The sequence below is a fragment of the Grampus griseus genome (genome assembly GCF_964374135.1).
Source record: "Grampus griseus genome assembly, chromosome: 8".
NCBI lineage: Eukaryota > Metazoa > Chordata > Mammalia > Artiodactyla > Delphinidae > Grampus > Grampus griseus.
Window position 1 is genome coordinate 102,498,637 of NC_139002.1, and position 128,205 is coordinate 102,626,841.

General features: G+C 57.0%; 16 protein-coding genes across 38 annotated transcripts; 12 read left to right on the forward strand and 4 right to left on the reverse strand.

Annotated features, from left to right (window-relative positions):
* Positions 1 to 230: 230 nt before the first annotated feature.
* Positions 231 to 12,680, forward strand: STIP1 (stress induced phosphoprotein 1). The gene is made up of 14 exons (XM_082659094.1): positions 231 to 323; positions 3,250 to 3,459; positions 3,965 to 4,106; positions 4,266 to 4,407; positions 5,111 to 5,279; positions 6,537 to 6,663; positions 6,756 to 6,858; positions 7,127 to 7,247; positions 8,214 to 8,310; positions 8,450 to 8,574; positions 11,053 to 11,089; positions 11,304 to 11,407; positions 11,586 to 11,758; positions 12,216 to 12,680. Exons 1-14 carry the CDS (start codon positions 315 to 317, stop codon positions 12,286 to 12,288), a joined length of 1,632 nt encoding a protein of 543 aa, XP_082515220.1. The 5' UTR covers positions 231 to 314; the 3' UTR covers positions 12,289 to 12,680.
* A 1,644-nt stretch (positions 12,681 to 14,324) lies between these two features.
* FERMT3 (FERM domain containing kindlin 3) lies at positions 14,325 to 33,247 on the forward strand (the record flags this gene model as incomplete). Its single annotated transcript, XM_082659151.1, has 15 exons — positions 14,325 to 14,418; positions 14,992 to 15,164; positions 17,927 to 18,160; positions 18,376 to 18,495; positions 18,593 to 18,761; positions 18,976 to 19,078; positions 30,401 to 30,508; positions 30,670 to 30,804; positions 30,885 to 30,934; positions 31,024 to 31,148; positions 31,344 to 31,450; positions 31,556 to 31,789; positions 32,143 to 32,267; positions 32,815 to 32,956; positions 33,068 to 33,247. Exons 2-15 carry the CDS (start codon positions 15,005 to 15,007, stop codon positions 33,245 to 33,247), a joined length of 1,992 nt encoding a protein of 663 aa, XP_082515277.1. The 5' UTR covers positions 14,325 to 14,418; positions 14,992 to 15,004.
* Positions 33,248 to 33,258: 11 nt separating this feature from the next.
* Positions 33,259 to 36,381, reverse strand: TRPT1 (tRNA phosphotransferase 1). 2 transcript variants are annotated; one of them, XM_082659110.1, is made up of 8 exons: positions 36,329 to 36,381; positions 35,892 to 35,975; positions 35,589 to 35,733; positions 34,544 to 34,713; positions 34,281 to 34,455; positions 34,018 to 34,074; positions 33,832 to 33,942; positions 33,259 to 33,702 (listed from the first exon to the last, which is right to left on the reverse strand). In XM_082659110.1, exons 2-8 carry the CDS (start codon positions 35,964 to 35,966, stop codon positions 33,611 to 33,613), a joined length of 825 nt encoding a protein of 274 aa, XP_082515236.1. In that variant the 5' UTR covers positions 35,967 to 35,975; positions 36,329 to 36,381; the 3' UTR covers positions 33,259 to 33,610. The 2 variants fall into 2 exon arrangements, with proteins under 2 accessions (XP_082515236.1, XP_082515237.1); XM_082659111.1 differs by having other exon boundaries at positions 33,263 to 33,702; positions 35,589 to 35,670.
* A 74-nt stretch (positions 36,382 to 36,455) lies between these two features.
* NUDT22 (nudix hydrolase 22) lies at positions 36,456 to 39,524 on the forward strand. 3 transcript variants are annotated; one of them, XM_082659107.1, is made up of 6 exons: positions 36,456 to 36,550; positions 36,830 to 37,327; positions 37,682 to 37,780; positions 38,775 to 38,872; positions 39,011 to 39,104; positions 39,352 to 39,524. In XM_082659107.1, the coding sequence occupies exons 2-6, from the start codon at positions 36,848 to 36,850 to the stop codon at positions 39,451 to 39,453; spliced, it is 873 nt and encodes a 290-aa protein (XP_082515233.1). In that variant the 5' UTR covers positions 36,456 to 36,550; positions 36,830 to 36,847; the 3' UTR covers positions 39,454 to 39,524. The 3 variants fall into 3 exon arrangements, with proteins under 3 accessions (XP_082515233.1, XP_082515235.1, XP_082515234.1); XM_082659109.1 differs by having other exon boundaries at positions 39,011 to 39,111; positions 39,352 to 39,484; XM_082659108.1 differs by having other exon boundaries at positions 36,465 to 36,526.
* Positions 39,525 to 40,002: 478 nt separating this feature from the next.
* Positions 40,003 to 43,193, forward strand: DNAJC4 (DnaJ heat shock protein family (Hsp40) member C4). Of its 10 annotated transcripts, XM_082659119.1 has the most exons (7): positions 40,004 to 40,023; positions 40,342 to 40,434; positions 41,074 to 41,196; positions 41,632 to 41,862; positions 41,947 to 42,111; positions 42,815 to 42,901; positions 42,992 to 43,193. In XM_082659119.1, the coding sequence occupies exons 2-7, from the start codon at positions 40,358 to 40,360 to the stop codon at positions 43,098 to 43,100; spliced, it is 792 nt and encodes a 263-aa protein (XP_082515245.1). In that variant the 5' UTR covers positions 40,004 to 40,023; positions 40,342 to 40,357; the 3' UTR covers positions 43,101 to 43,193. The 10 variants fall into 10 exon arrangements, with proteins under 10 accessions (XP_082515244.1, XP_082515245.1, XP_082515242.1 ...); XM_082659118.1 differs by having other exon boundaries at positions 40,003 to 40,023; positions 41,103 to 41,196; positions 41,678 to 42,111; XM_082659116.1 differs by lacking the exon at positions 40,004 to 40,023 and adding an exon at positions 40,108 to 40,132 and having other exon boundaries at positions 41,103 to 41,196; positions 41,678 to 42,111.
* A 228-nt stretch (positions 43,194 to 43,421) lies between these two features.
* VEGFB (vascular endothelial growth factor B) lies at positions 43,422 to 46,926 on the forward strand. Of its 2 annotated transcripts, none has more exons than XM_082659131.1 (7): positions 43,422 to 43,801; positions 44,349 to 44,391; positions 44,738 to 44,934; positions 45,101 to 45,174; positions 45,368 to 45,403; positions 45,746 to 45,880; positions 46,488 to 46,926. In XM_082659131.1, exons 1-7 carry the CDS (start codon positions 43,742 to 43,744, stop codon positions 46,507 to 46,509), a joined length of 567 nt encoding a protein of 188 aa, XP_082515257.1. In that variant the 5' UTR covers positions 43,422 to 43,741; the 3' UTR covers positions 46,510 to 46,926. The 2 variants fall into 2 exon arrangements, with proteins under 2 accessions (XP_082515257.1, XP_082515256.1); XM_082659130.1 differs by having other exon boundaries at positions 43,424 to 43,801; positions 45,645 to 45,880.
* A 1,787-nt stretch (positions 46,927 to 48,713) lies between these two features.
* On the forward strand, positions 48,714 to 51,484 carry FKBP2 (FKBP prolyl isomerase 2; the record flags this gene model as incomplete). Of its 6 annotated transcripts, none has more annotated exons than XM_082659136.1 (6): positions 48,714 to 48,854; positions 50,101 to 50,269; positions 50,594 to 50,706; positions 50,826 to 50,872; positions 51,219 to 51,254; positions 51,344 to 51,484. In XM_082659136.1, the coding sequence occupies 6 exons, from the start codon at positions 48,793 to 48,795 to the stop codon at positions 51,403 to 51,405; spliced, it is 489 nt and encodes a 162-aa protein (XP_082515262.1). In that variant the 3' UTR covers positions 51,406 to 51,484. The 6 variants fall into 6 exon arrangements, with proteins under 6 accessions (XP_082515262.1, XP_082515263.1, XP_082515265.1 ...); XM_082659137.1 differs by having other exon boundaries at positions 48,778 to 48,854; positions 50,149 to 50,269; XM_082659139.1 differs by lacking the exon at positions 48,714 to 48,854 and adding an exon at positions 49,134 to 49,257.
* A 402-nt stretch (positions 51,485 to 51,886) lies between these two features.
* On the reverse strand, positions 51,887 to 54,242 carry PPP1R14B (protein phosphatase 1 regulatory inhibitor subunit 14B). Its single transcript, XM_082659146.1, has 4 exons — positions 53,774 to 54,242; positions 52,659 to 52,742; positions 52,312 to 52,344; positions 51,887 to 52,219 (listed from the first exon to the last, which is right to left on the reverse strand). Exons 1-4 carry the CDS (start codon positions 54,029 to 54,031, stop codon positions 52,151 to 52,153), a joined length of 444 nt encoding a protein of 147 aa, XP_082515272.1. The 5' UTR covers positions 54,032 to 54,242; the 3' UTR covers positions 51,887 to 52,150.
* Positions 54,243 to 59,197: 4,955 nt separating this feature from the next.
* Positions 59,198 to 76,313, forward strand: PLCB3 (phospholipase C beta 3). Of its 2 annotated transcripts, none has more exons than XM_082659078.1 (32): positions 59,198 to 59,328; positions 62,037 to 62,114; positions 62,382 to 62,450; positions 62,540 to 62,680; positions 62,919 to 62,998; positions 63,108 to 63,161; positions 63,252 to 63,327; positions 63,435 to 63,535; positions 64,034 to 64,200; positions 64,274 to 64,420; positions 65,322 to 65,562; positions 65,759 to 65,843; positions 65,919 to 66,105; positions 66,907 to 67,112; positions 67,976 to 68,072; positions 68,153 to 68,237; positions 68,553 to 68,677; positions 68,990 to 69,144; positions 69,224 to 69,385; positions 70,045 to 70,144; positions 70,234 to 70,338; positions 70,570 to 70,661; positions 71,860 to 72,013; positions 72,099 to 72,134; positions 72,252 to 72,444; positions 72,862 to 73,003; positions 73,094 to 73,170; positions 73,283 to 73,372; positions 73,465 to 73,522; positions 73,797 to 73,883; positions 73,972 to 74,208; positions 75,268 to 76,313. In XM_082659078.1, the coding sequence occupies exons 1-31, from the start codon at positions 59,230 to 59,232 to the stop codon at positions 74,173 to 74,175; spliced, it is 3,693 nt and encodes a 1,230-aa protein (XP_082515204.1). In that variant the 5' UTR covers positions 59,198 to 59,229; the 3' UTR covers positions 74,176 to 74,208; positions 75,268 to 76,313. The 2 variants fall into 2 exon arrangements, with proteins under 2 accessions (XP_082515204.1, XP_082515203.1); XM_082659077.1 differs by having other exon boundaries at positions 73,972 to 74,191.
* Positions 76,314 to 76,877: 564 nt separating this feature from the next.
* Positions 76,878 to 87,045, reverse strand: BAD (BCL2 associated agonist of cell death). Of its 3 annotated transcripts, none has more exons than XM_082659132.1 (4): positions 86,970 to 87,045; positions 86,493 to 86,687; positions 77,898 to 78,091; positions 76,878 to 77,328 (listed from the first exon to the last, which is right to left on the reverse strand). In XM_082659132.1, the coding sequence occupies exons 2-4, from the start codon at positions 86,677 to 86,679 to the stop codon at positions 77,203 to 77,205; spliced, it is 507 nt and encodes a 168-aa protein (XP_082515258.1). In that variant the 5' UTR covers positions 86,680 to 86,687; positions 86,970 to 87,045; the 3' UTR covers positions 76,878 to 77,202. The 3 variants fall into 3 exon arrangements, with proteins under 3 accessions (XP_082515258.1, XP_082515259.1, XP_082515260.1); XM_082659133.1 differs by having other exon boundaries at positions 86,868 to 86,986; XM_082659134.1 differs by having other exon boundaries at positions 86,864 to 86,986.
* A 1,514-nt stretch (positions 87,046 to 88,559) lies between these two features.
* GPR137 (G protein-coupled receptor 137) lies at positions 88,560 to 91,580 on the forward strand. Of its 2 annotated transcripts, none has more exons than XM_082659103.1 (7): positions 88,560 to 89,161; positions 89,245 to 89,294; positions 90,020 to 90,245; positions 90,360 to 90,509; positions 90,635 to 90,763; positions 90,875 to 90,990; positions 91,283 to 91,580. In XM_082659103.1, exons 1-7 carry the CDS (start codon positions 88,805 to 88,807, stop codon positions 91,440 to 91,442), a joined length of 1,188 nt encoding a protein of 395 aa, XP_082515229.1. In that variant the 5' UTR covers positions 88,560 to 88,804; the 3' UTR covers positions 91,443 to 91,580. The 2 variants fall into 2 exon arrangements, with proteins under 2 accessions (XP_082515229.1, XP_082515228.1); XM_082659102.1 differs by having other exon boundaries at positions 88,668 to 89,161; positions 90,020 to 90,143.
* A 3,322-nt stretch (positions 91,581 to 94,902) lies between these two features.
* KCNK4 (potassium two pore domain channel subfamily K member 4) lies at positions 94,903 to 100,594 on the forward strand (the record flags this gene model as incomplete). The annotated part of the gene is made up of 6 exons (XM_082659129.1): positions 94,903 to 95,106; positions 98,084 to 98,207; positions 98,334 to 98,494; positions 98,687 to 98,873; positions 99,370 to 99,509; positions 100,190 to 100,594. The coding sequence occupies exons 1-6, from the start codon at positions 94,918 to 94,920 to the stop codon at positions 100,592 to 100,594; spliced, it is 1,206 nt and encodes a 401-aa protein (XP_082515255.1). The 5' UTR covers positions 94,903 to 94,917.
* Positions 100,595 to 101,310: 716 nt separating this feature from the next.
* Positions 101,311 to 104,756, forward strand: CATSPERZ (catsper channel auxiliary subunit zeta; the record flags this gene model as incomplete). The annotated part of the gene is made up of 6 exons (XM_082660124.1): positions 101,311 to 101,331; positions 101,591 to 101,942; positions 102,810 to 102,889; positions 103,104 to 103,170; positions 103,899 to 103,999; positions 104,625 to 104,756. The coding sequence occupies 6 exons, from the start codon at positions 101,311 to 101,313 to the stop codon at positions 104,754 to 104,756; spliced, it is 753 nt and encodes a 250-aa protein (XP_082516250.1).
* A 225-nt stretch (positions 104,757 to 104,981) lies between these two features.
* ESRRA (estrogen related receptor alpha) lies at positions 104,982 to 112,661 on the forward strand. Its single transcript, XM_082659099.1, has 7 exons — positions 104,982 to 105,072; positions 106,534 to 106,870; positions 109,787 to 109,903; positions 110,064 to 110,192; positions 110,610 to 110,777; positions 110,876 to 111,145; positions 111,575 to 112,661. Exons 2-7 carry the CDS (start codon positions 106,546 to 106,548, stop codon positions 111,832 to 111,834), a joined length of 1,269 nt encoding a protein of 422 aa, XP_082515225.1. The 5' UTR covers positions 104,982 to 105,072; positions 106,534 to 106,545; the 3' UTR covers positions 111,835 to 112,661.
* Positions 112,607 to 113,555, reverse strand: TRMT112 (tRNA methyltransferase activator subunit 11-2). The gene is made up of 4 exons (XM_082659149.1): positions 113,405 to 113,555; positions 113,207 to 113,308; positions 112,976 to 113,065; positions 112,607 to 112,888 (listed from the first exon to the last, which is right to left on the reverse strand). Exons 1-4 carry the CDS (start codon positions 113,480 to 113,482, stop codon positions 112,781 to 112,783), a joined length of 378 nt encoding a protein of 125 aa, XP_082515275.1. The 5' UTR covers positions 113,483 to 113,555; the 3' UTR covers positions 112,607 to 112,780.
* Positions 113,556 to 114,141: 586 nt separating this feature from the next.
* On the forward strand, positions 114,142 to 117,017 carry PRDX5 (peroxiredoxin 5). The gene is made up of 6 exons (XM_082659128.1): positions 114,142 to 114,395; positions 115,605 to 115,739; positions 116,241 to 116,372; positions 116,445 to 116,483; positions 116,602 to 116,663; positions 116,772 to 117,017. The coding sequence occupies exons 1-6, from the start codon at positions 114,204 to 114,206 to the stop codon at positions 116,875 to 116,877; spliced, it is 666 nt and encodes a 221-aa protein (XP_082515254.1). The 5' UTR covers positions 114,142 to 114,203; the 3' UTR covers positions 116,878 to 117,017.
* The last annotated feature ends 11,188 nt before the right edge of the window (positions 117,018 to 128,205 follow it).

Sequence of the window (128,205 nt, forward strand, 5' to 3'; positions counted from 1 at the left end):
CAGAGGTCTGCCCTTCCCTCCAATCATAGAGCTTGTGTTGGGCGGAGCTTTTAGGGGAACGCCCAATCCCGAGATGCGGGGGAGGCAGGGTTCTCCATATTGTCCAATGAGAGAGAAGCAAAGATGATGGGCTAGACTTCAAGCCAATAGTAGAAAAGCTCAGAAAGACGCCTGGAGGAGCGCGACCAGTGAGCCAGAGAGGAAGGGGCGGGATTTGGGGGTCCCGGCAGCTTCTAGTAGGTTCCAGAAGGCGGCGCGTGCGGTTGGGAACGCGGAGCGGACGGAGTCTATTCAACTGGGTTCCGGGCCGGGCTATGGAGCAGGTGAAGGGGGAGGGGCGGGCTAAGGCCCGGGGCCGTTCGATGAGCCGCTGAGGCCAGGCCGCGGGTGGAGGAGCGGGGCGGGAGCCCGATTGGGGCGGCCGGGGCGGCCGGGGTGGGGGCCGGGGCCGCCGGAGCAGCTGAGGCGGCGAGGGCGTGAGGGCCGCGGCGGGCGGGCGGGGAGCGAGGGTTGGCTCTGGGGAGCGCGGGTTCGGCTCAGTGCCTGTCGCCACCCGACTCGGCGAGATGGGCTGGAAGACGTATTAGTTCGGCATAAGTCCGGTTCGCGGCGGGAAGAGGAGCCGCGGCCGGACTCCGGAGCTCTCTCGGGAAGTGGGTCCAGGCTGAGCAGGGGGATGGCGCCCTAGGCGCTGGGAGGGATGGAGGTGGGCGAGGGGCCTTGCGAAAGGCAGGAGGGATCGGGTCAACCTCTGGAAGTTCGTCATCTGAAAGGGGGATCAGAGATTGCGGACGAAGAGACTACCCAGGACTTGGCACAGTTAACTTGGAGGAATTCGGGGAGCGGGGACGGGAATACACTGGAAGTAGCTGATGGACTTAGTAGCCAGAAGTAGGGAAAATCCTACTTCTCTGCATCTGAAAAGGCCGGGATGGAAGAGTGTTTAGTGAAGGTATGACGAGCAGCAGGCCGACTTCTTTTCATGATGCAGGAAAGGGGAGGGTGCAGCAAAAGTCCTTGGAATGAATTTCATCCCTACCAGTGTTTTTACAAACGTATGTGAGGCCCCTCCCCCTCCTCGTTTTTCTTTCTGTGTGCGTGCGATTCAAGAGTAACAGGACTGATACTTACAAAACTTCGGTTTCAAATTGCAGAAGGAGGAATTAGTGCTTAGAAAATTTAGAATATACAGATAAGCAGTAAGTTATTTAACTCCTCTCGGCATTGTTGGGGGGCCGAGTTTGAAGCTGCTGCTAGTTGCTTTCAGTGACTTAATTGTACCCTCTGTGGCCTGAGAGTTGTGAAAAGCCCAGTAAGGTTTTATTCAATTGGAAGCTGTTATTAGTCTGTAAAGATTGACTGGGGGGAGTGGGGGGACAGCTCGGGTGTTCAGGTGTGATCTACAAAGTCGAACCTTTTGCCTTAGTATAGGTATTACTCTTTTAGCCAAACCTGGGGCCTCTTCGCTAAATTTTTAAAAATTAGAGTGGAAACGGAGAGGTTAATAAACATTTTGAGCTCTTGTGATAATTAAATTGTATCTGGGATTCATTAGGCTGTGATATAGACAAGAGACAGAGGGCTGATGTGAGAAACACATTGCTGTGTTAAATTCAAGAAAAGCTCTCATCCCGCCATTATCAAAAGAGGAAAAAAATTTTTCTTAATCGCAATTGCCCATTGTAGAAGTGTAGGTACAGGTAGACTGTGAGTGACTAAACTCAGGGACTGCACGTTTACCATGCCTGTTGTACAAATGGCCTGGCATTTTACTCCAGGTGTGTTAGAACCTACTGTCTTGCCCCCATTCAATATGTAGCTTTTTTTAAAATTATTATTCTGAGATCCGTGTTTCAGTTTTAGGAAATATTCCTAAAGTTGGACAAATTTGAGTGTCCAAAATTGTGTTTTTTAAACTAAGCACCTTTCAAATAAATCTCATAGTGATAAACTTTTAAAATTTGACCCAATACAGATATACAACTGTATAACATGTCAGAACAACTTACTGTATTATACATACCACATGCTGACATTTTCTATTCCATTTGATGTTTTAAAGTGCTGGTTGTGTATGAACTTGATTTCCTGACCTACTGCAGGTAGGTGCCCAGTTTGGAAGATGTTCTGTAGGATAGGCAAGAACTTCACCTAGCTGTTCTCAGCTGCCGCGTGGTATTGAGTTTTTAAACTTTTTGCCTTCTGGCCAGCGTCTTGGTAGTTTCTTTTCCTTTTTTCTCATAGAGCTTGTCTCTCTAAGATCTCTGGTTGGTGGAGGTTCCGAATTGGTGTGCCTCAAGGTTTCAAAGTCATTTCTCATAACAGAACTCTTTCTTGCATCAGTACACTGGGTCATGGGCAGATGATAGGTACCAAGAAAGAATGACTTTGTGTCTTGAGGGACACAGCTTAGTCTCTCCAAGTGTGTATGCATTTGAGGGATGACCCTCCCCTCTTGTAGGGCTTCCTGGTTAGGAGAAGCCCTTTAATTAGGATCCTGTTCTGATAGGGCCAGGGTCACTTTATTAAACGTTTTGATGCGTTCCTGCTGTTTTCATTCCAGATATTTGAGAGGATAGTGGATTGAACCACAAATAGTGTTTCTTTATTCTTCTTCATTCTTTTAGTAGCATATTAATACTTAAGCATGACAAAAACTTTTTTCCTAGCTTTCCTTTACCCGTTAAGGAACAGACTAGTAATCTATCGTGTTGTGACATGTTACCACATCTGTAAGTGGAAACAGATTGTTCTTTGATCATAGGTGAGCGTCTTGATGCTCCTGGAGCCGGCAGGTTGCTGAAGCATGTATCAGTGCAAGCTCAGTCCACTTCCTTCTTGGTTGCCTCTTCCTGTGAGGAGTAACTCGGCCTGTGTCCAGTTTATCATTCGAACTGTGGAACTCCATGGCAAATGAATTTGTTTTTCCACAAAAGGAACTCATGAGTATGTTCTAGAGTGGCTTCATCAGCTCAAAGTAGAGACTTTTGGAAGAGTGGCTGGAGTTCTCACTGATCCACAGGGGAGCCAGCAAAGAACAGTGTCAGGCCGCTTCTTCCTGGTTATTTTTTCCTTGCTGGTTCCCAAAGGTGTGGGAAATGTAAATTAATGAATCTGTGATTTCTCTTTTCTGATCCATAAAGTAACCTGTTTGTCAATAGCTGCGGAAAGGAATGAGTATCCCCTAAGAAATTGGGACTAAAGAGACATTTTATGGAGAGAAACTATATTGGTTCCTTTTCTTCTCAGGTAAATGAACTCAAAGAAAAGGGCAACAAGGCCCTGAGTGCTGGCAACATCGATGACGCGTTGCAGTGCTACTCGGAAGCCATTAAGTTAGACCCCCAGAACCACGTGCTCTACAGCAATCGTTCCGCAGCCTATGCCAAGAAAGGAGACTACCAGAAGGCTTACGAGGACGGCTGCAGAACCGTGGACCTGAAGCCTGACTGGGGCAAGGTAAGCTGTGTGCGCGCTGGGGCTCCTCAGGTGCCCAGAAACGCCTTTGGGGGGCAGTTCTTAAATACCAGCCCTCCTGGCTTGCCTAGTTGCCTATCCCGAGAGACTCATAGTTGATTATTCCCCTCCCCCCAGTATTCTTCCTACCTGTTTGAGATTGTTTCTCAGAGTGGTGGCATGTTTCATCAAATCTGAGGTACCATTGGTTAAGACATGTCTTATTTTTTGTACTGCTAGGAAGGAAAACACGACCCAAAATTCTGACAACACTTAGGGTCGAAAGATGAACTGGGAGGGGGCAGGTGTGCACCTTAGATATTAGGCTGTGTTCTACAGGGTCGATGATACACCATTGCTGTATCCTGCTCCTCTTTCTGTTTTTTCTTAGGCCTTCACGTGAATACCCATTTTGTTTCATGAAATGTAAAATAGATTTTTTTGAGTTCATCTTAGTAATTTACCGCTAGGTGTCTTTCATTTTGGTATTTTTCTTTGCTGGTTTAAGGGCTATTCTCGAAAAGCAGCAGCTCTTGAGTTCTTAAACCGATTTGAAGAAGCCAAGCAAACCTATGAGGAGGGTTTAAAACATGAAGCAAACAACCCTCAGCTCAAAGAAGGGTTACAGAATATGGAGGCCCGGTTGGCAGGTAGGCAGGCACCACGTATACTGCTCTTCTCCTTTTATTTACTATTATTTTTTAATTGGGATTAACTTGGAGGCTCCCCCATCCCCCAGTGTTGGTCTAGTAGGCTGTGTGGGCATAGTAACTGACTCCTAGTGATGTGCTTTCCTTTGTTTGAAACAGAGAGGAAATTCATGAACCCTTTCAACATGCCTAATCTATACCAGAAGTTGGAGAGTGATCCCAGGACAAAGATTCTGCTCGCTGATCCTACCTACCGGGAAATGATAGAGCAGCTGCGGAACAAGCCCTCCGACCTGGGCACGTAAGTCAAGGCGGCACCGTTTGTCTCTGGAAATGGACATGAACGTTGTGCTTTCTTCCTGGGATCCTGTGGCAGGCGGTTCCCTCGACCGGACTGCAGGGTTTCTCCCTTTGTTTTTTCTCCAAAGAGCAGTAGGAGTTTATTGTTTTGGTTACTGTTTATTTGTTTTTTTTTATTATTATTTGTATTTTTAGAAAGGGTCAGGGAGAGTATATATTAGAGTAATCTGGAGTGTTTGTTCTAACCCTCCTCTGCCTCTTCACTGCTCTCCTCCTATGCTGACCTAGCACCAACCCTATCCTTTCTTTACACATAGGACCCCCTCTCTCTGTTGGTATATTGGAGTGGAAACGCAAGGTTGAAAGGATGTCAGATCTAAAGAGGTCTCTCCAAACCTTGTACTGCTATCTGTGACTGTCTGAATCCCTCTGGCTCCTGAGATCAGACAAAGTGTATCTATAACTCATTTCTCTGTGTATCTGCTGGCCTCAAGAAATAAATTTGGTCTGTGTTACCTCATTTTATATGGATATTTGAAGGGTTGAGTATTCCCCATTTGTAACTTTTAGTACAGGATCTAGGAACCTTCTCATGGGTGAGAAGCTTTTATATACAGTAATCTGGGCTTTAGCAGTAAATGGGGTTTAAGATCAGTTGTGGAGAGGACTAAGTGCTGTTTTTTTGTTTTTTTAACCAATACTAGGAAATTGCAAGATCCCCGGATCATGACTACTCTCAGCGTCCTCCTTGGGGTCGATCTAGGTGGTATGGATGAAGAAGAGGAAGTTGTGACACCTCCACCGCCGCCTCCTCCCAGAAAGGAGACAAAACCAGAGCCAATGGAAGAAGATCTTCCAGAGAATAAGAAGCAGGTGTCTCGCTCTTTTTTTTTTTTTTTTTAGCACTGTTTACTATCATGAATTTAGAAGAAACAGCCAAGTCAATTAGAAATATGTGTGTCAGGTGGGACCATCTGTAGGCTTTCCTTGGCTGTGATTGTTTTTTGAATGCTCAGTATGTGCTAAAGTTACTGTTGTTAATTAAAATGGTCAGGGGACTTCCCTGGTGGTCCAGTGGGTAAGAGACTGTGCTCCCAGTGCAGGGGGCCTGGGTTCGATCCCTGGTGGGAACTAGATCCTGCTTGCATGCTGCAACTTAAGAGTTTGCATGCCACAACTAAGAATCCACGTGCCGCAACTAAGACCCAGTGCAGCTGAAATAAATAAATAGTAAATATTTTTAAAATAAAATAGTATATTAAAAGGTCCACGTAACAAGCGGTTTCATAGGAATCGTGTATCTCAAAGTCTTGAGGCAGTGGAAGCTACTAGTCCATAGTCCCACGGCCGCTGTGGTTCTGGCAATGTGGAAGTCAGCCAGGGCCAGCCAGTAAAGTTGTGTGTGGTCCTTGTCCTTGCGGAGATCCGGAAGAATGCTGTCTATCATTCCTTATGCTTCTGTTTCCTTGTTGGACGTGGTGTGTAGTTGAAAGTTGTCTGTGTTGCTAAGTGAACAACTTTCAGTCTTCCAGAGCAGGAGGCATGTGCCTGAACGATTTTATTTCCCCTCTTATAAATGGGAACAGCAGATTGTTGCCAAATTTAGTACCTTTAAATGGGTAAGCGTTGGTTGTTCATGGTGCCTCAAAGCTGGAAAAAGGCCCTATAACGTGGGTGGTAGTGAGCTCTGCCGAAGACTCCTGCCGCCAGGACGGCCCCTTCTGCTCCTCACGCTCTCTGCGGGTGTTGCCTGACAGCTAAGACCTCGAGACAGCATGCGACAGAAACCGAACTTGCTCAGCCTCTCAGAATCAAACCTAGCACAGAACTATGTTGTCCTCTCTGAAGTTCTTTCAAGCTGAAGGGATTTCCTCTCCCCTGAAGAAGCCCTCACTTGCTGAGAAAGATCCAGGAGAGTAGGTGGGATAGGGGGAGTTTCAGAGGAAGCAGAGATGAAAGTTTATAATTTTTCATTCTAACAGCTGATACTTCACTGTGGGTGTGGAGAACCTGCTTCTGTAGCCTTGTTAGTTGTGTATGCTGCGTAGTACCTGTGACGTCACAGGCCCTTGCTCTCTTTGCCGTCTGGTTAGATGTGCTCAGCACTGACTTCTCCCACACCTCATCTAGGCACTGAAAGAAAAAGAGCTGGGGAATGAAGCCTATAAGAAGAAAGACTTTGACACAGCCTTGAAACACTATGACAGAGCCAAGGACCTGGACCCCACCAACATGACTTACATAACCAACCAAGCAGGTGAGACCCAGGACACAGGTGCAGGAGTTGTTACGTGGTCCTGGGGGTGAGGCATGGGCTGACTCTTCCTTTTTGACCCTCCTGCCTGGCAGCCGTGTACTTCGAAAAGGGCGACTATGGTAAATGCCGGGAGCTTTGTGAGAAGGCCATTGAAGTGGGGCGAGAAAACCGAGAAGACTACCGACAGATTGCCAAGTACGCTTGACCTGGGAATGCCTTGAGCGGTGTGGAGGGTTCCGTGTCTGCATGGAGAGGGGGCTGCTGGCTGCACAGCATACTGTGTTAGCCGTGGGCTGGAAAGGAGGCTGCAGGATCCTAGACGGAAGGTGTTGGAAGGGCGTGGTGCCTGGGGCAGTGATGTGGGCCTTGTGTCTAGTTGGTTGCAGATGGTTTTTTCTCTGCAGGGGCTGACCTTGTCTGTGTTCTGCCCTTAGCAAATTCTTTTTTCTCTTGTCTTTGTCAGAGCTTACGCTCGAATTGGCAACTCCTATTTCAAAGAAGAAAAGTACAAGGATGCCATCCATTTCTACAACAAGTCTCTGGCAGAGCACCGAACCCCAGATGTGCTCAAGAAATGCCAACAGGTGGGTAGGGGATATGGGATGTTTTGCTACTTTTTGTTTTATTTGTTGTAGTCATTACTATTTAATGACAAATCTGTTGTCTTTGGTCATTGTATATGATGCTGCGCCTGTCACTTAATGATGACAACACGTAGGGAATAACTCAGTTTTTCTGCTGTGCCTTTTTTGTCGGCCAAGGTTTCCACCATAAATTCGTTGATGTTGAGGGTCAGTGCTCTGACAGTGTTGTGGTTGTTATTGTAATTTAAGTTTTTTCTTACCTTATACAACCAAATTATGTAGGGGAGTGATTTTATTCACAGAAAGATTAGGCAGAAAATTGAACTGTCAATACATATATCATTTTCATATAGGTCATATCTTCGTACCAAGTATACATCAATACCGTTCATTCTGCTTCATAGTACGTACACCTTGATGATGAGGAATATAAAATTTTTTTTTTGAATTGCGGTAAAGTTGGTTTACAAAATTGTACTTCAGTTGTACAACATAGTGATTCAAAATTTTTATAGATTATATTTTATTTAAAGATATTATAAAATATCGGTTATTTTCTTTTCTTTTTTTTTTTTTTTTTTGTGGTATGCGGGCCTCTCACTGCTGTGGCCTCTCCTGTTGCGGAGCACAGGCTCCGGACGCGCAGGCTCAGCGGCCATGGCTCATGGGCCCAGCCGCTCCGCGGCACTTGGGATCTTCCTGGACCAGGGCACGAACCCGTGTCCCCTGCATTGGCAGGCAGACAACCACTGTGCCACCAGGGAAGCCCCCTGGTTATATCCTTTATGCTGTACAATATATGTTTGTAGCTTACTTAAGCTATACATAGTTTGTAAGGAATATAAAATTATTAAACCAAAAGTTAAATCTTGCTACTGTGAAAATTGAAATTCTAATCAGACTTTTTATTAGCCCAATGTTTATGAGAGTTTAAATGACTGTTCCAAGAATTAATAATTTTTTTAGGCAGAGAAAATCCTGAAAGAGCAAGAGCGGCTGGCCTACATAAACCCTGACCTGGCCTTGGAGGAAAAGAACAAAGGCAATGAATGTTTTCAGAAAGGTACCTACAGCTCAGATGATGGAACTTTTGGATAAGAGCAGTGTAGATGGTGCTTTCTGTGCCTTGGCTGACTGTGGGGTAGATGCGCTCTGGTGGTGTGCTTTATTTTATTTTTTAAGTTTGTCTTTTCCATGTTCAGGGGACTATCCCCAGGCCATGAAGCATTATACAGAAGCCATCAAACGGAACCCAAAAGATGCCAAATTGTACAGCAATCGAGCTGCCTGCTACACCAAACTTCTGGAGTTCCAGCTGGCACTCAAGGTGAGGCTCTGGGAATGCAGAGCAGCTGTTAACGTAACCTGTGCATGAGGAATGTGTTTTCCTCTTTCCATGTTTTCATCAGCATCAGCTTGATGTTCTTATTTTGATCATAGATTCAAGGTGGTGATGTACATGTGAAATTTGTAAAAATACAGGGCCTGTGTCTACCCTGTCCTGGCCTGTGGATTTATTCGTGGTTGGGAGTATTGGGGAAAGTAGATCCTTTTCCCTCCTCTTTGTCCTTCCTTACATTTTTTGTTGTTTACCTTCTTAACATTTTAAGTGTGTGGTTGAGTGGCATCAAGTACATCCACATTGTTGTGCAGCCGTCACCAACATCCATCTCCAGAACTTTTTCATCTTCCCAAATGGAAACTGCGTTTTCTGAACACTAACGCCCCAGCCCCTGGCAACCACTGTTGTATTTTCTGTCTCTCTGAATTTGATCGCTCTAGGGACCTCCTGTAAGTGGAATCATACAGTATTGGACCTTTTGTGTCTAGCTTATGTCACTTAGCATAATGTCTTCAAGATTCACGTTGTAGCATGTGTCACACTTCCTTTTTCATGGCTGAATAATACTCCATTGTGTAGACCACCTTTTGTTTATCCATCCATCCATGGACATTGGTTGTTCTACCTTTTGGCTGTTCTGGACAATGCTGCTGTGAACATGGGTGTACAGATACCTGTTTGAGTCCCTGGTTTCAATTCTTTCAAGTATTTTATGCAACAGTGGAAGTACTACAGTTCTGTGTTTAATTTTTTTGAGGAACTGCCTTAACTTCCACAGCAGCTTTACCATTCTTTTCTTCCATACTCCAGTTAGATAGATCTGCTGTTGTCAGTAACATCAAGTATGGTCAGATATGATAATGTTCAATACTGAAGGAGTTACTCTCCACAGCTCTCTTGAACATGAGCTACTCTGTGCCTCTTGGTGATGTTTAAACTGTCCTCTGGGAGATAAACCTGGACTATCTTGTGGGAACTAGACAAAATGTTACCTATCTAGACACATCAGTACCTGAGTCCATGATGGTTTTGTTTGATGCCACTATCTTCTCAGTCCATCTGGCCTAGAGACATCACTGCTGCTGGTGGGACTGCACAAGGGGAATGTCAAAAGCAAGTTGGTTTGCAAAGCAAAGAATAACATTGTTAGTCACCTGAGAGGTGGAACAGGACTTTGCCAATCTGCAAATGGGAGGAAAGAATGAGTAGAATTGCTTCCAGTCTTAGAGCTTCTTGGTTGGGCCTCAGCGCACACACTACACTGCATAGCATTCTTTTCTCCGTAATTTTATGTTTTGAAGATATTTCGGACAAAAATACACAGAATACCTATGTTTTCCGCCTTTTCTTCAACCATAAGCATCGATGCTTTTGGCGAACCATTTGTGAAAGGAAATGATACATTTTGGCACTTGACCTCTGAATTCCTGAGCATACATCTCCTGAAGTGACTCTCCCTGTCCAGTCACAATATTATTAGCCACCTAATAATAGCAAAACTCAGGCTATAATGTCATCTGCTGTATGTCTATGTTCAGATTTCCTTAGTTGTCTAAAAATAAAGTTTTAAAGTTGGCAATATCAAGGTCCATTCGTTTCATCTGGTGGTCATGTCCTCTAGTTTCTCAAACTAGAAGTTTCCCTACCTTTTCGGTTTTGGGGCGGGGCGGGGGGTGTTCCTTTTTTTTTTTTTTTTTTTTAATCATAACATTAGCCTTTTGAAGAGTCCCAGCCCCCTTATATGAGATGGTCCATGATATGGATTTGTTATCCCTTCTAGTTCTGCTTTCCTTACTTCTCTACTCTCCTTTTGCTGGGCCTGCTGTTAAATTACCAAGCTGCCAGGAACAACAGAAGCACTAGAGGGAGGAGGGATAAATTGGGAGGTTGGGATTGACATATACACACTACTATGTATAAAATAGATAAGTAATAAGGACCTACTGTATAGCACAGGGAACTCCACTCAGTACTCTGTAATGGCTTTGTGGGAAAAGAATCTAAAGAAGAGTGGATATCTGTATATATAATAACGGATCTACTTTGCTGTACACGTGTATAGCACCTGTAAATCAACTATACTCCAATAAAAATTTGTAAAACATAGAACAGGGCTTCCCTGGTGGCGCAGCGGTTGAGAGTCCGCCTGCCGATGCAGGGGACACGGGTTCGTGCCCCGGTCCGGGAAGATCCCACATGCCTCAGAGAGTCGGGGCCCGTGAGCCATGGCCGCTGAGCCTGCACGTCCGGAGCCTGTGCTCCGTAACCGGAGAGGCCACAACAGTGAGAGGCCCGTGTACCGCAAAGAAAAAAAAAAAAGAGAGAGAAGCATTAGAACAAAAGCAGAATGTTCTGTAATGGCCCTGGGTGAACAGTTAGATTTGTAATTCCAAGTGATCAGTCTGCCCTAGGGTAGCTCCTCTAAAGGAATGAGCCTAATTCTTTTTTGCCTTTCCTTCCTAGGACTGTGAGGAATGCATCCAGCTAGAACCGACCTTCAGTAAGTGCCTTTCTGTGCTATTTCTCTGTCCCCTGACTGGCCAGAGGGTTGAGAGAAGGAGAGAGCATATTCTTTGCCTGTGTGTCTTTCGGGTTTGTAACATTTAGGAGCTAGTGTCAGGCTGAGGAACAACGGTGTTCAGATGAAGAGTTGAAAGAGCAGCTTTCAGAAGTGTCTTTTAGGTGATGCCTCACCTCTCCCTTTCTGTCTGTAGTCAAGGGTTATACACGGAAAGCAGCTGCCTTGGAAGCGATGAAAGACTACACCAAAGCCATGGATGTCTACCAGAAGGCACTCGACCTGGACTCCAACTGTAAGGTGGGGCTCCTCTGGCCTTCAGTGAGCTCTCCCCTGCCTCCATGTGTCTGATTCTTCCCTCTCGCCTGTTTCTCTGTATGTCTGTCTTCCCCTCAGTTACCTCTGTTATCTTGGACCTGCTGCAGCAGTGAGCCAGGTAGTGCTAACACCCTCCACTTTTGGCTTTGCCGGAATGCAGGAGGCCGCAGATGGTTACCAGCGCTGCATGATGGCCCAGTACAACCGACATGACAGCCCCGAAGATGTGAAGCGGCGGGCCATGGCCGACCCTGAGGTGCAGCAGATAATGAGTGACCCGGCCATGCGGCTCATCCTGGAACAGATGCAGAAGGACCCCCAGGCGCTCAGCGAGTGAGTCAGGTTGGGGGCAGATGGCCTTCGAGGGAAAAGGTGGACAAAAGCATTGAGAATGCACAACGTTGGCAGCAGTGTGATCTGAGTGGAATATTTATAGTGTAATTCTTACTTGCAGGGTTGGCAGTTGATGGTGAGCTGGAAGGATTTCATTTATATATGTTAGTGGCGATGGCTTAAGTGGTTAGTTGGAAAGACCAGTTTTTCTGGGAGAATGGTCTCAGCTTAAACCTGTGTCCTTGGACTCCTTTGCAGCAGGACTGGTCAGGTTCCGAACAGTGGCAGAGGAGGCCCGTGTGGGTCCCCCTGGGCAGTCTCTGCCAGGACTCCCTTACCACCTCTTGTTGGTTGGTGGTGTCCAGGGGGATTTGTGTTGGTTGGGGCTTGCTCTGCGAGCAAGTAAGAATTTTTATAGGTTGTCTCATTTCAAATAACTTTGCCTCTTGTTTGTCAGACACTTAAAGAATCCTGTGATAGCGCAGAAGATCCAGAAATTGATGGATGTGGGTCTGATCGCAATTCGGTGATGACTTGCTCATCGTGCCCCTTCCCTTCGCCCTCACGTGGAAAGAGGAGCTGGGACCGCGGCAAGCAGCACGGAGCAGAAGGGAGAGAAGGGGAAACAAGTGAACAACGTATCTATATATTTATACAGACGTACGAGGAAGATTCAGAGACTTGTACTCGCGTATTCGTGCAGCCGCTGCCTCTGGGCCCTCCCAGCACACGCATGGTCTCCTTCCCCTGCCCCCAGTCGCTGTCTCAGCTGCTCTCCCATAGTTGGTTATTTTTTATTTGGGGCAGTGGGCTTGTAAGGGGAGGGGAGGGTGTTCTTCCCAACCTCAGGTCCCAACTGTCTTCATGTTGTTAACTCCACGTCCTCTTCTCCAATAAAACAAGCCAGTCAGGCGTGGTTATACACTGCTATGTCCCTGAGTGATTTTTTTGCCAAAAAGCTTTGAAGCAGATGTCCTGTAGGAGTCACAGCCTGGATTGGGAGAGTTGAGTGCGAACTGAACACTGGGAACCAGGCCGGCATGCTCTCTTCCTTCCTGAAGGGTGGGATGGGTGTGAGCTTGGCTGGGTTCCCTGGCCTAGCAAGGTGGCCACTAGGTGGTGCTGTCGCTCAGTGAACAACTGAAAGGGGTCATGGAGGCTCCTGACCCAGAGTGGCTCCAGCTCCGGAGGGTCAGATGAACTTCCAGGTGATTCCCGTGCTGTCAGTTCTCCACACTCAAATCGCAAAGCCAGAAACCAGTTAGATCCAGAGAACAGTGGGTCCCACTCAAGAATTGAAAACAATTTCTATTGCAAGAGACACTTCAGACCTCCTTTCTGGAAAGGTCAAATCTGTCAGCTGCTCTGTGTTAGTTGTATGTTAGTTTTAGTTCTTAACTCACTGCTCTCAACTGACTTCAAAGTATGTTTTAATTACACTTTTCCACAGTTGAAACAAACTTTCTAAAAACCCTCTACTTGGACTGGGGTGGCTTCTGGGGCTGGACTAAAACTTCATTTATTCCAGTAGTGCAGCTTTTGGGCTAGGAAGCTGCTGAGGCCACCAGCTGGCTGCACTTCCTGCTGCCTTGACTGCATAAGCTGGCCTTCCCCTGGGAATCCCCAGCAGGCCTCTCCCATCTGGGTGGCACAGTCCTCCACAGGGATTCTGCTGCACCTTTGGTGCTACTGTCTCTTCAGGCTCTGTTCCCTCCATCCCCAAATTGATTGTCTAGAAAGGCTGAATTTCTGCTGGGAGCCAGTGACTATAAGACCTTGCTTTCCCAAAGCTTACATCCTGTTGCAGGTGATAGGAAGCCGCTGGGCCACCAGGGGCCCTCTGAGTCACATTTGCGTAGGGACATGACAGGAGTGAGTCTTGTGGGTACTGGCCCCAGAGGGGAGCGATGCAGGTGGAGGGACAGTAGAGGTGGCAAGTCTGAAGTCTTGAAACCTGAAGGCGTGGGAGAGGCAGGTAGTGAAACATCAGGGGCCAATTTCTGTTCAGCTGTTCCCCTGGGCAGTTCTAAGGTTGACAAGTTTGGAAAAGAGGCCCTTAACTGGGGACAGGAAAGACATAAAGTCGTTTCCCTCAGGGCCTTTAAGGATCTACTTTGTGGTGATAAAGGACATTCGGGGCTTGAGCTGACTTGACCTGCCAGGTCCCTAAATAACCTAGATCCCACCCTTTGAACTCCACTGCTCTCCAGACTCTGCAGCTGAGTGATGCTTACAGCCCAAGGACCCCCACCTCACGACAGGTTGGAGATGAGAGATGGCTCCGACAAGGGAACACAAATAGGTGGCTTCTCTAGTTTGAATCGAGCTTCCCTCCAAATGACGGGACCCTTTGTGTGGTCTTGGGTCCACAAGCCCCACTTGCTTCCTGTGCTCACTGGGAGCAAAGGCAGGGCCCCACTGGAACCCCTGCCGCGCCACCACCAGGGTGCTGGCTGTTGCTTCCTGCCCCCAGTGCCAGCACGCCCTGGGGAGGGGCCAGGCCCGCCCTGCTCTGATAAGGCGCGAGGGCTGGCCTCTGAAGGAAGCTCCACGGAGAGAGAGGAGAAGGAAGCACACAGTGGTCTGCAGGTGTGCGGGCTGCAGCCAGGAGCGGCTGACGCTCCGACCCCCACCTCCAGCCCCAGCCCCTTGCGGGGAAGGTAAGCCGGCCGGTGGCTGAAGACCCAAGGACCCTTCGCTTCCTCGCCCTCAGGCAGCCCCTCTGCCCAGCATGCCTCTCTCCATGTGGCAGCCTGGACTTTCCACTGCCCTAGAGAGACTTTGGCTGGTTTGGGATGATGGAGCTGACCTTTGGGCCTGACTGGAACTATTTTCTGACCTGGGCTCACAACCGTTTCTAGGGTGGGCAGCTGCCAGTGTGGGCTTGGGCTGGGCCGTGGGCTGAGCAAGCTGACGGAGGTTGTGCTCAACTCTGGCATCGAGCTGGGTGATGTCGAGTGAGGCCCTTCTTATTCTTACCGGGCCTCGTCTTCCCGTCTGCAAGAAGGGAGAGGGCTGGGCAACACAGACTCTGAAGGTCCCTTCAGCCCAATCATCTGTGACGGAGAGAGGGTCTGAGGCTCGCCTGCAACAACTCAGCTCCCAGCGTCTTGCTGCTGCCGTGGCATTCTGCCTTACGGGCTTGCTCTCTGGGCCCCCGCCTGTCCCGGGCATCACAGGCAGCCTACCAGGGCCCAGCTGCCCACCCTGCCTCCTTCCCACCCTCTCCCCAGAGTTGCCGCAGCCATGGCGGGGATGAAGACAGCCACCGGGGACTACATCGACTCGTCCTGGGAGCTGCGGGTGTTTGTAGGAGAGGAGGACCCCGAGGCCGAGTCGGTCACCCTCCGGGTCACAGGGGAGTCACACATCGGTGGGGTGCTCCTGAAGATCGTGGAGGAGATCAGTGAGTGCCCACCACCCCTGTTGCCCACAGGGTCCCCTGGCACTTCCGGGCCAGCCCTGCTGCGTGGCCCTCGATAATGGAGTCACAGTGACTCAGGCACCAGCTTAATCATTTGGTTCCAAAAAAGACATTTCCCCAACTTCACTTCCCCTCCCTCCCACTGTCCTTCCTCCCTTCCTCCCGCTCCAACGGGTTCCACTAAGACCCCGAGGAGCAGACCTGGCCACGGTCCTCCGTTCACCCACTTCTGGGGCAGGAGAGGCCTTGCCTGGGCTGAGGCAGAGATCCCATTCTGGGGGTCGAGAGGAGCCCAGAGGGGGCTCCTGCTGACGTGGGGAGGGGCTCCCACACCCTCTCACTGGGCGGAAGGAAGCCCTCAGCAGGCTGGTGACAGGCCCAGCCTGGGTGAGAAGGCCCTGCCCCCACAGGAAGTTACAGCACAGCTGCCTCTGGTATCAGCCCTGGAGGGGAGCAGGGCCACTGACGCGGGGGCTTCTCATCGCCTTTCCCTGCTGGGGGTGCGGGCTGCCCCTTCCTGGGAGGGCGGCGGGCCCACTCTGATAGCCCGAGCCGGAAGGCAGGCCCGCGATAGTGCCAGCCTGGGTCCTGGGTCCCCCGGGGGTGGGGGTGAGTGGGCGGCCGGGAGGGAGGTCAGTGGCTTGTGGACAGCACGGGGCCGCAGGGCAGCCCGGCCACAGGGCTGAGGCGGTGAGGGAAGCCTCGAGAAGGCAGGGCCCAAGGAGGTTGTGAAAGCAGAAGTGGAGAGTAGAGGGTCCCTCAGGAGACCGGGTGTCAGACAGAGACTCAGGCAGGCTTGGCCGAACAGGGCGGAGAGGGTGACGACCGGGTGCTCCGGGAGAAGAGCCGGTTGGCCCCGGGACTTGGCCCACAGCAAAGCGCGAGGCCTGAACAAGGGGCCAGCCGGACCCACTCCTCCACCCGCTGCGGGGACCCCCGGGGTCAAGTCCCTCCAGCTCCTGTCCCCAGCCCCGAGCATACTGTTGTGCCCACCCCCCAGCTCCCACTCACTCCTTAGCACATCCGAGGTCGACTGATGGCCATGCTGGCTGGGCCAGCCCCTGATCTGGAGCGCAGCCGGGCAGGTGGGACCCACCCTTTAGCTGCCGACACAGGGCTGAGTGTTGGCTGCCGCACGGGGGAAGCCAGCACAGGGGCTGCGCCTAGCCCGGGACAGTATGAATCCTGAGAGGGGGCCGCAGCAGCGAGGAACAAGGCGACACGCTGGGGCGTGGGAGCGTGCGGTGCTGAATTGGAGCCTCTAGGCTGGGGAGGACTCCTGGAGTATGACAAGAAACGAGGCTGGCGTGAATGCCATAAGGCGTTTTGGACTCCATCCCGGAGGTGGAGGGCAGCTGTGCCGAAAGGTTTCCAGTGGGAGGCTGTCAGGCTAAGGCAGGCCCCTTGGGTCGGGTGACGATGGACAGGAGGTGAGTTTGGGGGAGGGCTGGCGTTGGTAAAATGTGGTGGCTAAAGTGAAAGGGAGGAAGCTCGGGCCTGGCAGGAGAGCCGTTGTCACCCAGCCCCCAGGGAGCTGCTGAGGGGAGGGGGCACCTCTGTCCAGTGTCAGGCAGAGCGCGGTGAAGTGGGGCACCTTGAGGGCTGGGACTAGGGGTCACCACATTTATAGTCCCAGAGTCGGGCACACGGGCTGGTGAAAAAAGGTTTCTGGAATGATTGAAGCCAGTGGACGTGCCCCTTAGCCAGTGGCTTGTGGGTTTCTGGCCTGGGGCTCACAGCAGGAAGATGAAGCCCTAGACTAGGTGAGACCCCGGGAAGAGGCCGTGGCTAAGGAGGGAGAAGAGGGTCCTCGGACTGAACCAACGGGCAAGCACGGGGGCAGGCCAGGAGAGGGGGCCAACGGGACAGAACAAGAGCAAAGGGTCAGGAGGAGACGGGGAGTGGGTGCCACAAAACCAAGAACAGAGGGAAGGCACAGAGGGCGACAGGGCAGGAGGAAGAGGGAGGGGGGTGGCGCAGAGGACGGGACCACTCCCCAGGAAGGGCTTTGACGCTAGTGGGCTCTGCTCTTCCACTGTGCTCACCCGGCACCAGTTCAGGCTCCTGAAGGGAAGACGGAGAGGAGAGCACGTGTCCTCCTTCACCAGCCGCATGACCTCGAAGTGCTCGCATTTCTATCCGAAGGCCCATGCGCCGTGTTGATGCGGCCGCACGCCTGTGTCACAGGCACCATGCACTCACCACGTGGCGGCAGGCACTGCGCAGTGTCCATTGCTGCTCGCATCTCAGGAACCAGAAAACTGAGGCCCAGAGAGGTTCAGGTCTTGGCCAAGGTCACAGAGCTAGTAACCACTAGATATTCATGGAGTGCCTGCTGCTGCGTGCCCGGCACAGCCCCAGGCCCTGCAGTTGCCTCTGGCTCCCAGGAATGCCAGAGAGAAGCCATGAAGCCAGGAACTGTGGGAGGATACAGGAGGTGCTGTACGGGAGAACCCAATGCACTGGAGTGTGTGAGATGGGAGCACGAAGATTCTGGGTTGGGGGCTCCCCTGGGAAGTGACTCCCCTCAGTAGCAACTGAGCCCAGGGAACAAGCAGGGTTAGCCAGCAAAGAGCCGTTCTGCCATGACCTCAGTCCTAGCCCCCAAGCCAACCCCGCCTGGCCCTGCCCCTGGCCTGGGCAGCGGAGGGGCGGTCACCACCTCTGAATTCCAGCCTTGTGCTCAGCACTGGGGGCAGGGCCCTCCAAGGCTGACGTGGCCCCCCTTGCCTGTGGCCTCACAGAGCGGAAGCAGGACTGGTCAGACCATGCCATTTGGTGGGAACAGAAAAGACAATGGCTGCTGCAGACCCACTGGACCCTGGACAAATACGGGATCCTGGCGGACGCCCGCCTCTTCTTTGGGCCCCAGCACCGGCCTGTCATCCTGCGACTGCCCAATCGCCGTGCCCTGCGCCTCCGAGCCAGCTTCTCCCAGCCCCTCTTCCGGGCTGTGGCTGCCATCTGCCGGCTCCTCAGTGAGTCCCCGGCTGGTCCCCACTTTGCCCCCTGCGAGGGTCCTGCCAGGGGGCACGTTCCCTCCCTTTCCAGGCCCAGCTGTTGTCACCTCGACCTTGCTGAGCTGTTCCCCATCCGGCTCGTGGGGCTGTGTGCTGCCCCGAACTGCCCATGGGTGGGGCGGGAGGTCACAGGACAGAACCCCAGCCCCCGCTGAGACCTCTGCTCCTCTCAGGTATCCGGCACCCTGAGGAGATGTCTCTGCTCCGGGCTCCTGAGAAGAAGGAGAAGAAGAAGAAGGAAAAGGAGCCGGAGGAGGAGGTGTATGACTTGACCAAGGTCGTCCTGGCCGGGGGTGAGTGCAGGCGGGGCAGCCCAGGGGCAGCCACAAGGGCAGGCCCCGGAGGCCTGGGGTCGGGGCCGGGCCTGGTTGACCGTGACCCGCACTCCAGGCGTGGCACCTGTGTCGTTCCGGGGGATGCCAGCCCACTTCTCAGACAGTGCCCAGACCGAGGCCTGCTACCACATGCTGAGCCGGCCACTGGCACCGCCAGACCCCCTGCTGCTCCAGCGCCTGCCTCGGCCCAGCTCCCTCTTGGACAAGACCCAGCTCCACAGCAGGTGCCTCGCCTGCCGGGTCTTCACCTGCCCTTGTGCCTGAGCCCCTGCTCCCAGAGCCCACACCCTCCCCTGTGTCCTGCTCGTCCCAAACCCACGCCTGTCCCCAGGCCTTTCCTGCACGTGTGTGCTCGCCCCAGCCCCTGCCCAGCCCCCCAGCCCGCCCCACTGCCCCCGGCTCAGCCCTGACCCAGCCTCTGCCTGCGCTGCGGCCCAGGTGGCTGGACTCGTCGCGGTGCCTCATGCAGCAGGGTATCAAGGCGGGGGACATGCTCTGGCTGCGCTTCAAGTACTACAGCTTCTTCGACCTGGATCCCAAGGTGGGCTGCGTCAGGGAGAAGGGGTGTCTGGATCAGTGGGACACGGGGACCTTGCTTCGGGGGTCTGGGCTCTAGGAACGTTAGACACGTGTAGGGGTCCGTCCATCTGTCCATTTGTCCATCCACACCCGTTTATTAACTCCATCGACATGGTGCTGGGCCCCGGTTGATGGCAAGACCTGTTTCTCAAGGACCATCAGGGAGATAATGACCACAGCTCAGTGTAGACGGTTGTAGGTGCCCCTGGGAAGGCTGCTCAGGTGGGAGGCACCCACACCTGCACTCAGGGAAGGCTTCCTGGAGGCGGTGGCACTGGGACCTGCAGGGACTAGGGGCAGGTGAAAGACGAGGTTTTGCGGGCGGGCACCTGTGTGCCTCTCTCCCTCCCTGCCTGCCGTCCCCACCGGCAACCAACAGGCTCCATGAATCCATCTGGAAAACCTCCAGGTGCTCCCTCTACCTGTGGCCCCACTTCTCTGAACCGCCTTCACTGCAAAACTGCTAAGCGCCATTGTCTCTAGAACCCTGGGGTCCAGCGTCTTTGCTCCCCGCAAGCCTTTCCTGTGGGTGCCCCTCGACTCCCTCTCTCTCCTCAGCCAACTCTATCCCAGAGTCTTCTATCCTGGAGTCCCTGTCCTGCTGAGGCGACCATGCCTTCCATGCTATCTGTCCCCTGCTCACTTCCCGTCCACTTCTTTTTTTTTTGGCTACACCACGCGGCATACAAGATCAAACCTGCACCCGCTGCAATGGAAGTCTTAACCACTGGATGGCCAGGGAGGTTCGCCATCCGCTTCTTACTTGGCCACTTGGGATCCCCACGCGCACAAGGGTCTGCAGCTGCCCTGCCCAGGTTCCTCAGCCCTTCCTCCTGTCTCCACAGCCTCTGGGAGTTGCAGGCTCCAGGGCTCCATTCCCCAGCCTCCTTCTCTCTACCCTTTCTCCCAGGAAGCTCCAGCCTCCTGGATTTAAGGGTCATGTCTGTGCTCTTTATAGATTTACCACCTCCAGCCCAGACCTCTCTCCCCTGAGCTCTAGACTCTCACGTCCAAATGGCTGTCTCTGCTCTGGCACCTAACAGGCATCTCAGCTTCTGCCTGAAACAGAACTCTTTTTTTTTTTGAAAGTAGCCTTCCACTAGGATAAGCCTACTTGTTTTGGACATAGTAACCTTTTAAAATTATTTATTTATTCATTTGTTTATTTATTTGCTGCATTGGGTCTTCGCTTTTGCCCGCAGGCTTTTCTCTAGTTGGGGCGAGCAGGGCTACTCTTCGTTGCGGTGTTCAGGCTTCTCATTGTGGTGGCTTCTCAAAGCACAGGTTCTAGGCGCACAGGCTTCAGTAGTTGCGGTGCATGGGCTCAGTAGTTGTGGCACGTGGGCTCAGTAGCTGTGGCACGCGGGCTCAGTAGTTGTGGCGCACGGACTTAGTTGCTCGGCCGCATGTGGGATCTTCCTGCACCGGGGATCGAAGCCGTGTCCCCTGCATTGGCAGGTGGATTCTTAACCACTGCGCCACCAGGGAAGTCCTGAAACAGAACTCTTGATTCCAAGTCTGCCCAGCACATCCTCCCACCATGGACTCATGGCAAAATTCCCACACTTACACTATTCTGGGTCTTTCCCTTTCCCTCTCATCTCATCCCTCCTTGTGTCCTGTTGATCCTTCCTTGAACTAAACATCCCAAACCACCCGTTCCTCTCCATCCCTTCATCTGTGCAGCGTCAGGCTCTCTCGTGTGAGTTGCTGCAGCCCCTCCTAATGGGCCTCTCTCCTCCTTTGGCCTCCCCAACCTCCACGCAGTATCTGGAATGAACGTTTACAGGTGCATTAGGTCCTGTCAATCCTGCTTAAAAGGCTCCTGTGGGTGCCTGTGGCCCAGGACCGTGCTGATCTGGCCCTGGCGCTGCCCACTCCCTCCCACCCGCCCAGCCCCCCTTTCCTCTCCGTCCACTTCCCCGTGCTCCTTCCTATCCTCCAGGCTGTTGTGCCCTTTTCCCTCCTTCCCTGCCTTCTTTTGTTTGTTGGTTTTTATTGAAGTATAGTTGATGAACAATATGATCTAAGTTACAGGTATACCATGTAGTGATTCACAATTTTTAAAGGTTATACTCCATTTATAGTTGTCATAGATTATTGGCTATGCTCCCTGTGTATTCCCTGCCTTCTTTTTATTTTTTAAATTTTTTAATTAATTTTTTTTTTTTTGGCTGTGCTGCGTGGCTTGCAGGATTCCCCACCGGGGATCGAACCTGGGTCCCTGGCAGTGAAAACACCGAGTCCTAAACCACTGGACCTCCAGGGAATTCCCATGCCTGCCTTCTTTTGGATTGAGTAGTTTTCATGATTCCATTTATCTCCTTTATAAGAGTGTATTATCTATGCTACTTTTTTTTTTCTCTTTTTAGCAGTTGCTTTAGGGGTTATAATTACCATCCAGTGAAACATCACTTCACTGCAGTGTAAGAACCTTACAGTGGGATCCCCTCTTCCCCTCCCAGCCTCTGCGCTCTTGTTATCACACACTCCCCTTCTACATACGTCAAAGCCCACGATACATCGTCATCCTTGTTGCTGTTATTCTTATTTATTTATTTATTTTGCCGCGCCGCCCAGCTTGCAAGATCTTAGTTCCCTGACCAGGGATCGAACCCGTGCCCTTGGCAGTGAAAGCACGGAGTCCTAATCACTGGACTGCCAGGGAATTCCCTATTGCTGTTATTATTATGATGATGGCTGTATTGAGAAATAATTCATTACCATATAATTTGCCCGTCTAAAGTGTAACAACTCAATGGTTTTTAGTATATTCACAGAGTTCTGCAACTATCACCACAATCAGCTTTAGAACATTTTCATCATCCCCAAAAGAAATCTCACGCCCATTAACAGTCACTCCTCACTTACCCCCCACCCCTCCTAGCCCCAGGCATCTACCAATCTCTTTCCTGACTCTACAGATTTGCCTGTTCTGGACATTTCATATATATGAAATCGTGCAACGTGTGGCCTTTTGTGGCTGGCTTCTTTCACTGAGCGTAATGTTTTCAAGGTTCATCCACGTTGTAGCCTGTCTCAGTGTTTCATTCCTTTTTATTGTAAAATTATATTTCATTGTACATATATGCCACACTTTATTTATCCATTCATCAGTTAATAGACATTGTTTTACCCCCACTGGTTGGTTGTTATGAACAATCCTGCCATGAATATTCATGTACAAGTTTTTGAGTGGACATATATTTTCATTTCTCTTGGGTATATATCAATACCTAGGAGTAGAATTGTTGAGTCATCATCATGATTATTTTTACTTTAACCAGTCCATTATTTTTTTTAACGTCTTTATTAGAGTATAATTGCTTTACAATGGTGTGTTAGTTTCTGCTTTATAACAAAGTGAATCAGTTATGCATACAAATATGTCCCCATATCTCTTCCCTCTTGCGTCTCCCTCCCACCCTCCCTATCCCACCCCTCTAGGTGGTCGCAAAGCACGGAGCTGATCTCCCTGTGCTATGCGGCTGCTTCCCACTAGCTATCTATTTTACGTTTGGTAGTGTATATATGTCCATGCCACTCTCTCACTTTGTCCCAGCTTACCCTTCCCCCTCCCCGTATCCTCAAGTCCATTCTCTAGTAGGTCTGCATCTTTATTGCCGTCTTGCCCCTAGGTTCTTCATGACTTTTTTTTTTTTTTTAGATTCCATATAAAAATACGGAACACTTCACGAATTTGCGTGTCATCCTTGCGCAGGGGCCATGCTAATCTTCTCTGTATCGTTCCAATTTTAGTATATGTGCTGCCAAAGCGAGTATGGTCCATTATTTTTTTATTACACTTTTAGTTTTGAGATAACTGTACATTCACAGACAGTTGTAAGAACTAATACATGACATCCCAGATACCTGGAGACTTGTTACCCAGTTTCCCCCAACGAGTATCACAACCAGGACCTTGACATGATACAGTCAAGACACAGAAAAGTTCCATCAGCCAATCGTCCTGCAAATGCATTTTTAAAATATGGAAAGCAGTCTTTTCTCTCTGCCTACACACTCACCATTCCCTGCCGGGTCTTCACCTTCCTGTGTATAGATCTGGATTTCCAGCTGGTACCATCTTCTGTCTGCCTGAAGGACTTCCTTTAACATTTCTTGTCAAGCTGGTCTACTGGTGATGAATTCTTTCAGCTTTTGTATGTCTGTATAAGTCATTCTTTTGCCTTTGTTTTTTTTTTTTTTTTTTTTGTGGTACACGGGCCTCTCACTGTTGTGGCCTCTCCCGTTGCGGGGCACAGGGCCCAGCTGCTCTGCAGCATGTGGGATCCTCCCGGACCTGGGCACGAACCCGTGTCCCCTGCATCGGCAGATGGACTCCCAACCACTGCGCCACCAGGGAAGCCCTTGCCTTTGATTTTGAGAGATATTACTTGTTGTAGAATTCTTGGCTGACATTATTTTTTTCCTTAAAAATTCTGCCTCACAGTCTTGTGGCTTGTCTCTCTTTGTTTATCTGTATGAAACACACGTTTTTTTCTGACTGCTTTTATGATTTTCTCTTTATCACTGGTTTTAAACAATCTGATGATCACGTGCCTTGGTTCGCTTCAGGTTTCTCATGCTTGGGGTCCATTGAGACTCCTCAATCTGAGTTTATAGTTTTCATCAACTTTGGAAAAATTTTGGCCTTTATTTTTTCAGGTATATTTTCTGCTCCCCCCTCTTTTATGGGATTCTGGTCACATGACTATTAGACTGCTTAAAATCATCCCACAGCTCACTGATGCTCTGTTCAGTGTTTTTTTCCCCAGTCTTATTTTTCCGTGTTTCATTTTGGATAGTTCTACCGCTCTATCCTCAAGTTTACTAATCTTTTCTTCTCCCGTGTCTAATATGTCATTAATACCCTGCCTAGAAGTTCAATTTTGACCTTTTTTAATATTTTCCATCTCTCCTTAACATGCTCATGCTTTTCTCTACCTTCTTGAACATACAGGATATATTTAAAATAATTTTTTTTAGTGTTTTTGTCTACTAATTCTATTATCTGTGTCATTTCTGGATTTACTTTTATTGACTATTTATCTCCTAATTATGAATTGTATTTTTCTGCTTGTTCTCATGCCTGGAAATTTTTTTTGTTTTTTGGAAAATTTTTATTTGATGCCAGACACTACAAATCTTATGTTCTTGGGTCCTGGATTTTTTTTTTTTTTTTTTTTTGGTAGTGCTTTAAATATCTTTAAACCTTGTTTTGAAGTTAAGACACTTGGAAACAGTTTGCTCCTTCTAAGGTTTGCTTTGAACATGAACTAATCATTATAATTTATAATAATTAAATAATAATTAATTAGATCAGAAAAAAGCATCTTTTAATCTAGGGCTAATTTACCCCATTACTGTGGCAAGAGCCTTCTGAGTTTTTTTTTTTTTTTTTTTTTTTTTTGCCACCCGGCTTGTGTGATCTTAGTTCCCTGACCAGGGATTGAACCTCGGCCCTTGGCAGTGGTCACCACTGGACCACCAGGGAATTCACGTGTTCTGAGTATTCTGATGTTATATATATGGTGAGGCTTCTCTAATCTGTGTTGGGAATATGAACTATTCCCACCCTCATGTGAGCTCTGGGAAGTGTTCCACCTGCTCCTTTTACTGTTTCTTTCTAGCCTTGAGTTATTTCCTTATACACGTGTGCTGATCGGTACCCAGCTAATGACTAAAGAGGAGCCCTCTGCTGATTTCCATCCAGAGTTTTCTATCTGTGCAGCTCTCTCCTCTGTAACACTCTGTCCTGTGAATTCTAGCTGCCTTGGACTCAACTGCACCTGCTCTCCTCAGAGAATATGCTGGGCTCCGTTTGGGGTCCTCCTCTTGGCTACAGCAGGCATGCTTGCTCCAGGCAGCAAGCGTGGGGCAACCTCACCATTCACTTGTTTTCCTTCTCTCAGGGATCCCTGTTCTGTGTGGTCTGTTGTCCAGTATCTAAAACCCGTTTGGTCTTTGTCGTTTTCTTTGTTTTAATTAAATTTTAGGGAATTCCCTGGAGGTCCAGTGGTTAGGGCTCTGTGCTCTCACTGCTGAGGGCCCAGGATCAATCTCTGGTTAGAGAAATAAGATCCCACAAACTGTGCGGCCAAAAGAAAAAAAAAAAAAGCTTAAATTTTATTTTTAATCAAAGTAACATATGGTGGCTTAAAGAGTTGAATAGTCCTAATAGTAATAACAACAATTTAAAAGAAAACAACAAAAAACAGCTCCTTACCCCACCTCTCTTTATCCCAGATTTCTGATCCCTACAGACTATAGGTTTTGACTCTGTAGCTTTTTATTCTAGTGTTTACATCTATATGACAAGCTTATGTATGTCTATTCCCTTGACTTTTTCATTTCACGCATAATCTATTCACTTTGTGTGAAAGGTGAAGATTTATCTGTCTTATGTCCTCCTTCCTTCTCCCACAACACACGCATCTCTTTGCATCTTTGCAGTTGACCTGTGTTGTAGCTTTTGGTTAAAACAACATGAGTGTGGCTGTAAATAGTAACACATATAAATAACGTTCTTAGCTAAGCCACAGAGTAACTATACTTCCTTTCTTGGTTTATTTCTTTTCTATTAATTGTCTGTCTGTGTACAGTTAGAAGAGAGACCCCAAAAGGCTATCTGCACACTCTCTGTGAGTCTGTGGCTTGCCATGGGGCATCTTCAGAGTGATGAGGTGGGATGTTCTATAACCAACATTGCAACCTAAGGACGATGCCCCTTTCAAAATGATCGATCACCTTAGGATATCAGTCAGTGTTATTTCCTGGTCAGAACCGTGGAATGGTAGCAGTCTAGACCCACTGCTTAACTGTTGTCCTTGAACTTCCCTTCACTATTTCCTGGGAATTCCTATATTGGATTTCTTGATTCCTGGATCTCTTGTGTTCCTTTTTCTTGACTGACTCCCTCATCTTGATGGAGCATATATTTCAATAGCTTCCCCTAAAATGGTAAAATAGTAATAGCTTCCCCTAAGTGGTTTGAAATCCTGTGTGTTTGAGAAGGTCTCTGTTCTACCCTCACTTGCATGATAGTTTGGCTAGGTACAGAATTCTAGGTTTGAAACATTTTCCTGCCAAATTTTGAAGCCACCTTCCCATTGTCCTCTAGTTTCCAGTGTTGCTGTTGGGGAGTCCAATGCATTTTTTATTTTCAATCCTTCCACGTGTGACCCTTTTAATTTTTCTTGAAAGGGGAGGGGAGGCCCCAGAAGCTTTAAGAACCTTCTTGGGAGTTGCCTGGTGGTCTAGTGGTTAGGATTCAGCACTTTCACTGCCCTGGCCTGGGTTCAATCCCTGGTAGGGGAACTGAGATCCTGCAAGGATTGTTTTTATTTTGGCTGCATTGGGTCTTCGTTGCTGCGTGCAGGCTTTCTCTAGTTGCAGCGAGCGGGGTCTACTCTTCGTTGCGGTGCACTTGCGCTAGGTGCCCGGGCTTCAGTAGTTGTGGCACACAGCCTCAGTAATTGTGGCCTGCGGGCTCTAGAGCATGCAGGCTTCAGTAGTTGTGGCATTTGGGCTCAGTAGTTGTGGCTCACGGGCTCTAGAGTGCAGGCTCAGTAGTTGTGGCACACGGGCTTAGTTGCTCCACGGCATGTGAGATCTTCCCGGACCAGGGCTCGAACCCGTGTACCCTGCATTGGCAGGTGGATTCTTTTTTTTTTTTTTTTTTTTTTTTTCGGTACTCGGGCCTCTCACTGTTGTGGCCTCTCCCGTTGCGGGGCAACAGGCTCCGGACGCGCAGGCTCAGCGGCCATGGCTCACGGGCCCAGCTGCTCCGCGGCATGTGGGATCTTCCCGGACCGGGGCACGAACCCGTATCCCCTGCATCGGCAGGCGGACTCTCAACCACTGCGCCACCAGGGAAGCCCAGCAGGTGGATTCTTAAACACTGCGCCACCAGGGAAGCCCTGATGTGCTTTTTATGTGGCTTTAATTTACATTTCCCCGATGACTAATCAAGTTGACAACTTTTTCGTGTGGCTATTAGCCATTTGGATATCCTCTTTTGTGAAGTTTCTTTCCAAAATTTTTGCCAGTTTTTATACTGAGTTGCTTGGCTGTTTCATATTGCTTTGTAGGAGTTCTTTATATATTCTGTACATGAGTACTTTGACAGATAAATATATTGTGAATATATTTTCCCACTCTGTGCTTTGCCTTTTCATTCTCTTGGTGGTTTATTTTGTTTTATTTTTTTTAATATTTATTGATTGATTGATTGATTGCTGTGTTGGGTCTTCGTTTCTGTGCGAGGGCTTTCTCTAGTTGCGGCAAGTGGGGGCCACTCTTCATCGCGGTGCACGGGTCTCTCACTATCGCGGCCTCTCTTGTTGGGGAGCACAGGCTCCAGACGCGCAGGCTCAGTAATTGTGGCTCACGGGCCCAGTTGCTCTGCAGCATGTGGGATCTTCCCAGACCAGGGCTTGAACCCGTGTCCCCTGCACTGGCAGGCAGGCTCTCAACCACTGCGCCACCAGGGAAGCCCCTCTTAGTGGTTTATTTTGCTAAGCAGAAGCCCCTAATTTTAATATAATGTGAGTCGTATTTTTTCTTTTATGATTAATATTTTTTGCACCCTGTTTAAGAAATCTTTTATTCTAAGATCACACAGATGTAGGCCTATTTTTCTCCAAAGACTTTATTGTTTTAACTTTGATATTTAGATCTTTTACCCAAATGGAATTGATATTTGTATGTAGTGTGAGGTAGGGATACAAAAACTTTATTAATTTTTAAATTAAAAAAAATGTACCATATGGGTATCCAATTGACCCAGGTCCATTTACTGAAAAGAGCATCCTTTCCCCAGTGATGGCAAGATCACCTTTGTCTTAAGTCAGGTGAACATACATGTGTGGGTCTCTCTCTGACTCTCTTTGATTACATTGATCAATTTGTCTCTCTTTGTGAATGCCATGCTGTCTTAATTACTATAACTTTATAATCACGTTCCTTTTATTTATATTTTATTTTTATAAAAAACTTATTTATTTATTTATTTTTGGCTGCATTGAGTCTTTTTTTTTTTTAATTTTAAAACATTTATTTATTTATTTTTGGCTGCGTTGAGTCTTTGTCACTTCGTGTGGGCTTTCTCTAGTTGTGGGGAGCGGGGTCTACTCTTCGTGTGGTGCATGGGTTTCTCATTGCGGTGGCTTCTCTTGTTGCAGAGCGCGGGCTCTAGGTGCACACTCTCAGTAGTTGTGGAGCACGGGCTTAGTTGCTCTGCAGCATGTGGGATCTTCCTGGACCAGGGCTCGAACCCGTGTCCCCTGCATTGGCAGGCAGATTTTTAACCACTGCGCCACCAGGGAAGCCCTGCATTGGGTCTTTGTTGCTGTGTGTGGGCTTTCTAAAGTTGAGGTGAGCAGGGGCTACTCTTCGTTGTGGTGTGTGGGCTTCCCATTGCGGAGGCTTCTCTTGTTGCGGAGCACAGGCTCTAGGCATGTGTGCTTCAGTAGTTGTGGCTCACGGACTCTAGAGCGTAGGCTTGGTAGTTGTGGCACACGGGCTGAGTTGCTATCTTCCAGGACCAGGGCTTGAACCTGTGTCACCTGCATTGGCAGGCGATTCTTAACCACTGCGCCACCAGGGCAGCCCCACATTCCTTTTAAAAATAGCGTCCTGTTCTTGTTTTATGAGTGCAGTATTTTGTCTCTGTAAGGATTCTGACTGGTGGTGTTTGAAGTTTTTTCTGCTCCCTACATTGTGTTTATTTCCTCCAAGCTCTTTTTTTCCCCTGACTATAGTTCATGGGTCTTTGTTGTTCATTCCAGCAGCTTTCCTAAAATGTGGGTAATCCCTGCCTGTCTTTTCATATTTAGAAGTAAGGCTCTAAGAAGCCAGTTGGAAACCCTAAGTAGATGAATGGGGCTTGGCATTTTAGGCCTCCTGGGGAAGATGGGGCAGGAATGCCACTTTCTGTGGGGGGTTTCTCTTTGGCTTCTCAGCAGTGAATGCTCTGATCTCCTGACTGGGGAATAGTAGGCTCATTGCCAATGTCTTTGGTGACAAGTGGGGAAGGGCTGGGGATGTCTCACCTTTCAACATGCCAACTATCCCTTAATTCAGCTGTTTTCAGCACAATGCGCCCCACACCCAGATGTACCAAACGCAGGGGTACCTCTGGCTCCGCATCTCGAGAGTAAATCTCTGGTTTCTACCTGGTGCCAGCCGGCTGTCACTTGGCTGCAGGGAGTGGGGAGGGAAGTGCTCTCTTTATAGACTTTCTGTGGTCCTCACTTCAGCCCACCCTCGCCTCCCAGAGGATCCCAGACCTGAGCCTGTCCGCCATGTGAACTGGATGCCTTTGTTCAGATCTTAGTATTTTTGCTGTTTGCTTTCTGATCTTTTTTTTTTTTTTAACGTCTTTATTGGAGTATAATTGCTTTACAATATTGTGTTAGTTTCTGCTGTATAACAAAGTGAATCAGCTATATGTATACATATATCCCCATATGCCCTCCCTCTTGCATCTCCCTCCCACCCTCCCTATCTCACCCTTCTACGTGGTCACAAAATTCATTAGTGCGTTTGCCATAGAACAAGAGAGGGAAAAGGGTGTGAGATCCCAGCTCTCCTTCCCTGCAACTCAGTTCCTGTCCATGTTTTTGCTTGTTCATCTTCCAAAATTTTGTCGGTCTCTCTCACCAGCCGTAGTTGTCTCCCCTCTCTCTTCTCTGTCCTTTTGGGTTTATCCTTCTTATGCCTTTGCTATCAATTTTGGCAGGTTTCAGAGGGAGCGTGGGCTTGGTCTTCTGTGGGTAACTGGGATCCCCCTTTGAGTTCCTTCTCTCTGGAATGTTCTTCCTACCACTCTTCCCTTCAGTGGCTTGTCCATCCGCAGGTCTCAGTGCAGCCGCACCCCAGTTCCATTTTCTCTCATCACCATCAAACTTGTGGGCTTCCTGCCTGAGCACACAAGTGAGATGCCCTTTGGAAGCTACTTCCTTTCTCGCTTTGATTGTACTTTTGAATCACTTCACTTATTTACCGACTGGTTTACTTGGTCCCCATTGTCCATTCAGCAGCATGCAGGGCACACAGCAGACAAATACTCAATATCTGCACAGAGAGGTTTAGAGGGAAGGGGCTGCCGCTTTCCTGGGCAGATGGGGCTGGCAGGCTGGGATTGGGGTTGCGGAGCCACCAAATGAACCTGCACAGCACACAGGGCAGGGCTGAGGCCTGAGGCTCGCAGGAGCTGGCTGCAGGGGGTGCTCAGGGCAGTTAGCACCGACCAACCCAGCCTCCCCTCCCACCGCTCCAGACAGACCCGGTGAGGCTGACGCAGCTGTACGAGCAGGCTCGGTGGGACCTGCTGCTGGAGGAGATTGACTGCACTGAGGAGGAGATGATGGTGTTTGCAGCCCTACAGGTGCCGGGCAGGCCTGGGAACCCCGGGTGGCTAGGTGCGCGCCAGGCCCAGGGCAGGGAGGGTGTTCCGGTGGGGGCCCACCTCCGGGGAAGCCCAGCTGAGGGCACTGTTGGGCTAAGGGGCTGCCCGCTCAGCCCTCCCTGGTCACGTGCTCCTCCCAGTACCACATCAACAAGCTGTCCCAGAGTGGGGAGGCGGACGAACCGCCTGGCACAGACCCGGGGCTGGATGACCTGGATGCAGCCCTGAGCAACCTGGAGGTGAAGCTGGAGGGGTCAGCGCGCACGGACGTGCTGGTGAGGAGGGGCCCCAGTCAGGGGTTGGGGTCAGGGTCAAGTGCAGGTACCAGCACCCCCCTGACTCCTCTCCTCCCCAGGACAGCCTCACCACCATCCCAGAACTCAAGGACCATCTCCGGATCTTCCGGTGAGTCTGGGCCCAGAATTGGCAGCCCTGCTGGAGGGGCCCAGGAGGGAGGGAGGGGGCCTGTCACGAACCTCCCACCTCACCCTCAGGCCCCGGAAGCTGACCCTGAAGGGGTACCGCCAGCACTGGGTAGTGTTCAAGGAGACCACGCTGTCCTACTACAAGAGCCAGGACGAGGCCCCCGGGGACCCCATTCAGCAGCTCAACCTCAAGGGTGAGTGAGGGCGGATTGGCCAGGAGAGGGACAAGGGCTGTGTGCTGGCCAGGTGAATGCTCTCACTTGTCTCCTCCTGGGGGCAGGGAAGATGCCCTCTGACCTGTGGCCACTGTGCAGGACTGGCCTTCACCCAGGGCCCTCTCAACAGGGCTCCCTCTCCCAGCCGAGCCCCCCCCCCGCTTCTTCCTCCAGGCTGTGAAGTGGTCCCTGATGTCAACGTCTCAGGCCAGAAGTTTTGCATTAAACTCCTGGTGCCCTCCCCTGAGGGCATGAGTGAGATCTACCTGCGGTGCCAGGATGTGAGTGAGGGCTGGGCAGGGGCCAGGGCTGAGCCAGGCCAAGGGCAGGGGCTGAGCTAGAGCCTCGCCAGCCCCTCACCTCCCTCCCCCCCCCTCCCCCCCCAGGAGCAGCAGTACGCCCGCTGGATGGCCGGATGCCGACTGGCCTCCAAGGGCCGCACCATGGCGGACAGCAGCTACTCCAGCGAGGTGCAGGCCATCCTGGCTTTCCTCAGCCTGCAGCGGACAGGCGGCGGGGGCTCAGGCAACCACCCCCAGGGCCCTGATGCCTCTGCCGAGGGCCTCAACCCCTACGGGCTTGTCGCCCCCCGCTTCCAGCGAAAGTTCAAGGCCAAGCAGGTGCCAGAGGGAGTAGGTGGCGGGAATGGCCAGAGGGTTTACCGGCCACCCTTGGCCCTGGATGTCCACAGAGCCTTCCTGTGGAAACGCACACGCTCACTCGCTCCTTCTCCCACCTGGGTCCCTGAGACAGCGTGCTGCTCCCCACCCTCTGTGGGGGTGTCACGGTCCAGCTGCCCATGTCCACCTCAGGGCCCGGCTCAGCTCACATGTGCTGAACGGTGAGAGGGTGCACTCAGGTGGACCCACACTGGGCACTGGCCCTGCCCCAGGTTCAGCATCCTGTCTCCCTGATGGGGACAGGCAGGGGGTCTCAGGGACCTTGGCAGCCCCTCACCAGCGTTGTCCCGCAGCTCACTCCACGGATCCTGGAAGCCCACCAGAATGTGGCCCAACTCTCGCTGTCTGAGGCCCAGCTGCGCTTCATCCAGGCCTGGCAGTCCCTGCCTGACTTCGGCATCTCCTACGTGGTGGTCAGGTATGCGCACCACCCCGGTCCATTCTGCTCAGCACCATCCCTGAAGATGGTGAAGCCATCTGAAGCCTCCCTTCCCGTCCTCTGCGGGGGCCTTACCGAGGGCAGCCTGCGTGCACCCGCTTCCATCCTGCAAACGCAAGAGAGGGATCAGGCGGGGAGAGCAGGGGATCCCGCCCCGTCCCAGCTCTGCCGTACACCATTTCCTCTCTGGGCCTTGGGCAGCTGACCTGCAGGACAGGGCTGGGTGGCTGCCGTGTCAGGAAGTGCCCCTGTGACTGCCCCTATTCCAAGCCTGCAAAGATAGGAGCAAGTGGATGACGATGCTACAAAAAAAAGCTGCTGTCGAAAAGCACGGACTGATGCTGCTAAATGCTGTCATTGTGATTATAGTAATTAACCCCCATTTTCCAGATGAGCAACTTGAGACCCAGAAAACCTAAGAGATTTACTTGCCAGCTTGCTGCTGAGCTCCGCACCTGGCTGTCTGGGAGGGCTCCGGGGCCACGAAGGGTGGGGCCCCGGCTCACACTCTCCCCTTGGGCACCAGGTTCAAGGGCAGCAGAAAAGACGAGATTCTGGGCATCGCCAACAACCGACTGATCCGCATCGACTTGGCCGTGGGCGACGTGGTCAAGACCTGGCGCTTCAGCAACATGCGCCAGTGGAATGTCAACTGGGACATCCGGCAGGTGGGCCGGGAGTGAGGGTGGGGGAGGGACACGGGCTGGGCCGGACCCAACCAGGGCAGGGCTGCTCCCTCATCCCACCCCCGACCAGCCCTCTGACTGCCCACCCCACAGGTAGCCATTGAGTTTGACGAGCACATCAACGTGGCTTTCAGCTGCGTATCTGCCAGCTGCCGCATCGTGCATGAGTACATTGGGGGCTACATCTTCCTGTCAACGCGGGAGCGGGCCCGCGGGGAGGAGCTGGACGAGGACCTCTTCCTGCAGCTCACAGGAGGCCACGAGGCCTTCTGAAGCCTGTCTTACTGCCCCCGCCCCACTCACCACCTTCCATGACCGCTCCAAAGCCCACACCCATTAGGATTCACTGCCCACAGACGTGCACTGACCGAGCTGGGCACATTCACCCACTGTCACTGGCCTTGTGTAGACCAGGGACCTGGCTGGGCCAGACTCTGCCATCCCGCAGGCTAGGGAGAGGGGGCTCTAGTTTGTACAGCACCCGCCCTTCCCTGTTTGAGTGACCAAGACCAACACCCCTGACCTAGCTGTAGTCCCTGAGCACATGAGGAAGACTGGCTACAGCTACAGGATGATGACTCATAGGTTCAAACTGGAGTTTCTCTTTTGTTATCTTTTTACATTAAAAAAAATATTTTATTGTTGGGTCATCCTTCTTCCTCTGGAGCTGTGCTTGGGGTCACTCTGACACTCTGTTTCTTCATTACCAGCCAAGGAGAGGGGCTTTCCTGAGAGAGAAAAGAGTTGGTTAGAGAAGGGAGAACTAAGTCAGTCTGGGGTTGGGAGCTGGGAAAGAGGTGAGGGCAGAGGGCACAGGCTTCAGGCACAAAGAATAGTGGTGAGGTGGTGGTTCTTACGGGTGGGGCGTAGCTGCAGGGCCTCCTTGAAATACTTGGGAGGCAGGACGCCATCAGCGTTCCCTGGAGTCAGGATCACCCCATTAGCAGAGCGGAAGAAGGGGATTCCATCTGCAGACAGAGCCAGAGATGTGACTCATGCCCTCTCTGAAGGCCTGGGGCAATACCTGCTGTGTCCAGACTCACCTGCCAGGGCCAGGGGCCCGTTGATGAACACAGCCACTTCGCAATTTGGCCGCATGCCTGAGTAGACAATTGGAGCTGCGGTCTGGGGCGTCTGGATTGTGGTTATCAAACCTGGGTGGGCTGGGGTCCTGAGCTCACTGCGGTGCGGGTGGGGGGTTGCTCCTGCATGCAGGGCTTGGGCTGCCCCTGGACAAGAGGCTATGACCCTTGGAGGAGGACCTGGGAGCACAGAATGGGTGGGAGTAGCTTGGGGGGGCACTGACCACTGATGACACCAGGGTCCCCAAGCAGTCCCGCGGCCAGGTGGATGTGCGTCCTCCCCTGGCAGGATAGGCCCTTGAGCAGGATGGATGGCCAGTGCTGCCAGAATGTGCCATGGACGAGCACCAGGGGCAGGGCCTGTGGGGTCTCCAGGGGAATCAGCTGCAACTCAGGTACCTGGGATGGATGGGGAATGGGCAGCAGTGAGACCCCCTCACAGACAGGGGTCTCACATGGCTCTCCCACTTGTCCCCTTAGCTCCCACCTTCAGGGAGTGACCCTGATTGGCCCGGATGAGAGGGCCGGTGCCGGGGTCTCCTGGCTGCAGGGCGAACCGCTGCTTCCCATTGGTGTCCACCACACGCTGCACATCTTCAACTGAGAAGCTGCAGAACTGGGGCAGCTGCAGGAGGGTGTCCAGGGGCACAAAACCATCTGTGGGCAGGTAGAGTGGTCAGGAGCTGAACTTGCTCTGGCCTGGGCCCCAGTTAACAGGGGAAGCCACAGGCAACGAGAACAGAGTCTGTATGATCTTTAGAAAGTCTCCCCTGGGACTTCCCTGGTGGCACAGTGGTTAAGAATCCGCCTGCCAATGCAGGGGACACGGGTTCGAGCCCTGATCCAGGAAGATCCCACATGCCGCAGAGCAACTAAGCCCGTGTGCCACAACTCCTGAGCCTGCGCTCTAGAGTCCACGAGCCACAACTACTGAAGCCTGCACGCCTAGAGCCCATGCTCCACAACAAGAGAAGCCACTGCAATGAGAAGCCCGCGCACTGCAACAAAGAATAGCCCCCACTCGCCGCAACTAGAGAAGCCCGCGCGCATCAACGAAGACCAAAGGCAGCCAAAAGTTTAAAAATTAATTAAGTAATTAAAAAAAAAAAAGAAAGTCTCCCCTTTCTGAGCCTCAGTTTCTCAACTTATATGGGAATAGGATCTGCCTCATGGAGGGTCACAAAGATCAAGTGACCCTTTTGCGCACAGTACCCAGCCCAGAGCGGACACTCAGTAAACATCAGTTACCCCAACACCCTCACAGTGCCCAGTCTTGGCATAAGTGTTTATTGGGCCACTGGGCTGGAGGTATCACCAGGCCTGGCCCAGACAGAGGCTCCTCTCCCAGTCTGCCCTGGACATTATACTGGGCTCTGGGCCTCGGTCTTCCCTATACACGGAAGGGATGTACCTTCTGTGCTGTTCTCATAGGACTGCGGTGGAAGCCATGAGGGAAGGCAGTCACAGACAGGCTCACACTGCTCCCTGGGCTCCAACCACTCCTGGGCCCAGCCTCTAAGATGCTCACTTACCGGGCCCCATGGGAAGCCCCAGCTTCAGGGCCCCGTGGCGCAGGGCATAGGACAGAGCTTTGGACAGTTGTACATCCCGGTCCTGAAAGAGCCCAGAGGCGGCCGTTAGTCCCCGTGGTGACCCTGCCCTGCTGAACTCAGTGATCTGCTGTAGGAGACCAGAGGGAGAGGAGTCCCTGTGCTCCCCGGGAACAGCACAATCCATCCGCCCCCACTCCCACCCGACCAGCATTTCCCAGGGAGCAGGACCCCCTCCCCTGCCCTCCCACATTGGGAGCAGGGGTGAGGGTGGAGGGGGCGCACCTGTTCCCGGGGTCTGTGAGCCCTTCTACCCTTGGGCCCTGCTGCTTCCTGCCTCCTTCCTCTAGAGGCGTTCATGGCCAGGACCTGTGGGGAGCAGTGAAATGTGGAGACTGTTAAGGACCTTCCCATGTCCCCACGATGCCCAGAAAGTCACAAAGCCTCGGGATGTGAGAGCTGGGAGGGAGATATTCAGATTTCTAAATTCACTTCCCACCCCTAACTCCCTGGTGCAGATAGGGAAACTGAGGCCCAGCAAGACTTGCCCAAGGTGACACTCTGTCAGCCACAGGGCCCAGAGAAGTCAAGCCCCTGCGACCCAGGCTCCTGGTCTGCCCCGCAAAGCGGGCCTGGGGAGGCGGGGCCGGCAACCAGGCTAACGGGGCAAAAATGTCTGGGCCGGCCAGAGAAACAGAGCCGGGACAGACGGGAAGGCTCACCGACTCCGGGGGCCGGGCAGCTGACCCGGACGGGCCCGTCAGCTGACCCCGACGGGCCCTGAGCGCCAGGACCGGCCAATGAGAAGCCGAGGAAGAAGGGGGCGGGTACTTCCGCTCCGGGGGAAAGAGGCGGAGCCTGCGAGGAGAGTAGGCAGGTGATTGCCGGCTGCAGCCTGGAGCTTCCGGACCCTGGGAAGGGTAACGCCGCGTCAGGGGTTGGAGGCAAGACTTTTGGTTTGGGGAGACAGAGGCATTAGGGGGTGACAGAACCCAGGACCTCTGAGTCGTAGGGATGCCCGGGAGTCTCAGGGATGTCTGGTAGCAGGAGCCTCGGAACTCTTGCTGGGATGATAAGACGTTTTACAGCCCAGGGAGGGGTCAGGGGGGTGCAGAAGGGCTGGGAGTACCTTCAGGAGGTTTGTGGCAGAGGGGGCCAGCTGTCGGGTCCAAGGGTGGCTGTGGGTCCCCCGGGGTGACAGGCCTGGCTCTGCCCTCCCCCAGAACTGCCCTATCCAGATCATGGACCCTGAGGTGTCCCTGCTGCTGCAATGCCCCCCGGGGGGGCTGCCTGAGGAGCAGGTACGGGCTGAGCTGAGCCCTGCCTACGACCGTCGCCCACTGCCAGGAGGGGACAAGGCCATCACCGCAGTCTGGGAGAGCCGGCTTCAGGCCCAGCCCTGGCTCTTTGACGCCCCCAAGTTCCGCCTGCACTCTGCCACCCTGGTGCCCACTGGCTCGCCGGGGCCACAGCTGCACCTGTGCCTGGGCCTTACTTCCTATCGAGACTTCCTGGGCACCAACTGGGCCAGCTCAGCTGCCTGGCTGCGACAGCAGGGGGCCACCGACTGGGGTGACAAGCAAGCCTACCTGGCGGACCCCTTAGGGGTGGGCGCTGCACTGGCCACTGCTGACGACTTCCTTGTCTTCCTGCGCCGCTCTGGGCAGGTGGCTGAGGCACCTGGGCTAGTGGACGTGCCCGGTGGGCACCCTGAGCCTCAGGTGAGATGCCAGGCTGGGCGCAAAGGCACAAAGACCCAGAGAGCTCGGCTTTGTTTTCTTCATCCCTTAAAGGGGGAGTTGGCCTGATGCTTATCCGAAAGTCTCCGCTCAGGGCAGCCTCTCAGCCTGCCTGCTGAATCCTGCCCCAGACCCATGGGAAGTTAGGGAATTGGGGGTGGGGGTAGGGATGGAGGACCTAGCTGGACCTTTGGTTTTCCATCTGGAAAAACAGGGCCTGGGTCAGGGGATCACCAAGGCTCTCACTCTGTGCCCAACCAGGCCCTCAGGGCCAGTGAGTGTGGGGAAAAGCAGGGCGAGAAGAGGGGAGCAGGGGCTGAGCCTGACCTCTTACAGGCCCTGTGCCCAGGTGGCAGACCCCTGCACATCAACCTCCCTGGGGAGCTGGTGGTGCATGAGCTCTTCTCCAGTGTCCTTCAGGAGATCTGTGATGAGGTGAGTGAGAGGCAGGTGGGACAGAGTGGTGGGCAAGGAGGGAGGGGATAGAACAATCCAGAATTTCACAGGTCTGGGATGGCAGGAGTGTCTGTAGGCATCTGGCTTTTTTTTTTTTTTTTTTTTTTTTGGCTGCCTCACGTGGCTTGTGGGATCTTAGTTCCTTGACCTGGGACTGAAACCAGGCCCTTGGCAGTGAGAGTGTGGAGTCCTAATCACTGGCCCACCAGGGAATTCCCAGGCATCTGGCATTGAGCAAAGAGCTCAGCTTTGCAGCTAGGCACACTTGGAGTGGAATTCTAACCCTCACCTCTGTGTGCCTCGTCTCTGTGTTCCTCTTTACAATGGGGACAATAATAAATGTCTTGCCTACTCCCGCCAGGTTTGTTGAGAAGAGGAGTAAATGGGAGTCCCAATTACTTTTTAAAATTTTATTTATTTATTTTTGGCTGCGTTGGGTCTTCGTTGCTGTGCACAGGCTTTCTCTAGTTGAGGCAAGTGGGGGCTACTCCTCATTGCGGTGCGCGGGCTTCTCATTGCCATGGCTTCTCTTGTTGAGGAGCACAGGCTCTAGGCGCATGGGCTTCAGTAGTTGTGGCATGTGGGCTCAGTAGTTGTGGCTCGTGGGCTCTAGAGCGCAGGCTCAATATTTGTGGCGCACGGGCTTAGTTGCTCCACAGCATGTGGGATCTTCCCGGACCAGGGATCGAACCCGTGTCCCCTGCATTGGCAGGCTGATTCTTAACCACTGTGTCACCAGGGAAGTCCCCAGTTACTAAATTGACTTCCCTAGGGTGACCCTGGGCTAACTGTTCCATCTCTCCCGTTGTGGTTTTCTCGTGTGAAATGAACATGCCCAAGATCTGACATTCTGTGATTCTGGGCACTTGAACTACACACTGTAAAATGCTGTACAAGGGTAACATGCTGTTCTTCATTGAGAGGGGCAGGGATGTGGGCAGTGGGCACTGACAGGTGGTACGCCTGGCCCCAGGTGAACCTGCCGCTGCTCACCCTGAGCCAGCCGCTGCTGTTGGGCATTGCCTGCAATGAGACCAGTGCCGGCCGTGCCAGTGCTGAGTTCTACGTCCAGTGAGTGAGCTCTGGGAGGCAGGGTCCTGGGTCCTGGAGTAGGTGGGTGGTTGAGCGGCATGGCTGAGGCAGCGGGGACTCCACAGGGACCTTACAGGGTCTAAGCACTCACCAGGCCACTCTCACATCCTTGTCCAGGTGCAGCCTGACTTCTGAGCAGGTGAGGAAGCACTACACGAGTGGGGGACCTGAGGCCCACGAATCCACAGGAATCATCTTTGTGGAGTCACAGGTTTGAGGTGGCGAAGTGTGTCTCATTTGGACAAGGAGCTGGGTTGGGGCTTGCAGAGGCCTGGTGATGCATGTCTGTCTCCTGGGCCTGGGTCAGAGGGGCCTCCCACATCTCTCAGAGCTTCCCTCCAGAGGCACAAGACCTCATTGGGGATGTCCTCAGCCCAAGGGAGAGGGCCAGAACTGTGGGCACATCTCCTGCAAGAAACCCGAGGTCGGAATATTTGGGTCTCACTGTCTTCCCACAGAGTGTGAGGAGGTTGCAGGAGACTGAAATGTGGGCCGAGCTCTGCCCCTCAGCCAAAGGCGCCATCTTCCTCTACAACGAATTCCAGGAAAGTTCCACCTAAGTCGCCCTAGAGTCCCCAGCCCTATCACCACAGCTCGGAAGACAATAAAGGACTTTATTCTTGGATTCCGTTGGCGTCTGCTGTTTCCGTGAGACAGAGAGAGGGGCCGGGGTGGCTGAGAGAGACAGGACAAGTGACTTGGGGGGAAAAAAGGCCCAGCCTCAGTTTTCCCCTCTGTAAGCTGAGGGCTGTGCCCCCTTGCCAGGCTCCGGTGAAGTTCCAGGCCGATTATGGGGTGGAAACTGCTTTGTGAAACGCGTCTCGCTGCAGAGCGGAGTAACAGCCATGTCCGAGGGAACAGAGCAACGGGGGCTGAGCCGAAAGCCTCCCTGAGGGTCAGGCCCCCTGCCGCAGCCTCCCCGGGCGGGCGCTGGCGCCTTTCTGCAAGTCCCCGGGCTGCTGTCTCGATGGGTGGATCCGAGGCGTCAAAGGCCAATGGATGTGCGGGGGCGGGGCTTCGCCGCTGTTCCGCACCTTCAGGCCTGTGGGCGTGGTCTGGGTGTCTACGCCAATGAGAGTATGGAGGCGGGGCCTGAATAGGAGCCGGAAACGGCGGCCGCCGAGGGGTCTGTGAGTGAAGGGGGGCGGGGCTTGGTGTGGCTCTTCCTGCACCTGCCCCCCGAGCTCCCAGGGTGGGAAGGGGGTCTCGGCGTCCGGGGCTGGTTGTGCAGACGCCCGGGTCAGAGGCGGGGACAGGGCCAGGACATTGGGGTCTGGTCTTCAGCAGGGAGGTTCCACCCGCCCCTGAGTCCCCGGGCCTGCTTCGGTTTTCCTTTGCATCTCAACGGGGACAGGCCCCTTCCCTCTGCCCCCCACCCCCACCCCTCATCCCCGCTGCAGTGGTTGAAGTCTGCTCCCATCCCACTGTTCTTTGTGACCTTTCACCAGCTGCCCGCCTGCCTTCATGCTGCCCCTGCGCCTGCGCCGGCTGTGGCCCCACAACCCTCCCACTCGCTTCTTCGCAGCGGCCGCCCGGCAGCGGTGAGTCGGGCGCCTGGGGCCGGGCCCGGTCGTTCAGTAGGTTTTTGTGGCTGGCCTGCCCAATTCTAGGCCCTGCGCTAGGTGCCGGGATAGTCTAGGTGCTGGGATAGTCGTGATCTCTTACGCTGCGTCAGGCGCCTTACAGGCTTGTCAGATTACCCTCACCTTCACTGCTGAGAGGGCACAGGATCAGAGATTAAAGGATGACCCCCCAAGGTCATACAGAGAGTTAAGTGGCACATCTGGAATTTGAGCCCAACCAAACCCAATGCACATTCCACAACTCAGGTGGTTGTCAAGCGTCGCTGTGCATAACCCAGGCGGGGTGTGGGGAGCTTACAAAACTGCAGATTCCTGGGCGCTGCTCTGGAGATCCTGATTTGCAGGAATGAGGTGGGCCTCAAGAATCTATTTTTTAAAACATGCTTTTCAGGCGTTTCTGATGCAAGGGGTCTGAAAACTACACTTTGAGACAATCTGATCTGCCCCTTACCTGGAACAGTCAAAAAGGGAGGGATGATTTCGAGATCTCCCTTGGCACCTGCCTCAGCCCCCTCAGCATCTGGATGCTGGGTTGAAGGGTGTGGTCCAGCAGGGCTGGGACGGGCAGGGAAGGGGTATCCTCTGTGTTTTCCTTAGCCCCTGCAGGTTTGGGCCTCTCTCCACAGGTCTGGCCCCAGTAACTACTATGAACTGTTGGGGGTGCATCCTGGTGCCAGCGCTGAAGAAGTTAAACGAGCTTTCTTCTCCAAGTCCAAAGAGGTACCAGTGGTCTTAAGTGGAGTGGGGGAAGGGAAGTCTGAGCCAGATGGGGTCCGCTCCAAATTCTCAGGAATGGAGCTGAGAGGCTCACTCTGGCTGGTGCATATTCCCTCAGCATTCATAGGGAGGGGGAGCTGCCCCAAGGGGAGAGGTCTGGCCGGGTGGAAGGAAAGGCTGTGGGGCAGGAGCCAGGAGTCCTGTCTGATGGGCTGGGCTTGGTTCTCTTTACCTGCCTGCTCTTGAGAAAGCTGGGACCAGGGCATCCAATGAGAGCCAGGCAGCAGGTGGGGAGGGCTTGAACAAGGGGAGGGGGCAGGAGTTTGTGCTTCCTGACTCTCTGGTCTTCTAGAGGGATGTGCAGGCCTGAGAGTGAGGGTCACTGCCCAGGGAGGGCCTCTGGGTATGATATGAGCCCTTGTGGGTGGATATTATCAGGATAGGTCATGGGAAGGGAGATGAGGGGAGTCCTGCCCCACCCCAGCTGCACCCTGACCGGGACCCCAGGAACCCAGCCCTGCACAGCCGCTTTGTGGAGCTGAGTGAAGCGTACCAAGTGCTGAGCCATGAGCAGAGCCGCCGCAGCTATGACCACCAGCTCCGCTCGGCAGCTTCCCCAAAGTGTCCAGGAACCACAGCCCATCCCAGGTCTGCTCATCAGGCACACAGGTACAGTAGTCCTGCCCCCAGCTTGCCACCCCCAAGTCTCCTGGGGAGCCCCGTCTTTACACTGTCCCTTCTTCTACCTCCCAGCAGCTCCTGGGCACCCCCCAATGCAAAATACTGGGCCCAGTTTCATGAAGTGAGGCCTCAGGGACCAGAGTCAAGGCAGCAGCAGCACAAGCACAACCGGCGGGTGCTGGGGTACTGCCTCCTGATCATGCTGGCAGGCATGGGCCTGCACTATGTTGCCTTCAGGTGCGCGTCCCCCTAGGGTGATGGGCAGAGGGCAGGAGGGTGGGTGAAGCCCAGTGTCAGCCATCCATCCATACCACCCCTGTGGCCTGCACCCTTGTGTCTCTCAAGCTAGGAACTGCATGAAATAGGTCTCCTCCAGAGTCTCGTCTTATTTAGCAAAGGCAGCTCTGCACTAAGGGCTAATGTCATTTTCAGTTTTTTAGAATTTGAATTTAAATCTTGGTGCTGGTTGCCAGAGAGTGCTGGAGCCAACCAAAATCCTGCACAAGAAGGAAATGCATTGAACTGGGCCTCACCAGAAACTGTCTTCATTTGTTTGGTAGTTGCTGTTTTCCTGCCACTCTCTCATGCGTGCCATTGCCACTGAGGCTTGATAGCAAAGACACCTAAAGGCTGGTGCACACTGCTAGCAGTGTGCCTAGTTCAGTGACGGAGTTAGATGAACAAACCTTTCTAGTCGCCTTTAAGGACCTCCATGACGGAGCTGCTGTCACCACCTTCAGGACAGTCAGGGACCTGGGTCGCCATTAGGCCCTGGACAAGAACCAGCTACTCTGTGCCCCTTTCCTCATCTAGCACAGGCAGTTAGCTGAGGTCCCCACAAGTGTAAAGCTGTGAGACCCTCAAGTAGGGTAGAGGGGGGTGGGACTTGGGAGACAGCGGGGATTGGGGATTCCCAGAGTCGGTTGTAACCCCCTTGCAGGAAGCTGGAGCAGATGCATCGTAGCTTCATGGATGAAAAGGATCGGATCATCACAGCCATCTACAATGACACTCGGGCCCGGGCCAGGTCTGTCCCAGCTCTTTCCTGCCCTCTCCTCACTGTCCTGGCACCACCCTCCAGGATCCCAACCTGACCACCAGGTACTCTCCCCTGCAGGGCCAAGAGAGCCAGGCTCCAGGAGGAGCAACGGCTGGGGCCGCAGCTGCAGCCACCACCCGGGCCTCCTCAAGGCCCCGGGATCGTGCCCCCCGGCCCCAGCCCCTGAGCGGTTCACCTTGGAGAGCACACCTTGGATGGGGCCTGCGGTGTGCTCCCTTCTGGGACACCCCACTCCCCAAAACGCGTGCAATAAAGTGATTCTCAGAGCTCTTGTCTGGCTCGCTCCTACAGGCCCAGAGCCCCCGGCCCGGGCCCCGCCCTCCGGGTTCTGGCGGCGGCAACCCGGGAGCCCGGCCCCCTGGGCGGTGCGTCCCCTTTCCCCTGCTGCGGCAGGAGGTGGGGTGTGTGTAGAGGGGGCGGGCCCCGCCGGCGGCCTCGCCCCCCCTCCCCCACCCCGCCCCCGCCCCGCGGCCCGGTGGGGAGCGCGTGTCTGGGTCACATGAGCCGCCCGCCCGCCAGCCCGGGCCCGGCCCCCCGCCGTCCCCACCGTCCCCGCCGTCCCCGCCGCCCGCCGCCGCCACCACCGGCCGCCCGCCCGCCCGGCTCCTCCGGCCGCCGCCGCCGCTGCGCTGCGCTGCGCTGCCTGCGCCCAGGGCTCGGGAGGGGGCCGCGGAGGAGCCGCCCACCGCGCCCGGCCCCCGCCCGCCGCTCCCGGGCCCGCGCCATGGGGCTCTGGCTGCCGCCGCCCCCCGCGCCGCCGGGCTAGGGCGATGCGGGCGCCCCCGGCGCGCGGCCCCCGCGGGCACCATGAGCCCCCTGCTCCGCCGCCTGCTGCTCGCCGCGCTCCTGCAGCTGGCCCCCGCCCAGGTACGTGCGTCCGCGACAACCCGCCCGCCCGCCGTGCCCTCTCTCAAGGTTGGCGGAAGTGGGGAGGCGCGGAGCGGCCGGGTTCTCGGGGATCCGCGGGGTCGGGCCTCGGACGGGGGCGTCTCGGGAGCCCGGCCTGGGCATCCCCCGGGAGGCGTCCCTCCCCGCCCGCCCGCCGGCCCAACTCCGGGGCCACTCCCCCGCCCCACCCCGTCCCCAGGGCGCAGCCGGGGGCGGGGCCGCCTCGGTGCCTGCAGGACGCGGTTCGGCGCTCGCTGTGCCCCTTCTTGATCTGTGGCCTCGAGAACAAGCCCGGTCCCTAGGCTTGGAGGTTCGACGCTGCCGGCAGAGCGTGCCTGGGGGGTTGTAGCCAGGACAGGTCCCAGGTCCCAGGTGGCCTGGAGAGGACAGGTAAAGCTAGAGTGGCCCCAGGAACAGAGTAGTCTGGAAATAAGCCTCCTGACTGCAAGGGCAGAGCCCTGGGGCCAGCGACAGGGCTAGCCCTTCCTGGAGTGCACCTTGGGTCCAGGTTTCTTCTCTCCTGCAGGGCCCGGTCTCCCAGCCTGATGCCCCTGGTCATCAGAAGAAAGGTAATAGTAACAATAGGAACTTTCTACTAGCCAGCACTAAGAATCTTTTCTTCCAGTCCTGATTCCAGACTCTGTGTATTCCTCATCTTGTGTAATCACAGTCCTCTGTAAGATGCAAACTCTTATTCTGCCCATTTCACAGAAGAGGAGATTGAGGCAGGGGGGTTCCTGGGTTCTGGATGAACAGGACAGGGAAGACAGATTGGGAGGGCAGAAGTGGGGGCTAGTGGAGGGTGGCTGTGACACGAGAACTAAGGAGAACAGCTTCTGGGCGCAGGGGTAGGGGAACCAGGGAGCAGCTGCAGGAAACCCAGTGGGGACTTAACCCTTACGCATCTGCCCCCAGTGGTGTCATGGATAGACGTGTATGCTCGTGCCACCTGCCAGCCGCGGGAGGTTGTGGTGCCCCTGACCATGGAGCTCATGGGCACTGTGGCCAAGCAACTGGTGCCCAGCTGCGTGACGGTGCAGCGCTGTGGCGGCTGCTGCCCTGACGACGGCCTGGAGTGTGTGCCCACTGGGCAGCACCAAGTCCGAATGCAGGTATGGGGCAGGTGGAGTGTGCCTGGCTGGATGCTAGCGTTCTGGGGACTGAGAGGGTGGCAACCAGAGCCCTGGCTGGTGGGCAAGGTATTCTCATTTCTCCAGCCCATGGAGCGTCCCTTTCCTCTCTCTCTGACGGTCTCTCTCCCTGTTCTCCTGAGCGCAGATCCTCATGATCCGGTACCCAAGCAGTCAGCTGGGGGAGATGTCCCTGGAAGAACACAGCCAGTGTGAATGCAGGTGCCAGCCAGGCCCCACTCCTGAGTTCGCAGAGACAAGGCTTGGGGGGTGCTAGGTGTGGTGGTACACCACAGCGGGGACCGGGTATCCAAGAGTATAGCCGGGTAGGCCTGGGATCTAGGGCAAGAGAGTAGGATGCTTGGCTTCCTGATCCTCTTTTTCCTTGTCTCTGTCTGTCTCTCTTACTTTTCAGACCAAAAAAACGAGAGAGTGCTGTGAAGCTGGACAGGTGAGTCTTGGGCTCTTGCTGAGGTGGGGTTGGAGCCCAGGCCCAGCACCCAGAATGTAATGTGTGGGTGGGGCGGGGGGTGTAAGAGTGTGTCAGGAAGTTGTGGTCCCCCGCCTTCTCCTCCCACTCGTGTCCCCCTCTCCCCTTTTCCTCTGCTTCCCAAGACTATATGCTCTTCCCCAACCCCAGCTCCCGGGAAGACTCTTACTTCTCACCCGAGACATGTTGCTTCTCCTCCTAGGGCTTCCACTCCCCACCACCGTCCCCAGCCCCGCTCTGTTCCGGGCTGGGACCCTGCCCCCGGAGCACCCTCCCCAGCTGACATCACCCATCCCACTCCAGCCCCAGGCCCCTCTGCCCACGCTGCCCCCAGCGCCGCCAGCGCCCTGACCCCCGGACCTGCCGCTGCCGCTGCCGACGCCGCAGCTTCCTCCGTTGTCAAGGGCGGGGCTTAGAGCTCAACCCAGACACCTGCAGGTGAGGAGTCGGGTGTGGCGTCAAGGTGCCATCCTGGAGCAGGTCCCAGTGAGCCTGCTGGTGGGAGAAGAGCCAGGGAAGGGGAAGCTTTGAGTGTGCTGAACTATTGACCAGGCGCCTGCTGGCACTGGGGTCAGCATAAACAAGGCTCACATTCTGATGCGGAGTCAGACACGAGGGCACGTGATGCCAACACAGGAAGTCAAGCCAGGACCTGTGGTGAGGGCCCCCTGACGTTGTCTTTGAGAGGTTAGAGATGTCCTGGAAGACGTGACATCGCCGGGTGTAGAAAAGAGAAAGACAGCCTTCCAGTTTGCAAGGCTCTGAGCCTTCCCAGAAACCCCTGTGGTAGAGTTTGTTCCACCTTATGTGCTCCAAGAGGCCAGGGGATGTGGTGGAACGCTGGTCCACCCTTGTCCAAGTTGCTTCTCACCACCCCTCCTTTCCACAGCGGGGCCATGGGGTGGCGTCCTGTGGACCAGGCCAGCTGGGGCTTCCCAGGAGTGTTAGGGGAGAATGAGGTTCACAGAAGGTAAGAAGTGGGCGAGTCTAGAGGAGCAAGGGCTGAGCTGTGCCAGCATGAACAGACCCCTTCTTCCTTTTTCAGGTGCCGGAAGCTGCGAAGGTGATACATTGCTTTTCAAACTCCGTGGGGCCACTTGCCTCGCAGGCCTGCCCAGAGGGCAACAAGAGGGCATCCTGGTGAGAACAGTCCAGTCCCCAAGACCTCAACCTGGGCGGAAGCTCCTGCAGGACCTGGGCCTCTCAGAGGGCTTTCCAACTGCCCCTTGTCTCTCTGAGGCTGCCGTCCAACAAAGTGGACAGAGTTGGATGAAGAGACCTGGAGGCAGCACGAGGGGTCATGTACCATCTTGGGAGAGAATGGGGTCCCGGCTCAGTTTTTAACCACCTTGTGCAAGTGAGCATCTTACAACTGGCTCCTCCGTCCCCTCACTAAGAAGACCCTGGTCCTCTACAAAAAAATGAGAGTTGGGCTTCAGTACAAGAACTGTGAACTCCAGTCCCGATAAAAGAGATAGAAGGAACTGTCTCTGCCTGTGTCACTGTTTGTCACTGTCCGGGCTGGCTGGTTTGGACATAAATGTCTGCGTCACACTGCCTCCTAGACATGGAGCTTAGAGGAGATGAGGCCCAAGGCCCCACAACAGGTCACAGAGCCAGAATCGTGCATCCTTCACGTTCATGTTGTGCTAGCAGGCCCTGGGGAGTCCCTGCCCCTCTGCTCATTACAAGGGTTCCTTTCTGGAAGGAGAGGGCCAGTGAGCTTGAGGTGGGACCCAGATCTGCTGAATGACCTTGGTTGTCACTGCCTCTCATTCTGAGGCTCAGTTCCCACATGTGCACACGGAGGGAACCGATGATTACTGTGGTCTGGGCCCTTGGGCTCCAAAAAAGAGAGTCACGTAATAGGAAAGAACACCCATCTTCCCTGCCGGGTGACACTCTGTGTTTGCAGCTTTTTGCTCCCGGTAGCTTAACTCGAAGGTCACGCACCTGGTCTGCCCTCACCTCACTCCCACATCCCCGAAAGGGAGGCAGCACCAGAGGTCTGTGGTCGGTGGGCTCCGCTCACCCCAGCCACACGGTCTTCTCCACTCTCACCTCCCTTGCACCTTGGGCTCCCCTCCTCAGGCGCTGCTTGGGACTCCTCTGACCTTTATCTGACCCAGCCCAAGCTCAGTGGCCAGCTTTCGGCCTGTAACCTTCAGTGCCCCTGGGTCTGAGTGATGAGGGGGTGAACTGAAGGGCAACCTTGGGCACCAGTGCTTTGCCCCATCGAGACAGAATATTCATGGCAGAGGTTAAGCCAAAGCAGCTCCCCTAATGGAGGCCTTCTCTGAAGTGTTAGAGGGTGGGGTAGTGATCTTGTTGGGCCCAAACCAATAGTGGGGTTAAACCAGAAGAGACAATTCGTGACAGTGATTGCTACTTTCAAATAATTTTCTCAGCTATTCTGTCACCCAAAATGCCAGAGCTCAATTAGAGTGAGACAGATGAGGGTTAGGGACAGTAGCAACCACCTCCCAAGGCCATTTAAGCCTGCCCAGCGTGCACACTGCTTCGTATGTGCCTTCTCGCCTAGTCCTCAATTCTGAGTGTTGTAATCTTCCTTTTTCAGTTGAGGAAATAGGCTCGAAAACTCTGACTGACCTGGGATTTGACCTCAGGTCGACTCTCTCCCTAACACTCAACTTAGGCTTATCTGCCTCCCAACTGCAGGTTCATTACTTCAATGGACAGATGTTCACTCCTGGGTGCTGTGGTGCCTAGAAATAAGTCCGGTTGGGGAACGGACCCAGCCAGACCATTACAGTCGTGATTCAGGGGTCATTGTGCAGCAGGTAGAGGCAGGCCTGTACACCGGGAGAGAAAAAAGGGAGAGAGCATTGCCGTGGACCAGGGCCTGGCAGTGCACGTCACTTGCAGCGATCCTACAGGGGCCCTGCGGGGTGGATGTTATCAAGCCCGAGTTACCAGGCCAAGGAACTTGCTCAAGGTCACACAGCCTGTCAATGAGTGGCAGACCCTGGATTCAAACCCAGGGCTCACTCTGAAGCCAGGCTCTTTCCACAGCAACTGAGGCTTGTGGATCCTGAAGAGGCTCAGGGGCAAACAGGAGAGGCTGGGGGCGACATAAAATGGTGTCTTAAGACCCCCGCCGCGAACCCGCGCCCACCTGACCTTAATTTCACCTCGACCGGAAGTGCCTTCGGCCCTTTCAGAAGTCACTTTCACCTAACCTTACGGACTACAGAGCCACCGGACCTGACGCATAAGTCACATGGCGGCGCGGGGGGCGGAGCTAGAGAAGGCCGCCCAGGCGGGCGTATGGCCGCGGGTTTCGCACGGTCCAATGAGGGCGGGCGGCGTGGCCGGGTCTGGTGGCAACGATGACGCGCCTGCGCAGAGACGGCAGCAGGACTGGGGTTGACTCCGGGGGCGCGGCGAGGAGGTGAGCGGGGGCCACAGCCCGGGCTGTGGGGAGCCGGGGTGCAAGGGGGCAGGCTGGATTAGGCGGGGCAGGAGCGGGCCGGGGCCCTGAGTGTCAACAAGGGATAGGTTACGAGGGAATTGAAGGTTGGGGTCAGAGCTGTCTGGGGATGCCGCAGGGGGAGGGTTCTCACGCCTCACGGGGCGGGGCTCCGGGAGTCGGGGCGGTACGTGGAACGGAGACGGGTGGGACCTCTGAGCTTGTGCCAGTGGAAGGCGGAGCTCCAGGGCTGGGGGCGGGGCTAGGACTGGTGAGGGACGGAGGCTGGCCCTTGGAGGAGGAGCTGGAACAGGCGGAAGGAGGAGCCTCGGGTTTGGAGACCGAGGGTGAAGGAGCCCAGGCACTGGGGGCGCGGCCTCAGCCGGTGAGTGGCGCGGCTACAGTTCAGGAAAAGGGGTCTAGTCCTGTCGGGGGCGGGACTACAGGGCCGGGGGCGGAACCACGCCCTCTAAAGGGTGGGGCTAAGGAGCCCAGCGAAGGGGTAGGCCCAGGTAATGGCCCGGGGCGTCCACGCGGGGGCGGTCTCCGTGGTGGCCGTGCCTGGGGGCGCGGTAGGCCGAGAACTCCCCCGGGAGAGGTGGTGTGGGTGGAGCGGGCTCGGCGGCCACCCGACACGGGGCCAGTCTGGGTGCCCCGCAGGCCCCCGAGGGCTCAGAGTTGGGGCGGCGCCTCGGGCGGAGGCACAGGACCAGCCTGGGGGGTACCCCCGGAGGACAGGGGCTCCCCGGAGCCACCCAGTGGCGATGTGTGGGTGCCTCGGGGCCGACCCCCTGCGGCAGCCGCAGAGGTGTGGGTTTGCTGGGCGGGAGGCAATTGGGTGTGGCGTGAATGGGGTCGCCCGGTTGGGGCAACTGCTGCGCAGCCAGATAGGGTTTGGACTTTGCGGAAAGGGACAGGGGGGAATTGAAGAGCAGAGCTGGGGACTGGGAGGGACGGAAGGGCAGGGGGTGAGCAAAGGGGCTGGACCCTGGCTGCTGTGGCCTCCCCTGACCCCCTCCCCCCGCTGCTGGGGTCCTCGGGCAAGCCCCCTTCTCCCTGGACTGGTAAGTGTGGCCGCGGAGCCTGGGGGAGGGGGCGGTGACACGGGACAAGGGGATCCCCAGGGGCAGGCAAGGTACGGTGGGGTGGAATCCTCCTGGTACTTGCCCGTATTCCATGCCCTCCCGTTCCTCTCCCCCGGTTGGTTGGTCGGGGTCTGTCCCCGCAGAAACATGAGGCTGAGCTGGGTCCTAACAGTATTGTCCATCTGCCTGAGCGCCCTGGTCACGGCCGCCGGGGCCGAGGGCAAACGGAAGCTGCAGATCGGAGTCAAGAAACGGGTAGACCACTGTCCCATCAAATCACGCAAAGGGGACGTCCTGCACATGCACTACACGGTGGGTGAGGAAGTGGAGCTTTTGGGGGTGGGTGGGCCTTCCGGGGACCAGAAAGGACTTGGGAGCCAGGTGTGTCTGCCAAAAGGTGGGTCACCTTGGGCAAGTCTCCTCATCTACTTTGCATGATCCTATCTTGCTCTTAACTGTCTACTCCCAGTTGGCACCAGCAAGCAGTGCAATGTACTGTGAGCTGCCCAAGGTTCTGTCCCTTTCTAGGACTATGGCCGCCAGTGCTGTGGGCTGCCACCTTGATGGGAAGAGCACCTGGGGGTGGGGGTGTCAGAGCAGACCCTCCTCCTCACTGGCCTTCCCATGGTCTCACAGGGTAAGCTGGAAGATGGAACAGAGTTTGACAGCAGCCTGCCCCAGAACCAGCCCTTTGTCTTCTCCCTGGGCACGGGCCAGGTCATCAAGGGCTGGGACCAGGGGCTGCTAGGGTGAGTCGAGGGGCCATGGCTGTGGTCCAGGAGGTGAACTGTGGGAGGCAAGCTCCAGGTATGGGGTGGGGGCAGGGAGCCTGGGTGCTGCCACATGCTGAACATGTATTGTCCTACAGGATGTGTGAGGGGGAAAAGCGGAAGCTGGTGATCCCATCAGAGCTAGGTAAGAGGCCCTTCCTGAATGGGGATAGGGAGTTCAGGGTTATATCTACGTAAGGGTGAAGGCTGGTTCAGCCTCTGCACGGATGTCCACTCAATCCATTCAGTACATGCCACTTCCAAGTCTAGTTGTGTCCAGCAGTGAGGACAGGGCAAGACCCTTGGGACGCTTGGCTCTGGTGCCCACTCTTTGCCCTCTACAAGACCTTTAGCAGCGCCCTCCCAAATCCATTACACCTTCTGCATTTCTGGCCTCGTGCTGGGATGGGCAGAGGCTTGGTTTCAGCCTGGTTGTCTGCAGAACACCTCACTGCCTGGCCACGGCTCACTTTCTTTGTGCATCTCTGCAGGGTACGGAGAGCGGGGAGCTCCCCCAAAGATTCCAGGTAATAAACCTTCCTGCCCCCCATCTCCTGTACCCATTCCATCTCCCTGTGGCCCTGGTTCTCATTCTGATCCCACTTCTCCCCTGCAGGCGGTGCAACCTTGGTGTTCGAGGTGGAGCTGCTCAAAATCGAGCGACGTTCAGAACTGTAGCCAAACTGGGGAGGGCTGGGGGAGAGGCCCCCATCTGGGACCAGACTGTTTAAAGAAAGAAAAAAAACTTTAAAGCCCACGAAGTGAGCCTGTGTTTGTTTGTGGGCCCTGGAGACTTAGAAACCACAGCTTCAGCCTTCCCTCTCCCTCATCCTCCCCCCATCCCTCCCTCTCCTTTCCTGGCTGCAGAGCCTTGGGGTCTAGTAGGCTCAGTGGCATGGAGGTCATGATGGCCAAGCCCTCAGTGACTTGGTGGCCCTTGTCCAGAGGGAAAAAGGAGTATTCCTGCCTGCCAGCAGCAACAACGGCTCCTCCCCAACTCCCCAGCCGCTTCCAGATCCTGGTCTGGGAGCCAGCACTGGGGTATCGCCATGGCTTCATGGCCCTCAGGAAGGCCTGCGGTCACCTGGGGAGAAGCTGAGCTGGCGGCAGTTGTAGAGCAGTGTGTCCCCCCTGAAAGAAACCAGGCGAGCCTGTTAACTGCACCAAAGGCGCATCCTAGCTTTATTAAAGGGCCCGCGCCGCAGTCAATATAAAAACACAAAAAGTCCCGTCAGTTTAATAATAATAAAAAACCCCAAAAATGGAAAACTGAGGGGGCAGGGAAGAGGCCCCTGGGCCAGGGGCACGGGGAGCACTGCGCATGGCACCAGGCCTGGCCACAGGGCCCCCCGGTATTGCTGTTGCTACGAGGTTGCGGGGCGATTGTCCTGTGGGAGCCTCCGTTCACCCGGGTCGAGGACCCTTACTTCTTCTGGGGTGTGCTCAGCTTCTGCATGCCCCGGATCTTGTCCAGCAGGCCAGAGATGAAGGCCTGGAGGGAGGGAGGACATTAGGGAGACCAGAACCCAAGATGACAGGACCCCAGGCTCCTCACCCCGCCCTCTGGGGAAACCACCTCCTTACCTCAGTGGGTTTGTAACAGTCAACCAGCAGCTCCTAGTGGGGCATGGGGGGAAAGTATAACTATGAGTCTCAAGAACACGAGCCTAAAGTTCACCTATACCCTCTTCCAAGGCACTGGGGCCACCCTGAGGCACAGGAGATGCCACAGCTACTGAACAGCTAGGCAAGTACCACTGGCCCTATTTGACGGAGCCAGAAGCTGAGCCCAGGAAGGTCACAGAGCTGGCTGACTCAGACCAAAGAAGGCCTGGCTCCAGAGGCTTGCCTACCCACGGGGCAGTGCCTCCAGGCACCCCTCTATTCCCTGCTCCCCTGACCTGGACCTGCTGCCCTCCAACCCCTCTCACCTTGACCCTGGCAGCTCGGGTATCATCACTCTCCATGTCCAGGAGTTCATCCACGTCAATCTCCAGCTCCGGGATCTCCTCTTCCTGGGGTGGGGGTGGGGGAGGAGGGAGAGACAAGGGCCTGAGTTGGGAGAGAGGGTGTGAGAGGGGCTCTCTGGCTGAAGCCCCTGCCCTACTGCAAATGAGCCAGCCCTCTTGCCCAGCAGACAGCGGCAGCTGCTCCGAGGAGAAAACAGATCAGGCCTGTGCCAAGGCAAACTGCCCAATGGGGAGGGAGCTTCCTGTCCCTGCCAGTTGGGCACCCTGGGTGCCAGACAGCTAGGGCTGGGGATCCTGGGCTAGGAACCCTGCAGATGTGTCTCCCCAACTTCCGGGCCCCCCATCTCAACCAGAGCACAGGTGGGGCCAGCTGTCCCAACTCATCACAGCCCCTTCCCCTCCCCCAAACACCTGTCACAGCTTCCCAGGAGTGAGGAGGAAGTGAACGGTGAGGGGTCAGTGGGAAGGACCCAGGCCTGGTAAAGGGGAAACAAAGAGCCCATGCTTTGCTGAGGGAGGGGGTGCCTGCCACCCCTCCCCCCCCCCCAGGAAGCATCTCTCCGGTCTGGAGTCAGCTGCATCCCAGGGCTGCGCTAGGGTAGGCAGCACAGGGCAAGCCCACTCCTCCACCCTGCCCCCCGGGGACTGAGTCACCATTTGATCAAGGAAGGAGTCATAGGGTGGAGAACTAGAACCCAGAGAGTGGGCTAGCCTGCCCCCCCATGACAAGATGGAGCTCCAGGTTAGCCCATTAGAATAGGCAAGACCCGTACCACCACCACCCAGGCTAGCTAGCGCCTTTTAACTAGTCTAGGCTAGCAGGCAATAGGTAGATCTCCTTTCCCCGCCAGCCCAGACAAGCCCTGAGTCTCCTGTCCAAGGCAGCAGATAAGAAAGGAGTGACTTAGGTCAGACAAGAAAGAGCATACATTGGGGGCGGGGAGTACGGAGAGCTGGGGAGCGCGCGGAAGCGGAGCGCCCATTGACTCCGGGTGACAGGCGGGCTCAAGGTGGGGTTCCCAGGCGGCCCGAATCGGAACCGATTTTAGGGTGTCGGCGCAGGGTGGGGGACACACCTGGCAGTCGTAGAGGCGAGTGAGCTGCTCCAGGATCCACTCCTCCAGGTTGAGGCGCTTCCGTAGTTCCTTGCGGTCGTACTTGACCGTGACCTTCCCTTGGCGCCTCACTGGGCCCTCGTCGTCCGCGCCGCCCGGGCCCTCGCCTGCAGCCCCAGGGGGGCTCTGAAAGTAGACGCGGGGCCCTGGGCCGCCACTCCCCGGTCCAGGGGCCGGAGCCGCCAACGCCGCGCCCCCTGCGGGGCCGCTGTCCGCCATGGCGGCCGCCGGGGCCACGTGCGCGCGTCGGGCCCCTCCCTGCGCCGCCGCCTCCGGGACGCCCGCCGGCTGGCTCCGGGCCGCTGGCTCGGGTTAGCTCGTGAGCTCGGCTCCGCACGGCTCCGCTGCGAGGGCGGCGGCGGGGGCGCCCGGGGGCAGCTGCAGCATGCGGAGCCCCCGGGCCTGGCCTGGCCGCGCCCCGCCCCCTCCCCGCCGATCCGCCCGCCCTTTGTCCCCCGCGGCCGCCGCCCGAGCCGCCGCAGCCGAAGCCGCTTTCTCTGTCTCGATCGCTTCCCCCGCCCCCCGACCACACCCCCTTAAAGGGACAGTCCTGAAGCAGGCCCCTCACCCCTACCCCGCCCTCGGGCCGGGGCTAAGAGAGGGTCTAGTCCTTAGAGGTTTGGACCTAGCTGTCCGCTATCCCTTTTAAGCTTCCTGCCCCAAGCCCAGGCGTTCTAAGCGTCCGGTAGCCGGATTTGCGCTCCTGCGGGGAACCTAGTGTTCTGTCCTAACTGATGCAAAAACAGGGGCCGTCTGAGAATGGAGGGGAGTGGACACTGTATACAGGACAGAGGTCCGAGGAAGAGACGTGGGAGCCCCCGACTTCTGGGTCCTCAGGCCCTTGGCCAGCGGGTAAAGAGCAGGCTTCTTCGCGCGGACGGACACGTGGGCCGGACGCCCGGGGGTGGAGGAGTGGAGAAGGCGGGCAGGCGCTGCCCAGGTCACCGGACGCCCTACTCGTCGGGGTTCCGCGCCCCCCATGATGGAAGGCCTAGGTTGGGGGTGAGCTGAGCGATCCGGGCGGCCTGAAGGGCCAGACCCCAGGCAGCCACCGCCCACCCGCCAAGATGGCAGCGGGGACGGAATTATGGGAAATGTAGTTCCCAGGGTCCCGCCCCCATGGCCGCCCCTCCCCTGGAGCGGAACCGGGTCCGAGAAGCGCAGAACTTGTTTGGAGCGCCCTCGTAGGGCTGGTCTCCACAGGGCGCGGTTCTCTGCACCCCGCAACCTCTGTGTGTACAAACTGAGGCGTGAAGAGCTGGGAAGTGGGGGAGCCGGTACTCACGGTAATAAAGATAATAATAACAGCTGACCCTAATGAGAGTTCCTACGGTCGGTTCCACATAGTCGGTTCCAGCGTGAGGGCGCCTCACTCGCTCTCCGGTAGATCCTCGCCCTGCGGCCGCCTCTGTCCTTCAGAGCTCACAGGCGCCTAATCTGGCCCACCTCTCTTAAGCAGACCGTGCGTCTCATTCCCGCACCTGCTTTGATTTTCCATATTTTTAAATAGTGTCTCTCATTCACTTGTTCATTGTCTGTCTCCCATTTCTCAACTATGAGCTCCATGAGGCAGAGACCTGTCTGGCCCTTGTTTACTGCTGATGCCCATGGCTGAGTGGGCCTGCTGGGCTTCAAACCCACATGGGTCGCGCAAATTACCTGACTCTTGTTGAACTCTCAGCACCTAGGTCAGACTCATAGTAGGTGTTCGATAACTATTGGTTGAACAAATGACCGAATGAAAGAATTAATGGCTTCTTCTGTGCATCCATTTCCTCTGAAGGCTGTGGCAAAGATTAAATAGGAAAGTGCATGGAAGATTCAAGGACTGAACCACAGGGGTTAAGTCACACAGCCAGACAGAGATGGAGCTCAGCTTGTGTACCCAGGTCCCCTGACACAAAATCACTACTCATACCACCGCACAAGGCTGTGCAGCTCTGTTTGGGATGCTTCCACAGACAGCAGGCTCACCCTCTGCAGTCCCAAGCACAGTCTCAGGGTCTGAGAGGCAGTTAAGTCCCAGCCCCTCACAGACACCCTCTCTCTGGATGCCAGAGAAGTCCTCTGCAGTAGATGGAGTTCAGAGAGAGGTTGACACTGGCCCAGGGTCACACAGCTGGTGCTGCAGACAAACTCAAACCTAGGACTGTAGGCTTACCTTGTAGCTGCGGAGAATAGACAATGAGAAGGCGCTGGCTGAGAATGGTGTGTGTGGTGATGGTGGTGGTGGGATTCAGGCCAGGTGGGAGGCCTGGGTAGGGGGCAGGTTAATGTGGCTTGGTGACGGGCTGATACCTCCTCCCTCTCCAGTCCCCCTTCTGGCCTTAGCCTCCCTTTGGCCAGCCTGGGGGGCCAGGGAAGGGCTGACCCTGCTCTTGCGGATTAGGCAAGACCCACTCTTTCAAAGAGAGCCCCATCCCCAGCCTGGCCTCTGGCTCTGAGCTTGGCCTGATGGGAGAAGCAACTTACCCACATCCAAATTCCCCACCACACCCCACCTCACCCCACTGGGGCGGGTCTGTTCTTTCTGAACTGGAGCATTGATTCAGGCCTTGGGGAGCTCACAGTTACACGAGAGGATATACCATAGCTTTTTGTGGGAGTGAAACCTACTGGCGGTGAAGACCTGGGTACCAGCCCCAGCTCTGCACCCCCCAGATGCTATGACCCTGAGCAATGATCTTCCTCCCCTCAAGGCTGGTGTGAAGGCCTCCGGTCATGTCCAAATTTCAGGGGTCCCCTGAGGATTCTCTAGGCTGAACAGGGAAGAGCCAGGGATGCTTTTCCTGACTCTCCCTCTCTCCACCTCCTGTGCCACCCCCAGGGCACTCCCAGATTCCTGGGGCTGACCCCCCTGTCCATCCAGTCCCTTCCCATGGCCGCCTACCCTGTGAACAGTTAGTGCAGATGGACATGATGGCCTGCAGCTGTCTTGGAGGCTGGGGTGCCCAGCACAGAACCTTGGAGTGGAAGAATTGGGTTCAAATCCTGCCTCTGCCCTAGGCTTCGAGGCCCTGGGCAAGTCATTTACCTGCCCTGAGCCTCTTCAGAGGGGTGGATTCTGCTGACTTCTGGTGGTTTGGGGCTGAGGTCAGTGCTCCAAGACCATATCCCAGCCCTTGCTCTCCTGTCTGAACCTGTCATCGCTGCTGCTCTTCATCCTTCCAGCCTCAGGCTGTGGCCTCCCCAGCCCCACCCCTCTTGGGATCCTGGCCCCCCTCCACCAGAGGGCAGCTAAGGCTGCTTTCAGCACCTCCTCAAAGCAGAGGCCCTAGGGAGGGCCTAGGCTGAGACCGCTCCCTTAATCAAGGGTAGAGGCCGGAAAGGCTGCCTTCCTTCCACCGTTTAGTGCTTGCCGAGAAACTCTATTACCATTACCAAGGCTGCAAGAAAGTGTCCGAGGAGGAAGAAGCCCTCTAATGGGGGTTGCCCTGGCCTCGGGAGACAGAGGGGTGGAGGGAGAGGGGGAGGGGCTCAGGCCCAGGAAACAGGCTCCCATCCTGTTTTCCAAGGAGCTGCTGCCTAGAGCTTCTACCCCTAAGCTCAGGCCCTGGCTCTAGGCCCTGCTAGCCCCCTGGCCCAGAGCTGATCCATGCCCTTTCCTCCTTCCTTCCCCTTGTCCCCACAGCCTGCTCTCACTCCTTAGAGATTCAGCTGTCTACACCTAGGGGTCATCTCATACCCATTTGCCTATTTCATCCTCTGACAACCTCCACCTTCTGGATAAGGTGACTGAGGCACAGAGAGACGAGGTTCTGCCGGTAGACTTGGACCCAAGTCAGCGGGAGCAGAGGCCAATCTCTACCTGGCATGGCACTGCCCAGTGAGACCTCGTAGTCCCTGAGTCTCTGAGGGCTATGGCTCTGTTGCTCTGGTGAGAGAGGACAAGGATCACAAGTCCTGTCCCCCTTTCTTTGTCTCTTCAAGGGCACGGAGTAAAGGCAGGACATAAACTGGCCTTCAAGACAGAGGGCTGCAATCTTCCTACGAAGCTGTGTGACCTTGGGCAAGTCCTTTCCCCTCCTCTGCGCCTCAAGTAGAGATAATAATCACACCCCATAGGGCCTCAGCCAAAGGCTAGGAGATCTGTTAGGTTAGAGTTGGTACCCAACATGGTGGGGATTTTGAGGATGGCCAGTGCCAGGCAGGGCTCCCCTTGGGGGTCTGAGAGCCTGGGGCAGAGGCCTGTAGGGCTGGCTCCTCCTTGACTGACCCCTCCTCCCCCAGAAGCAGCTCCATCTCTTTCTGGGTTTCTAGGTGACTTGGCTGGCCCCTCTGGATGAGTTCTACTTTAAACCTGCTGCTGCTACTGTCTCTGTATTGGAGGGGCTCCCACAGGGGCCCCCAGGCAGGAGCCCCCCCAGCCAAGCCCTGCGGGAGGGGCTGCAGCCCCCACCCATCTCAGTGCCCATGCGCCTTCCCCGCTCCCGTCCCTGGCATGCAGCAGATTTCAGGACACCTGCTGTGGGCCAGGAGTGGCAGAGCCTCTCCTCGACCCTCCTTGTTCGTGGACACCCAGGAGGCTTCTGACCCCTCTGGGCAAACGACCAGCTGTCCCCTTCTCAGTTTGCAGTCGAGAGCCCCGCAGGGACAGGCTCCAGGTTGAGCTGTGGGGGGTTGTCTGCGGAACAAGAAGGGCGCTGTTCCAGGGCTCGCTCTGGAAAGCCAGGGTGCTTGGGTCCTCAGAGGAGGCGACAGGCGCCGGGCCTCCCCGGGCTAGGGACGGGGGAGGGGCGCCCGCCGGCGGAAGGCCCATTAGCTTGCTAATTGCTCCCAGGGAGGGGAGGGCGGGTACCGAGCTGCTGCAGAAGGGGGTGAGGCGAAGTGAGGGCACAGAGGGGGGTGGGAGTGTCTTTTCCAGCGCTCAGCTAAGTGCTGCAGGAGTGGGGTGGGTGGCAGGTCTCTGCGCCCCCAGGCACAAGTCCTGCTCTCCGGTAGTACCCCCCGCCCCTGCCCCTCAGAAACCTTAGCGGGCCGACCCCGGCCGGTCTTCGGCAGCGCCCTCTGCACGCAGTCCCTCCAGCTGCACCCCAACAGCCTCCCCGCCCCAAAGCGCCTTCCTCCAACCCCGAGCGGGTTCAGCTGAGCCACCCCCAGCGAAGTGCCCCAGTCCGGGCGTGCCTCTGCCCCATCCCTCCTCTGGTTGCAGTCGCCACCCCGGCCGCCAGGGGGAGCCGACGCGGGGCGGGCGGGCCCGACGCCGGGGGAGGGGGCGGTGCCGCTGCGGCCCCGCCCCCGCCCCGCCCCGGCCGGGCCCCGCCGATTCTCTGGTCTGTCCCGGACAGACTGGCGGGCGGGCGGGCGGTGACGCCGCCGGGCCGGAGCGGGCCGCGCGGGAGCGCGCGGAGGGAGCAGCGGCGCCGTCGGGTCCCCGTCGGGGCTCCGTGGGTCTCCGACCCGCCCCCGGCCCAGCTATGGCGGGCGCCAGGCCCGGCGTCCACGCGCTGCAGCTGGAGCCGCCCACCGTCGTGGAGACCCTGCGGCGCGGGAGTAAGTTCATCAAATGGGACGAGGTAAGTGCAGGGGCCCCCTGCTCCGCCCAGATCCGGGGACTCCCTCACCCCAGCTCCGCCAGCCGCCGGGGACCCCCAGCCCAGACTAGCCTGGCCACCGCGCCCCCCCCCACAATCCCAGCCTGGCTGCGCTCCGGAAACTTGAGTCCCCAGTCGTCCTCGTAATGAAGACTCTGTCCCCCACCCCCCACTCCCTCATCTACGGAAAATATGGCATTCATTCCTTGGCCCAGAGATTTCGAACCCCAATAAATTCCAGCCCCCCTATTTTCTCTGGCCCTTCTCACCTCTCCCGGCCGGTCTAATTCTGGTTCCCCCAACCCTGGCCTGGTCCCCAGACCCCTGCCCGGCACTGGACAGTCTGGCTGAAGAACCATAGCCCCCAGTCTGGTTCAGTGTACCCCCATTCTGAGTGGGTGCCTCTGGGACCCTACCCTTCCCAGTGCCCTAGTCTGAACATTCTTCTCCATTCATCACTTTTTCACCCTATTCTGGCTGGCACCCCTTTGCCCTGCTTCTGGATCCCAGCCCAGCTCGCTGCTCAGGTGGGAGCACCAAGTCACCCCCCCTAGTGGAGACTGTGCCCCCCCCCAAGTTCCTCCACCCCGGGGGAACTTTGCTCTCCACTCCTTAGCATCGGGACTTTGAACCCCAATAGATCCTGACTACCCCTCCCCACCACCCTTTACCTGACCTGCCCCTGGAGCTTCCCAGAGGCCCCGCTCCCACCTGCGGCTCTGCGAGCTGTCCTGCACCTCACCCTCGTTTACACACCGCCCCCTCCTCTGCCCCCTGGGCCCCTCCTTCCCCAGGGCTTTCCCCCCGCCTGCCTGAGCTGCCTTGCTGCTCCTTCCCAGACAGGCCGGAGGCCTGGAAGACTCGGCTCCTTTCCGGCTGGGTGGGGCGGGTAGGCGTGGGAGCTGGGGGGAGGGGCTTGGGGCGTGGCCTGAGGTAACAGGTGTGCCGTAGAGGGGTGCCCCGGCGCCCCTGGGGCTAGGGGAGACCCCTCCCCCCAGGCCGGCTTGAAGGGAAAAGTTTCTCCTTTTCCTTCCAGTGTGATAAACCCAAATAAGGAAGTGGGAACAGGGAGAGGGCCCTGGGGGTGGGGTAGGGGTTGCTGCCAGGGACTTGGGGCCTGAGAACCTGGGGCCTGGGCTGCCTTTGAAGACCAGACCCCTGAGGAGGGGGAGAGGGAGACCCTGGAGGCAGTACCCACAGAACTCCCCCCTCATCACACTCCTGGGGGGCCCTGAGCCCAGGGCAGGGTTGGTAATCCCAGAGAGGGGCTAAGGATGGGTGTCAGCACAGTGAGGTGGGGAGGCCCGAGCATCCCAACAGTTCCCAAGCCTCCTAGCCCCTCTGCCCCCAGATCAACCTCCTGTCCTTTGTAAGTAAAGGCTGAGATGGGCGGGGCTAGTGCGGTCCCCATTCTCCAGAAGATGAAAACTGAGTCTGGAGAAGGGAGGCTAATCCCAGGCCCCACAGTGGGGTTGTGGCTGAGGTCAGGAGCTGGGAGTCTGGCAGGGGTCCTAGTTCCCTGCTTCCCAAACCTCGGGACTCTGGAGCCATACTGCCTGCATGCAAATCTTGGCTCCTCTTCTTGACGTTAGGCAAGTTAGGTAGTCTCTCTGTGCCTCAGTCTTCTCACCTGTAAGCTGGGAAGAACAAGAGTGCAAACCTCATAGGTTGTTAGGAGGACTAAGTGAGCTCCTAGATATTGAGTGCTTAGACCCGGACCTGGCAAGCAGTAGGGGCAGCGTGAGGGTGAGCTGTTGTTACGACCATAGGATCGTCCACCAGTGAGCAGCAGTTTGGGGTGACACCAAGGTGAGGCAGCGTCTTCTCTTGGCCTGGGCCAGGAGAGTTCTACCTGGAGCCACTTGGTCACTTGGGCCCTGGCCGAGTCTAAGCCTCTGATGACACCACCCCCTCCCCCACTGCTGCTGGTCCTGAGTCACACAGGGTGGCCCTCCTCAGAAAATGGGGCCAGTGCACCCTTTTCTACCCTCCTGCCAGCCAGGGCTGTTTGAGTGAGAACAGAATTCACTGTCTAGTCCTGAGGGCAGGGTGAGTCCCTTTCCGAGGGGACTTAGTCTGTGCTCTGTAAGGTGGGGTGAGCCTCGAAGCTGTGAGGCTCCAGTGGGGCGCAGGGTTGGGGGGTAATGGACTTTGAAGCAGATGTAAGGGGTGGCTGGTCGTCATGGGGACCCGAGGGACACAGAAGGACCATGGGGGTCAGGCTTCCAAACCCTCTTCTTTCATTCCATAAATATTCCCAAGGGGGCTGTGAGGGTTTCAGCCATCAGGGAGCTCTCAGACCTTATGAGGAAACTGAGCCCAGGCTTGGGGTCTGGGGAGGCCTCCCCAAGGAGGCAGGCCAGGTTTCAGGGATAGAGAAGGAAGGGAGAATATCCTCGCAAAGGAACAGTGATGCAAAGACTGGAGGTGGGGAATGGGTAGTTAGTGGTCCATGTGACAGAGTCTTAGGGCAAGAGAGCAGTGGGGCTGGGAGGGGACTAGGACCTCAGCTTTGTCCTGAGGACTGCAGGGAGCCACAAAGGACCTGTGGGCTGGCTTGAGGCTTCGTCTTCGCTACTGAGAGAAAGACTGGGTGGGGTGGGGGTGGGGGGATGGCCCCAGGGTGTCCAGGGACCAAACCTGGGCGGCAGCCCTTACCCCCTGACCCCTGCCGTCCGTCTCGTCCCCAGGAGGCCTCCAGTCGGAACCTGGTAACTCTGCGCGTGGACCCCAGTGGCTTCTTCCTGTACTGGACGGGGCCCAACATGGTGAGGGCGGGTGCTGATGCCGCTTGCTGAGGTCTAGGGCTCCCACCCCAGACCCCCGAAACCACCCCCAGCCCCCGCCCATGGGGGTGGGGCCCTGCTGCAGCCTGACCTCTCCCACGGTTCCCTGGACAGGAAGTGCTAAGGGCGGGGGCTGAGGCTGGGGCTCCAGCAGGGGGTGGACACTCCCTGGCCTGCGTGGGGAGCTTGGGGGCTCCCAGCTGTCACCCTGTAGCCTCTCAGACGTCCCCTGGCATCTGGTTTCCCCAGGAGGTGGACACACTGGACATCAGTTCCATCAGGGACACGAGGACAGGCCGTTATGCCCGCCTACCCAAGGTGAGTGATGGGGGCCCAGGACTCAGGATGGGAGTGAGGCCGTGGGGGATGGGGACAACCCTCTTCACCCTTGGCTCTCACCTACTCAGGACCCCAAGATTCGGGAGGTGTTGGGCTTTGGGGGCCCTGATGCCCGGTTGGAGGAGAAGTTGATAACAGTGGTGGCTGGGCCAGACCCGGTGAATACATCGTTTTTGAACTTCATGGCCGTGCAGGATGACACAGCCAAGGTGGGCTGGGATTGATGGCTCGGCCTGGGGGAGCTGCAGCCTCACTTGCTGAGTCAGCCATCACTTAGTAGGCAGCTGTTCTGTACTAGGCTGTCCTCTGCCCCGTTTCTAATCATCCTCTTACAAAGTGGTATTTAAGCACTTAGTGCGTACCAGACCTAGTTCTGGGCATGGGCTGTGGCTGGGCCAGCCCCTCTGTGCCCCCCTCACGCCCTCCCCCCGGATCCTGACCCCTCAGGTCTGGTCCGAGGAGCTGTTCAAGCTGGCTATGAACATCCTGGCTCAGAACGCCTCCCGGAACACCTTCTTGCGCAAAGCGTGAGCCCTGGGCCTGCCCCGGGGCGGCCGGGTTGGGGGGGTGCATCGGGGGCAGGGGGGGGTTCAGGTAGCTGTTCCCAGGGCGTGACCCTTCTACCTGTGTCCCCAGGTACACGAAGCTGAAACTGCAGGTGAACCAGGATGGACGGATCCCGGTCAAGAAGTGAGCACCCCTTTCCCTTAGCACCTCCTCTGCTTCTCTGACCTTGGTGACCTTTGCCCCCACTGACCCTAACCCCTCCCATCTGCTCAGCATCCTGAAGATGTTCTCAGCAGACAAGAAGCGGGTAGAAACTGCGCTGGAATCCTGTGGCCTCAATTTCAACCGGGTGAGGGGGCTGGGGACAGGGGCCGGGGTTGGGGGGTGTCACAGTGGGCGCCAGCTCTTTGAGGGCTGGCTGTCCCTGGGTTCTCACCCTTCACTCCTGGCCCCTAGAGCGAGTCCATCCGGCCTGACGAGTTTTCCTTGGAAATCTTCGAGCGGTTCTTGAACAAGCTTTGTCTGCGGCCGGACATTGACAAGATCCTGCTGGAGATGTGAGCAGGGCTGGGCCTGCCTCCCAGCCCCCCATACGCCATGTCTGGCCTCTGCTGGCGTTCCCTCCAGTTCAAGGGAGGGGAATTGGAGCTGTCGGGGTCTCTGCGTGCTGGAGCTGTGCCTGTGCTCAGAGCTGCCTTGCCTGGGGCTCTGTCATGGACAGTTCTGTGCTGACCCTTGGCCACTGGGGCTGAGGACCCAGTGGCTCAGACGTGTGGTCGGTGAGGGCTGGAGCTGAGATCGGGTCCAGGATCTGGAAGCATGGTGTGGCGGGCCAAGCACTTGGTGGCTTCCAAAGCCCTTGCTGATACCAATGGCAGCACCAAATGGTTAGGAGGGCGGATGGAGAAACTGAGGCCCAGAGGGGCCAGCGACTTGCCCAAGTCCCAGTCAGAGGGTTCTGGAGCCAGACCCGGCCTTCTGACTCCTCGCAGGGTGAGGGTTTGGAGCAGGGGCTGGTGAGGCTCCAGCCTGACTCCACTTCCCGCCCCCTCCAGAGGCGCCAAGGGCAAACCATACCTGACACTGGAGCAGCTCATGGACTTCATCAACCAGAAGCAACGGGACCCGAGGCTCAATGAAGTGCTGTACCCGCCTCTGCGGCCCTCCCAGGCCCGGCTGCTTATCGAGAAGTATGAGCCCAACCAGCAATTCCTGGAGAGAGGTGAGCCGGCGTGGGAGCTGGGGGCAAGGCGGGAGGGCCCCAGCTGCCCCTGCTGACCCCACCCCGCCCCCAGACCAGATGTCCATGGAGGGCTTCAGCCGCTACCTGGGAGGTGAGGAGAACGGCATCCTGCCCCTAGAGGCTCTGGATCTGAGCGCAGACATGACCCAGCCGCTCAGTGCCTACTTCATCAACTCCTCACACAACACCTATCTCACTGGTGAGCAAGCCCATCTAGCATGCCTCTGCCCTCTGCCCTCTGGCCCTTAGACTGCTTCCCTCCTTTTGGGGTGGCCCCTGCTAGGGATACACGCCTGGAACAGACTGCCTGCCCTGGGGAGTGGGCTTCTGTGGAAGGGTTTCTCGGGGTGGTCCAGGAGGCTTCCCCGGGGGAAGGGCTGAGGCCTGCATCTGCCCCGCGAAGGAACAGCCTGTGCGTAGGCCCGGGGGCAGGAGGCCCTTTGGTGCTCTTAAGCAGAAAGGCGGCTGAGAGGTGGGGTGGGGCGGGGTGGGGCAGGGTGGGGCGGGGACTGGGGCAGGTAGAGATGAGAGGGACCCAGGGGGCACAGAAGGAATGGGAAGAATTTGGACTGATCCTAAGTGCGTGGGAAGGCTTCTTGCAAGGTGTTTAGCAGGGGGAGGTGATGTGACCTGGTATGTTTTTAGAAGGATGATGCCAGGTGCTTCGCAGAGATTGGATGGGAGGCGGGGAGGGGCCTGCTGTCCCCAGGAGGAGGTGATGGAGGCTGTTCCAGGGCAGCAGCGGTGGAGGGAGGAAAGGGAAGCAAGGGGCCATGGGGGTGTTGGGGCTGACTCCTCGGTTCAGGCTGGTGGGATGGGGGGTGGCGGGTGTTTATCTGAGAGAGGGTGAGACCTGGAGGAGGAACCAGCCTGTCAGCCAGTGCTGGTGGATGCCGACTCTACCCGGCTTTGGGACTTTGCGGGGAGTTGGTGCTGGTTCCGCAGTGAATTAAGGAGTGGTCAGAAGCTGGCCAGACAGAGCGTGCCAGGGCCAGGCCACCCCCGGGGATCTGCGTCCCCAGCATGGCCCGGTTCAGCGCAGGCCTGGGGAAGAGGGTGAGGCTGGCGGGGTGGCCGTGGTGACGGAGCCTCGCCCCCAGCGGGGCAGCTGGCGGGAACCTCGTCGGTGGAGATGTACCGGCAGGCACTGCTGTGGGGCTGCCGCTGCGTGGAGCTGGACGTGTGGAAAGGGCGGCCGCCTGAGGAGGAGCCCTTCATCACCCACGGCTTCACCATGACCACGGAGGTGCCGCTGCGAGATGTGCTGGAGGCCATTGCGGAGACCGCCTTCAAGACCTCGCCCTACCCTGTCATCCTCTCCTTTGAGAACCATGTGGACTCGTGAGTGGGCCCCTGACCCTGGGACCCCGATCCTGGCCTGGGGACCCCTGATGACCCAGAGACAACCACCTCACCATGGCACTGCTCCTGTGACCTCTGACCCTGGGATCTTTCACTGACCCTGCCGGCCTCTGACCTACCCTGGGGACCTCAGCTTCACCCCAAGAACCTCTGACCTCTGACCTTGGCCCCACAGGGCAAAGCAGCAGGCCAAGATGGCTGAGTACTGCCGCTCCATCTTTGGGGACGCGCTGCTCATCGACCCCCTGGACAAGTACCCGGTATGGGGCTCAGAGCCAGGGCGGGGCATGGGGGTGAGGGCGCCCAGCAAACCCTGACCTGTCCGTGCCCACCAGCTGGCCCCGGGCGTCCCCCTGCCCAGCCCCGAGGACCTGATGGGCCGCATCCTGGTGAAGAACAAGAAGCGACACCGGCCCAGCACTGGCGTTCCCGACAGCTCCGTGCGCAAGCGGCCGCTAGAGCAGAGCAACTCGGCCCTGAGTGAGAGCTCCGCTGCCACCGAGCCCTCCTCGCCCCAGCTCGGTACGGCCCCGGCCTGACCTTCGACCCCAGTCCTGACCCTAACCTCCCACTTCACTGAGCTCAGCCCTCCCCGGGGATGCTCTTTCTGCTCCCAACCTGACCTCCCTCCTCATCAAGCCGCTCACCACCTCTCAGCTGAGTATGGGACCTCTGACCCCTGACCCCAGGTGCTCACCTCACTGAACTTCACCCCAGTTGGATTTGGCTCCATCCACCTCCTGACCCCTCGATCTCAACCTCCACCTGGCACCTCACAGAGCCCTCCCCCTCAACCAGGTTATGACTCTGAATTCTGACCTCTGATCTCAATCACCTCTGACCTAAAGCACCTCTCTCCTGAGACCCCTACTGAGTCTACCCACCCAGCTGGTTCTCATTTCAGCTCACCCTGGACCTCTCACTTTACTGAGGTCCCGCTTACATCCGACCCGAGTGCTCACCTCACTAAGCGCCCTCACTGGGTGTGGCCCTCACTGAGCCCTGACTTGGAGCCCCACCTTGTCATCCTGTACCCCCACCGTCAAGGCTGTTGTACCCCAATTCTCACCCTTCTGACCCACGCTACCTATCTCCCTGCTGGATATAACTCTGCATCCTGATCTTTGACCTTTGATTTGTCTATACCACCGTTCGGTTTGATCCCATCCAGCTGCTGAGCTCCCCCCGTCCCCCAGCCACACTGCCCTGAGAGTGCCCCTTGACTCCGTGAGCCGCCTCTACACGCTGGGCACAACTCCTCCTGGCTCCTGTGTGTCTGTGTGTGCCCTGACCCCCGACCCCCTGTGGCCTTGTCCTCTGCAGGGTCCCCCAGCTCTGACAGCTGCCCAGGCCTGAGCAATGGGGAGGAGGCGGGCCTTGAGAAGCCCAGCCTGGAGCCTCAGAAGTCTCTGGGTGAGGAGAGTTTGCAGCGGGGCCCCGATGCCCTTGGATCTGCCTACCGTGAGGATGAGGAAGAGGATGAGGAAGAGGAGGAACAGACGGACCCCAAAAAGCCGACCACCGATGAGGTCAGGCCTACAGGCAGGAAGAGGGGGTGGCGGCACATCTTCACTTCCCAAGTGTTTGCTGAGCCCTGACTGTGCCGGGCACAGCACCAGGTGCTGGGTCCGCTCGCGATCAGATGTTACCCCTGCCCTCCCAGAGTTCAGAGGGGGGTGTGTGTGGAGTGAGGGAGGGATCTCAGATAAACAGGCACGGAAGCGAGTGTGAAATTGTGTTCAGGACGTGGGCCGGGAGGGGGAGTCGGACCTCAGCAGGGGTGTTGGGTGAGCAGATCTGAGGAAGAGGGAGCACCGTGCAAAGGCCCTGTGGCAGGGCCAGAGAGTGCAGGGGGAGGGGGCAGTGCAAGACGAGGGAGCGCTGAGTTTTGAGGAGAGAAGGTGACAGAAAAGGTCAATCATGAGATTGGGTTTGAGAGGGGCCCAGAGTGGGGAAGGGTGTGGGCAGCCATGGTCGAGCTCAGGTAGCAGGGGTTGAGTCTGAGGCTCTTGTGAGCCACCAGTAGGAGATGGCAGGTGGTGGTTGGAAATGAGACTGGGGATGGAAATTTGGGGCTCATCTGCGTGTGAATAATTGAACCCCTAGGGTTGGGTGAGGAGTTCCAGCTTCCAAGGATCAGGGAGATAGAAGGCAAACCAGGAAGGTGGGGTCCAGGGCACATCAGAGAGGCCCAGAGAGAAGGCTGCGGGACAGATGGGACCAGGACTGACAGGCGTGGCCAGGCTGGGGTCTTTGCTGGGAGAACTGGGCAGTGTGATTGCAGGGCTGGGAGGAGGGTCAGTGGCTCCTTTGTGGTGGGGGGCAGGTGAGGGAACTTCCAACTGATGGCTGGGGGCTATGGGACCGCTGACCCTGCATTTGGGGGCCACAGGGCACTGCCAGCAGTGAGGTCAATGCCACTGAGGAAATGTCGACGCTTGTCAACTACATCGAGCCCGTCAAGTTCAAGTCCTTTGAGGCTGCTCGAAGTGAGTGGGGTGAGAGGTGGAGGAGTGGGAGGGGGTCTGGCCCTGCCAGGCCTGACCCCCTCCCACTCCCCACCCCCCAGAGAGGAACAAGTGCTTTGAGATGTCATCCTTTGTGGAGACCAAGGCCATGGAGCAACTGACCAAGAGCCCCATGGAGTTTGTGGAGTATCCTTCCGCGTTGCTAGGGCTGGCGGGGTGGGACTCCTCACTCGGAGTCTGGCTCAGATGTTCTGACCCCACTCGCAGCACCTGCGCAGGATCCTGATGCTCTAGCACCCCGGTCTGGGTTTTGAGCAGGCCTGGGAGACTGTGCAGGGCCTAGGCGGAGAAGCGGGGGACTGAAGGGGCAGCTTGAGCAAAGGCGGGGAGGTGGGTTCACAGGAGCTGAGGATGGGCCTGGAGCACTGGGCTCGAGGCAGAAGGCGGCACCGCCACCCGTCGGGGCCAGTACCCGGCGTGGCCCTTGACTGCCAACCTCAGATACAACAAGCAGCAGCTCAGCCGCATCTACCCCAAGGGCACACGCGTGGACTCGTCCAACTACATGCCCCAGCTCTTCTGGAATGTGGGCTGCCAGCTCGTCGCGCTCAACTTCCAGACCCTGGGTGAGTGCTGGCCTGCCTTGACCTTTGACCTCTGGCCCCCCCGCCTCACTGACCTCTGCCCCATGACCCTGTTCCTCTTGACTGAAGGGGCCTCTGACTGTCTAATCCCAGATCCGCAAACCCAGCCGAGACCTTGGCTGACCCTAACTCCTGACCTTGGCTGACCCTAGACCTTGTCCACTCTTTCCTGATCCTTGATGCCATTTGATCCGACCTGAACGACTCCTGGTCCCCCCTCTGCACGGCACTGTTCTTCCTGACTCCTGACCCCATCTGACCTGCTGACCCTTGCCCTCCCCCTGTTGCCCCCAGACGTGGCCATGCAGCTCAACGCGGGCGTGTTCGAGTACAACGGGCGCAGTGGCTACCTACTCAAGCCCGAGTTCATGCGGCGGCCGGACAAGTCCTTTGACCCCTTCACCGAGGTCATCGTGGATGGCATCGTGGCCAATGCCGTGCGGGTCAAGGTGGGGCCAGGGAGGGCTCAGGCCAGGGTGTCCTGGGGACGGGACTCTCAGCAGCCACCTCACCCTCCTGGCCCCCCAGGTGATCTCGGGGCAGTTCCTGTCCGACAGGAAGGTGGGCATCTACGTGGAGGTGGATATGTTCGGCCTCCCTGTCGACACGCGGCGCAAGTACCGCACTCGGACCTCTCAGGGGAACTCGTTCAACCCCGTGTGGGATGAGGAGCCCTTCGACTTCCCCAAAGTGAGCCCCGCGCCTGCGCCCTCCCCGGCACAGGGAGCTGCAGCCCAGACCTGCCGGGCTGTCTTAGTGGGGGGACGGGAACCAGGAGCGTTGGTGGCGGTTGGGGATGTGAAGGTGGTTGTGCCCCAGCACCTCAAGGCTGGGCCTGTCACTTCCAGGCCCCACCCTGGGTCCTGCATGTCCCAGCATCAGGCTCACACTCCCTTCCCTGTGTGGGGTGAGAGGAGAGGACAGGAAGCTGAGACAGCAGGAGGTCCCACAGCTCCCGTTGGCGCCCACCCCATCTCCCAGGCAGGAGGGACTTGCTCCAAGCTCACCCCAGCTTCTCCCTGCCCCCCAAATGGATGGGCCCTCTGCAGCCTGCTGGGGTGGGGTGTGGCCTCAGGCCCAGACGCATGCCAGTTTCTAAGCTGGCAATGACCAGGCCTGTCCCACCATAGCGATGCCTGGAGGGGTCCATCTGCCTGTTCTCTTGACTCAGGGCTCTGGTGGAAGCTGGTCATCCCTTTGGCGAGGTCACAGAGGTGTGGGTCCACCACTGGCTCAGTGACGATGGTGACTGATGGTCAGTGGTTGGGTCAGATTGTCCAAGGGCCCACTCTGGGTGTCGGCCTTGGTGGCTGTGGTCAGCTGCAGCTCAGACCAGTCTGGGCCCTCAGGTGGTGCTGCCCACGCTGGCTCTGCTGCGCATCGCGGCCTTTGAGGAGGGTGGCAAGTTCGTGGGGCACCGGATCCTGCCTGTCTCTGCCATCCGCTCAGGTGAGGCCACCTGGGCTCTGGGCAGCGTGGGGGGCAGGGTGTGTGGGGACCTATCGGGGCGCAGCCACCTTGCCCTCCTGCCCTCCCAGGGTACCACTACATCTGCCTGCGGAACGAGGCCAACCAGCCGCTGTGCCTGCCGGCCCTGCTTGTCTACACTGAGGCCTCTGACTACATTCCCGATGACCACCAAGGTGAGCTGGAGGGAGCTGGGGCGGGGCAGGCCAGGCAGGGTGGGGACAAGGACACCACCAGGGCCTGGGAGTGGCTGAGACTGGTGGCCCCAACTGAGGGTGGAAAACAGAGCTGAGGGTGGGTTCTGTGCTCCCTCCGTCCCTCTGTGAGACCAGAGCCGGGGAAGGCTGGTCTGGAGGCTGGCTCCGGGGGTGCTATCTCTGAGACCCTTGCCCTCTGCTCCCGCCCAGACTACGCAGAGGCCCTGATCAATCCCATCAAGCACGTCAGCCTGATGGACCAGAGGGCCAAGCAGCTGGCTGCCCTCATTGGGGAGAGTGAGGTGAGCCGGGGCAGGCCGGGGGCAGGCGGCAGGCAGCAGGGCTCAGGCTCACCCGGACCCTGGGGGCCCCTGGGGGTCGGCGTGTGGGTGGGGTAGGGAGGTGAGGGCTGACCTCTGGGCCCACCCTGCAGCCTTCTCTGCTCTCCTCCACCTACACTGTCCCATGCCACTCCCAGCTGGTGGTCTGGCTCTTCTCCCCAAGTGGGGCTGTTCCCTGCCTGCTGCAGACGCTAACTTCATGCAGTTACCCACACCCACACTGTCCCTCCAACCCTGGGCTCCGCCTCCAGCGCTGGCTTTTCCGCCCTGGTGCAGGGCAGCGTGGGGCTTCAGGGCTCCCTTGTTCAATAGGCTCAGCAGTCTTCCGTTACTCTCCACATTTTAAGGAGGTGGAAACCACCCCTTTTGCATGAGAAAGGCCTTCAGGACAGTCCTGGGCTAGAGCTCTTCCTGCTGCCAGCGGGTTCGAGGCCAGGGTGCAGGGTTCAGCCACAGCCGCTTCATCAGGGCATCTGGAAATCCTGGGAGCCGGGCAGTGGCTTCTGCGGGGAGGGGTCAGGAGCAGAGGCTCGCCGCAGATCTAGACCCGGTCTCACGGGGCCCTGCGGCAGGCAGGGAAGAGAGACGGCTGTCTAGAGCTGTTAGTGGGAGAGGCTGGTGCCCACTCTGTGGTCACTTCCTTCATTGATTTAATCAGGAGCTAAGCAACGAGGAAGATGAGCAGCTGTGGGCAAGGGTGGAGGGGGACTTGGAGAGGGGAGGAAACGGGGCTGGGCTAAGGCTTTCCGGAACAATCTGGAAGCTCCTAAGCATATGCAGTGAGGCCTGGCATCCCAGAGACACGACCTCACGTTATCTTCTTCATGCCTCACGTGGAAAGAGGGGTTGGAAATGCTCATTTTCTACCTCTTGTTCTCATGGAGTTGTCCCAGCAGCCCCACATTACAGAGGAGGAGTCCAGGGCCAGGCAGGCTGAGGGAGGTTGTGAAGGACAGAAAGGTCTGGAGACGGGGAATTCCCTGGCGGTCCAGTGGTTAGGACTCCGCACTTTCACTGCTATGGGCCCGGGTTTGGTCCCTGGTCGGGGAACTAAGATCCCACATGCCAAGTGGCGTGGCCAAAAAAAAAAAAAAAAAAGGGTCTGGAGAGAACAACGTTTCTGGAAAGAGCATAGAGCATTCTACTTTCTCCCCCACAGGCTCAGGCTGGCCTAGAGACAAGCCAGGAGACCCAGTCTCAGCAGCCAGGGTCCCAACTGACCCCAAACCCCACACCCAGCCCACTGGACGCCTCCCCCCGCCGGGCCCCAGGCCCCATCACCTCCTCCACCAGCACCTCCCTCAGCAGCCCAGGTGAGGGCCAGCCTGGAGTGGGCGCAGGGACATAGCTCTGCTGCTGGCTCCTCCAGCTTCTGACAGACTTGCTTCTGCTCTCCAGGTCAGCGTGATGACCTCATTGCCAGCGTCCTCTCAGGTAGGGGGCAGGCCTGTTCTGAGGGCGGGGCTACTCCTGGAGGGGGCAGGTGCTCCTGCAGGGTTGGTCTGCCCCAGCCCGGCCCGGCCCGGCCCATCTTTGCTCTGCTGCCCACAGAGGTGGCCCCGGCCCCGCTGGATGAGCTCCGAGGCCACAAGGCCCTGTTGAAGCTCCAGAGCCGGCAAGAGCGAGACTTTCGAGAGCTGCACAAGAAGCATCAGCGGAAGGCGGTTGCCCTCACACGCCGGTTGCTCGACAACCTGGCCCAGGCCCAGGCCGAGAGCAGGTGCCGGCACCGGCCGGGTGTCCTGTGAGTGTCCAGCGTGCCTGTGTGCAAGTGTGCTGCGTGCATGGATGTGAATATGAGAATGTGTGTGCACATGGGTTTTTGCACTAGGTGGGCGTGGAGGGACGGCCAAGCGCTGCCCCTTGACCCCAGGGAGGAGGGTTTGGTGCGAGGAAGACAGAGGAATCTGGGTCCCACCCTCTTTCCGCCAGGGAGCGATACCTTTTTTGAAGTCCCGTAAGAGTGTGTTTCCAGAGACTGTTGCCCAAACAGTCTCCCAACATTTGGGTGGAGCTAACAGGCCTCCTCATTGGCGTAACAGATCCCACCCCCGTGGGCTGCCATCTCCCATTGCCTGCTGGAGTATGCCCTGTCCCCCTGCCCTCCCAGCCCAAGTCCATGTGACGACCTGAGCATCACCCAGAGGGGTTCTCCCCACAGAGGCGGGGAGGACGAGAGGGAGGAGGAGGAAGAGGTGAAGAGGTATCAAGAGTTCCAGAAGAAGCAGGTGCAGTGTCTGCTGGAGCTGAGGGAGGCCCAGGCGGACACAGAGGCCGAGCGGAGGCTGGAGCACCTGAGACAGGTGAGGGGGACGTGTGGCAGTGGGGGAGAGGCTGCCTCCTGGACAGGCCTGTCACAGCCCGTGTCACCTGTTGGCCACCTGTGTCTATAGGCTCAGCAGAAGCTCAGGGAGATTGTCATGGATGCTCACACCACTCAGTGCAAGAGACTGAAGGAGATGAACGAGAGGTGAAGGCAGGGGATCTCATGGGCAGACGGGGGATACTCCCTGGTGCCAGGAGGAGGGCAGAGACCCCAGTCCTGCCATTGAGGCTTCCTCTTCCCCCACTGGCTCCTCCAGGGAGAAGAAGGAACTGCAGAAGATCCTGGACAGGAAGCGCCACAACAGTATCTCAGAGGCAAAGACCAGGGAGAAACATAAGAAGGAGGCGTAAGGGCATCAGGGCCGGGAGCCATTTGGGCGCTGGGCAGGCCGGGCCGGGTGCCTGGGCACTGAGCCCATCCTGCCTTGCTCCTGTGCAGGGAACTGACAGAGATTAACCGTCGACACATCACTGAGTCGGTCAACTCCATCCGTCGGGTGAGTGAAGTTCAGGTGCCACCCTAGCCCACCCCTGTTCCTTCAGTCATCGTAAACCTGTATCCTGGGGGCCAGCCTGGTGCTACGTTGTCCTAGAGGGATTTCTAGAGCCTTTTCCTTTGGGTCTGGAAGGTTTGCTATAAGAGTCATCTCAGGACCCTGTGGCCACACAACTCCGGGAGCCTATGCCTGCCTGACTTCTGTGCCCAGGCAGAGCCCTGGGGTCCGGGCCCCTTCCTTAGAGACCCTTGGCTGAGCCCTTGCCCCCCCACAGCTGGAGGAGGCCCAAAAGCAGCGGCAGGAACGCCTTGTGGCCGCGCAGCAGCAGGTTCTCCAACAGCTGACAGAAGAGGAGCCCAAGGTGAGGCCTTGGATGAGGGGCAGGCAGGCAGCAGGTAGGCAGGGCGCCGGGTGGCCTGGCTTTGCCTGTGATACTCTTCTTCCTGCAGCTGCTGGCCCAGCTGGCCCAGGAGTGTCAGGAGCAGCGGGAGAGGCTGCCCCAGGAGATCCGCCGGAGCCTGCTGGGCGAGACACCGGAGGGACTGGGGGATGGGCATCTGGTGGCCTGTGCCAGCAATGGTCACGCGCCTGGGAGCAGTGGGCACCTGTCCGGCGCTGATTCGGAGAGCCAAGAGGAGACTACGAAGCTCTGAACTGGCTGAGCAAGAGGTGGCCACCAGGCCAGGGTGGGCACTGGGAGGAGGGCAGGAGGCTAAGACACTAAATGCTTTTTTTTTTTTTAAACTTTTTATCTTTAGAAATTTTATTTTTTTAAACTGGGGTGAGCACCCCACACTAACTCCCTTCCTTCACCCTCCTGGGGCCCCTTTAATCCCCAGTCCCTCCTTCCTGCCCTCAGTCCTAGGGGAGGTGCTGGGTGGGTCACTGTGGGCCAGAAGGGCCTCGCCCCCAGGACACCCACACCCTAGAGTGGGACTCATTTCCCTCACTTCCCCAGGGAACAGTGGGTGGAGACTTTGAGCTCCGGGAAGTCGGGGTCACGTTCTTTCTCTATCCTTTGGGGATTTTTTTACATGAATAAAAGTGGATTTCAGGGACCCTGTGTGCAGCGTGGTTTGGGGTGGGGCAGTGCTGGAGAGGACTCGGGCCCTAGATCTGGCTCTGCTACTTCTGGAGCCTCAGTTTTCTCATCTATAAAATGGGATTGTGGGATTGAGGTCAGGCCCCCAACAAAGGGTTGCTGGGTTTCAATCTTGAGACCTCCTTGCCCAGGAACTGCCTGCAGATCTTCCCAGTGACCTGACATCAGAGGCCCTCTGGCCTCCCCCAGGCTTTCCTGCCTCTATGCCCTCTGCCCTGGGCTATCACTCCTGCTCCCCTCTCCTCCCACCACCCCACCCCACCCCACCCCCACCCATTACTGTTCTCCCTCCCGGGCTCTTCTTGTCCTCCCTTCACAGAGGCTCAGGCCTCTGCTTCAGGAAGCCTCCCCTGCACCCTCTTCCTGTTGCCTGATATGACCCAAGCACCCAGCATCTTCCGCTGAGGCTGCTCTGGGCCACACAGGCAGTTGACTGTATCGGGGGATGGACCTGTTAGGGGTGGAGCTGGGCAGCTCAGAACCTGCCCAACATCAGGGGACCTGGGCTCTCAGCAATAGGTGGGCAGTGGATGAGCCTGGAAGTGACCTTGGGAGAAGGGAGGCTGACAGTCACAGACACAGGGGCTAGGAGACGCAGCATCCCCCTCATCCCTGTGAGGGAGACGTTATGCCTGTTTTGCAGATGAGGAAACTGAGGCCACAACTAAGTCAAGACGTCCTGACCTGGAGGCAGGGTGGGCCTGGACCCTCTATGGCAGACTGTCTTCGGCCAGCCTGGAGGACCTGCTCCATGCCTCCCCCTCGTGCCCTGGGACAGCGTGGAGTGGCAGAGACCCCGCAGCGAGGGTGCGGCTGGGTTCTGCAGCAGGGTCAGGCTGCTCCATGCCTCCCCCTCCTGCCTGGGACAGCGTGGAGTGGCAGAGACCCCGCAGCGAGGGTGCGGCTGGGCTCTGCAGCAGGGTCAGGCTGGCACTTCTTCAAGGCCTCTCCCAGCTTCCTGGCGCTTCCCGGGCTGCCTCCCTCCTCCAGAGGAAGGCAGCCTCTTATCTGAGCTTATCTCCTGCCAATTGAGTGTTTTCTTTCTTTGTTTTTGCTGCAACCTCAGGCAAACAGATGGGGTGGGGAGGCCAGAGAAACAGGATTTCCAGAGCGGGGCCTTCCCAGGGCTGGGGACCTCTGCTTTGGGCGCTGCTCCCTTAGGGTCAGTATCATTGCCCGGGTCTTCCCTGCTTCTGTGGTCAGGTCTTGTCCTAGCCCCAAAGCTGCCCCGTCCAGGCCCCTGAGCAGCTGACTTCCATCTTCCTGACTCCACACATAAACACTACACGTCAGTCCACAGGTCCTCAAAGACCAGGCTAAACTCCAAACTCCTGGGCATGACATTCCGACCCTTGAGAAGCCTGGTCTCTGCAGCTCCCCCATCCTTCCAAGGGTTTACTCTTTCCTCCACTGGGAATGACAGCCCCCTCCCCCATCTCAAGTCTCAGCTCTAGCTCACCTCCTCCCTGAAGCCGTCCCTGACTTTACCCTGCCGGAGGGAGCCGCCCTCAACCCGCTTCCAGGCCCCTGTTATAGCACTGGCTGACAGTAACTCCACTGTGAGAGGCTGGCTTTCCCCTTGCCAGAAAGCTTGGGACAGCAGGGGCTGTGGCGTAATTCATCTCTGTGTACCTAGTACAAAGTGCTGGCTTGTCTGTAGGGGGCGCCAATAAATCTTTCTGAAATTGAGCTCTGAGCTCTGCTCCCAGGTCCTGGTGAAGCTTCTCGGGTTCCCTAGCCATCGCTCTACTCACAGCCCTGACCCGAGCGTTCCACCCCCTCCCCCGCCCTACGCGTCCAGCCAGTTCCCTGAGGAGCGCTGGCCCCAGGCCGGCCACACAGTAGCTGCTCAAAAGGACTGACCCAAATAGGAACAAATGACCCTCCCCTGGGGGACTGCGGCACGGTTTGCAGTGCGTGGAATTCCGGCGGCCAGCCGGCCTGCAGTTCCCAATTACCATATTAGAGATAAGGACCTGGAGGTCCCCGAGGTCCGGTCGCACTCCGCTTCCCGGAGGCCGAGCAGCCGTGGCTCTGCTCGCCGCCTCAACCCCTCTCTGATCTCGGTCCCATGATGTCACTCAGAAACAGCCTCAATTTCCCTTATATATAAAACGAGGGCATCTTTTGAAACTCTGTCAGTGCTACCGCTCCCCCTGCCCGCGAAGCCCCAAGCGACGGACATAGGAGACTCCACGGCACAGACGCGGGCTTTACTACCACATTTCTAGCGAGCATCGGCCCGCAGCGTTACCGCGGAGGAAAGGGTTCTGGCGAAGTTAGGGTTAATTCCGGCTCGCAACTGGCGAAGGCGACTGTGGCAGCCCAGTGCCGGGGGCGGGGTCACAGGGCCATTTCCAGCACCTAAGGGCGGAAAAACTTCAAGACTTCCGACGGGGGCCGAGCCCCTCCGCGGTCCTCGCACACACCGGAAGGGAATTGGGCTCTGGGTCAGACCGTCTCCTTCTGAAAGGGACGAAACAGCCTCCTTTTGCATAAGGCCTGCAGAAAAGACTTCCGCCCACTCCCAAGATGGCCGCCAGCAGCGGTTCGGAGATTCGTGATGTGGGACAGAAGGTCACTGGGAGGGGGCGGCGCCTCCTCTCCCCAAGTTCCGGTTCCACCAGGACTGAAGGAAGCGCGTCCAGCTGGGGCTTTGTCGCATCTGCGCCGCTGTGCCCGCGCTGTTCGGGCGAGGAAGTCCCTTCGGGGTGGGAGGAGGAAAGGGTTATGTGAATTAGCTTATCCTGGCACCTCGAGCCTGGCCCCTCCGCTTCCGGAATCCCACCGCCAAGTGAGATCACGGGGGAGATAAAGACAATAGTGCCAGCAGGCCCTGTACCGAGATTCCAGACCCTCCATGCCGGGGGCGGGAAGAGAGGATGCCTAGGACCCTGTAAGCGCCAGAGCTGGAGATCTGGCACCTGGAAGATGGGACCGTAATTCGAAAATTAAAGAAGGGGTTCCGAAATTGAGGTCCAGGAACCCGGATATCCGAAAGAGGTCGGTCAGGAGCACAGATGCCAGCATGCCCCGCGCTCAAAGGATTTGGGGAACCCAGGAGCCTGGGCCTTCTGGAGCGGGGTCTGGGTTATAGATCCCGAAATGCCCTGGGACTCGGGAAAGGACAGGCTGGAGGGAGGAGTCCCGAGACCGCAAATCCCGACATGCAGTGGGACTCGAATGGGACAGCCCAGTGGGAGGAGCCCCGGGAGTATAGGTCCCGGCATGCTCCGGGACTACGGTGCCTTGTGCGCCCCGGCCGGAGCTCACCTTGAAGGAGCCGTGGAACTCGTCGCTCATCCTCCGGAGCTCGCGGCCATATCGCTGTGCAGCCCAGAGGTTGGGGGGCGCCGAGCTCGAGCGGCCCCGGAAGGGGCTGGGCTCCTCCTCCTCCGTCCCTTCTTCATCCTCCGTCCCCGCGGAGTAGAAGCTGTGGCGACTCCGGGTCTCCACAGCCCCAGTGCCTGCAGAGAAGGTCAGGGGGTGGGGACGACGTGAATCTCAACTCCTCTGTGGCCCCAGCTCTGCCGAAGCCCTCAGCATTAGCTCCGTCGGCCCGTTGTGGTCTTTGCGTGCACATCACTCTACCTCTCAGAGCCCCAGTTCCCTCCTAAGGGAAACTCATGGGGCTTTTGTGAAGATTCGAATTAACTTCTCACTAATCCCACAAATCTTAATTGAGCCCCAATAATGGGCCAGGCCCTTAGTGTATAAAATGACTTTCCTCTGTGCCTGGCACAAAATAAGGGCATAAGAACTAGTAGTTAGAGCTGCGAGTGCGTGATGCTGGGGCTTCCCAGCAACCCCCTGGGCCGGTAGCTCTTTCCTCAGCCCCATTCCCCCGCAGAGGAAGCCAGTCCCCTGGATGAGGAGGTCGCCCCAGCCAGGCGACCTGCAGCTGACCTGCTGGGGTCCATTTGTTTCACTGCTGTGGCCTACAGGAGACCTTGGGCCCCCAGAGAACAAGAGCCTGTCAGCAGCGTGTCTGTACCTCTCACAACACCCACTTTGGAGAAATTGTCCAGAAAGGTCTGTTGACTTTAGGTAATACTTAGGGAGCACTTGCTGTGTGCTAGTAGGCCCTGGGCATTACTTCATTATCCTCCTAACCATCCTGGGAGGTGAGTACTAACATTGCTTCCACTTTGCAGATGAGAAGACAGAGGCTTAAGAGAGGTTAAGACTTGCGCAGGGTCCCACAGATGTGAAGCTCTGAGGCTAGAAGTCCCTAGAGGTTTGTTGGAATCCAGAGTCCAGTGATTATCCATTGAGCTACACTTCTTCCCTTGTCCAGCTGCCCTTCAACTCCCTGCACCTGTGCCCTCACCTCTCTGTGGGGATAAACGTAGTCCTTACTACCAGTGACTGCATAAGGGTCACATAAAGAGCTGGAAAGTGCTAAGCTGAAAGGGCGTGGTGGATCATTATGCAAAGAGGTGTGTCCTGAGTTTGACCGACGTAGGTACTGTGTGCCATCTCCCGAACTCCTGCCAACCCCACCCCCATACGCAGTCCAGCAAAGACCTAGAACACTCCCAGGAGCAAAATCCAGAACTAAGTATAGAGTGAAAGACAGGCATGGAAGAAGTGCAGGGGGCCAGCGTCCACAGGGAGGCGTTTTGGAGAAACTAAGATCTAGACCCGGTCTTGAAACCAGGGGTAACTGTCTCATCCCCTCCCAAAAGGCCTGTGGGTCAGCTCCAGGGCTGCTGGGCCTCCAAGGGTCCCATCTCCAGACACATGGCTGAGAAAGCCAAGAAGGGAAGAGGGGGCTGGATCCAGAAAGGCCTAGGCTAAGCGGGTGGTCGGAGCTCCTGGGCGTCACCAAAGCCTGAGGTCAGGTAGGTAGGGAGACCATAAAGCCTTTGAGGAGTGAGTTGGCAGTGGGGAACGGGCAGCTAAATCAGCAGCTGGGATTGGGCGTGGGGGCTAAGGAGCTGAGAGCAGCAAGACCCCTGATGAGAACAGGCCCATCTGCAGAGCGCTGACCAGTTCCGTGAGGCGTGGGCAGCAGGGCCGGGGTCCCCACCACCACCTTCCTGCTTTGTGACCTGGGACCTTTTCTTTAATCCCTTGGGGCCTCAGTGTAGTCCTCTGTGAAATGGACCCCAGACCCCAGGACCTCCACGAGAACAAATGACACAGGGAGAGCACCCAGTTCTGCATTTTTCATGTCCTGCAGGCTCCCAGCTTCCCAGTGAAGCAGAGGCCAAGTTCTCCCTATTTCACACATGAGGAAGTAGAAGCACAGAGAGGTTAGGAACTTGCCCAGGGTCGCACAGCTGGTACACCCTGCCCGGTCACTTAAATGCTTAGGAAACATCAGCTATTATTTTCTTTTACCAGCACTAAGAATACACACACCTCCACACTTGACAGATGCAAGGCCCAAGGGTCAGAAGATGAGTGATTGGCAGGGGGGCACTGCACCCTCGCCTAGGAATCAGAGCAAGCAGAAGAGCACTCGCTGTGTCAGGTTGGAAGTGTGCTTCGTGTGTATCAATTCCTTACGTCCTCATCACATCCTATGAAGGAGGTTACTCCCTGTCTCCATTTTACAGAGGAGAAAACTAAGGCACAGAGAGGGTAAGTAACATGCCCAAGGTCACACAGCTAGTAGATGGCAGAGCTGGGATTCCAACCCAACCAGTCTGGCTCCTGTGCCTGTGTGCTTAACTCTCATGCCCCCGGCTCCCGCCAGCAGCACCACGGGCCACCTTGGGGCCTCAGGTCTGGGAAGGCTCCCCTGGTCCTCCTGTAAGTGCCAGCTCTACCAGCGGCCTACCCTAAGGAGTGGGGATTTTTACCAAAGCCGTGGATTTAGCAACGCCAAGCCAGCCATTGTCAAAATGACACTCCTGAGTGTAAACTGAACATTTAAGTGTCCTTCTGTTTACTAGAAAAAAATCTGAGGGATTTTCTGTGAACTCCCAGGGGGAAGTGGATATGCCCCTCCCACCCTATGCATCCAACCTTCAATCAGCTCTCACCCCTACATGCCCCGGGGCACGGCAGAGGTGGCCTCTCCCAGTTTGGGGAAGGTAAGGGTGAGAGATGGGCGTGGCTCCTGTCTGGTTGTGAGCATGGGTGGGTACCCAGGCCTGCCCACTCACACCATCCTTCCAGAGAGCCTGCCTGGGGCTGGGGTGGGGAATTGGGAGGGGCCTAGGGCTGGAGGTGCCCCGAGGCCCACCACCAGGCTTTAAGTTCTTTACCCATTGGGCTTCTGGGTACGTGCATGGGGCTGGACACATCCATGTTCATGCTTCTGTGAGCATCCTTGCACACTTCATTAAAACAGTGATGTTCCAGACAGTTTGAGGCAGTGAGGCTTTGCCATCAGGCAGGGCTGGGTTTGGATCCTGCTCTACCACACGTGGGTGGTGCACTTACTGTTCGCCCCCAGCAGGAGAGCAGCGTGGCACTCCTCCCTGAGCAGGTGCGCTGCCTGTCGTGTCTTGGCCGAGGCTTCCTGTGTCCCCAAAGCCGTTTGGGGTACAAAAGCCCCTTACCGTCCTGTAGAGAACATACCCCCACCTTGCTCAGAGCTGAGGAAATCAGAAAACACTAAAGCAGAGGCTGGCAAATGTTTTCTGTAAAGGGCCACATAGTAAATATTTTGGGCATTGCAGGCCACACAGTCTCTGTCACAACTACTCAACATTGCAGTCATAGCTTGAAAGAAGCCAGAAACAATATATACATGGCTGTGCATTGCTGTATTCCACCAAAATTGTATTTGGGACACTGAAATAAAATATTATTCTTCTTTGGGACTTCCCCGGTGGCACAGTGATTAAGAATCCGCCTGCCAATGCAGGGGACATGGGTTCGAGCCCTGGTCCGGGAAGATCCCACATGCCATGGAGCGGCTGGGCCCGTGAGCCATGGCCGCCGAGCCTGCGCATCCGGAGCCTGTGCTCCGCAACGGGAGAGACAACAGTGAGAGGCCCGTGTACCACAAAAAAACAAAAAAAAAGAAAAGAAAAAATTGAAGTGTAGTCGATTTACAATGATGTGTTAGTTTCAGGTATACAGCAAAGTGATTCAGTTATACATACATATACATATATATATTCCTGTTCAGATTCTTTTCCATTATAGGTTATTAATCCCTGATCGGGGAACTAAGATCGCACAAGCTGAGCGTGGTACGGCCAAAAAGAAAAAAATATCCCCAAATCCTAATTTATCCCTTCCCACCTCCTTTCCCCTTTGGTAACCGTAAGTTTGTTTTCTATGTCTGTGAGTCTATTTCTGTTTTGTAAGTAAGTTCATTTGTATCATTTTTTTTAGTTTCACATATAAGTGATATCATGTGATATTTTCTTTCTCTGACTTCACTTACTATGGTGAAGCACGAACCCGTGTCCCCTGCATCGGCAGGCGGACTCTCAACCACTGCGCCACCAGGGAAGCCCACACTTCAATTTTTGAAAAAGGAAAAACAAAGAAAACTGAGACAGAGTGAGTTAAGTAACCTGCTCAAGCTCGAGCTACCAGTAGAGGGGAGAGCTGAGCTCGGCCCCTGCAGTCTGGCCCAGGGCCCGGCACTGGGCTGCTTCTCCCACTGCATGTCCTTCCTCCCCTCTCCATCATCCACGCACCAGCCGCCCCAGGCACCAGGCTATGCAGTGGAGCTGTCACAGCACACAAGGTGGCCACAGGCCCGCCCTGGGGACACGCGCCGTCCACTACAGCAGGGGTGTGGGGGCAGGGATTATGAAGAGTGACAGGACCCTGCCCATCTGGAGGGGGCAGTGGCCCTGTGGCTCTGGCAGGTCGCTGGCACTTGCGGATCTTTTATGGAAAAATCACTTGCTTTTTAGACATCGAAAACTAAGTCCAAAGTTTAAGGATGGGCATCCCTGGAGGCGCAGTGGTTAAGAATCCACCTGCCAATGCAGGGGACACAGGTTCGAGCCCTGGTCAGGGAAGATCCCACATGCCGCGGAGCAACTAAGCCCATGAGCCACAACTACTGAACCTGCGCTCTAGATCCCGTGAGCCACAACTACTGAGCCCACGAGCCACAACTACTGAATCCCACGCCTAGAGCCCATGCTTCACAATAAGAGAAGAAGCCACTGTAATGAGAAGCCTGCGCACCGCAACGAAGAGTAGCCCCCGCTCGCTGCAACTAGAGAAAGCCTGCGCGCAGCAACAGACTCAATGCTGCCAAAAATTAATTAATTAAAAAAGAAAAGTTTAAGGAATCCAGTGCAGTCCTCTTACATGGTGGCTATTTCCTCCCCTGCAGGCCTCCTCATGGCTGGACCTGGAGCTGGGATAGGCATCCCCTTGGCTTATTGCTGCTTCAGACCATTCTCACTCCTTCCTCCACAAATCTAGTTTCTTGGGCTGTGCCACCCTTCCCACTCCGGGCCTCAAGCACCCACCGCCCACAGGGTGGGCCCCTTGTGGGTGCAGGAGATTACTGGAGCTCCCTGCCGTTCTCTCCCCAGCCACTCCCTTAGCCGCTCGTGTCTTCATTCATTCATGGCACCGAAGTGGTCCTTCCCAGCTCCCTGCCTTGGCACCCCAACTCTAATGATGCTGGGACTCCTCACACTTGGCCAGCCTACACTGCACACGAGCTAAGCCCCCAGCCACCTCTCTCACTGGGCTGAGACCAGCACAGGTCTGGTTAAGGCCAACTCCCTGCCAGTTCCCACAGGCAGCCGACTGGCCAGTGGGGCTGGAGGAAAGCACAGCCGTGCCACCTCAGTTCAAATTCACGGTCACGAGACCCAGTGGCACCCTAGATGTTGCCCAGCACACCTTCCACACTCCATCCTCTAGGCCAAGACAACCACTTCAAACCTGCTCCTCTCTCCCCATCAGCCCCCATCCCTCTCCCAACCCTCACTCCTGGCTCAAGACCTGGCTTCCTTTTACCAAGAAAATGGAAGCACCCATGAGAGAGACTTCTACTAGTTCCCATGAGGTATCTCCCCCTGCCCTCCACCGCTCTTAGCTGAGCCGCCCCTCCCCTGCACACCAGACTGCTCTCTGCTACTCAGGGACACCTCTCCAGCAAGCTTCCCTTCTCTTCTGCATCCTCCAGTATTTTCCTCGCTCCTGGATTACTCCATCAGCTTACAAACATGCTCTTTTGGGAATTCCCTGGTGGTCCAGTGGTTAAGACTCCATGCTTCCACTGCAGGGGGCATGGGTTCCATCCCTGGTTGGGGAACTAAGATCCCACAAGCCGCGCAGCATGGGCCCCCCACCACCAAATGCTCTTTTCATTTCCCTTTCTATCATAAAAGACATAATAAAACAACCCTTCCTTGACCCTCCTTGGGCCTTCAGCTGCCACCCGCTCCTCTGTTCCTCTTTGCCAGAGCTCAGCTGCCGAGAGGGGGTGGGCTCCCCTTTCTACCTCCAACCCTCTTCCTATCATCCCTCCCCACTTGCCACCCAAGCTGCACTGGCCCTGTGTCGAGTCCAGTGCTCTACTCACAGTCCTCCTCCAGCAGCCCTGGAAGGAGCCTCACGGGTTCAGCTCGCCCTCTCCTTACCAGACCGCTCCCTCCTTCTCAGACCCCAGTGCTGACTCCTCCTCTCCTGCTGCCCTCTGCAGACTGGATCCCCAGGCTCAGTCCAGCTCCTCCCCTGTCTACACTGGTTCCCAGGGCCCACAGAACACTACATCAGCGACTGCCAACTTCTACAGGTATCTATCCCTACTAGAAGTCTCCACCTGCATGCCCAAAAGGCACCTCTAACCTGCTCTGGCCCAAACAGGGCTCCTGATCTCACCCCACGCCGTCTCAGTTCCATCTCAGTTAAGAGCGACTCCATCCTTCCAGGTGCCCAGGCCAGATCCCTTGCAGCCATCTTCTCTGTGCCTCATACCCCACAACTGTCTGCCAGCAAATCCTGCCAGCTGTACCTTCAAGAGAAACCCAGAGTCCAGCTGCTTACCACTTCCACCACCACCAGCCTGGCACAGATCACCATCCTCCCCTGTGGCACCGCCCCTGCCTCTGCCCAATGCAGACCCGGCTCAACACAGGGGCCCTGGTGATTCTCTCGAGGTCCAAATAAGATCAAAGCCCTCTAGGTTTTCACTCAAAGTGAAAGCCAGAGTCCTCACCTGGGCCTTCAAGGCCCTGTCCATCGGCCCCTCCCCCTCCCTTAACTCTCCAACCTCCCTCCCCTCACTGGCCTGAACTGTGTCCTGACCTCAGGGCCTTTGCATGTGCCCTTCCCTCCGCCTGCAGGTCTCTGCCTGCATCTGTCTTCCCAGAGACCTCTGCCTGGCTCACCCCTCAATGATTCTAGCCTTTGCTGAAATGTTGCTTCTTACCAAGGCCCACCCTGACCACCTCAGTTAAAATCACTCCCCCGGCCCCCCAGTACTCTGGATTCCAATGAGAAAGTCAAGAGTGTGTCATGTAGTGCATCATCTTCTAACGCATTATATCACTCACTGCTTTGTTTCTTTGTTTATGGTTTGTCTCCCTCCACCTACTAGAATGTGGGCAACCACAAGGGCAAGGGTTTCTCTCTTCTGGTCACTGATGAACCCCTGGCAGCTGGAACATACATTCAGCACTTGACACAGAAGATGGGAAGGGACAGCCGGGTGGGGGGCGGGGGCAGAAAGCTGTTTCAAGCAGAAAAACAGCAAGTGCAAAAATCTGGAAGTTGGGCTTCCCTGGTGGCGCAGTGGTTGAGAGTCCGCCTGCCAATGTAGGGGACACGGGTTTGTGCCCCGGCCCGGGAAGATCCCACATGCCGCGGAGCGGCTGGGCCCATGAGCCATGGCCGCTGAGCCTGCGCGTCCGGAGCCTGTGTTCTACAACGGGAGATGCCATAACAGTGAGAGGCCCACGTACCACAAAAAAAAAAAAAAAAAAATTTGGAAGTTAAAGAAAACCTGCGGAGTTCAGTGTGACAGACAGTGGGGTAGGGAGGGTTTTTTGTTTTGTTTTGTATTAGAGATTATATCCCTGACTAATAACTGAATACCAACCTTTTTGTTTGTTTGTTTCTTTTTTTTTTGGCTGCGCCGCATGGCTTGCAGGATCCTAGTTCCCTGACCAGGGATTGAACCCGGGTCCTAGGTAGTGACAGCACTGAGTCCTAACCAATGGACTGCCAGGGAATTCCCTGGGGAGGGGGTCTTAATAAGCCTTTCTGCTCCTGAAAATGGGAGGGCGTCAATTTGGCTTCCACAGGTGAGGGACATGAGTTTTGTTTTCAGAAGATCTCTGTGGTTGTTCCAGGTGCCAAGGCTTGTGCTGGCCACTGGGGAGGTGGGGACTACTGAGAAATGGCCACTGCCCTCCAGGGCCCATCCTTCCATCTCAGCGCTGGGTCCCCCTCAGTAGATGTGGAGGACAGCCGATGCTTCCCCAGCCCCACACAGACCCGCTGCCTGGTAGGGCTGTCTGCCTCTTGGGGTCACCTGGCCCTGGCAACTGGCAAGGACAACCCGCGTGTGAGCCACAGGGCTGGAAAGAACATAGCTGGGGCTGGAAGGCTGGATCCCGGGATCTCAGGGAAAGTGCTAGCCTGGGGCAGGGCACCACCAAGTCTTCTAGCCCCAAGGAAATGCCAAGCAAGTGTGACCTAAGTTGCCTCTCAGTGATTCTGACCTGGCCCTAAGCTAAGAGCTGCGTACTTTGACCACTTACCAAGCACCAGCTCTATAATTGCTTCTTAGGTATTCCTAATCATCCCCACAGCACTACGTTGGTGGTGACTAATTGCTCTGTTTTACCGAGGAGGAAGCGGAGGTGCAGAGAGGTTAGGGACTTGCTCAAAGCCACGCAGTGAGTGTGGATGTGGCTGGGGTGCAGGGAGCTACTGGGCTGGAGGCCAGGTGGTTGTTTTTGGGGCAGGGGTGCCTACCTCCATGGTGGCTGCTGCTGGCTGGCTGCCCCTGCTGGTGACCAGCTTCCCCCAGGAGGCCTGGGGCCGTTTGCTGGTGCTTGCTGGGACCTGGGGGCCTGTCCCCTGTGGGGCTGGGGCCCAGGCCCCTATCTGCAGGGCTGGAGTCTTCCTGCTCACTCTGCTCAAACTCTGGGATCTGGAACATGCTCTGGGCTGCGGGGGTAAGATGGTAGGTGGTTAGGGCACAGCTGGGGCTAACGGGGGCCGGCGGTGGGGGGGGGGGCGCAGGCAACCCTGGCTCCCTCTCCCACCTCAGAACCCCAGGTCCACCCTGCCTCCCAGGCCCCCATCTGTCCGTTGAGTCTGGCACAGCAGGAAGCTCAACCTACCCACCCAGGATCTAAATCTCTCAGAGCCCTGGGGCGGTACGGCAGCCCCAGGCCCCTACCCAGGCCTCGGCCAGACCCGCCCGTGGTGACGGCACACAGGTCTCACCCCAAGCCCGATCTCGAGGCCCCTGACCCGGGCCCGCCGCGTCCCTCTAGCACCGAGGGAGCCCGGCCCTAGTTGCCTGGGCAACGGGAACTGTCACCGACACGGCCCAATCAGCTCTCGAAATGTCACTAACTGGCCAGCAGGCGGGGCTACTAACGGCCCGGGCCCCGCCCACCACCTTCCTCCTGGGTACCTTCTACGTCTCCGGATGCTCAGCTCCCGACTTCCTTATGCCTTGGGCGTGTGTGGGAGCAGATGAGGGGTTCTTTGGAGTCCCCATCTGGGGGCCAGCTCCTGCTGACGAGTCCTTCAGGGCCTCTGGGCCTTAATTCCCACCCCTGTATAATGGGGATAATGACACCTCCCTCAGGAGTCGGTGATCCTTGTAAACTGAGTGGTGATTACTGTGGGTGAAGGCACTTTGCAAAGCCTTAATTGAAGCTCAGCCGTCGGATGCAACTGTTGTTGTCACTGCTCCGTCAGAACCGGGTGGCCGGCTCGGGAAGTCCCCCTCCCTTCTTCCCGCGGTGGAAACCTCGCACCGCCCGCATCAGGGGCGCCACTCCCCGCGCCAACTCGGGAGCACTCGAGATAAGAGAGGGAGCCTCCGCCCTGGCAGGATGACTGCCCCGGCGCAGAAGGGACAGGGGCCCCTGTAAGGGTGACCATAGGACTCGCGGAGCCTCGCGCCTGGCAGACGGCGGGCCAGGTGAGCGGGAATCGCCGCCGGCCAGGGAGTGCGCGGGCCGGCTAGCGCGGGCTGCGGGGCCAGGCGGGATAAGGCCCGGGGGCGGGCCCCGGAGGCCATCTTGGCTGAGGGCGGAAGTTTCGTTCAGAGACCGGGTGAAGGGAAGTCGTTACCGCCCCGGGTCGGGCGGCATGATCTCGATTTGAGGATGGGGAAGAGAAGTATGGGAACTGCCGGCCCCCCAAAGAAGCAAGGGCAGCTGGCCCCGGGCAGTGCCCACCCGGGCACTGGCCGGACGCGGCGCAGCCCGAGCGTCACGGTCGCTCGCCGCCTCTTGTAACCCCTGACGCCCGCCGGCGGCGCAAGTCGCGCCAATTCTCGAACGGTTCCGCGCCGGGCGCGGCGCGGTTCTGCGTAGCAGGGGCCAGACTCTGAGCAATTTGCGTAGCGAACGGCGGCCGCGCAGGCGCAGGAGGGGGCGGAGCAGCGGGAGCCGGGGAGCCGGAGCCCCGCGTCCCAGCGACCGGAGCCGGCTACCCATCGGCGGCCTGAGGACCCGGCGTCGGCCTCCTCCCGCCCCCCGCGGCTGGGGAGTAGACGCAGTGGGGGGTGGGGTGGGGGCAGCGTCCGGAATCCCGAGGACGGAAGGCAGAGGCCCTCCCCATCCGGATTGTTGGAGGGGAAAGAGTCCCCCAGTTTGGGGAGGGGGAGAGCCAGGCGTTGAGCGTCCCCAGCAGCGGCCGCTACCCTGAGCAGACTGGCGTTGGCCGGCTCTCCCCCTCCTGCCAGGACGACTCCAGCGACCAAGACCAGGGACCCCTCTTCTTCAGACTCTGCACCTCCACCCCTCTCCCCACCCCCGGCTCTGAGGCTGGCCCAGAGAGCAGTGCTCCCATCCCCCTCTGCCCTGGAGAGGAAAGGCTGTCCTTCCACACCCCTGAGTGAGGGGCCCAGGTTGCCTGTGCCCCGCAAAGGCAAGGGTCCCTCTATTCAGGGGGGGAGGGCCTGGCCAGCCACAACTTCTTTCCCCCTGAGCTCCCCATCTCTGTCTCTGCACCCTACAACTCCCACCCCTCCGTATTTATTTCCCTGGCCCCCTGCCAACCCCTCCATCTCTGTCTCCGGGATTCAGGCCTCCCTCCCTGACATGGAGAGTAACCTGTCTGGCCTGGTGCCTGCTGCTGGGCTGGTGCCTGCGCTGCCGCCCGCCGTGACCCTGGGGCTGACTGCGGCCTACACCACTCTGTACGCCCTGCTCTTCTTCTCCGTCTATGCCCAGCTCTGGCTGGTGCTCCTGTATGGGCACAAGCGTCTCAGCTATCAGACGGTGTTCCTGGCACTCTGTCTGCTCTGGGCTGCCTTGCGTACCACCCTCTTCTCCTTCTACTTTCGAGATACACCCCGAGCCAACCGTCTGGGGCCACTGCCCTTCTGGCTTCTCTACTGCTGTCCTGTCTGCCTCCAGTTCTTCACACTGACGCTTATGAACCTCTACTTTGCCCAGGTAACCATGGTGACGGGTGGGGGCGGGCAATGGGGTGGCAAGCCCCAAGGGCCCCAAAGAATGATGGGCATCTCTGCTCCCAGGTGGTGTTCAAGGCCAAGGCAAAGCGTCGGCCAGAGATGAGCCGAGGCTTGTAAGTACTCGGGACACTGGTGGGTTCAGCCTCCAGGTCAGGGGCAGGGAGAAGCCCGGTGTCCATTCCTTCCTCCCTGGTAGGTCTGAGGCGAGGACAACCCAGAATATTTGTGAAAAGCTTGGAAGAGTTAGGCATCTGGTGCAGATGGCTCAGCAGGGGCATTGCATATGTGAAGGACAACTATAATAGAAACAGTTGACATACTGTGAAGGGAGAGGGTACCAATGTCATCCATGATGGAGGAAGAGTTGGAGGCTCCAGCCCTTGGAAACTCCAAAGCCAAAGGGCACTTCTGGGTGACCTTGGGCAGTGATACTCTTGTCATTTGTATAACATCTCACAGTTTATTAAGAGCTTTCACAAACATCTTTAATTTTTACAACTTACCTGTGAAGCTGTTATTAGCCCCATTTGAGAGGCGACGACACTGAGGCCCAGCAAGGTAAAGCAACATGTTCATGATCACACACCTGGCAGGAGGCACAGCCAGGGCTTAAACCCCGATTCCTGACTCCCAATCCAGTGCTCTTTCTGCTGTACCACAGCCGTCAGTCATCTTCTGACCCCTTTAGCTTCAGTTTCCTCATCTGTAAAACTAGAGGAGCAGGGTTCAGACTGGATGATCTGAGGTTCTGATGGACACCGGGGTCTCCTGGGAGAGGCTGGGTGGTTGGGGAGCGCCAAGGGTGGTCTTCTGGGGCTGACCGTGTTGTGGGCCGCAGGCTGGCTGTCCGAGGGGCCTTCGTGGGGGCCTCGCTGCTCTTTCTGCTGGTGAATGTGCTGTGTGCAGTGCTGTCCCGCCGGCGCCGGGCACAGCCCTGGGCCCTCCTGCTGGTGCGCGTCCTGGTGAGCGACTCCCTGTTTGTTATCTGCGCACTCTCTCTTGCCGCCTGCCTCTGCCTTGTCGCCCGGCGGGCTCCCTCCACCAGCATCTACCTGGAGGCCAAGGTAGGGCCACAAGGGCTGATGCCTGAGTGTCCTGTGGGGTGTTTGGGGTCTTCAGAGTAGAGAGAAAGCCGGAGCCTACCCTCCCTAAGGATCCTCTGTTGTCATCTGTGCCAGGGGACCAGCGTGTGCCAGGCAGCTGCGATGGGTGGCGCCATGGTTCTGCTCTATGCCAGCCGGGCCTGCTACAACCTGGCGGCCCTGGCCTTGGCCCCCCGGAGCCGGCTGGACGCCTTCGATTATGACTGGTACAACGTCTCTGATCAGGTGGGCATTCGGCACGTCTGCCGCCTCCTCAGTAGCTGTGGCTCTTGGCCCCAAGCTGGCCTGGGCCCTGTCTGGGTGCCCCATTGGCACGACTGCAGGTTGGCACAGCCCCTGCCTCCCCACAGGCGGACCTGGTGAACGACCTGGGGAACAAAGGCTACCTGGTGTTTGGCCTCATCCTCTTTGTGTGGGAGCTGCTGCCCACTACCCTGCTGGTGGGCTTCTTCCGGGTGCACCGGCCCCCGCAGGACCTGGTGAGGGCCAGTGGAGAGGGGCGGCACTGGGGGTACCTGGGCTGGGTTCTGGGGGTTGGGGGAGGGCAGTGGGGGGCAGGAGGAAGCATCAATGGCGGCTCCCTCCCCCAGAGCACCAGCCGCATCCTCAACGGGCAGGTCTTTGGCTCCCGTTCCTACTTCTTCGACCGGGCACACTGCGAGGATGAGGGCTGCTCTTGGGAGCACAGCCGGGGTGAGAGCACCAGGTAGGAGTCCCGGTTCCACCTCAGGAGCCCTGGGCTCCCGGGTTGCCCCACTGAGCCATGGGGACCTACAGCTGGGCCTTCCCACACCCCCACCCGTGCCACGATCTGTACCAGGTGAGGTCCCCTGTGGTTTGCTATTGCTGAAGCCTCCACCTCTCCCTCCAAGATGAAGTTTGCCATAGTCAGAGAGGTCTGGGTCACTGGGCTCTTCCAGGTGTCTCTCCCTCCCCCAACTCTTGCGACTGTGGTCCTAGTGACTGCCGTGGGACTGAGCCTGTTTCTCTGCCTGCAGCATGTCAGGCAGCCTAGGCTCCAGCAGCTGGTACGGTGCCATCGGGCGGGAGCCAGGCTGGTGCGGGGGCAGCCAGACGCGGACCACTCCTCTGCTCTTCTCCCAGGTTCTGGGACCAGGCAGCCACCATCACAGTCTCTACTCTACCCCACAGACGTGATCCCCCTTCATCTCCCCGCAGAACACCCAGACCCCAGTCCCTCCCACCCCAGACCCCTGTGCCAAGTTCATCTGCCGCTTCTTGCCCGGGATCCCGGGGGCTGTGGCTGCCTCTTTCCCAGGCCGGCTCCTTGCTACTCCTGTTGTAGTGAGCTTGTGCTGTCCCCGAGGATGGGGGGCATGGCCCTGGCTGCCAGAGGCTCATAGCAGCCTGGCATGATCTACCACCTCTGCTTCCACACCAGAGCCAGCTACCTCTCCTGCGCCTGCCACTCAATAAACAGTGTGTGCCCCGAGTCTATTCACTGTCTGTCAGTTGTCTGCTTGTGTTTCTCACACCGTTGCCTGTTTGGTCTAAGGCCGATCAGACACCGGCCCTTGAGGGGGGCTGCTGGGCTGGGCAGGGGCCATTTACCTCCCCCGAGGCTGGTGGGTGAGGAGACGGAGGAGCCTGCAGTCTGAGGGGAAGAGAGACCAGAAGAGAGACCACTCCAGTCCCCTCGCCGCTTGAATAATTTCTATTCTTTCCTCAAGATCTTCAAATTTCACCTCCTTTATGAAGCCTACCATCTCCAGGTCAGGGAACTGTGTCCCCCTCTCCCGGGTCCCTTGGCACAGTGATTGCATGGCTCCTATGCCTCTTACCCTTAGTGGGTAGGGATTTCTAGAGACCCTGTTTCCCTGTCATTATGCCCAACCTGGCCTTCAGGTCCAGGAGTTAGTCCAAGGCCTGCGGAGGAGGAGCTGGCCAGTAACCAAGCAGCCCCCATCTCCCTAGCAGGTGTGGATTTGGCCAGATGGTTGGTCTGCCCCGACACAGCCTGCCTGGTGGTCCTGGGGGGCCCCTTCCCTGACTGTCCCTAATAGTGCAGCCACTGCCCTCTGTAGTCACAGCCCTTACAGATGTCATCTGTCCCTCGGCCGGGAGTCATTTATCAGAGGGTCTGTCTCCTGCCCATGTGTGTGGCCAATTGTTCCAGCTCCTGGGAGTTCCTGGGGCCTAGCACGGAGCCTGTCTTGAAACCCTTCACCTGGGGCTCTCGTAAGCAGCAGGCCGCATCTGAGACTCAGAGAGTCGGCTCAAAACTGGACCAACACTTTTTGTTGAAAGGAAAATTGCCAACATTTGTAGGGCACTTAGTTGTGAGTGCCAGGCTCTGTTTCCAGCATTTACAAATGCCAACCACTTTAATGCTCAGAACAGCAGCCTGAGGGGAGAGTCATCCCTTTTCTTTTCTGTAAGTGGGGACTGGGAGGTGGGGAGAGTTCGGTAACCTGTCTAGGCCCCCTACTGGTAGAGGATGGCCAGCCTTAGAGCCCATGCTTAAAACCACCCAAGTGAAGGCTGAGGCCCCCAGGCAAGAGGAGGGTCTTTGGCAAGATCCGAGTTGTAAAGAAATGGGTAAGAGCAGAGAGGAGATGAGTTCCAGGACCTGCCAGGGCCCTGCTGTTCAGACAGTGGGGGAGGGAGTGCTGGCACCAGCTCCTGGCTGGGGGATGGGCATGGAAGTGAGGAACAAAAGATGGGGATGCAGGAGGTGCCCCACCTTGATTTCCCAGAGCTTGGTCCCAACCCTACCTCGGCCAATTACAGGTTGCCCCAGGGGATCCCCCACCCCTTTGTCCCCTGGGGTCTCCTCCCTCAGGAGTGCAGAGCCCAAGGGCCAGGCTGTCCCTCGGGGCGGGGAGCTGAGGGCCCTTCCCACCTGGTAGTGGGCCTGGAAGATGCTGGGAGATTAGAGTGGAGCCTGTCCGAAGAGGTGAGCCGGCTGATGTCCAAGTCGGGGCCGTGCCGCTGGCCACGCTGGCTGGCCAACAGGGCAGAACCAGGGCCCCGGTCTGAGACTCCAGGCCTGACCCAACGGCGACCCCTCCCGGGCTCCTCTGCCACTCATCTCCCGGGACCGGCCAGGATTGGGGGGCTGGGCAGCCGCAGGTAAGGGTCTGCGGAGAGCTGCGCCGGAGGCGAGGGCGAGGCACCGCAGAGGGAAGCGCGGCGCTGGAGGGGTTAAATGAGGGAGGAGGGGGGCTTCTGGCGGCGGGAGGGGGTCCCAGCACCGGCGGCCGCCCGCTCCGCCCCTGCCGCTGCCGCCGCCTCCGCGGCCCAGCCGGCAGGCACCGGCGAGGCCGTGCCGGAGCCCGGGCCGCAGCCGCAGCCGCAGCCGCAGCGGGGCAGACAGTGAGTGTGGGGCGGAGAGGGCGGGCGCGCTGGCGCGGAGAGGGAGTGCGGGGCGGCGAAGGGCGCCGGCCGGGCTCCGGGGCTGGGGCGCGCAGGGGGCGACCGGCCGGCAGAGGCGCCCACCTCCCCGTTCGTGGGCGCCTCTGGGAGTTCTGCGGCCGCGCATCCAGCCGCCGCCCGTCACGCTCCGAGGCGTCGGCGTGAAGACGCGGGGAGGCCGTGGGAGCGAGTGGCGGGGGTGCGGTGTCTGGGCAGTGGGCGCTGCGCGGTGGCCCCGCGGTCTGGGTATGTGTGTATGTGAGTGTGTGCACACAAGTGTGTGGGCCTCTGGGGGCCTTGGCCCGGCGCGCGCGGCCCTGAGCGTCCGGTGTGCCCGAGAGGCCGGGGAGTGTGCAGGTGGAGTGTGTGTGTGCGTGCAGCCCGGGCAGAGGCGCCGCCTGGAGCCGCAGGGTGGAGCGTGGGCGCGCGGGTCTTTGTGCCCGCGTGTGTGCGCGAGGGCGCCGCCCCCCTCTGTCCCGGGGGCTGACAGCTGTCCAGGGGATGCTGCACTGGTCCGGCCCTGGTCGCCCCCACCGCGCTGCTTCCCGGAACCCAGTACCCTCCCTTCCCCTCCGCCCTGCCTCGCCTCTGCGCAGCGATCCGGACCCGCCCCAGGGTTCCTCGAAAGCCCAGCGGGGCGCTGGAGGACCCTGGAGGCTCCCCGCCCGGTCCATCGCGTCTAGAAGAGGAGCGAGGAGGGTTAGGGGGGGAGGGAGAAACCGCGAAGATGCTGCCGCAGCCTCAGCGGACGAGCCGGGACCCGCCACCCCCGTCCCCGCCCTGCACAGTCCTCTGTGCCCCCTCAGCCTCCAGCTGGAAGGCGGGTTCCCCAGGCCCCCTCCACGCCCCCAGCATTTCCTCGCTCGTCCTGCCTCTCCCTCGGCAGGCTCGGTCTCTCTTTCCCCCTTCCACTCTTCTTCCCGGTGCCCTCTTATCTTCTCACACCCTGGAGTCCCTGGACAGGGGCTGAGGGCCGGGCAGTGGAGGTAAGGGGGAGGACAGAGGTGGGGGGACTGGGTGTGTCCTGGTACCAAGTGTCCGGCCAGAGGGATGTGAGGAGAAAGACGTCTGTGGGTAGTAGGGCTGGGGGCTCCAAGACCATTGGGTGTGTAGGGGTTGGAGGAGGGTGTAGGGGTGTCAGGTCAGGTTATTGATCCCAGCATCCCTGGTTCTGCCCACAGTGACTGCAGCTCCCCAGGAGCCCCCTGCCCGGCCTCCCCAGACGGGCCGTGGAATTGGCCGGGCCTCTGGGCGCGCCATGCGCAGCACCACACTACTGGCACTGTTGGCTGTGGTCCTGCTCTACTTGGTGTCCGGTGCCCTGGTGTTCCAGGCCCTGGAACAGCCCCATGAGCAGCAGGCCCAAAGGGAGCTGGGGGAGGTCCGAGAGAAGTTCCTGAGGGCCCATCCATGTGTGAGCGACCAGGACCTGGGGCTCTTCATCAAGGTGCGTGGGTGGGGGAGAGCTCCTTCAGCAGTCACCCGTGACCCCCTGACACTAGCTGCATGCCACTGGGACCCTGTGCTGGAGAGCTGCTTCCAGACCCGCACCCCTGAAGGCAGGGTGCCGCTGGGGGGTGCAGGGCAGAGGCTGGGATCCAGGTCTCTGTGTTTTCAATATGGCGGCCAGGGCGGCATTTGTTTTCCTTGCTGTGCCTGGCATTGGGTTATCTTCCTAAAATGGCTCCTTCCGTGTGTGATAGTGGTTGAATGAAGGAACGCATGAAGGAAGAAATGAATACATGGCTGTAGCAGATGAGATATGTTACATTTTCTCAGGTCTAACTCACTGGTTTAGGGTTGCCAGATGAAGTCTGGAACACTCAGTTAAATGTAAATTTCAGCTAAAGAATGAATACTTTTAAAATATAAATATGTCCCGTGCAGTATTTTTATTTGCTAAATCTGGCAACCCTACACTAGTTCCTATGCTTCTTTGAAGTCACAGATGCCTCAGAGAAACCCAAGAACACTGTGAACACTTCCCCACCCGCTACCTCCAGAAAAGTGCACATATAAACATGTACTGATGATTTCGGAGGATTTCAGGATCCCCCAAGCTGGTCCATGCCATCATGGATGCCAGGTTGAGCACACCTTCCCACCAGGACACCTGCTTATGATGCGGAGGCTAGAGGGAGGGCGAGTCAGGGATGGGTCAACTTTGGACCAATGACTAAAGAAAGTGTGGGTTGCAGCCTTCTGGGCTACTGTCAGGCAAGCACCTCTGCTGCACTGTCTCTGATTTCTGAGCCACTGTCATATTAAAAAAAAATAAAGTAACATTTAACTTTAATACATTCATGTTTATTATTTTATTGAAAGGCACCCCTATTTCCTGCCCCTTCTTTTGGAGGGAGGAGCCATCAACATGGAGCCTCGGTGTTCCAGCTGATTCCCAAGGTGGCAGGACCTGGAGCAGAGATGAGGATGGGGTGGGTCCAGGACACAGGCAGCTTGACATTGTCTCTGACACCTCCAGAATGCCCAGCAAAGCTCCGAGAGGCCTGGGTAGGAGAGGGCCTGGCCAGACCACAGGGCAGGAGGAGGGAGGGAATCTGACCTATTTTATCTTCACAAAGGAATTCCTTTTTTCCTGGATTAAAAAAAAAAAAAAAAGACGACGAAGAAGAAGAAGAAGAAAAGGAAGGGCAGAACCAAGCAAGGAGGGCAACAGCTGCTTTATTTCTCTTCCATAAATAGTCATGCAGCAATTATGCACCTACTGTGTGCTAGGTGCTGTGCTGTACACCATAGGGTGAGCAGGGAAATTGATATTGGGGTGGAACAGATGCAGGCTCTACCCTAGAGGATGTTACATCTAGGTGAAGGGACAAATCCATGGAAAGTTCACTGTAGGATTTAGTAGAAAAGGAGCTTTCATTACTTCCTTCTTTGTTAAATGCCTGTTGTATGCTGGGCCCTGGGCTAGGTGCTGGGGGCAAGGAGGGAGATGCCAGGGGCCTTTGGGAAGAGCTGGTAATTGAAATGAAGCAGATGAGATGGGTAGAATTTAGGGATGTGTGATTGGGTTGAAAGAGACTCCCAGGCAGAGGAACAGCATGGGCAAAGGCGTGGAGGCTGGAAAGCTCAGAGTGTTTTGCAGTTCTTGGATTTAACAGATGCCTAGTCATTTGAAGCAAAAATTAGAACACACAGAATGACAAAGGATTTTTTTCCCCTAAGTAGTGAATTTATTGGACAAGTGTTGCAGAATAAAATTAAACCACTTTTAATCATACCTTTCACTTCTTGGCTGTATTAAACAATTATTTCAGGAAATGGAATCATCTCAGAAAATCGGGGGAAAAGGTCACTGTAACTTGAATTCCAAAATGGGGGTCCCAGGAGTGAAGACTGGGGAAAGGGAGGGTGGGACCGGACTGAGAAGGGGCTTACAGGCTGGGCTGGGGAGTTTGGACTCTACTCTGCAGATAGCAGAGAACAACGGAGATTCTGGGCCGTCACTTTAGGAAGATTAATTTGGAATGTGTCTTGCTAATGAGGTCTTGCAGTCAGAGAGAAAGAAGGTGGTTTCTGACCTCCCTCACACCACTTGTGTCTTAGCTCTGTGCTCCTTGGGGAAGGGCCCCTCTGCACCCCCTCCTCTATATGCTCTGACCTCCATCACTTACGGCAGGCACTCTCAAAACACAGACTCTGCCTCCGAGGGAGAGGCAGACTGGTTGGCAAGAGGGGCAGACACATGGCCATTTCATTAATTTAATCATGTTTATTGATCACCTACTATGTAGCACAGGGTTTGGTTTGGACTTCAGCAGGGTGGGCAGGGGTTTGTGTATCCATGACTCTCCTAAAACTGGATGCAAAATTTATTGGTATGTGAACCTTCCTGGAGGGAGGGTCCCTAACTTTCATCAGATTTTCGAAGGCAAGGGACTCAAACTCAGCTTCCAAAGGGGCGGTGGGACTGGTGGGGTCTGTGGAAAGCTGGAACTCACTGGGCATGATCTCTACATGGGGACTAATTTTACAAACACACAGTGCTTGCTTTGATGTGAGTGCTTTAACTTTTCACAATAACTCTACGAGGTAGGTACTATTATCACCATCCCCAAATGATAGATGCAGAAATTGATGCTCAACTTCACCTAGCACCAAGATTTGAACCCAGGCAGTCTGGTCCCAGAGTCTGTGCTCCTGACCACTGTAAAACTGGAAGTCTGTTATATGAAATTAAGGGGCCGATAATTCAAATGTCTCTAAAACAATGTGTTGGTCAAACAAAATTGGGCTCTCCAGTTTGCAATGTCTGCTGTAAGGGATTGCCTTCAGGGAGACCAGAGGGCAGGGGAGAGGTGGGAGGGGTAAGGAGAGAAACACCTTGGAGACTGGATGGCCAGGGGGTTGGCTAGGACGGGAGGGAAGGACTGAGGTTCCTCCTTCTGCATCTTGTCCTGCAGGAGGTGGCTGATGCCCTGGGAGGGGGTGCAAACCCTGACACCAACTCAACCAGGAACAGCAATCACTCAGCCTGGGACCTGGGCAGCGCCTTCTTTTTCTCAGGCACCATCATCACCACCATCGGTGGGGGAGGGGACTGGTCATGGGAGGGGGCACGGGGTGGCTGGGCTTTCTCACAGGCGAAGGCGCAGGGGGAGGTAGGGGGGTGCCAGGCAACCCCTAGAGCTGCTGCACGACCCCTCTGCCCAGGCTATGGCAACGCGGCCCTGCGCACAGATGCTGGCCGCCTCTTCTGCATCTTTTACGCACTGGTGGGGATCCCGCTGTTCGGGATACTGCTGGCAGGGGTCGGGGACCGGCTGGGCTCCTCCCTACGCCGCGGCATTGGTCACATCGAAGCCATCTTCCTGGTGAGCTGCTCCACACCCTGCGCGCCCTTGCGTTGTGCTCGGGATACACTTCCCTACATACCCACCCGGCACGTGAGCGGGGGGCGCCTGAATCGCGCGAACCTCGGACACGGGCTCCCAGAAGAGGGTTGTGGGGTGTGAGAGTTGGAGGTTTTGGTGACTCCTCGGCCCTGCCTACTGCCCTCCCTGCAGAAGTGGCAGGTGCCACCAGAACTGGTGCGAATTCTATCGGCGGTGCTCTTTCTGCTGATCGGCTGCCTGCTCTTCGTTCTCACGCCCACGTTCGTTTTCTGCTATGTGGAGGGCTGGAGCAAGCTGGAGGCCATCTACTTCGTCGTGGTGACGCTCACCACGGTGGGCTTCGGGGACTATGTGGCCGGTGAGGCCACTTTCTTGGGTTGCACTTCCCTACCCATTTTATTCCTGCCCAGGGGCTCTGCAATCTTGCCTCTCCCTCCAGGTTCCACAGGGCGCTTGTGCGCTCACACGTGCTTGCTCCAATCCCTACATCCACTCACTGAATGCACCCTCACATTTTTCCAGGGATGCACCAACACCTCATGCCCACTTACACCCCACGCGTGCTCACACATATTAAGTGACCCCTTCACACGTGCCACATTCTTGTACACGTGCACCCCTCACACATGCTCACATTCTTGCACGTGAGCACCCCACTTACTCTTCTCTTGCACACCTTCAAGTCACTCCCACTCATCTTCTTGCATCCATTCGCGCACTCTAGCTCACACCCACTGTCCTGGGGAGGGCGGATCCTCTCAACGAGTTGGGAAGAGGGGCAGTGAACCAGAGACTCACAGGCTCAAGGCGTGTCTCACAATCAACTTCTTTCTGCCCTCCCCGTGGCGTCCCAGGAGCCAGCCCCAACCAGAACTCTGCAGCCTACCAGCCGCTGGTGTGGTTCTGGATTCTACTCGGCCTGGCCTACTTCGCTTCAGTGCTCACCACCATCGGGAACTGGCTGCGAGTAGTGTCCCGCCGCACTCGGGCAGAGGTAGGCGCCCCTGCGTCGACACCGCGCCTGCGCCCTGGCGCTGCTGCGCTGCTCACCAGCAGCAGGTTGACTAGTCTGCCTCCCTTCCAGAGTGTGGGCTCCCCAAGGCAGGGACTGAGGGAGCCCCAGTGCGCACCGGCCGGGAACAAAGCGATAAACTCTGACAGGTTTGCAGGTGACTCCATCTCTACTCTCATGGATAAGGTTACCAGATTTAGCAAATAAAGATAAAGGAAGCCCGGTTGATGTGAATTTTGGATAAGTTGCAAATAATATTTGAGTATAAATGTCCCAAATATTGCATGGGACATACTTACACTAAAATTTTATTTGTTGTTGTATTTTTATTTATTGTTCTAAATATTTTGTAGCCCCACTCCTTGCTCCCGGCCGTGGAGAGGGGGGAGGCGCAAAGGTCTCTGGGGGCACGGGAGGGAGAGCTGAAATAAAGTCCGGTCGGTCCTTTCTTCTGGAGAAAAGGGCACTTCCGCGCAGATGGAGGAGGGGAGAGCATGTGGCTGGGTGATGAGCTTTTCCCTCCTCCGGCCTTTTCCCACTCCTGAGGCAGGAAGACGAGGCGGAAAAGAGGGGCAATGCCTGACTGGTGAAGGGGCAGGCTCCCGGGGTTGCGGAGACGGTCGAGGAGCCCCGGTCGAGGACTGCCTTTCCTCCCCGCGCAGATGGGCGGCCTCACGGCGCAGGCTGCCAGCTGGACCGGCACGGTGACCGCGCGGGTGACCCAGCGAGTCGGGCCCACGGCACCACCGCCGCCGGAGAAGGAGCGGCCACCCCTGCTTCCACCGCCGTGCCCAGCGCAGCCCGCCAGCAGACCCCTATCCCCTGCGGCCCCGGAGAAGACCGAGCCACCCTCTCCGCCCACGCCGCCCACCCCGCCCACGGCCTCCGCGCTGGACTACCCCAGCGAGAATCTGGCCTTCATCGACGAGTCCTCGGACACGCAGAGCGAGCGCGGCTGCGCACTGCCCCGCGCTCCACGGGGCAGCCGCCGCCCCCTCAACACCCCCAGGAAGCCCGCGCGGCCCCGCGGCCCGGGGCGCCCCCGGGACAAAGGCGTGCCCGCGTAGGGGCAAGACCCCTGCCCGGGCCTCTCCAAGGGCTCCGTTCTTGCTCTCTCCCCGGCATGCTCTGCTTGTTTAACCAAAGAGCCCTCTCTCGACCGACCTGGCTGAAACCTGGGGAGGAGGCTACGGCTTGCTTGTCTGCCACTCTCTGCTCCTGGCCCCCTCCTCACTTCATCCATTTCCAGAACCCCAAGGCTTTCTGTCTCGTTGTCCGTCTGGGCCTGTCCCTCACAACATCTCACGACTGTGCCTCAAAGCCTGCATCAATAAACGAAAACAGTCTGCATCGCTGCGGGCGTGGAGCTCCGGGGACGCGAGAGGGTGTGCGAGTGCTTGCGTCGTCGGGCCACCTCCGGGGCAAGTCAGGCCCCCCCCCACGACCCCCAGGCCGAACCCTCCCCCCCACCACCACCCGAACCATCGGTCAAGGCGTGGCACTCTTGTCTGTGCTTGGACCGGTGTCTCTGCCTGGAGGTTAAGGATAGGGTCTGGCATGGGGATCTGCCAAGATGGGCGGTGCGTCCATCCTCAGTACAGCTATGGGGGCAGGGATGGGGAGACATAACGGCATCTAGTGTGGAGGGCTGTAGCTTGAACCTTCCCCGCGCGAGACCCCCATCGCCATTCTGGACGGGACCCTGCCCCTCCCCCTTCCTGGAGCGTGACCCCCTCCGCCTCGCCCCGAGGCCTTTGGCGACTGGGTCCGTTGGGGCGGAGCCATGGAGGAAAAGCCTTTCAAAGTAAGAACTCTTCCTGGTCCTCCTCACCCTGTCAGCCCCCAGACTCATCCTAGGTCCACCCTGGGCCCCTCCCTGGCTATCCTCTCACTCAGCCCTGGCTCAGGGCAGCTCCCAACCATCACCCCCTCCCCATCCCCACCCCGGCAACTGAGTCTCGGCCCTGGATGGGCTCAGGATCCTCCCCCACCCCCAGCCTGCTCTTCCTTTCCTCCCCAATTCCCCACGACCCTTGGCTTCCCTCGGTGTATGTGGCCCACAGGCGTTGGCCAAGTCTTTGGGCCACCGTGGCTCAGGCAAGTCGAGCCCGCACGACATTCGGAATCTGTGCACCACGGCCACGCAGTCGCAGCCGAAGCTGAATGTACCGCTGCCTACTGTCCGTGAGGACTCGGAACTGGAGGGCAGCAGCGTAGGCAGCAAGACTTGCTGGTCTTACAACCAGAAGGCTGGCTACGACTCGGACGGTGGCTGGGAAGAATCGGATGACGGAGAGGACAAGGGCAGCTTCAAGCCAGAGGAGCTGGACGAGCACGCCTTGATGGAGCTGGAGATGCGCCGCGGCAGCTCCCTGGGAGGCCCTTTAGAGGAGGACGATTCCAAGACCGACGACGGTCAGTGTGGCTTCAATGGGCTGTGGGCGCCCACAGGGCAGGGGGATGGCCAGGGCCTCAGTTTCTATTGCTGTAAAATGGGGGAAAACTGTGGGACCCAAGTTTCTAGGATTCCCTGGAAGGGGCGCCAACGCTAATCTTCCACGCTTTAAATCAACCAGACCTTCTAGGAATGCCCCCTACCGGGCAGGCGTCGTACAAAGTCCTGGGGTCATAGAGACGAGCAGGAAAATGCGCAAAGGCAGCGCGGTAGGACCTGTGTTTTTAATGGAATCACCCGGATAGTTGAAAGGAGGGAGTTAATGTCTTTTCTGTGGATTTGCGCTGCTTGAGGAGGTGCCTGTCTTTCATTCATTAAGTCATTGGTTACAATTTTTAAGTATTTACTTCCTACTTTGCGCTGTGCACTGATTGGGACATGCCTCCCTTTCTCCTCACCACCTCTGCTCTCCAGCCCTTCATCAGGGAATTGGAACATATAACAATATAACAACTGCCATTTGTTGAGCACTTGCTGTTGTGCCAGGCACTGGGCTTCCCTTGCATGATCGCCTTTAAACTTCACAACCTCCATATGGCGCCATTCTTATTATCCCATTGTACAGATGAAGAACTTGAGGGTCAGAAAGTCAGTCACTGGCCTTAAGTCTCACAAAGTGGGGCAGTCATAACTGGAACCTCAGAGGGTGGGACAACAAAGCCCAGGCTTTAAACCACTGTCCCATCCTGTTTCCCACTAAAGTGGCACCTGGAGCTGGTCTCTGAAGGCCCCCCACCCCGGCCAACATGCCTACCCATACATCCCCTCTGCTCCAGGGAAGTCTCAGCAGTCTGCAGATGACTGATCCCTTTTTTCTCTTCTCCCAGAAAAGTCTTCTTCAGTGTCATCGCTCAGTATCTCGAAGCACACACCCCATCGAGCCTACTGGGTGGAGCAGCAGAGCAGGGTTGGAGGCACCCAAGGAGACTGGGGAGTTTAGTGGGGGGGTGGGGGATGGGCAAGTTGGGGGTTTCAGGGGTGAGAGGGTGGGGGGGCTTTGCAGGGTGGAGGGGCAGGCAGGTCGGTTGAGGGTCTTGGGCCTGGAGGGGGCAGGTGGGGCATTTCAGCTGTGGGCAGAGCTGGGGTCCCTTGTACATCTGAGTCTCTTGCTGCCTCTCCAGCTGCCCCTGCCCCTGACTGAACTCATGGAGAATGAAGCCCTGGAAATCCTCACCAAAGCCCTCCGGAGTGAGCCTCCCCACTCCCCATCCCCCCAGCTCCCACACGAGACCTTGGGGGATTTGCCAGGGCTTCGGCCTGTGGGAGTGGGGTTTCAGGATGTGTCTGCCTTGTCAGATCCCCTTACCACTCACAAATATTCCAGAAGCCCCAAGAAAAGTAAAAAGTTAGGAGACTGGGCACAGGGAGACCCAATGGGGACAGCATGGGGTGACCGTCAAGGGCCTGGGCTCTAGCCTCAGTGCAGCCCCTCTCAACCTGATGTAGGTTTTCTAAGGCTATTTCTTCACTTGCCCATGGGGGATGACAGCCTTTCTGTGGCCTTGGCCCCTCCCTGGTTGCTGTGAGGAGCCTTTGGACAGTGGATTATTTGAGTAAACTTCCTTTGATTTGCCCTGCTTAGTTTATGAATGTGGGGGTGGGGTGGGGAGGGCTAATGGCTGAGACTGGGTGGTCGAAGCGGTGTCCCAAAAGCTGCCTGCTCCCAGTGCCCTAATTCAGGCCGGCAACATCTTCTCTAAACTTGCCTTCCTCATCCATCCTCCACTCCAACACCCCCATCCTACTCTGAATCCCCCATCTGCTTGGAGCACAGGTCTATGACTTGACCATTCGAAACAAACAAAACAGGCAGGTCCCAGTACCCTGGAGATCCAAAGTTCCCCAAAGAACAAAGACCAGCTCCTGGGGGAGGCCATGCCCCTGCTCACTGCCCTGAGTTGGGTTCTGCCATCCAGGTTACCGATCGGAGATCGGCCGGGACCACTTCCTGACCAAGCAGCTGCAGCGATACATCGAGGGGCTCAAGAGGCGCCGGAACAAGAGGCTGCAAGTCATGGTGATCTGAGAGCACCGCCTCGGGCTCGAGTGACCGCCCGACTCCAGCCCTGGTCCCAGATCCAAGCCCGACCCTGTCCATGTGGATTTTGAGCCTTAGAGAAATAAAAGCGTCTTCTGTACATGGTCCGTGAGTCAATGCGTGGCTGCCCGCGTGAGGCGGACGCACGTGGCCCCGCCTTTCCCTGTGACCTTCACTCGGTCACCGCAGTGACCTTGAGCGTTCTCGGTTCGGGCCCTATCGGCTCCGCCTTCCCGGGACTCGAAATCCAGGACTTCTTGCATGCATTAGGTCTGCTTCTCCCACTCCGGGTTCAGCAGCTTTGTGGGGATATTGGGTGAGAGGTCCAAGTGCCCCGATCGTGTTATCCTGGGGGAAGGCGGAAAAGGGAAAGGGACAGCACCTCCTATCTAATTTGGGCGTGCTAGGCTCCGCCCCTCATGCATATGCAGACACCCTACCCCCCCCTCCCGCGCGCTGGTCCCGCCCTCTCATCTACATATGTATATCATCTCCCGGACCCTCAGAGGCGGCCGCTGAACTACCTCTCCCATTTCCCTTGCGCACAGAGCACCCCGCCTCCTTCTTTACGTAAGAACGCTCCTGGCCCCACCCCCTCCCGTAGCCTCTCCGCGTCTCCTCTGGCCACGCCCTCTCAGCGGCCGCATACGCAAGCAAGTACGCCGCTGCGGCTCGGCGGCGGCTGGGCGAGGCCTTCATGAAGGCCGGCCCGCTGGCTTCGCCGGCTCCGCCCTGACACGTCCCGGAGCGCAGGCGCTGCTCGGCCCACTTGCCTGATTAGCATAGGGGGCTGGGCCACGCCCCCTGCTTTGCATGCGCAGGCCAGCCCCGCCCCCGCTGTCAGCTGGAGGAAGCGGAGTAGGAAGCGGCCGCGATGTCCTTTTGTGTCCTACAAGCCGCCGGCGGCGCCGCCGAGTGAGGGGACGCGGCGCGGCGGGGCGGCGCGGCCCGAGGAGGCGGCGGAGGAGGGGCCGCCCGCGGCCCCAGGCTCACCCCGGCGCTCCGGGCCGCTCGGCCCCCATGCCTGCCCGCCCGCCCTGCCGGGGCCCCAGGTCCGGGGGCGGAGGGGAGCGCCGCTGGAGGGTGGGCGGGCGGTGCGCCGGGGCCATGTGCGAGCGGGGCAGGGAGGCGGGCGGGGGGCGGGCTCCAGGCGGGGTCCGGCCCGGGTCACGGTCGGGACCCGGTCGAAAGCCAGACAGGGTCAGGGTCTGGGCGGGATATGGCGTCCAGGTCTTAGGGCGCCGGCCTGAGACCAGAGTCGGGCTTGGGCTTCGGATCTAGTCCCAGGGCAGGGTTCAATCCGGCACCTGGAGCATGCCGAAGTCCCAGGGGAGGGCCGGGCTGGAAGATGGGAAGGGTTTTCTGTCGGGGAAGGGGCTTTGAAGACCACGTGGGGGCGCTCGAAGGGGCCTAGGGCCACCCTCCTCTCTGGGTCAAAGGTCATCGCACTGGCACGGGAGAACTTCCTCCTCCTTGGCGCTCCCCCATTACTTCCTGATAACCTGATAGAGGTCCCCCGCCGGCGGAGGGGGAGGGGAGGCGCAGCAACTTTAGGCAACTTCCCGTAGGTGTGCGCAGGTTGGGGGGGGCGGGGCGCCCCGTGGTGGAGGACTCTGCGGCAGCAGGAGTGTAAGAGCGAATGTGCTGGAGGGGGTGCAAGGAGGTGGAGCCACGCCCGCTGGTGTGCCTGGGGCTGGAGGTGGCGATGTGTCAGGTGTGAGAGGCTCTGAATGTGTTTCCACGAGGGACTATGCCTGTGTGTGTGTGAGAGTGAGAGTGTGGGGGCATGGTGAGAGTGTAAGAGTGTGTGAGCCAGAGTGTGATTATGAGCCTTGGGTGTGACTGTTATGGGGTGTGCACTTCAGGAGGAGTGTGCGAAGGCAAACGGGAGCATGAGTGAGTGCTGGGGTTTGGGAAAGGACATGTGTGAGCGTGAAACTGCCCAGGAGAGTGATTGTGTGTGAGCGTGTGTGTGCAGGTGAGGACACCTGAGGACCCAGGTGAGTGGGAGTGTGAGGGTGTAAACACACGCACGCGTGTGTGAGCACATCAACTACCCTTGGGTTTGTGTGCCTCAGTTTAGTTTCTCTCTGGAATGGAGGATACCCAGGTGTGGGGGAGATCACTGAGCTCTCTAACATCTGGAGAAAATTTGAGAGGTATCTCACTCCTGGCTGGGGATTCCAGACGGGGTTGAAGGTTGCTTGGGCACTTAGGTTACCCTATTCCTTGGCCTGGGTGGGAGTAGGGGGTTTCCAAGCCTTCTGCAGTTTCCCAAGTGGGAGACCGGCTGTCAGTTACTGGCTCTGGAGACTCTGTTTCCATGGCAACAGTCGCGGGCGGGGGGGGGGGGTGGCTCTTCATGGGCAGCCTTCCTTGGACTCTGTCCCCCCCACCCTCTTGCTGAGCCTGCAAGCCTGGCCCCAGGCCTGGGGTTGGGCAACCAGGGTGACAGAGTGTCTCCATCCCCCATCCCAGGGCCTCCCTGTGACCTGACGGGTCTCTTCCCGCAGGTGACCAGCGCCATGTCCAGCCAGGTGGTGGGCATTGAGCCTCTCTACATCAAGGCAGAGCCAGCCAGTCCTGACAGCCCAAAGGGTTCCTCGGAGACTGAGACTGAGCCCCCCGTGGCCCTGGCCCCTGGCCCAGCTCCCACCCGCTGCCTCCCAGGCCACAAGGAGGAGGAGGATGGGGAGGGGGCTGGGCCTGGCGAGCAGGGTGGTGGGAAGCTGGTGCTCAGCTCCCTGCCCAAACGCCTCTGCCTGGTCTGTGGGGACGTGGCCTCCGGCTACCACTATGGTGTGGCATCCTGTGAGGCCTGCAAAGCCTTCTTCAAGAGGACCATCCAGGGTGAGCCCCCACCCCGCTCCTGTGCCCTTTGCCCTCTGGGCCTGGCGCTCCCCAGTTGGTGCACTGCTGGGTGGCAGTAGGCCCCCAGGCTGCCGTGGTACCACTTGGGGTTGGCAGCCTGGAGTTCCCAGGCCCTCCTACCTCCCAGGAACGTCCTTTCCCTTAAACATTAAATAAAGCCACCAGGATGTGTTGATGGATTGGATGTGGGGTGTGAGAGTGGGACTCAAGATGCCTCCTAAGTTTCTGGTTACTCTAGGCCCAGCACCTTCCACAGCGGCTCTGACAAATTCAAAGCAGCCTCTGCTTGCTCCTAAACTTTACTCTTGCTTCCAGCAGCTGCTGGCCTCTCACCAGCAGAGAACATGCCCCCTTTTGTGCTGATTTCCCCGAAGCAGCATGAGCACAAGGCAGGTTTTTACGGGTAACTGAGAGTGGCTACGTCGTACTTCAGCACCTAACTTTAAAAAGACTATTAGGCATCCCTGCCAGTAGTACTCACTGAATTTTTCTCACTCGGGAGAGCATATCAAAATACGAGTGAGCAAGATGGTGATGTAATAAGCATTATTTGGGATGTGCCCTTTACTTATATTTTTATATAAACCATAGGTTACTTGGGGGTTATAACATGTAGCCTTTTTGAGAACATTTCTTGAGTGCCAGGCACTGTGTCCTGTTACGTTTATGCTCTCAGTTACCCACACAGCAATCTCTAAGGTGCCAGCACTATTATAACTGAAGCCCAGAGAGGTTTTCAAAACTTTGTTCAGGTCCCACAGGTAGAAAAATGGCAGAAACAAGATATGAACTTGGGTCGACTGAGGTCCAGAGCTAAGCTCCTAAAGGCCAGGCTGTTGCCTCTGCTTATTACTAATAACTGAACTTTGGACAGATGCCTCACGACTGATTGTGACATTCTAGCAAGTTCTGACTTGGCTGAGACCCGCTGGTCTAAAAGCTCCATGCTCCCTTCTGGCCCTGAAGACCTGAGCCAACAGGTCCAGGTCCGGGTCCAGGTGTCTCCTACCCACCCTGGAATGCTTCGTTCTCTGTTGACAAATATTTATCGAGCACTAGCCATAAATAGTGATCATTCATGGAGCATTTAGGTGCTGTGAGCCATGTTAAATGTCTTACCTTGATTTTCCCATTTAGTTCTCACAACTAACCTTTGTAAGAAGTAGTTTTTTTATAAAGTTTTATATTTATTTATTTATTTAATTTATTTATTTTTGGCTGCATTGGGTCTTCGTTGCTGCATCCGGGCTTTCTCTAGTTGTGGCGAGCAGGGACTACTCTTCATTGCGGTGGCTTCTCTTGTTGCGAAGCACGGGCTCTAGGCGCGCAGGCTTCGGCGTTTGTGGCGTGTGAGCTCAGTAGTTGTGGCTCGTGGGCTCTAGAGCCCAGGCTCAGTAGTTGTGGCGCACAGGCTTAGCTGCTCCGCTGCGTGTGGGATCTTCCTGGACCAGGGCTTGAACCCGTGTCCCCTGCATTGGCAGGCAGATTCTTAACCACTGCACCACCGGGGAAGCCCAGAAGTAGTTTTTAATCATCCCAGTTTTACAGATGGGAAAACTGAGGGTTCGAGGGCTTAGGTGTGGGACTTGCCCAAGGTCACACCATTGGTAAGTGGCAGCCTCCAGGATCCTTGCTCTTCACAAACTTGTGCTCTGTTGTCCTGGCCACTGTTCCAGGTGTGGGGGCATAGCTGGGACTAAGGCAGGATCGCTCCTGTCCTCAAGCAGTTTACATTCCAGCAGAGGGGAGAGAGAGAGAAAACAGTGAACTGCACACAGTTGTTACAGTACAGCTGCGGTGACTGCTGGAGGGCGAGGAGCAGGGTGTGTGCCAGGGAACCTGGCTGGGTCTGGGACTCTGGAGTGCCTCCCTGAAGAGGTGTCTTGAGCTGAAGAAGCCCAGGTAGGGTGTAGGAGGAAGCAGGCTGTGAGGAGAAATGCACCACTGGACCGCTAGGGAACTCCCTGTCTTAGGTTTTAATAGGATGTCTCTGTGTTGACAGTAACCTAAGGAGGCAAAGACAGAGCAGGAGGGGAGGTGACAGTGACTCTGGTCAAGGGTAGAAACAGTTGCCAGGGGCAGAAGAGGGGCGCTTCTGGACATAGTAGGAGGTGAAGCCCACCAGGATCTGTCAGTGGGTTGGGTTTGGGGTGTGAGAGAGGAATTAAAAATGTCTCCTAGATTTCTGCTTGAGCAGCTGGACAAATGGGGTTGCAGGTTTTGGAGGGGTAGGTTGGGGGCTCCATCTAGAACTGCTTAAGTTTGTAGTGTCTTCCAGGCGCGCAGGAGGAGGCAGTGGGATACGTCTAGAGCTCAGGCTGGTCTAGGCCAGAGACGGAGATTTGAAAGCCCATGACTTGGTGAGATCACCATTTGAGTGAGTCAGTGGAGACAGGTCGGAGGGCCACCCTAGGGGTCTTCAATGGAAGGAGCGTGGGCCGATGCACAGAAACCACAAGGTGGCAATGAGGTGGGAGGAAAGCCGGGAGTGTGGTTTCCTAGAAGCAAAAGAAGAAAAGTGTTTCTAGGAGGGATCAATGGCATTAGATGCTCCATTGGGCCAAATGACATAAGAATGAGAATTGACCGCTTGATGTAGCAATGTGGAGGCCACTGTGGCCCTTGATGAGAGCAGCACAGCCCAGAAACGTGACTTGACAAGAAGCTTGGGCCAGGTGCAGCCCGACTCCTCTGGTCCCAGTCCCTCCTTTGCCCAGGCCGGGGCCCCTAGCCCAGTGGCCTTTCCCTTCAGTGCTCGGGCTTCCCTGCCCCATTCACAGCACTCCTGCTCTCCCCAGACCTGTGCTTACCTGGGGTGAGTCAGGGGACTCCTGTCCGCTGGGCGTCCTCCGGGCCCTGGGAGGCCGCCACTGGAGCCCTGCCTCTTCCTGGCAGGGAGCATCGAGTACAGCTGTCCAGCCTCCAACGAGTGCGAGATCACCAAGCGGAGACGCAAGGCCTGCCAGGCCTGTCGCTTCACCAAGTGCCTGCGGGTGGGCATGCTCAAGGAGGGTGAGCGCTGGCGGGGGCCTGGGCAAGGCGTGGGGGCTGGGCACAGGGGGTTGGGCTGGGCAAGGCCTGGGAAGTTCCTGGCGGACTGGGCTGGGCAGGTGGGCTCTGGAGAGCAGGCCAGCCCCAGCCCCGTGGACACAGCCCTGTCCTACAATTCAAGGGGTACGTCTGGACCGTGTCCGGGGTGGGCGACAGAAGTACAAGCGGCGGCCAGAGGTGGACCCGCTGCCCTTCCCAGGCCCCTTCCCTGCTGGACCTCTGGCAGTAGGTGGAGGCCCTCGGAAGACAGGTGAGATCACAGTGGGGTCTTTGGGGGCTCTGGGGTTGGGGTGGAGCTCGGACATGGGAGACCTGTCTGACGTCATTCACCCGGGATAGTAGTTCTCTTGGGCACTGGGACCCAAACCTTCCCTTCATCTATTCGTTTACTCATTTCCCCCAAGAAGTATTTACGAAAATATCCTTTTCTATGTCAGGCCTCGAGCAGTACATCTGGGAGCAGGGAGTTTTCTGACACTCAGAACCTGTCCACAAACAGACGCTTTCCCTGGGAGATAGTGTAGCCCTTCCCGGAGAGAGGTGTCTGAGCCTGGCTGGCCAGTGGCTATTGAGGAAGGCCACGGGGGGACTGACTCTGGGAAGATGCTTGACCCTGAAGTGCTGGCAAAGTGATGAATTTGAGTGCCACTTTCAACTATCACTGCAGCCCCGGTGAATGCACTGGTGTCCCACCTCCTGGTGGTTGAGCCTGAGAAGCTGTATGCCATGCCCGACCCAGCGGGCCCTGATGGACACCTCCCAGCCGTGGCTACCCTCTGTGACCTCTTTGACCGAGAGATCGTGGTCACCATCAGCTGGGCCAAGAGCATCCCAGGTAGAGGGCCCGGGCGATGTGGGGCTTCCCTGGGTGGGCGGGGCTGTGCCTGCTCTGGTGCGCTCGCTCAGCCAGCTCTGCCCCCCACTGCCCTCCAGGTTTCTCGTCACTGTCGCTGTCTGACCAGATGTCAGTTCTGCAGAGCGTGTGGATGGAGGTCCTGGTGTTGGGTGTGGCCCAGCGCTCACTTCCACTGCAGGATGAGCTGGCCTTCGCCGAGGACCTGGTCCTGGATGAAGAGGGGGCTCGAGCAGCTGGCCTGGGGGAGCTGGGGGCTGCCCTGTTGCAGCTGGTGCGGCGACTGCAGGCCCTGCGGCTGGAACGCGAGGAATACGTTCTGCTGAAGGCCCTGGCCCTCGCCAATTCAGGTGAGTCTGGGGCAAGTACTGACAGGTCTCTCTGTAAGGCCCTCTGGTTTTTAACTCTGATGGTGGCACAGTCCCATTTTGCAGACAAGGAAAACTGTAGCTTAGGTGAAGAAAGAACAGTGACTTCCTGAAAGTCACAAAGCCGGGCAAGGACAGGTCCAGGGACTGCATGCAGGATTTTGAACCCTGGTGTCCATACTTTTGTGGAAAGGTGAACCATTTAGCGAGAGAGAAGGTGATGGGGACAGGAGGCGGCCACGGCCGAGGGAGAAAGGGCGGGCCTTGGCTGATGGGCGGAGCAGTGGGTGGTGCTTCAGCAAATCCTCGTCTGGCTCCTGGTTGGGACCCATCCAGCGGTGCCCCGGCAGATGTGGCTCTGCCCTTTCTGGAGACGGCCCACGTCAACAGCTCTCTCTCCTTTCCTTGCAGACTCTGTGCACATTGAAGATGCTGAGGCTGTGGAGCAGCTTCGAGAAGCTCTACACGAGGCCCTGCTGGAGTATGAAGCTGGCCGGGCAGGCCCCGGAGGGGGTGCTGAGCGGAGGCGGGCAGGCAGGCTGCTGCTCACACTACCGCTCCTTCGCCAGACGGCAGGCAAAGTGCTGGCCCATTTCTATGGGGTGAAGCTGGAGGGCAAGGTGCCCATGCACAAGCTGTTCCTGGAGATGCTTGAGGCCATGATGGACTGAGGCGAGGGCTGGGCACAGGTGGGGGTGCTGGCAGGACCCGCCCAGCACGGGGTCAGCCCCAAGGGGGCAGAGCTGGGGTCTGGGCAGTGCCACAGCCTGCTGGCAGGGCCAGGGCAACACCATCAGCCGGAGCAGGCCCTATGCCCTCCCCTCCCCCCTCCCAGGGGGTATCAGAAGCTGGGAACGTGCATGCCCAGGCTCTGGGCACAGTGCTGCCCCTCGCAAGCCATAACGTGCCCCCAGGGTGTAGGGGGCCTTGCGGAAGCCATAGGGGGCTGTAGGGGACGTGTGTGTGTGCGCGCGTGTGTGCGCGTGTGTGTGTGTGTGTATGTGGGGTGGGGGGGGGCAGAAGCCTGATCTCAGGGAGGGAAGGGAGTGGAGGCCACAGGCTCCCAGTGGGTGATGCTTTTGCTGCTGCTTAATCCGACTCCCTCTCCAGAACAGAGAGGGATTTGGAGAGCAAAGGCCCCTGCTCCCTTCGCTCCTTTCCTCATCATTTGCATTGGGCATTACTGCCCCCCCCCCTTGAAGCAATAACTCCAAGCAGGCTCCAGCCCCTGGGCCCCTGGGGCGGCCAGGGCGCCCACATCAGCTCCCACCCAGCCTCCTCACGGGGTAGGGAGAGCACTGTCTCTATGCCCTGCAGAGCAATAACACTATATTTATTTTTGGGTTTGGCCAGGGAGGCGCAGGGACATGGGGCAAGCCAGGGCCCAGAGCCCTTGGCTGTACAGAGACTCTATTTTAATGTATATTTGCTGCAAAGAGAAACCGCTTTTGGTTTTGAACCTTTAATGAGAAAAAAAATATAATACCGAGCTCAAGAACACCGTGTGTTTGGTGTGTCACTGGACCAAGGGCTGGGGATACACAGGATAGAAATAGCAAACAGGATACACGTAAACAAAGATACGCTCACAAAATGAAAAACGGGCCTGGCACGCTTTTAAGTCTCAGTTTCCTCGTCACTCAGCAGCATGTTGGGGATCCCACGGCTGATGGGGAACAGACGTCCCGACTCTGGGCATTGCAGGGTGCCCTCCAACACATCCACCTGCAGGAAGAGGGGAAGAGAGCTGAGCACTGACAGCCTCCACGTGTGGGCGTATGGCCAGGAAGCAAGTAATGGGCTGGTTCTCACCTCCAGCAGAACGTGGTGCATCTTTCTCAGAAATCTCTCGTCATGCTCATATCCCTGAATCGGCTCTTTGGGCACCTCGACCAGATGCAACTGTGGGCAAGAGGCCCAAATCATCTCTGGGTATCCCCGTCACTCGCCCTGAGGCCAGGCTCCCTGGCCTGGTGTAAAGGACTGCGGTGAGACCACCCCCCCCCCGCCAAGGTGTGCACGGGAGAAAACGAGGGTCCTCACGGTGTCCGCAGCCTCCAGAAGCGCCGCCCACTCCACCTTGGGTATCATACGAGCTACGAAGTCGGGGTTGAACTCCACAGGGCTGATGCGGACCTCGGTGGCCTGCGCGGTGGAGAGATTTAGTTAGGCAGGGACCAGATCTTGGTTCTCCTACCCCTGCCCCCAGGAGAGGGGCCCGAGATCTCCCCCGGCCGGTACCTGGAGGCGCAGGGGGAAGCCACGGGGCCCCACCCCCCGCACATGCGAACTCAGCAGGTTGTGGGTGAGCAGCTTCATCTCGACGCTACGCGCTCTCGCAAAGACGGAACCGGAAGGAGGGCGGATTCCCCTGGCGTAATTTCCGGGGCTGCTCCGCTCTATCCTATTGGACAGCTGGGAGGAGCGGAACCGGCGAACTTGCTAGAACTTCCCGTGTTTGCCGGAACGGAGGTCGGATGGGATCAAACGCTGCTCCCGGAAGCGTTTTGGCAGGAGATTGCTACGGCGCAGGCCCAGTGGTTTTGGCTGAGACAAACCTCAAATTGCTACAAGTCGTGTACAACGCAAATATGTAAAACAGCTGCAATGCAGGGGCCTTCGTGGACTGCAAAATAAATATGCTTTACTCCTACACAGGCGCCTGACACCATCGTTCCTCGCCCCTTGCTTCGGTTAAGGAACGGAAATACTGCCCCAGTCCGTAAACTATGCCAATCAAAACAGCAGCACCCTATGCTTGCATGCAAATAAGCTGCGCGGCAGCCGAAAGCTCCGCCCATTTGCAAGTGCGCAAGTGATCCAGTCCCTAATGCAGATGAGCCGAGCCCTGTCGAAGACTCCGCCTTGAGCGCGGCGCCCGCGCCTGCGCAGTGGAGGCGCTGCGCAGGGGGCCGGGGTGACCTACGCCCCGCCTTTTGCTCCGCCTTTCGCAGGATTGCGTGGTAGCATCTTTGTCCCGCCCAGCCTTCTACCTTAGCCTCGAGGCAGGGGCGGGGCAATTGTGGTTTCGAGACCCGGCATGCCGCTGGCGTGGCTGCGCATCCTGGGCAGTAGAGCGGGCTCGGCGGTCTCCCGGCCGGCCGTCGCTGAGTGTGCGGCAGCGGCAGCGGCAGCAGCGGGAGCCGGAGGGTGCGTGAAAGGAGGCCTAGAGTGGACGCTTGGCGGGGTCCGAGGTTTCAGAAGCGCTGCTGTAGCCATGGCCCCGATCAAGGTGACCGTTGGCCCAGCCAGGCCTGACCTCTTCGCGGCCCCCCCCGCCCCCCGCCTATTTCCCCAAGCCCCTTCGTCCCTCTTGTCTGGGGGAGAGTCACCCTCTTTCTTACCCTCCGGACCCCTCCCCGCTGCCCTAGAGGCTCCTTCCGCCGTCTGTGTCCCCCCCCCCCCCATCCCTTCATCAAGACCCTGTGGCTGCAACGTTGTTGCCAGTTTTAGGGGCCTCATGCTCCATCTCCTGGGACAGTCAAGGCTTTTGAGCCTTCCCCTCATCTCCCTTCCGCATCCACCTTGGGACACCAGTGTTGAGTCTTCACCATTTTCAGGAGGTTGAGTACCATGGCTTCCCACCTTATGGAACCATCTCCTTTACCCTTTTCAATCCCCATATGTGCCCTCCTCCATACCTTCCCGCCCCCACTGCACTCCTCTCGTGGCTAATTCCCACGCTTCTGAGTTTTTCACCCTTCTCATCTTCTGGAACCATCCCCAGCTCCTTGGGACTCCCCTTTGCCCCACAGTCTTCTGAGATCTCCCCCCTCCTTCTGCATCCTACAACCAACTGCTGGGTTTCTCAGAGGCACTCCCCTCACCCCTGACTTTCCCCCCTTTTCTCTACCTTTTCTGGCCCCATGAAGCCCTCACACACTCCCAGGTAGACTGATCCCTCCCCCTTCAAGAGATTCCTTCTTTTATTCTCTACCCTCTGGATGTAGGAATCTGCACCCCACTCCCCAACTTTCCCACCTTCTGCTGCCTTCCCTTTTTCTCTTCTTGAGGGTGGGACACTCAGCCGTGGCCGGGATCCCCTCCCTCCATGTTGTCAGGGCCTCCTCCCCACCTCCTCCTGCCCATCTACCCCAGTCCTTTCCTGTAACTCAGGTTGTTTACTCAACCTCTTGCGACACCTGGAGAGGCCTCTCGCTTTTTCTGTTGTCACCAACTGGCCCTTAAGAGGAATAGGGCCACCTTGAAACCTGGAGCATGTGGGGTAACCAGGTGGTTGCTGGGAAGGGACCTCTGGAAGCTCTGACAGGGTTGGACTTTCCCGCTGAGTGTCAACCCTGGCTCCACCGGACCAGGCAGGGCTACTTGGCCCTTTGTCCGCCATCCACCATCCGCACAAAGGGCCAAGGAGGCACCACCATCCGGGTGCCTCCTGCAGCCCCCCCCCCCCGACTCCTTACCTTGGTGTCATTCCCTCTAGGTGGGAGATGCCATCCCATCGGTGGTGGTATTTGAAGGGAATCCTGGGAACAAGGTGAACCTGGCAGAGCTGTTCAAGGGCAAGAAGGGGGTGCTCTTTGGAGTCCCTGGGGCCTTTACTCCTGGCTGTTCCAAGGTGAGGGCTGCCCTTCTGGGGCTCAGCAGTTGGGATCTTGTGTACATGTTTGTATTGTTCATTAGTCCTTTACATAGTCCTGGGGTAGCTTGTACCAAGAGGATGTAGATGACGTGACAGTTAAAAAACCGTTATTGGGTTTTTAAAAAAATAAGTTGAGGCTGTGAACAGGTACCAGGAATGTAGGAGAAAAGGTGATGCAATGAAATCCAACACCTCTCATTGATCCTGCTGGGTGACAGGCACAGTGGAAGGGACTTGGGACTTGGGTAAATGAGACATAGTCCTGCCCATGGAAAGTGCATGGTCTTGACCAAGGAACACTTAAGTTTGGATCTGAGCGTCCTAGTGGCCAAGGCAAAAAGGAACTGTGGCTTACACAGTTCTCATTGTCTGATCAAAGCTGTTGAAGTAGGGAAGTGAGGAGGGCCTAGAGATGAAGGGTAGGCTGAGGAGCAGAGGCAATTGTCCATCTTCTGAATCTTTGTTTCCCCTCCCCAGACCCACCTGCCAGGGTATGTGGAGCAGGCTGGCACCCTGAAGGCCAAGGGGATCGAGGTGGTGGCATGTCTGAGCGTTAATGATGTCTTTGTGACTGAAGAGTGGGGGCGAGCGCACAACACAGAAGGCAAGGTGAGGTGTGGGTCCTGCGGGGTATCAGGGGCCAAGCAGGAGATTTTTCTTGTGACCTTACTTTCTCCTTAGGTTCGGCTCCTGGCCGACCCCACTGGGGCCTTTGGAAAGGTGAGTGCACCCGGCCCCCCAGCCTCCATCTTGGAAGCAGGGACTTGGAGGGACATGGCCAGTGTGGGGACCAGCCAGGTCTGGGAGTTCCTGACCTTTCCTTTGCTTCTCCTTTCAGGAGACAGATTTGTTACTAGATGATTCACTGGTGTCCCTCTTTGGGAATCGACGGCTGAAGAGGTAAAAGCAGGAGGGTTTCCTGTGCGGTTCCCCTGCTACCCCACCTGTCTCCATTCCCAGCCTCCAGGCCCAGGCTGTTGCAGCTGGCCCGGCCCTTCTTTCTGGCAGGTTCTCCATGGTGATAGAGGATGGCATCGTGAAGTCCCTGAACGTGGAGCCAGATGGCACGGGCCTCACCTGCAGTCTGGCCCCCAGCATCATCTCACAGCTCTGAGGCCTTGGTCCCAGGTGTACTCCTTCTGTTCTTGCCTATTTCACCTGCCCAGCCCTGGGCAGAGGGCCCCAGCCTAGCCTCAGCTGGGGCTACTCAGTTGGAACTTCGGCCAGATTTCTGTAATAAACACTTCTGGTTCATGTCTGTCTCCTTGATTTTGAATTCCTGCTTTTCTCAGGGCCAGGCCTCATTGACAGTCAAGCTGTGAGGGTAGTGGGCAGGTGCTGAAGGGGGGACTAGTAGGGGACCCTGATTTAACTTAGGAGGTAGTCAGAGAAAGTCCCTTGAACGAGGTGTTATGAAGCTTCCATCTGCAAGCTGAGAAAGGGCCAGTGGTCTGAAGAGTGAGGGAAGGAGCAGTCGTGCAGGGGGAGCTCACCTGGGAAGGCCCCGGGCAGACCTGGGCTTGCCTAGGGCCCGTGACCTTTTGCATCCGATACCTGGGTGATGGATGATCTCATTTTGACTGTAGACCTCAGGGTAGAAACTTTGTCCCAAGGACCCCCCGACACCTGGGCCAAACCTCAGCCCCACCATTCTTTCAGATTCTGCTGAACCCCTTCTGGGAGCACCCACATCCCAAGAAGGGCCCCTGGCCACGTGGGACCATCTGATGGGCAGAAGGAGCTCCATCCGTGGAGGCAGTGCCGGTTCAGTCCGGGGGCTTCCTGGGAGCAGAGTCTAGGTGAGCTGTAGAGGGGAGGAGATGCTCGTGAGACCTGCCCAGCAGTGGGTGTACTGTGAGGGGCTGGGGGTCAGGGAGACCAGCGGGGCTTGGGGCTGAGGTCCATGGCTGTCTGCAGGCCCTTCCCCCTTGGGCCTCTGCCTCTTGTCCCTGGGAAGCCCTGTGTCTGGCAGCAGACAGTGATTATTAGACACCTGCCGTGTTGAGGAGCTCACAGCCTAAGGGAGGCAGGTACTCGAGTTAAACTACAAATCCTCGCCACGACCCTGTGGGATGTGAGCTCTTACTGCTGTTATGGCACAGAGAGGTTAGGTAGGTAGGCCTGGCTCACCCAGCCACTTCAGAGGAACTTGGACTTGGCCCCTGGAAACTTGACTCACGTGTGGCACCGACCTGCCATGTGCCCTGTGAGCACCAGGCTCTGAGGGGCCCTCCCTGCCCTGCCCGGCCATCTGTGGAGGCTCAGGGCAGGTGCAGAGCTGCCTAGGGCAGGCTGAGAGGTCGCAGAGGTGGTCAAGGAAAGGCCTCTTGCAGGACACAGCCCTTGAGGCAGTGGGACCAGTGCTCCAGATGGAGGGAGCAATGTGACCATAGGGATGGAGAGTGGAACAGCCCCAAGGTGCTGCAGCGCTGGGGCAGCTGAATGAGAGGATGCCGGGAGGGCAGCCCTGTAAGCTGCTTACCTTTCACCCTGCGGGCCCCTCAGGCCAGTGAAGGATGCCTGCAGGGCAGCGACAGGTCAGATTCCTACCTGGGCTCCCGTGTGGATGTAGAGCTGGAGCGGGGCGAGCAGGGGAGAGGCCAGTGCGGGGCAGGATTGATGACCGAGTGATGTCCGGGAGGTGGGTGCTGGGACGGGGGGACCTGTGGGTGTTGGAGGGAAGGGTGAGTCCAGGGGACCACTCGGCTGGAGGTCTAAGGGGTGGTGTCCCTGTGGATGGGCCCTCAGCAGGGGGCCAGCCTCCCTGCAGGGGTCCCAGGTGCTCAGCCTGCCTGAGATGGCCGGCCCACTGACCTTTGTCCCTTCGGTTCTCTCCCACAGTCTGTCACCCCTCAGGGGTCCTGGGCTGGGGTGGGGCAGGGGGCTGACCACCACTCCAGCTTCCCAAGCCCTTGTAACCTGCCCCTGCCAAGCCCTGGGTCACAGTGCTGTCCTGGACCGGACGGTGGGAAGGCCCTTTCTTTCCCGGACACCATCTCTCAATCTTCGCATCATACAAATGAGGAAACTGAGGCATATGTAGTTTCCTCCATGGTCACCTGTGCGCACACCAGTGAGTGGTTTGGAACCCCTGGGAGCCCCAGGTGGAGGGAGCACGAGAGTCAGCAGCTGGGCTCTCAGAGCCGGGTGTCTGCCGGTGTAGATGGCAGGTCAAGCGGGCCCCCTGTGGGCTGGCACCCTTATTCCTCTTCCCAGCAGACCTTGTGCCACTCTGGCAGCTCCCCACTCTCAGGACAAGCCCAGTCTCCATGCTTGCCACTCAGCTGCCTCTGTTCCTCCACTCCTGGCCTCATGTCTGGGCTGGCTGAAGTCCAGTGAGGCCTCTGAGAGGAAGTGTCCCCTCCAGGGTCCTGTTGCCACTGGCTGGGCCTTTAGGGCAGGATGAGGGGGTTCCAGGGCCGGGGTGGCCCCTTCGGACAGCATGATGGGAGCTCGATGTGGGTGGAGGCGGGCCTTTGGCCTCAGTGGCCCTGGAGGCTGGCCGTGTGGCTCAGCTCTGGTGTGGTGGGTGTCCTGTGAGCTGCTCCAGGTGCTGGAGTGGCCGAGATCAACCATCTCATGGTAAGAGCATCTGGCAGATCTCCACCTGCAGGGCGGACAGGTCAGATTTCAGGCCTATAGATAAGGGCAGGCCAGGCCACGGTGGCCTAGACCAGCAGGTTCTGGAGGCCTGAGGCTACACGTGACAGAGCACTGTACATGACCTGCCTGGGCTGTTGGTGGCCTAAAGGCCAACATTAGAATCCATCAACCAACCCTCAAACATTCACCCGACACATCTGCAAGTAAAACTCCCCGGCATGTCCTGACCTGCCCAAGGCCACAGCAACTTCTACCTAGAAGGTCAAGGATTTTTCTCAGTATCAGTGATTCTGAGCCTTTTCTGGGTCAGAAATTCTTCTGAAGTATTGCTAAGAGCAGTGCCCCTTTCGTTAGAAAATGCATGTTTGAATACGTGTGCACACACATGGACACCTACATGCTCTTTAAAAGTTTCAAGGAACTCCCAAAGTCCTACCAAAATTCCAGGTGAGCCCCGTCCCCGACCTGGGACGCATCATAGCAGAGCGGGGTTGCCAGGCCTCGGGCTCAGACCACCAGACTGTGAGTCCCAGCCTGCTACTAGGGAGCTGGGGACCTTGGGCGGGCTATTTGGTTTTCCTTGACCCCGCTTCCCTCATCTTTAGAGTGAGAATAATCCAACTCACCTCGTAGGGTCATTGTGGGGAATGCATGAGACAGTTTATGTAAAGCGTTTGGCGCAGTGCCTAGCATTCAGTAAGTGCCCAATACACGGCTGGAATAAAAAAGAAAAAGAACCCCCGCTCTCCACCATGCAGCCTTCACGTTGGTAGGGAAAGAGCTAGGAGTTAGGAGAGAGGCCAAATCCCAGGGCTGTCCTTGATGATTCCCGTTCTGTGCCCCTCTGGGCCTCAGTTTCCACATCAGTATAATGGGGCTAGTGATTCTCTTATCGTCCAATGTCTCTAGGCTCCCAGGATCTCCTTATGTTGTCCGGCACCCAAAGCCTCACCAGAAGGAGCTGGGAAGACATCTCCAGGGGAATCTTTGTCATCTCCTAGAGAATCGAACCTGGGCTTCTGAGAGCACGAGAGGGCTGGAAGGGGTCCCAGTATTTCTGGCCTAGACTAGGCTTGGGCTGCAGCCGTGCAGGCACCATGACTGGGAGCCCTGGAGGCTACTGGCCCCAGGAGGACACACCCTGCTAGTCTTGGTTTGGGTTTGGCTGCACAGGCATAGAGGAGTGACAGCGGAGAAAGTGTGTGTGTGTGTGTGTGTGTGCGCGCGTGCGCGCGTGTGTGTGTGTGTACATACATGTATTTGTATAACTTCTAGAGAAGTTTGGGTAGCATCTGTGTGAAGGCACAGATTTTTGGTGCTAATAAACATGCGTATCAATCTGTTATGTTAATATTTGCACCAACTCTGCCTGCTTGAGCTGGGAATCATGTTTTTTTCTTAACACAGGTAAGGTGCCCTGCTCAGGGTAGGGAATGTGGGAAATATTCAACATGTGTTTTGGGAAGGAGTAAAAAGTGCAGAGAGGGAGACAGAAAGCTATCTTCTCTCCAGCTTCTTGGATATTGGTTCCCATTGTTCCAGCATAAACTTGACTATAGTGGTTCTTAATTAGAACTAGACTTGCTGACACTTCCCTGGTGGCGCAGTGGTTAAGAATCCACCTGCCAATGCAGGGGACACGGGTTCGAGCTCTGGTCCGGGAAGCTCCCACATGCCGCGGAGCAGTTAAGCCCATGTGCCACAACTACTGAGCCTGCGCTCTAGAGGCTGCGAGCCACAACTACTGAAGGCAATGAAAAGTAGCCCCTGCTCACCGCAACGAGAGGAAGCCCCCGCGCAGCAACGAAGACTCAACGCAGTAAAAAATAATAATAATAAATAAATAAATTTAAATAAATAAATAAAAGTGAACAAGTCAGTGTTTTTTTCGTTTTTGTTTTTTTTTTTTCAGTACGCGGGCCTCTCACTGTTGTGGCCTCTCCCGTTCCGGAGCACAGGCTCTGGACGCGCAGGCTCAGCGGCCATGGCTCACGGGCCCAGCCGCTCCGCGGCATGTGGGATCTTCCCGGACCGGGGCACGAACCCCTGTCCCCTGTATCGGCAGGCGGACTCTCAACCGCTGCGCCACCAGGGAAGCCCAAGTCACTGGTTTTTAGTCTATTCACCAAGTTGTGCAGCCATCGCCACTACTAAGATGGATTTTTTTTTTTTTTGGCTGCACCAAGGGGCGGGCGGGATCTTAGTTCCCCGACCAGGGATGGAACCTGGGCCCCCTGCAGTGGAAGCGCGCAGTCTTGACCGCTGGACCGCCAGGGGCGTCCCTCAGGTGGATTTTTAATCTCAGTGACTTCTGCCAAGAGGAGGCTGTTGCTGGTCTCGCCCGGCACTGCGATGCGTGTGTGCGTGCCCCGTGTGCTTGTGAAGACCCATTCGGACTTCCGGGGGCTCCGCTTCCCACAGTCACATCAGTATCTTGCATCCTGCGGCTGTTTGCTGAGAGTCATCTCTGCGCCAGCCACGTGCGGGGCTCTGGGACACAGCAGTGAATACGCTGGGCACGGGCCCTGCGGGCGCTACGGGTCTCCCAGCCAGGGCAGCGCCAGCGCAGCTCTGGTCCCACCTCCATGCGCTCCCAGGCTAGTGGGGGCGCCAGACGCCGCATGAGTGCTTACAATCAGTGCGGTGAAGATGTGAAGAGGAAGCACAAGTTGGTCATTTGGGGTATCACAGAAGAAGGACCCTGCCCACTATCCCACCCTCCCATGGGGGAAAGGAAGGGAGAAAAGGACTTCTGGCTGCGGCCGAGAAATGAATAGGTGATAGCCAGGTGAGCAGAGGTGGAAAGTGTGCTCCAGGTGGCGGGAACAGCCTGTGTAAAGGCTAAAGGTGAGGCAGATGAGAGAGTGGACTGAGCAGCCCAGATGAGGGCAGAGAGAGGATTTTGTCCACAAGCCACGGCACGATTGGCTTCTCCTGGTGGACATCTGGGTTTGTCCACGATTTGGCTACGGGCAGCTTCAGACACATTTCTGATTTTGTTTCCTCTTGGGCTTCCTCCTCAGGGCGTGTTCCCAAATGCTGAGAGTGCTTGGGTCAAAGGGCGCTGGCGGTTTTACTGGTGTCTGAAAACCCTGAGGCCGTTTTAAGGGCCATCAGGGATACATGCATGTGCTCCTCTCCCCCTCTCCCCTCAGTGAGCCAACCCGAGTTTTACCTTCTGGATTTACCTTTTGCTCACTTAATGGATTTTTTTTTTGCAGTACGCTGGTCTCTCACTGTTGTGGCCTCTCCCATTGCGGAGCGCAGGCTCCGGACGCTGCAGGCTCAGCGGCCATGGTTCACGGGCCCAGCCGCTCCGCGGCATGTGGGATCTTCCCGGACCAGGACACGAACCCGTGTCCCCTGCATCGGCAGGCGGACTCTCAACCACCGCGCCACCAGGGAAGCCCCGCTTAATGGATTTTTAATGGTACCTACCTCAGAGCTGTCTTTGATGTGTGTGTCTTTAATTATGAGGGAGGCTAGCAACCTCAGGGCTTGGCACTGGGTCTCCCCATTCTTGCTAACTGGGCTCTGGGCTCCAGCCTTACCCTCCCAGCAGGCAGCAAAAAGGCAGTGGGGACCGTGGGAGGAGATGCAGCTCTCAGAGAGAGGACTTAGGTTTACCCTCATACCCCTCTGAGCCTCACTTTCCTCATCTCTGAAATAGGAATTCTTTTTTTTTTTTTTTGCTGCACCACGTGGCTTGTGGAATTTTAGTTTCCTAACCAGGGATCAAATCCGGGCCCTTGGCAATGCGAGTGCAGAGTCCTAACCACTGGACCACCAGGGAATTCCCTGAAGTAGGAATTCATCTGTTCAAAACCATTCATTCAGCTGCCACTGCACTCCAGCACTTCCTGGCTGTGTGGCCTGAAGCAAGTGACAGCCTCTCTGTGTTCAGTTTCTTCATCATAAAAGGGAGATGGTGATAATAGTACCTGTATTTTATGGCTGTAGAGGGGATTGAGTGATTAACATATGTGAAGGACAGAGCTGGCACGGGCAAGTGGTCAGCACACGGTGTCGGTGTCACTCTCATGGTTTCCTTGGCCCAGACCGCAGCCCTGGACGACCCCACGGCATCCCTGCCCTCACAGAGCTTCCACTCTAGTGGGGAGCAGATGAAGCAAACAAGGGAAGATGCAGAGTGGCTTAAGACTAAGAGGGGAGAAGGACTGGGGTCTCCTTTAGAAAGGGAAAATCTCGGACTTCCCTGGTGGCACAGTGGTTAAGAATCCACCTGCCATGCAACAGACACGGGTTCGATCCCTGGTCTGGGAAGATCCCACATGCTGCGGAGCAGTTAAGCCTGTGTGCCACAACTACTGAGCCTGCGCTCTAGAGCCCGCGAGCCACATCTACAGAGCCTGCATGCTGCAAGTACTGAAGCCCGCGCGTCTAAAGCCCGTGCTCCGCAACAAGAGAAGCCACCGCAATGAGAAGCCCGCGCACCGCGACGAAGACCCAACACAGCCAAAAATAAATAAATAAAATTAAAAACAAAACAAAACTGTAAGTAATCTACAGGTTTATTTAAAAAAAAAAAAGGGAAAATCTTTTCTGAGAAAGAGGCCATTAGGCACACCAGTAGAGGGAGATGGAGCTAGATGGGGGAGGGGGGTTGTGCACGTGTGTGGGTTGGAGAGGGTGTTCCAGGCTGGGGAACAGCAAATGTCGAGGTGCTGAGGGCAGAAGAGAGACTGAGGAACCTGGAGCGGGTGTGAGGCTGGGAGGTGTGTGTGGGGGGCAAGGGTCAGGTGGCGAGCCTGGGCCGTTCTGCGGGGCCTGGGAGGTCATGGTGAGAGGCTGGAACTTGATTCATAGTATAGGGGGAAGTCACTGGAGGGTTTTTTGTTTTTGGCCACACCGCGAGGCATGTGGGATCTTAGCTCCCCAACCAGGGCTCTAACCCGCGCCGCCTGCATTGGAGGTGCGGAGTCTTAACCACTGGACCGCCAGGGAAGTCCCGCCACTGGAGGGTTTTAAGCACAGAAGGGTCATGAGTCAGTCAGTGTTTCCGAACACCTCCTTGGGCACTGGGTGGAGGCCACCAGGAGAAGGATTGGTGCCGGGGTGCCAGGCTCGGTGAGAGGCTCGGGGCGAGGCAGGGCCCCCGGGAGCGTCGGGGAGCCCTGGGGAAAGCAGAAAGGGAGAGCTGGCCCAGTGTCAGGTAGTGGCGGCTGGGCCGCACCGGGCTCTCTTCAGAGCTGGGCCCAGGCCCTGCAGGCTGCACCCTGAGGCCCTGGGCACCTGGCCCAGCACTCGGCAGATGGCCCTGGGCCCTCCCCTCCCTGGCTCTGGTTTCCCACCACCTCCTCCCGCATGGGCAGCTTGTTGGGTTACTGGGCTGAGCATTTCTGTTCTTGTCCAACTCTGGCTATTTCCACCCCCAAATGGTAAGTAGGAAAAACACCCCTTCTCAGACACTTGGGTGGGGAGTAGGGAGTCCTTCAGACCCAACGCCAGAGGGTCAGGTGCCCAGAAACCCCTGGAGGCTGTTTTAGGGTTTTAGTTCTTGAGCCTGGGGCCCTGAACCATCTGGTTAGGGAGCTGGGCCCCAGCCAAGTCTCTGGGGTATCAGGTGGGGCCTGCCGCAGGCAGGGAGAAAAAGCCACTCTCTGACTCAGGCCTGGTTGGTCCTGGGCTCTGGTTGAACCCAGCTGCCACTTGCCCTGGCCTCCCTGGACTCTGCTTCCTGGAGCCCCAGAGCCCTCAAGCCCTCCTGCCCCGGGTCTTTGGGGTCATACTAGGGCTACCTAGAGAATTCAAAACCAGAAGGGAAGTGGGAGTCCTTCCTGCTCCCACCCTGTGCAGCTGGGGAAGCTGAGCCCTGAGGTAGGAGGCTGCAGGCAGTTGACGACGTTGTCCATTTGTCTGTCTGTCTTTCTCTGCCTCTTGCCTGCCTCCTGAATCCACATGTTGGCAGCAGTGGGCACCAACACCCCCCACCCCACCTTAAAAACTTCCAGAAAAAGATCTCTGAGATGAGCAGTCATTATGGCACTGTAGGAATAGCAAAAGATGCAAATGTTTAAAATCTTTGTCAATAAGAGACAAAGTGACGATGGGAGAGCGCACCGTAGGATACAATGTAGCTATTCAAAAGGCCAAGGCCAACGGTTCTGAACAGAAATGAAGCAGATTGTGAAATATATCTCAAAGCATGGAGGTGCACACATAACGTGTGTGTGTGTGTGGGTGTGGGTGTGGTTGCAACCACTTGTGACAGACTTGGGCAGCTGCAGCTCAGGAAGGACACAGAAAATGCTAACGGGGCATGGCATTGGGGACTGGGTTTGGGAGTGAAGAGGGGGAGACTTGATTTTTTCTCTATATCCTTAGGCACTCTTGACATTTTTTTCTTTCTTTCTTTCTTTTTTTTTTTTGCGGTACGCGGGCCTTTCACTGTTGTGGCCTCTCCCGTTGCGGAGCACAGGCTCCAGACGCGCAGGCTCAGGGGCCATGGCTCACGGGCCCAGCCGTTCCAGGGCATGTGGGATCTTCCTGGACCGGGGCACGAACCCCTGTCCGCTGCATCGGCAGGCGGACTCTCTCTCGACATTTTTGATCATGCATCTGAACAATTTTTTTGAAATAAATTTATTTATTTATTTTTGGCTGTGTTGGGTCTTCATTGCTGCGAGTGGGCTTCCTCTTTGCGGTGGCTTCTCTTGTTGCAGAGCACGGGCTCTAGGTGTTTGGGCTTCAGTAGTTGCAGCAGGTGGGCTCAGTAGTTGTGGTGCACAGGCTTAACTGCTCTGCAGCATGTGCAGACCAGGGCTCGGACCCGTGTCCTCTGCATTGGCAGGCGTTTTCTTAACCATTGTGCCACCAGGGAAGTTCCTGAACAATTTTTTTTTTTATTGCTGTACGCGGGCCTCTCACTGTTGCGGCCCCTCCCGTTGTGGAGCACAGGCTCCGGACGCACAGGCTCAGTGGCCATGGCTCAATGGGCCCAGCCGCTCCGCGGCATGTGGGATCTTCCCAGACCGGGGCACGAACCCGTGTCCCCTGCATCGGCAGGCAGACTCTCAACCACTGCACCACCAGGGAAGCCCCTGAACAATTTTTTAAAGGAAAAAAATCTAGCCTAGGGATAGGGACCACTGCCAGCCCCTGAGGAACATCCCTCAATAGTTAATTGAGCCTCGAAATCCCAACATCTTGGGGTCAGCTGATGAGGGAGCCCCTCCCCAGCCTCCTCCCCCCCGCCTGCCCCCCGAGCCTCCCTCTGCCTGACTCAGCTGAACCAACTCATAGAACCAGATTGAGAGACTGAGGTGCAGCCGGGCATGTCTGGAGTGACGAATGTGAGAGCAATCAGCAAGAGCAATGGGGCGACACGGCCCAGGCCTCCGAGGAGGCTGGAGGAAGGGTGTGACTCGGAAGCCACGGAGCAAGGCAGAGGCCCTTGGCTGCTGGGAGGTGAGGCCCTCTCACCACTCTTCGCTAACCCAGAGCGGGTTCTCCGGAGTACTTCCTGGGCTGGAATCCCGAGGTAGGGGCGGATGGAAATAGGTGTAAGATTCGCAGAGTCCAATCTGGATGGACCCTTGATATTATTAATACTAAAGATAATAAACTGGTGTCTGGTGTCTGAAATTTGGGACCACACTAGGGACCATTTCATGAATGCTTCAGCCGGGCACCAGCTTGTGGAATCCTTGTAACAACCCTTTGAGAGGATTATCTGCATTTCCAGATGCTTCTAGGGAGGCTTAAACAACTGGATATGCTCTTCTGCTAACAACCCTGCGCAGCTTCCTGTTGCCTGGTCAGGCTACCACTTCAGAGCTGTGTGATTTTGGGCAAGTTCTTAACCTCTCTGAGTCTCGGTTTCCTTCTCTATAAATTGGAGATAACCCATAGTCCTTATTTCATAAACTAGTCCTGTGCAAATAAGTTAGTAAGTGTAAAGTATTGGTAACCAGGACTGGCTCATGATAAGCCTGTGTTTGCAATATTGCCTCATCTTGCAGCAAATCTAAGATGTCAACGATTGTAAAAGACGCCGCTAAAGAAAATGCCACTAAAAGAAGAATGCTGCCAGTTAACTATGTCCCAAGACTCTTTCATCACTAGACTATTTTATACTTCCCGAAGGAGCTCTTTTTTTTTTTTGCGGTACGCGGGCCTTTCACTGTTGTGGCCTCTCCCGTTGCAGAGCACAGGCTCCAGACGCGCAGGCTCAGCGGCCATGGCTCACGGGCCCAGCCGCTCCGCGGCATGTGGGATCTTCCCGGACTGGGGCACGAACCTGCGTCCCCTGCATCGGCAGGTGGACTCTCAACCACTGCGCCACCAGGGAAGCCCCCGAAGGAGCTCTTTTTGACTTAGACATAGATTCTCATCATACATAATTCTGATGCACACATAAAAAGGAAAATATAAGCAAAAGAAATAGTTTACGCTGTTCAGAAAACTCCTTCACATTTGGAATCCGACAGAGGCGCGATGTCAGTATTTCCCTGCCACCCACTCCTGTGAGGCATCAAGAGTTCGGGAGAGCGGTGCTCCCCCCCGAAATTCACAAGACAACCGGAAACCACCAGCAGCCATCAGAGTCCTAAGCCAACTGTGCAGGACCGCAGAGCAAGCCGACTCTGATTTCTGCTTTGGGAGTGTTGCTGACAAGTCTGGCTCCTCTCCCCCGGGAGCTCCCACCCTTTGGGGCCTGGGGTTAAGAGCGCTCCGCTCTTGTCTCTGGGGTTTTCTCCCAAGCTGCTGATGCCCTTTCGGCAGGGTTTGATGCTTCTGAAGTATGGGCACGTGCAGGCAATGACAATGACGTCAGGACTGTTGCTGGCTAGCCAGCAACTCTACCATGTAACCTGAC

What these genes read in the sequence shown, in the direction of transcription:
- TRMT112 (XM_082659149.1), bottom strand. Translation starts at nt 113,482, where the DNA reads ATGAAGCTGCTCACCCACAACCTGCTGAGTTCGCATGTGCGGGGGGTG. An exon ending in TTCTGGAGGCTGCGGACACC is followed by an intron (nt 113,066 to 113,206) that starts GTGAGGACCCTC and finishes TCTTGCCCACAG; the next exon opens with TTGCATCTGGTCGAGGTGCC. An exon ending in TGCACCACGTTCTGCTGGAG is followed by an intron (nt 112,889 to 112,975) that starts GTGAGAACCAGC and finishes CTCTTCCTGCAG; the next exon opens with GTGGATGTGTTGGAGGGCAC.
- TRPT1 (XM_082659110.1), bottom strand. Translation starts at nt 35,966, where the DNA reads ATGAACGCCTCTAGAGGAAGGAGGCAGGAAGCAGCAGGGCCCAAGGGT. An exon ending in GGACCCTGGTGTCATCAGTG is followed by an intron (nt 34,075 to 34,280) that starts GTCAGTGCCCCC and finishes TTGTCTACTCAG; the next exon opens with GCATGCGGCCAAATTGCGAA. An exon ending in CGGGCCCCTGGCCCTGGCAG is followed by an intron (nt 33,943 to 34,017) that starts GTGAGTCTGGAC and finishes CTCTGTCTGCAG; the next exon opens with ATGGAATCCCCTTCTTCCGC.
- BAD (XM_082659132.1), bottom strand. Translation starts at nt 86,679, where the DNA reads ATGTTCCAGATCCCAGAGTTTGAGCAGAGTGAGCAGGAAGACTCCAGC. An exon ending in CAGCAGCAGCCACCATGGAG is followed by an intron (nt 78,092 to 86,492) that starts GTAGGCACCCCT and finishes CCTTCTCTGCAG; the next exon opens with GCACTGGGGCTGTGGAGACC. An exon ending in AGTTCCACGGCTCCTTCAAG is followed by an intron (nt 77,329 to 77,897) that starts GTGAGCTCCGGC and finishes CCCACCCCGAAG; the next exon opens with GGACTTCCTCGCCCGAACAG.
- STIP1 (XM_082659094.1), top strand. An exon ending in TGAAGCCTGACTGGGGCAAG is followed by an intron (nt 3,460 to 3,964) that starts GTAAGCTGTGTG and finishes TGCTGGTTTAAG; the next exon opens with GGCTATTCTCGAAAAGCAGC. An exon ending in CCAGCTAGAACCGACCTTCA is followed by an intron (nt 11,090 to 11,303) that starts GTAAGTGCCTTT and finishes TTCTGTCTGTAG; the next exon opens with TCAAGGGTTATACACGGAAA.
- PPP1R14B (XM_082659146.1), bottom strand. Translation starts at nt 54,031, where the DNA reads ATGGCGGACAGCGGCCCCGCAGGGGGCGCGGCGTTGGCGGCTCCGGCC. An exon ending in CTCGCCTCTACGACTGCCAG is followed by an intron (nt 52,743 to 53,773) that starts GTGTGTCCCCCA and finishes CCCCCACCCCAG; the next exon opens with GAAGAGGAGATCCCGGAGCT. An exon ending in ACTGTTACAAACCCACTGAG is followed by an intron (nt 52,220 to 52,311) that starts GTAAGGAGGTGG and finishes CCCTCCCTCCAG; the next exon opens with GCCTTCATCTCTGGCCTGCT.
- NUDT22 (XM_082659107.1), top strand. Translation starts at nt 36,848, where the DNA reads ATGGACCCTGAGGTGTCCCTGCTGCTGCAATGCCCCCCGGGGGGGCTG. An exon ending in GTGGGCACCCTGAGCCTCAG is followed by an intron (nt 37,328 to 37,681) that starts GTGAGATGCCAG and finishes GACCTCTTACAG; the next exon opens with GCCCTGTGCCCAGGTGGCAG. An exon ending in AGTGCTGAGTTCTACGTCCA is followed by an intron (nt 38,873 to 39,010) that starts GTGAGTGAGCTC and finishes ATCCTTGTCCAG; the next exon opens with GTGCAGCCTGACTTCTGAGC.
- GPR137 (XM_082659103.1), top strand. Translation starts at nt 88,805, where the DNA reads ATGGAGAGTAACCTGTCTGGCCTGGTGCCTGCTGCTGGGCTGGTGCCT. An exon ending in TGAACCTCTACTTTGCCCAG is followed by an intron (nt 89,162 to 89,244) that starts GTAACCATGGTG and finishes CTCTGCTCCCAG; the next exon opens with GTGGTGTTCAAGGCCAAGGC. An exon ending in GCATCTACCTGGAGGCCAAG is followed by an intron (nt 90,246 to 90,359) that starts GTAGGGCCACAA and finishes CATCTGTGCCAG; the next exon opens with GGGACCAGCGTGTGCCAGGC.
- VEGFB (XM_082659130.1), top strand. Translation starts at nt 43,742, where the DNA reads ATGAGCCCCCTGCTCCGCCGCCTGCTGCTCGCCGCGCTCCTGCAGCTG. An exon ending in CCCTGGTCATCAGAAGAAAG is followed by an intron (nt 44,392 to 44,737) that starts GTAATAGTAACA and finishes ATCTGCCCCCAG; the next exon opens with TGGTGTCATGGATAGACGTG. An exon ending in AGTGCTGTGAAGCTGGACAG is followed by an intron (nt 45,404 to 45,644) that starts GTGAGTCTTGGG and finishes TTCTCCTCCTAG; the next exon opens with GGCTTCCACTCCCCACCACC.
- DNAJC4 (XM_082659118.1), top strand. Translation starts at nt 40,358, where the DNA reads ATGCTGCCCCTGCGCCTGCGCCGGCTGTGGCCCCACAACCCTCCCACT. An exon ending in GCAGCGGCCGCCCGGCAGCG is followed by an intron (nt 40,435 to 41,102) that starts GTGAGTCGGGCG and finishes CTCTCTCCACAG; the next exon opens with GTCTGGCCCCAGTAACTACT. An exon ending in GACACTCGGGCCCGGGCCAG is followed by an intron (nt 42,902 to 42,991) that starts GTCTGTCCCAGC and finishes TCTCCCCTGCAG; the next exon opens with GGCCAAGAGAGCCAGGCTCC.
- PRDX5 (XM_082659128.1), top strand. Translation starts at nt 114,204, where the DNA reads ATGCCGCTGGCGTGGCTGCGCATCCTGGGCAGTAGAGCGGGCTCGGCG. An exon ending in TTACTCCTGGCTGTTCCAAG is followed by an intron (nt 115,740 to 116,240) that starts GTGAGGGCTGCC and finishes TCCCCTCCCCAG; the next exon opens with ACCCACCTGCCAGGGTATGT. An exon ending in CCACTGGGGCCTTTGGAAAG is followed by an intron (nt 116,484 to 116,601) that starts GTGAGTGCACCC and finishes TTCTCCTTTCAG; the next exon opens with GAGACAGATTTGTTACTAGA.
- PLCB3 (XM_082659078.1), top strand. Translation starts at nt 59,230, where the DNA reads ATGGCGGGCGCCAGGCCCGGCGTCCACGCGCTGCAGCTGGAGCCGCCC. An exon ending in GTTATGCCCGCCTACCCAAG is followed by an intron (nt 62,451 to 62,539) that starts GTGAGTGATGGG and finishes TCACCTACTCAG; the next exon opens with GACCCCAAGATTCGGGAGGT. An exon ending in ACACAACACCTATCTCACTG is followed by an intron (nt 64,421 to 65,321) that starts GTGAGCAAGCCC and finishes CCTCGCCCCCAG; the next exon opens with CGGGGCAGCTGGCGGGAACC.
- ESRRA (XM_082659099.1), top strand. Translation starts at nt 106,546, where the DNA reads ATGTCCAGCCAGGTGGTGGGCATTGAGCCTCTCTACATCAAGGCAGAG. An exon ending in GGTGGGCATGCTCAAGGAGG is followed by an intron (nt 109,904 to 110,063) that starts GTGAGCGCTGGC and finishes CTACAATTCAAG; the next exon opens with GGGTACGTCTGGACCGTGTC. An exon ending in TGGAGGCCCTCGGAAGACAG is followed by an intron (nt 110,193 to 110,609) that starts GTGAGATCACAG and finishes CTATCACTGCAG; the next exon opens with CCCCGGTGAATGCACTGGTG.